Source organism: Petromyzon marinus, chromosome 1 (genome assembly GCF_048934315.1).
Source record: "Petromyzon marinus isolate PM22_M1 ecotype Great Lakes invasive population chromosome 1, UKy_Petmar_22M1.pri1.0, whole genome shotgun sequence".
Classification (NCBI taxonomy): Eukaryota; Metazoa; Chordata; class Hyperoartia; order Petromyzontiformes; family Petromyzontidae; genus Petromyzon; species Petromyzon marinus.
The window spans coordinates 23757-165977 of record NC_133667.1 but is presented as its reverse complement, the minus strand read 5'-3'; the positions used below and the strand labels follow the sequence as shown (position 1 = coordinate 165977).

The following is a 142221-nucleotide window of genomic DNA, read 5'->3' as shown; positions in this document are numbered from 1 at the left end:
GAGAGTTTCTTACGCTTTGTATCTCGCATTGCAATCGACGTAAAGCGATACAATTAAAACAAAAATGTTTCTCTTGGCGAGGACATTCCTGCACAATTGGCACCTTTCCACACAGTGAACACACACAGCACTCTAATTAACAAGAGCAATTAACGAAAACCATTCATGACCAGCGCGTACATCCTGTATAAAGCACAGACTCGTCTCTTGTGCTCAACCTAATCATGGCTAACGCCAGCGGAGCCCTCACAATTGCTGGTTCTCCAAATCACACCAACTCACTCTTTCTGCTGACACCACCACTAACATCGTCATTGCCGACACCACTGACACCCTCATCGTCCCGCGGTGCCAGCTCCGGTGCCCGCGTGCCACTGTCGGCAGTCCTAACCCCGGCATCGATGTTTGCACTCGGCGTCCTGGGCAACACCGTAGCCATCGCGGCCCTGGCCCAGACACCGCGGGGCCGCAAGGATGGCGCCTTCTACGCATTGGTGTGCGGTCTGGCAGTCACCGACCTTCTCGGCACGTGCCTGAGCTCGCCCGTGGTGATTGCCGGCTACGTGCGGGGTGGCTGGCCCGGCGGCGACGCGCTCTGTGGCTTCTTCGCCTTCACGCTGCTGTTTTTCGGCGCAGCCGGCATTAGCATCCTGTGCGCCATGTCGGTGGAGCGCTACCTCGCCATCAACCACCCGTACGTGTACAACCGCTACGTGGATGCGCGGCGTGCCCGCGCGGCGCTCGCGGCGCTGTACGTGATCAATGGCTGCCTCTGCGCATTACCCTGCTCTGGCGTGGGCCGCAGTGTGGCCCAGTTCCCCGGCACCTGGTGCTTCTTGGATTGGCGCAGCAAGGAGCCGAAGCACGCCGCCTACAACTTCGTGTACGGTGGCTACAGCGCGGCGCTCATCGCGATCACCGTCTTCTGCAACATTGCCGTGTGCCGTGCACTGCTGCGCATGAAGCGTCGCACTTTCTGGCGCTCGTCGGTGGCGTCTGTGTCGGTGGTGGTGCCGCCGCCACCGTCCTCCTGTTCTTCGGCGTGCACCAGAACGTCACGCATCTCCGCCGGTCCCTCCTCGTCCCCCTCTGTCGCCACTGCGTTCGCCCGAACGGTTCGGTTGTCCGTTAGGGGCAGTAGCGGTGACAATGGTGGTGGAAGCAGTGGCGGTGGCACTGGCTCGCCCTTGGTTTGTCCGGATTTGGAGCGTGGCGGTTCATGTGCTCCAAGCAGCGCTTGTGAAGTCGGCGAAGCGTCTTCGTGCCGCCGGTGTTGTCGTTCGTCGACGCTCGTCCACGCTCGGTGGTCGTCGGCGTCAGTGCGATCGCCCCGATGCTCGACGCAGACCTGGACATGCGGCTCCCTGACCTTATCCCCGACCCGACCTCAAGCCGACCGCACGGTGCCACTCCTAGCTTCTCCATTGTCGGTCCAGACACCACCACGGCGTCACCCCTCCCCCATGGCCTCGCAGCCTGACTCCGTGACGTCAGTGTCTCTCAGCCGCTGTCTGCCGCTGAGCCGGACGCCACCCGGTCTCCTGGAGCAGGAGCAGTTGGCGAAGGTGTCCGGGGTGGATGCGGATCACGTGGAAATCCAGGAGACCCAGGAGAAAGAGAAGTTGATGAGCGAGTCTCAGAGGGAGTCAAGGCAAGACGCAACCCAGGAGACTGCCGGCTCTCGTGGTGAAGCCACTGGCTGCAGTGATGGACGGCTGTTGGAGTCGAGCCGGAGGGGCCGGTGGCACCGGAGGGGCCTCTGGGCATTGGGTCCCTCGGCCGCTGAGGTGCAGATGTTATGGCTCCTTCTGGTGATGACGGTGGTCTTCCTTGTGTGCTCCATTCCCCTCGTGGTGAGTCCGCGGCTTCCTGTGTAAGGAACCACTGATTTTGTTTGTCCAAGGGTGACTGACCTGGGTTATCAAGGTGATGAATGTAATAATGAGAAATAAAGTACAACAAGAAGAAAATAGAAATCAAAGCAAATGCAACTACACATACATCAGATACAACAATCAAACATAAATAAAATTGTGGTTTTATGTCTCTCTTGGCTCTCCTCGATCTCTCTGCCACATTTAATACCGTTGATCGCACAGCTTCTCTGGATTGTCGTCTCACTCAGGTCGGTCTTGTTTCTAAATACCTTTCTTGGTTAATTTCCGACTGCTCTGACCGCTCCTTCCTTGTCTCTATCCAAAGCACATCTCCGATCCCGAGACCGCTCCATGGTGGCCCCCAAAGTCATGCTCTCAGTCTCCTCTTTTCCATCTACCTCCTTCCCCTTAGCAAACTCAGCTCATCCATTAGCATCCCTCATCACTTCTATGCTGACGACACACAGTCCTACAGTTCTTTGACCCATGTGATGCTGCTGTCTTCTGCTGGATCTCTTTCTCCAAACTCGGTATCAAAATAACCGAGGTGCTAAGCTTTGGGAATAATGTTGCTCTCTTCCCACTCCCACCATCCACCTTCTCGACCTGGACTTGAACCTTGCCCCCACAATTTTCAACCTCGGCTGCACAATCCACCCCCAACTCTTTCATGTTTCCCTCCTTGTAGAAATGCTTATTTTCATCTATGGAGAATCACTTGCACAAAAGGCGTTCTTACTGTTACTGAGATGCTTGTCTGCACCTTCATGACATCTCGACTCAACTGTTGTGACTCCCTCTGTGGTCTCCCTGATGTCCATGATGCACACGTCTGACCCCATTCTCTCCGCTCCTGCCCCATGCTTCCCGCACCGACCTCGCCTTCACTACCATCACCACCACCCTGATTCGCCACCATCACCACCACCACCACCTTTCTCACCACCCTGCCTTCTAACCCTCATCACTACCACCACCACACACTTAACCTTCACCATCATCACCACCCTGACTCCTAACACTCGCCACCATCACCACGACTCACAGGTGCGAATCTTCGTGAACCAGCTGCACCGCCCACCGGTGGAGCGCCACATCCCGCATAACCGCGACATCCTGGCCATCCGCCTCGCGTCCTTCAACCCCATCCTGGACCCCTGGGTCTATATCCTGTGCCGGCGGGGACTGCTGGGCCGACTCGTGCGCCTGTGCCGGCGACTAACGCGCAAACATACGCCGGCCACGCAACGCCGAGCCAGAGGCACCATGGTCTCCTGGAGGATGTCCGTGGTGCAAGGAGATGGCGATGATGGTGATGGTGAAGATGATGGAGATTGTGGTGCTGTCAGTGTTCATCGCCGGTCGGCTGGGGTGCAAGAGGACGATGGTGGTGGTTGCGGTTGTACCGGTGGTAGTTGCGCCACCACCAACAGTAGTCGTGGTTGTAGCGATTGCGGTCATGGTTGCGCCGGTGCCATCGACGCCTGTGCCAGTATTCTCTGTTGGACATCGGTGGCGCAAGCGGATGGTTGTGGCGATGGTGGTTTTGCCACCACCAGCCGTGACGGATGTCAAGGAGTGAGAGGTAGTAATGGTGAAACGATACATACGAGATGAACACAATGAGAAACAATACAAACGAGATGAACACAATGAGAAACAATACAAACGAGATGAACACAATGAGAAACAATACAAACGAGATGAACACAATGAGAAACAATACAAACGAGATGAACACAATGAGAAACAATACAAACGAGATGGAGTTGTCTTCTCAATTGACTGATAACCTGTTGTATTATATCGGAACATGTATCATTATATTCTTGGTTCTTTCGGTAAAGTCACGTAGAAGGGAAACAATCAAATAATAAAAATATAAAACTATATCTTTTTTTATTTAAAGCTTTCGTGACTGCAGTAATTCATATTCTTAGCTCTTTCGGTTAAGTCACTTCGAAGATAAACAATAAAATTATAAAATATATATAAAACAATAAAAATTCTCACGATGTTTCGACCATAATACAAACGGTCGTCATCAGGTGTGAAAAAACCAATGGCAAGAAACATTTGGAAGAATTGTCAGTTCGCATTAATTAATTTATTTTTAAACGGTGTATTTATTTATAAAAAAACGTCAGTGCCATGGGCAGCGATTTGGCAGTTTATTTAGAAGGACTAGTCCATCTATGTTCTGAAAAGAATAGGGGGGAGACGAAAAATTAATGTATGCTGTCTGAAAGCCACCGTAAGCGTGAACAATAAATTAAGACCTGAAATGGTTTATCAAATCCTTCCAATGATTGCTAAGCCAGAATCCATCTTCTCGGTTGAAATTGTCTCTGTGCTTGTATATGTGGATAGCCTCATGAACGAATCTCTCATGGTAGCCAGATGGCTTACAAAGAACCTCTGTCTTGGAAAAGTCAATGTCATGTGAGCCTACTGACTTATAACAATGATCTGCCACGGCCGAGGTGTTGGTCCTACCGTGTTTAAGGCAGTGAACTCAAGCACGTACACCAAGCTCTTAAGGCTAATGGTTACTCCGACTATACAATCCACAAAGCTATCACTCAAACCATGAAGAAGGACCCTCTTGAGGAGCCTTTCAAAACCATCACTTTACCTTACATTGCGGGGATCACTAAAAAGATCTCCAAAATCTTGAATAAACACAAGATCCAGGTCCGTTTCAACACATTATATAAAATCCGTGATCTGGTTCCGTCTGTAAAAGATGTGATTCCGGACATACAGTACCCTTGTGTCTACAAACTAAGTTGCCTCTGTGGTAGTAGTTACATTGGAGAAACCAAACGCCATGTCTCGGACTGCATTCGTGAACACAAAGCAGACCTTAAACACGGTAGGACCAACACCTCGGTCGTGGCAGATCATTGTTATAATTTAGTAGGCTCACATGACATTGACTTTTCCAAGACAGAGGTTCTTTGTAAGCCATCTGGCTACCCTGAGAGATTCGTTCATGAAGCTATCCACATATACAAGCACAGAGACAATTTCAACCGAGAAGATGGATTCTGGCTTAGCAATCATGGGAAGGATTTGATAAACCATTTCAGGTCTTAATTGATTGTTCACGCTTACGGTGGCTTTCAGACAGCATACATTAATTTTTCGTCTCCCCCCTCCTCTTTTCAGAACATAGATGGACTAGTCCTTCTAAATAAACTGCCAAATCGCTGCGCGTGGCGCTGACGTTTTTTATAAATAAATATACACCGTTAAAATAAATTGATTAATGCAAGCCGCCACTTCTTTCAAATGTTTCTTGCCGTTGGTTTTTTCACACCTGATGACGACCGTTTGTGTTATGGTCGAAACGTCGTGAGAATTTTTATTGTTTTATATATATTTTATTATTTAATTGTTTCCCTTCAACGTGACTTTACCGAAAGAGCTAAAAATATATATTTTTTATTATTATATTGTATATTTTTCTTATTTGATTGTTTCCCTTCTACGTGACTTTACCGAAAGAACCAAGAATATGAATCCCTGCAGTCACGAAAGCTTTAAATCAAAATGTATTATCATGTTTATAATTATTTAAAAACTTTATCTTGTTTCTGTAAGCAAATGCTCTGCACTTACTAGCATTGCTAGTCTTAGAGTTAAAGCCGGGACGGGGCCGGTGAGTTCACAGTGGCCGTGTCACCTGTGAACACGAGCGTTTTATCGTGTGCTTGCGGCTTGAACACAGATTGATGCCGTAAATCCTCCTCGCAGGAGCCCGCGATGCGCGGCGCACAGACCCCGTTAAACGCGAAACACGGAATGCGCGTCTCAGGCACTCGCGATTACACCATCACATCCGCTACACCGGCCAATCAGCTGCCAGGACAAAAAACCTGACGCAACATAGCTGTCGTAATGTCATTGCTGCGGTCTGTGGCTGAGGTAACTTGTATTTGTGATTTACGATTTTAAAGTAACGTGAGTGTGTATCTTTGTTTTTTCGTGCACATTTGTGCGAGTGTGTGAGTGCATGTTATTGTCTTCGAGCTTGTGAGAGCGTTTGTATCTATCGTGTGCCGTGCCAGCCTTTATCGGTGCTACTATCTAACAGCACTTTCTACAATAGTCTGTTTAGGCTACACGGGGAATCTTTGTTTCGCAGCGTGTTTATTTGTGCGATCAAGAGATGGCTCCCGATTGGCCGACCATTGATTTGCGGATGATCTTGTAAATGCTGCTGATTCTGAGTTTTTGAACCTGGAGCGTGCTAAGAGATTGGGCCTTGCCCATGGCCGGATTAAGATTTTGTAGGCCCCTGGGCTACAGGTACTGTGAGGCCCCCAGTAATATTTTCAAAAGGAAAACAAAGTTAAAGAAAAATAGCATTTATTTTTACAAGACTAACAACAAATAAAATTCAGAATTCGTGAAACAACTTTTCACTTAATCTCTGGAGGTCCTCCAGCTGGCGGAAGCCCCTGGGCTGCAGCCCCTAAAGCCCGTGCCTTAATCCGGCCCTGGCCTTGCCATCAGCCTCACAAAAATAAATCACGTGCCTGAGTACCTTATGTCATCAAATACTGCCTCCACTCTCCAGAAGCAATGGGGCAGTTGTGCAGAGAGTGGGAGCCGTTTCCGTACCCGGGCAGTGTGCTTGTGACATTGCGATTTTGCAACAGGTCTCCGAATCACCCAAAAGGCATTGTATTTTCATCGTCACCGCCACTTGGTGTCGAACAACGGTTTTAATTTGTAATTGTACTGGTGATGGTGTGTCTGCGTGTATATTTGTGATGGTGTGTGGCTGCGTGTGTTTGTTGAGGTGGTGGTGCCATGTCAATCGACTTGGTCAACTCATGGTACCTCTGGGTCTGTCTTGTGATCCCCTGCCAGCGAGTCTTCGACACTTGACGATGCATCTAGCCTGACACAAGTACTATGATGACGCCACCGCCACTTGGTGGTGAGTGGTGGCTGTGTGTGAGAGCGTGTGTGGTGCCGCGACCGCGGAGCAAATCCGCAGGTGCCGCGACCGTGGAGCAAATCCGCAAGCGCCGCGATTCCCTCCCGACCCCTGCAGTAATCACACACCCGCACGCAGCGCACCCACATACAGTGAAGGAAAAAAGTATTTGATCCCCTGCTGATTTTGTACGTTTGCCCACTGACAAAGAAATTATCAGTCTATAGTTTTAATGGTAGGTTTATTTGAACAGTGAGAGACAGAATAACAACAGAAAAATCCAGAAAAACGCATGTCAAAAATGTTATAAATTGATTTGCATTTTAATGAGGGAAATAAGTATTTGATCCATCTGCAAAACATGACTTAGTACTTGGTGGCAAACCCCTTGTTGGCAATCACAGAGGTCAGACGTTTCTTGTAGTTGGCCACCAGGTTTGCACACATCTCAGGAGGTATTTTGTCCCACTCCTCTTTGCAGATCTTCTCCAAGTCATTAAGGTTTCGAGGCTGACGTTTGGCAACTCGAACCTTCAGCTCCCTCCACAGATTTTCTAAGGGATTAAGGTCTGGAGACTGGCTAGGCCACTCCAGGACCATAATTTGCTTCTTCTTGAGCCACTCCTTTGTTGCCTTGGCCGTGTGTTTTGGGTCATTGTCATGCTGGAATACCCATCCACGACCCATTCACGACCCATTTGCAATGCCCTGGCTGAGGGAAGGAGGTTCTCACCCAAGATTTGACGGTACATGGCCCTGTCCATCGTCCCTTTGATGCGTTGAAGTTGTCCTGTCCCCTTAGCAGAAAAACAGCCCCAAAGCATAATGTTTCCACCTCCATGTTTGACGGTGGGGATGGTGTTCTTGGGGTCATAGGTAGCATTCCTCCTCCTCCAAACACGGCGAGTTGAGTTGATGCCAAAGAGCTCCATTTTGGTCTCATCTGACCACAACACTTTCACCCAGTTGTCCTCTGAATCATTCAGATGTTCATTGGCAAACTTCAGACGGGATGTATATGTGCTTTCTTGAGCAGGGGGACCTTGCGGGCGCTGCAGGATTTCAGTCCTTCACGGCGTAGTGTGTTACCATTTGTTGTCTTGGTGACTATTGTCCCAGCTGCCTTGAGATCATTGACAAGATCCTCCCGTGTAGTTCTGGGCTGATTCCTCACTGTTCTCATGATCATTGCAACTCCACGAGGTGATATCTTGTAAGGAGCCCCAGGCCGAGGGAGATTGACAGTTCTTTTGTGTTTCTTCCATTTACGAATAATCGCACCAACTGTTGTCACCTCGCCAAGCTGCTTGGCAATGGTCTTGTAGCCCATTCCAGCCTTGCGTAGGTTTACAATGTTGTCCCTGACATCCTTGGAGAGCTCTTTGGTCTTGGCCATGGTGGAGAGTTTGGAATCTGATTGATTGATTGCTTCTGTGGGCAGGTGTCTTTTATACAGGTAACAAGCTGAGATTAGGAGCACTCCCTTTAAGAGTGTGCTCCTAATCTCAGCTCGTTACCTGTATAAAAGACACCTGGGAGCCAGAATTCTTTTTGATTGAGAGGGGGTCAATTACTTATTTCCCTCATAAAAATGCAAATCAATTTATAACATTTTTGACATGCGTTTTTCTGGATTTTCTTGTTATTCTGTCTCTCACTGTTTAAATAAACCTACCATTAAAATTATTGACTGATCATTTCTTTGTCAGTGGGCAAACGTACAAAATCAGCAGGGGATCAAATCCTTTTTTCCCTCACTGTAGTATCCGGGCAGGGGGATTGCCTGGCACATCGGGTTTTAATCCGAAGGGCCCCTAGAGGGAAAGTCTTACGGTTTTCCAGTGCCAGGGGATTGGTCGACCCTCGCAGGACAGGTTATATTGCGATGCCCCTAAAATTGCGTTAAAATTGTATGGGCGCAGAAAGAAAAGGTTCCCTGGGCCAACCGCAATGAGGTACAACACAAGGGGGGACGGAGGGCGGCATATTAAGCAGGCAAAGGCACGAGAGCCCTTCCAGACAAAGGGACAATGGGTGGCCGCCGTCGCCCGCTGCCTGCAGCCGCCGCCGCGCAGCACTAGAGGGAAGACACGGTAACGGGGGGGGGAGGGGAGGGTAACCGCAGGTAGGCACACGTTTGGCCACGCAGTACAATGGCACCCCGGGCCTTTGAAGTTAAGAGAATAAAAAGAGTAGTCCGGGACAATTTGAGTCAGTTGTTTTCAACCTCCGGGCCGTCAAGGCCCACTCCCTGCCTAGTGCCTCCTCGAGCCGCTCGCTCCTCCATGTGATGCCAGCGAATGCTGCTACAACTCTCACAGCGGCCGTGCGATAGCGTGAGTCCAGCTTCGAGGTACGTGTTGGGACGCTTGAGTGACTGGGTTCGTAGGCAGAGTCAGGCTAAGCCCTTCTTGCGAAATATTCCCCCTCCAGGTAGTGTGCATTTGCGCCGTTAATAAACTTTAGTTCAGAGTATCGGTGTAGTGTGATTTATGTGTGTGTGGGTAGAACCTCTGCGTGGTGTCTGCGATTTGTGTGTGGTGCGACTGCGCGGGAAGACGGTGTGCGCGAGAGAGCGAGCGCAGGGCTTCTGTGTCGGTGTGGTGTTGGTAATTTGAGCGTGTATGCGAGGCGCGCGCGTGTATGAAAACATAAGCGCTTGCGCTTGTTCGCGCAACAACAATAGCATTGACGGCGAGGCATGCGCGCAAATTCGCGCAGCCCAATAGCACTAGCCTTTGTGTGCAAGTGGATTAGGGCTTAAGCACCCGGAGGTGCGCGCGCATATACATCATAGGGACTGTGACCGTATTTTTAACAATGAACTACATACATAAATTATAACACCAAAATCTAGAGCCATATTTTAGGCCACTGAATAGCAGTGTCAGCTAGGGTTGTACAACTCCTCTAGAGCAGTTTTGAGTGAAGATCTCATAGGTAGTGATTCAAGTTGCAGTTTATTGGCAATAGCATTCCAGACCCTGGGGGCATCAATAGCAAAGGCCCTTCCTCCAGTTTTTGTACGGCAATAGGGAATGTGAAGCTGGTAAATGAGCGAAGACCTGAGGTCAAATTTGTTCTTTGAAACAGAGAGGAGATCCAGTAGGTAGTCTGCGGAATTTTTTGTAAGTACATCGTGAATAAATAAGATCTGGTGCACAAGCCGTCGAACATTAACAGATGTTAAGTTTGACCCAATGTAGAGATCACGGTGGTGAGTCCTATATGGGCAGTTCAATGCAAATCTTAAGGCCGAGTGATAGATGGAATCAAGCTTCTTCAGTACAGTACTTGGGGCTGATTTATACACGATGTCACAGTAGTCAAGTAGAGGCAGTATGGTAGCTTTTATCAATTCCAAACGGAACATTGGGGGGAAGCAGTGCTTGTGTCGATACAGAAAACCAATTTTTTTTGTCTTTTTACCAATATAATCAATGTGATCTTCAAAACTAAGTTTTGTGCAGCCCGACCCATTAAACTCCCCACGTACCAAGTGGGCGCACCCGAACGGGCCTAGATTAAAGAGGCGGTCATGGATATGCTCCGCAATAACATAATCCAGCCCTCAGTGAGCCCCTGGTCTTCCCCGGTTGTACTGGTGATGAAAAACGATGCCATCACGATTGCGTTGTTTCACTTTGATAACGGCACCTGTGGTTAATTCGACGCGTAACGCAATCGATCGGTTGTTGAGAGAGATTAATACATGCAAATATTCTATCAAAACCTTAACCTTATAATGTAAATTCGTATTTAAACATTGCCCACACAGTACCACATCCATTCATAGACCTTCAAGTAAATTCTTATCACGTTGTTAACAGTAGGACGATTGGTTATTATGCAACTCAATGACAGCTTTACCGAAAGAACCAAAGAAGATGAATCATTGCAGTCACGAAAGCTTTAAAGCAGTATTTTCCTTTATGAATTCATTTTTAATGCACCACCTTGGAGTGGCAACCCTTCTTGATTATCCCGATATGTGTATCGTGTGTCTTCTTTATCACTGGTTCAATTCTTTGCGTAAAGCAGACGCCGAGGTTAGCATCTCTTGTGTCCAAAATGTGTTTCCTGTGTGTTGCGGCGCGGTGAGGGGGAGAGTGTGGAGGAGGGGTTGGGGCATACGAACGGCTTGTCACAGTTTCTGTCCACCGCTGGCTGGAAGAGTCGGCACGACGCTCGCCGTCGTCGCGCCGATGGGTGTTGAGTGCGGGCCCGCTGCCCTCTCAGCGCTGGTGAAGTTGCGCGCTGTAGCACGCTGGTGGCACGCTGTTGGCACGCGCTGGTGCTGATGCTGGTGCTGATGCTGGTGCTGATGGCACGCTGGTGGCGCGCGCTCCCTCTCCTTGAAGATGCGCGAACGTGCCCGTGCTGGTTCGCTGACAGCAGTTTCTCTCCACTGCTGGCTGAGCTGCTGCACGCTCTTGCTTGGCGTTGCTGGCCGCGCTCTTTCTCCTTGAAGATGCGCGAACGCGCCCGTGCTGGTTCGCTGACAGCAGTTTCCTCCACTGCTGGATGAGCTGCGCCGGCGCGCGCTCTTTCCGCTGCTGTAGTATCTGACTCTGCGCTCGCGCGCGACAGGTCAAGTTTTCTTCTGCTGAGTGAGCCGAGTCGCACGCGCTCTCTTTGTTGAGGTTGTTGGTGGCTCTCTGACAGCAGGTTTCCTCCACTGCTGTATGACTCAAGTCGCACACGCTTGGTCACTGGTTTGCTGAAGTTGTTGGCGGCTGTCCAAGCTTTTCCGCTGCTGGTTGAGCCACGTTGCACGTGCTTTCTCTGTGGAGATGCTCGAGCGCTCTCAGCGCTGATTCGCTGATACTTTGTTGGCGGCTGGCCAAGCTTTTTCTTCTGTTGAATGAGTTGAGTCGCACGTGCTCTCTCTGTTGAAGTGCGCGAATGCGCCCGTGCTGGTCCGCTGACAGCAGGTTTCCTCCACTGCTGTATGACTCACTTTTGTTGATACATCGCGACTCAGCGATCCTCGCGACTCAGCGATCCTCGCTACTCAGCTAGGATCGGAGCCAGCCGTTCCATGCGACTGCTCGTCTTGTGGACGTCTTTAATCGCTGATCTGTCTTGACTGTCTCCTTCTGTTGGGCTGCCTGACTGAACTTTTTGAAAGCCGTTATATTCAAAAATAATTCTCTCCGCGCAGTGGAAAGGGGGGGCGCGTGGTCTGTGTGTGTGTGCGTTCGTGTGTGTGTTTGTGTGCCATCTGCCACACCCCTGGAGGGGGAGGGGGCGACCCTCTCCGTAACATCAGCTTTCCTCACTAGGGTGTGAAATTCCTTCCTCGCGCTCTGCGGGAGATACAAAAGTGGTCGGGGTTGCTTGGGATATTGTTTAAACTCTTTCGTAAGTTTGCCCGTTTGCCTCATTCCTTCTCGAAAACCTTTGACATGACTCGGTATTCTATACCCAAGCTTGTGATTTAACAGTAAAAGTATTAAAGGTGAAAATCATTTGATAGCGAATTAATTATTGGATAAGGATTCACTGATGCATCTGGTGGCCTGGTCTTAATTGGAGTGATCGTGAGGATCGCTAATTTTAGCTTTTTCTTGTTATTGCATTTAAAATTTTAACCGTTGTTTTAATGACAAAATAAAATAAAATATGGTTTAACCCGTGGGCGTCCTCGTGTCTGGCTTACGGAGGGCTTCCCTCTGCGTGACCTCCCTTAGGGCACATCAAACACTTGTTCATCTGGAGATCTTCGCCGATAGCTGTTACATCCTTGCCTTGAGAGTTTTATGATTTCTTTATTTATTTATGGCCTGTTTATGATCTCCATCTGTGTTTGCGTGTTTTTGGGTTTGTGTGTTTTTATGCATTATTTCCTTTATTATTAATATATATCGGCAGATATTATTGTTAATATAAATTTTGAAAAAGGCTCATATACAACAGTACCTCGGACACCGCATCAGCGAGGCAGGGATGTGCACCGACCCGGAAAAGGTACGCGCCGTAGTGAAATGGCCACGGCCAAGGAACCTGACGGAGATCAAGTCATTTTTGGGGCTAGCCACTTATTATCGTTGATTTTTGAAGGGATTCAGCGAGATTGCACGCCCCCTCACCCAACTCACTTCCCCTAAGAACCCTTATCATTGGACGGAGGCCTTCCAGATGGCCTTCACCACCCTCAAGGACCACATCACCCACATCCCACCCTGGCTTTCCCTGACTTTTCCACAAATTTTATCCTGGACACCGACCCCTGCAGCAGTGGGCTGGGCGCTTTGTTGTCACAGGTGCAGGATGGGACGCAGCGGGTCATCGCATACGCCAGCTGGACCCTAAGTGGGGCCGAACTGAATTATTGCGTGACCCGTCAGAAACTTTAGGCTGTGATTTTCACGTGTAAGCAGTTCCAGCTGTATCTGTACAGCGGGAAATGTCGCATGCGCACTGGCCATTATGCTCTGCAGTTCCTCCTCACATTCAAGGAACCGTGGGGGCAGATGGCCCGGTGGCTGACACAGTTGCAGGAGTATATCCTTCAGATCGAGTACAGGGCTGAGTGGATGCACGCAAACGCGGACGCATTGTCAAGGTGACCAGCAGTGTGCGCCGAGACGCAGGTGGAGGAGGCCTGCCCGTGCTTCATGGGGGGACACTGCCGACAGGCAACGGCCCCCCTGGAACGCCCTGAGACTAACCTCCCTCCATTGAGAGAGAGTGCCATGTGTGCCACAAAGGTCCCTGCGGAAGGAGCCCAGGACCCAGTGGGCCGCCCGGCAGGCAAGGACCCCACACCCAGGGGCCCGACGGGCCACTTGATCCCGCCTGGTCGGATCCAAGAGGACGTCGGCTGTCCATTCCCAGGCCTGGACGACGAGCAGCTGCGACAGTCCCAGCAGCGGGTTCCGGACCTGGCGGCGGTGAAGGCAGCCCTGCGGGAGGAAAAGGTTGCCATACAAGGACCCTGGAGTGGTTTTTACGCCCGGTTGTGTGTAAAGAACTAACCGAAGCCGGGCAGCCGGGGTGCGTCTATGTCCCCGCCTAGGTGCGGCCCCAGCTGCTACGGCTGGTGCACGACCACCCGCTCGGGGGCCATGATGGGGAACGGCGCACTCGGGAGACCCTGCATCGTCAATATCTCTGGCAAACTGATGCAAGACATGGCCGCCTGGGTGCAGTGCTGCCGCGCTTGTCAACAGTGTGGGCAGAAATCAGTGCAGTATCAGGTGCCCCTGAGGACGTTCTGCGTCAGCCAGGCGAAACAGCTAATTGGGGTCAACCTACAGGGGCCATTCCCACGATCCCACCAAGGCAATCGGTATATTATCGTAGTGCTGTCCAGTGGCAGTGGCCATCCCTGATAAGACGACCTTTGTGGTCGTCCGGGCATTTGTGAAGCATTACGTACTTAAACATGGGATCCCTGAATGAGTCATTACTAACCAGGGTAGCGAGATCGAGGCAGAGCTATTTCAGGCGCCAGAAGGACCGAACCACAGCATACCACCCCCAGAAAAATGGTATGGTGGAGCGCATGAACCAGACCTGAGCCGGGAAGCACCAACGTATGGCGGCCGCCAATCAGCAGGATTGAGACGAACACCTCCCTTACGCTCTGTTCGCCTACACCACCACGGTGCACACCTCCACTGGGCAGACCCCCTTCCTATTGATGTTTGGTCGGGAGTCTCGCCTGCCGGCAGATCTGTTGTTCGGCGTTCCCCCACCACAACCGGATGAAGGGAGCCAGCCTGTGGAGCACCTGATGGGGACCCTGTGAGGGACCCGTGGCTGAGCCTACCAACAGGGGGAGGCCGCACATCAGCGACAAAAGCAGGGCGCCCGCCCCCGTGTGGAGCCCCCCTTCTCCCTTCTACTCGGCGGGCTCTAAGGTATGTCTGCATACTCCGCGCGTAGGGGCTGGACAGGTGGGGAAGCTGACCACCTACTGGGGCGGACCCTGGACCGTGCTGCAGCAGATCTCCCCCTGGAGGGTACTGATCCAGGGCGAGGAGAGGGGCCGAGAGACGGTGGTCAACGTCCGCCGACTAAAACCGTGGAGGGCGGCCCCGGCGGGGGAGGCACCGGGCCTTCGGGTACCCCGAAACCCCGGAATCCCTGCACCCCCCATGCCCTCCATACCCCATGGCTTCGCACATGGGCCCCGCTGGGCCCCAGTTCCCAGCAGACCCCGGCCTGGCAATGAGGCGACGGGGGCGGCGACACCTAAACCCCTCTGCCCCTCACTTTGTTCCCCGGCCAGCAGACGCCGGAGGACAGGAGAAGCCTCTGTAATGGAGACGGAGACCGTCGCAGGAGCCTCGGACAGCTGTGCCACCGCCCATGAAACCACCAACAAGGGCCGGGCGAGTCCCACGGACTTTCCGGCGACCCATGCGGGGTGCTCCAGTCAGCCTGGGATGGGGGCTATGTGGTGCCACGACCGTGGAACAACTCGGTAAGCGCCGCGATTCCCTCCCGGCCCTTGCACTAAACACACACCCGCACGCAGCGCACCCACGTAGTGTTCTGGCAGGGGATTGTCTGGCACATCGGGTTTTAATCCGAAGGGCCCCTAGAGGGAAAGTCCCACGGTTTCCCGGTGCCAGGGGATTGGCCGACCCTCGCAGGACAGGTTACATTGCGATGCCCCTAAAATTGGGTTAAAAGTGTATGGGCACAGAAAGAAAAGGTTCCCTGGGCCAACCGCAATGAGGTACAACTCAAGGGGGGGAGGGAGGGTGGCATTTTAAGTAGGCAAAAGCGCGAGAGCCCTTCCAGACAAAGGGACGATGGGTGGCCGGCCACCACCCGCCGCCCGCAGCCGCCGCCGCGCAGCACTCGAGGGAAAATATGGTAACGGGGGGGAGGGGGTGGTAACCGCAGGTAAGCACACGATTGGCCGCATGGTACAATGGCACCCCGGGCCTTTGAAGTTAATAGAATAAGAAGAGTAGTCCAGGACAATTGACTCAGTTATCTTCAACCTCCGGGCCATCAAGACCAACTCCCTGCCGTCCTGTCTCCTCGAGCCACTCGCAGCCTACTTGTGATGCCAGTGAGTACTGCTACGAGGCATTGATAGGTTACATTTTCTCCCGTCCTCCCTCCGAAATATTCCCCCTCCAGGTAGTGTGTATTTGCGTTGTTAATAAACTTTAGTTCAGCGTATCGGTGCAGTGTGATTTCTGTGTGTGTGGATAGAACCTCGGCGTGGTGTCTGCAATTTGCGTGTGGTGCGACTGCGCGAGAGAGCAAGCGCAGGGCTGCAGCATCGGTGTGGTGTTGGTAATTTGAGTGTGTGTGCGAGGCACGCACGTGTATTAAAACATAAGCGCAAGCGCGTGTTCGCGCAACAACAATAGCATTTTTCGATTTAAAGCTTTCGTGACTGCAATGATTCATCTTCTTTGGTTCTTTCGGTAAAGTCACGTAGAATGAGAATAAAATAATAAATTGATAAAATAAAATAACACGATTTAAAGCTTTCGTGACTGCAATGATTCATCTTCTTTGGTTCTTTCGGTAAAGTCACGTAGAATGAGAATAAAATAATAAATTGATAAAATAAAATAACACAATAATATTCTCACGACGTTTCGGCCACAACACAAGTGGCCTTCATCAGGTGAAGGGGGCGAGACTGTCTGGTAGGACAGCGCTGGAGTGAGAGAGCCACGTTCAGATCACGGCTTTTAAGCTGTGTGAGAGGAACAAAGAGCCTTGACACAGGAATTAGCATAAAATTTAGCATTGAAATGGCTGAATGATTAGCTTGTGACTGGTCACAGAAATAGCTATGTTAAAAGTTAAAGCATACACATCCGCAGAGGCACCCATTGTTAAAAGGAATTAGCATAGAATTTAGCATTGAAATAGCTAAGTTAAGTCATACACATCCGCAGAGGCACCCCTTGACAATGGGATTAGCATAGAATTTAGCATTGAAATGGCTGAGTGATTCGCTTGTAACTGCTACAGAAATAGCTACGTTAAAGTCAGAGCATACACATTCACCGAGGCACTTAGTACAAATCAAACAGGAGAATTTAGCATTGAAATAACTAGGCGAATTTAGCATTGAAATAACTGGGTGATTTGCTAGTGACTGGTCACAGAAATGACTACACATCTGAGCTATTCACAGTACTATATAGTGAACCAATAAAAACTAAAATATAAATTACCTTCATGTTATCAATAAACTCTATATTCTCCAATCAGCTAAGCTACCAACCATAAGTCGTTATATATCACAATGCTATATGGCGAAAAAATGGGTGGATTCTTACCCTCAAATTTCCGTACCATGGATAGCTATGGGCCCCGTTCAGACGGACGAGTTCGTCCATGGTCGGAACAGAGGAGGGGGAGAGAGACAGCTGCGAGGCCCTAGTATGCTCCATGTTGTAAACCATACCATTAACCGTGGTGTGAGAGGTATTAAGAGGCAATGCTGGCGAAAGAGCTGCGGTCTGAAGGACATCGTAAAATTACAATTAATTAAGAACAGAAATGATTTAACACATCTTTCCAGTGGTTACTAAGCCTGAATCCATCTTCTCGGTTGAAATTGTCTCTGTGCTTGTATATGTGAATGGCCTCATGAACGAATCTCTCATGGTAGCCGGTTGGTTTGCAAAGAACCTCCGTCTTGGAGAAGTCAATGTCATGTGAGCCCACTGAATTGTAACAGTGATCTGCCACGGCAGAGGAGTTCGTCTTACCGTGTTTCAAGTCTGCTTTATGTTCGCGGATGCGGTCCGAGATATGTCTTTTGGTTTCTCCAATGTAGCTACTACCACAGAGGCACAGACATACAGTACCCAGGCGTTTACAAACTAAAGTGCCTCTGTGGTAGTAGCTACATTGGAGAAACCAAAAGACATATCTCGGACCGCATCCGCGAACATAAAGCAGACTTGAAACACGGTAAGACGAACTCCTCTGCCGTGGCAGATCACTGTTACAATTCAGTGGGCTCACATGACATTGACTTCTCCAAGACGGAGGTTCTTTGCAAACCAACCGGCTACCATGAGAGATTCGTTCATGAGGCCATTCACATATACAAGCACAGAGACAATTTCAACCGAGAAGATGGATTCAGGCTTAGTAACCACTGGAAAGATGTGTTAAATCATTTCTGTTCTTAATTAATTGTAATTTTACGATGTCCTTCAGACCGCAGCTCTTTCGCCAGCATTGCCTCTTAATACCTCTCACACCACGGTTAATGGTATGGTTTACAACATGGAGCATACTAGGGCCTCGCAGCTGTCTCTCTCCCCCTCCTCTGTTCCGACCATGGACGAACTCGTCCGTCTGAACGGGGCCCATAGCTATCCATGGTACGGAAATTTGAGGGTAAGAATCCACCCATTTTTTCGCCATATAGCATTGTGATATATAACGACTTATGGTTGGTAGCTTAGCTGATTGGAGAATATAGAGTTTATTGATAACATGAAGGTAATTTATATTTTAGTTTTTATTGGTTCACTATATAGTACTGTGAATAGCTCAGATGTGTAGTCATTTCTGTGACCAGTCACTAGCAAATCACCCAGTTATTTCAATGCTAAATTCGCCTAGTTATTTCAATGCTAAATTCTCCTGTTTGATTTGTACTAAGTGCCTCGGTGAATGTGTATGCTCTGACTTTAACGTAGCTATTTCTGTAGCAGTTACAAGCGAATCACTCAGCCATTTCAATGCTAAATTCTATGCTAATCCCATTGTCAAGGGGTGCCTCTGCGGATGTGTATGCCTTAACTTAGCTATTTCAATGCTAAATTCTATGCTAATTCCTTTTAACAATGGGTGCCTCTGCGGATGTGTATGCTTTAACTTTTAACATAGCTATTTCTGTGACCAGTCACAAGCTAATCATTCAGCCATTTCAATGCTAAATTTTATGCTAATTCCTGTGTCAAGGCTCTTTGTTCCTCTCACACAGCTTAAAAGCCGTGATCTGAACGTGGCTCTCTCACTCCAGCGCTGTCCTACCAGACAGTCTCGCCCCCTTCACCTGATGAAGGCCACTTGTGTTGTGGCCGAAACGTCGTGAGAATATTATTGTGTTATTTTATTTTATCAATTTATTATTTTATTCTCATTCTACGTGACTTTACCGAAAGAACCAAAGAAGATAAAATAACACAATAATATTCTCACGACGTTTCGGCCACAACACAAGCGGCCTTCATCAGGTGAAGGGAGCGAGACTGTCTGGTAGGACAGCGCTGGAGTGAGAGAGCCACGTTCAGATTACGGCTTTTAAGCTGTGTGAGAGGAACAAAGAGCCTTGACGAAGGAATTAGCATAAAATTTAGCATTGAAAAGGCTGAATGATTAGCTTGTGACTGGTCACAGAAATAGCTATGTTAAAAGTTATAGCATACACATCCGCAGAGGCACCCATTGTTAAAAGGAATTAGCATAGAATTTAGCATTGAAATAGCTAAATTAAGGCATTCGCTTGTAACTGCTACAGAAATAGTTACGTTGAAGTCAGAGCATACACATTCACCGAGGCACTTAGTACAAATCAAAACAGGAGAATTTAGCATTGAAATAACTAGGCGAATTTAGCATTGAAATAACTGGGTGATTTGCTGGTGACTGGTCACAGAATACTATATACTATATAGTGAACCAATAAAAACTAAAATATAAATTACCTTCATGTTATCAATAAACTCTATATTCTCCAATCAGCTAAGCTACCAACCATAAGTCGTTATATATCACAATGCTATATGGCGAAAAAATGGGTGGATTCTTACCCTCAAATTTCCGTACCACGGATAGCTACGGGCCCCGTTCAGACGGACGAGTTCGTCCATGGTCGGAACAGAGGAGGGGGAGAGAGACAGCTGCGAAGCCCTAGTATACTCCATGTTGTAAAACCATACCATTAACCGTGGTGTGAGAGGTATTAAGAGGCAATGCTGGCGAAAGAGCTGCGGTCTGAAGGTCATCGTAAAATTACAATTAATTAAGAACAGAAATGATTTAACACATCTTTCCAGTGGTTACTAAGCCTGAATCCATCTTCTCGGTTGAAATTGTATCTGTGCTTGTATATGTGAATGGCCTCATGAACGAATCTCTCATGGTAGCCAGTTGGTTTGCAAAGAACCTCCGTCTTGGAGAAGTCAATGTCATGTGAGCCCACTGAATTGTAACAGTGATCTGCCACGGCAGAGGAGTTCGTCTTACCGTGTTTCAAGTCTGCTTTATGTTCGCAGATGCGGTCCGAGATATGTCTTTTGGTTTCTCCAATGTAGCTACTACCACAGAGGCACTTTAGTTTGTAAACGCCCGGGTACTGTATGTCTGGAAGAGCATCTTTTACAGATGGAACTAAATCACGGATTTTGTGTACTGTGTTGAATCGGACCTGGATCTTGTGTTTATTCAGGATTTTGGAGATCTTTTTAGTGACCCCTGCAATGTAGGGTAAGGTGATGGTTTTGAGTGGCTCCACAAGAGGATCCTTCTTCATGACTGGAGTGATGGCTTTGCGGATTGTGTAGTCGGAGTAGCCATTAGCCCTGAGAGCCTGGTGTACGTGCTTGAGTTCACTGGTAATGTGTTCCTGGTCGGAAATGCATTGGGCTCTATGGTATAGAGTCTTGATGAGGCAGTTCTTCTGGGATGGATGGTGGTGGGAATCCGGTTTCAAGTAAGCATCTGTATGGGTAGCTTTCCTGTAGACAGAGTGGCTCATTGAATCATCATGTCTCCTTTTAATTAAGACATCCAGAAAGGGTAGTTTGCCATCTTTTTCGACCTCCATGGTAAATCTGATGGCTGGGTGTATGGAATTGATGTGGTCGCGGAATTGGTCTAGAGCAGGCTGGCCATGTGGCCAGATGACAAAGGTGTCATCAACGTACCTCTTCCATAAGATCGGGCGTAGAGTGGCAGTCTGGATGGCGTCAGTTTCAAATTTTTCCATGAATACGTTGGCTACAACCGGAGATAGGGGGGAGCCCATTGGGGTGCCCTCAGTTTGTTTGTAGAAAGTTCCATTCCAGGTGAAGTATGTGTTGGTTAAGCAATGTCTCACCAGGGGGGGTACATCAGTATGCAGTCCTTGATGAACCAGGTCTTCAATGATAGCGATGGTGTCAGGTACCGGGACTTTGGTGAACAAGGACACCACATCAAAACTGACAAGCAGGTCGTTTGGGGACAGGGAAATGTCTTTGATTGTCGATACCAGGTGAGTAGAATTTAGTACCGCAGAGGTGGTTTTTCCAGTGAAAGGTCGCAGTATATCAGCCAGAAAACGTGCCAGTTTGTAGGTGGGGGAGCTGATAGTAGAGACGATGGGACGAAGGGGTGTATCTTCTTTGTGTATCTTTGGAAGGCCATATAATCTTGGTGGTCTGGCAGCAGAGGGTTTCAACAAGAACTGTTTGTTCTCATCAATTAATGCTGTTGAATCAGAGATAATTTTGTTCGTTTTGGTGACCAGGCTGTTGGTGGGATCTCTTTTTATTTTTGTATAGCTGCCATCGTTGAGTAGTTCTTGAATTTTGTTGTTATATTCTGTTTTGTCCATGACGACAGTGGCATTGCCTTTGTCGGCTGGCAGAACGACAATATCATCCCTCTTTTTTAATTGAGATAATTCAAAACGTTCGTCTTTGCTGATGTTGCTAGGTGGCAACTTAGCGTTTTTGAGGGTTGCAGCGATTTCAGATCTTGCTACGTCTGCAGAGATGTGACTCAAGCCCTTGAGTGCAACGTCGACATGGGCAATGATATCATTAACCGGTAAGTGTCTCGGTGTGACAGCAAAGTTTAGACCTTTAGCTAAAACGGATTTCAGACCATCAGAAATGGAACTGTTACTGCGATTGATTACGACTTTGTTGACGTCTATCTTTTCGGTGTGTGGATCCGATTTTTTGCTGGAGAGGTGATTGAATTTGGAAATCAAATTGTCCCTACATTTGTTCGACATAGTGGCAGCCGAAGAGGTAGTCATATTGTCTACATGTTCCCAATCCGATGTAGACATTGTTGCTGTCAATTTTAAGTGTGATTTGTAGAGTGTCTTGTCTAACTGATCGAGTTCGGTGCGTGTAAGTCTGATTTTTTTCCGAGATAAGAGCGAAGCTAGTTCTAGCTAGAATTCGTTTTGCATTGAGAGAAGTTGCAACAGCAGAGGTTAGTGTAAATGCGGTTGGTATTACCTTAGAGTCGCGGCATCTCTTCAGAAAGGTGAGAGACTCGATTAGTTGAGCCTTCTTATCCCGAAGTCTGTTGAATGATCTTAAGGATGTGTGGAATCCCTCCCCGTAGAGGCGGTTAAATTTCGATTTAAAGCTTTCGTGACTGCAATGATTCATCTTCTTTGGTTCTTTCGGTAAAGTCACGTAGAATGAGAATAAAATAATAAATTGATAAAATAAAATAACACAATAATATTCTCACGACGTTTCGGCCAGAACACAAGCGGCCTTCATCAGGTGAAGGGAGCGAGACTGTCTGGTAGGACAGCGCTGGAGTGAGAGAGCCACGTTCAGATCACGGCTTTTAAGCTGTGTGAGAGGAACAAAGAGCCTTGACGAAGGAATTAGCATAAAATTTAGCATTGAAAAGGCTGAATGATTAGCTTGTGACTGGTCACAGAAATAGCTATGTTAAAAGTTAAAGCATACACATCCGCAGAGGCACCCATTGTTAAAAGGAATTAGCATAGAATTTAGCATTGAAATAGCTAAATTAAGGCATTCGCTTGTAACTGCTACAGAAATAGTTACGTTGAAGTCAGAGCATACACATTCACCGAGGCACTTAGTACAAATCAAAACAGGAGAATTTAGCATTGAAATAACTAGGCGAATTTAGCATTGAAATAACTGGGTGATTTGCTGGTGACTGGTCACAGAATGTCTACATCGGATTGGGAACATGTAGACAATATGACTACCTCTTCGGCTGCCACTATGTCGAACAAATGTAGGGACAATTTGATTTCCAAATTCAATCACCTCTCCAGCAAAAAATCGGATCCACACACCGAAAAGATAGACGTCAACAAAGTCGTAATCAATCGCAGTAACAGTTCCATTTCTGATGGTCTGAAATCCGTTTTAGCTAAAGGTCTAAACTTTGCTGTCACACCGAGACACTTACCGGTTAATGATATCATTGCCCATGTCGACGTTGCACTCAAGGGCTTGAGTCACATCTCTGCAGACGTAGCAAGATCTGAAATCGCTGCAACCCTCAAAAACGCTAAGTTGCCACCTAGCAACATCAGCAAAGACGAACGTTTTGAATTATCTCAATTAAAAAAGAGGGATGATATTGTCGTTCTCTCAGCCGACAAAGGCAATGCCACTGTCGTCATGGACAAAACAGAATATAACAACAAAATTCAAGAACTACTCAACGATGGCAGCTATACAAAAATAAAAAGAGATCCCACCAACAGCCTGGTCACCAAAACGAACAAAATTATCTCTGATTCAACAGCATTAATTGATGAGAACAAACAGTTCTTGTTGAAACCCTCTGCTGCCAGACCACCAAGATTATATGGCCTTCCAAAGATACACAAAGAAGATACACCCCTTCGTCCCATCGTCTCTACTATCAGCTCCCCCACCTACAAACTGGCACGTTTTCTGGCTGATATACTGCGACCTTTCACTGGAAAAACCACCTCTGCGGTACTAAATTCTACTCACCTGGTATCGACAATCAAAGACATTTCCCTGTCCCCAAACGACCTGCTTGTCAGTTTTGATGTGGTGTCCTTGTTCACCAAAGTCCCGGTACCTGACACCATCGCTATCATTGAAGACCTGGTTCATCAAGGACTGCATACTGATGTACCCCCCCTGGTGAGACATTGCTTAACCAACACATACTTCACCTGGAATGGAACTTTCTACAAACAAACTGAGGGCACCCCAATGGGCTCCCCCCTATCTCCGGTTGTAGCCAACGTATTCATGGAAAAATTTGAAACTGACGCCATCCAGACTGCCACTCTACGCCCGACCTTATGGAAGAGGTACGTTGATGACACCTTTGTCATCTGGCCACATGGCCAGCCTGCTCTAGACCAATTCCGCGACCACATCAATTCCATACACCCAGCCATCAGATTTACCATGGAGGTCGAAAAAGATGGCAAACTACCCTTTCTGGATGTCTTAATTAAAAGGAGACATGATGGTTCAATGAGCCACTCTGTCTACAGGAAAGCTACCCATACAGATGCTTACTTGAAACCGGATTCCCACCACCATCCATCCCAGAAGAACTGCCTCATCAAGACTCTATACCATAGAGCCCAATGCATTTCCGACCAGGAACACATTACCAGTGAACTCAAGCACGTACACCAGGCTCTCAGGGCTAATGGCTACTCCGACTACACAATCCGCAAAGCCATCACTCCAGTCATGAAGAAGGATCCTCTTGTGGAGCCACTCAAAACCATCACCTTACCCTACATTGCAGGGGTCACTAAAAAGATCTCCAAAATCCTGAATAAACACAAGATCCAGGTCCGATTCAACACAGTACACAAAATCCGTGATTTAGTTCCATCTGTAAAAGATGCTCTTCCAGACATACAGTACCCGGGCGTTTACAAACTAAAGTGCCTCTGTGGTAGTAGCTACATTGGAGAAACCAAAAGACATATCTCGGACCGCATCCGCGAACATAAAGCAGACTTGAAACACGGTAAGACGAACTCCTCTGCCGTGGCAGATCACTGTTACAATTCAGTGGGCTCACATGACATTGACTTCTCCAAGACGGAGGTTCTTTGCAAACCAACTGGCTACCATGAGAGATTCGTTCATGAGGCCATTCACATATACAAGCACAGAGACAATTTCAACCGAGAAGATGGATTCAGGCTTAGTAACCACTGGAAAGATGTGTTAAATCATTTCTGTTCTTAATTAATTGTAATTTTACGATGACCTTCAGACCGCAGCTCTTTCGCCAGCATTGCCTCTTAATACCTCTCACACCACGGTTAATGGTATGGTTTACAACATGGAGTATACTAGGGCTTCGCAGCTGTCTCTCTCCCCCTCCTCTGTTCCGACCATGGACGAACTCGTCCGTCTGAACGGGGCCCGTAGCTATCCGTGGTACGGAAATTTGAGGGTAAGAATCCACCCAAGCGAATGCCTTAATTTAGCTATTTCAATGCTAAATTCTATGCTAATTCCTTTTAACAATGGGTGCCTCTGCGGATGTGTATGCTTTAACTTTTAACATAGCTATTTCTGTGACCAGTCACAAGCTAATCATTCAGTCTTTTCAATGCTAAATTTTATGCTAATTCCTTCGTCAAGGCTCTTTATTCCTCTCACACAGCTTAAAAGCCGTGATCTGAACGTGGCTCTTTCACTCCAGCGCTGTCCTACCAGACAGTCTCGCTCCCTTCACCTGATGAAGGCCGCTTGTGTTGTGGCCGAAACGTCGTGAGAATATTATTGTGTTATTTTATTTTATCAATTTATTATTTTATTCTCATTCTACGTGACTTTACCGAAAGAACCAAAGAAGAACAATAGCATTGACGGCGAGGCGCGAACGCAAATTCGCGCAGCCCTTTAGCGCCAGCCTTTGTGTGCAAGCGGATTAGGGCTTCACCACCCGGAGGTGCGCGCGCATTTTCATACCGCCGTTTTCTTTAGCACTAGCCTTTGTGTAGAATGAGCACCTGCAGGGATGCGCGCGTGCGCGCAGCTGCCTTCGTATTAGTGGTGGTGTACGTGGGCATGTGTGAGATAACCCCGGGTGGTGGTGAGCCAGCCACTTAGCTATGTCTCTCAGAGATGGGGCTGGCGCAGGGGGGCCGATCACTCGATCGGCCAGGGCCCAGCGAGAGGCAGCCGACGAGGAGGAGTAGGAAGTGGAGGGGGTGGACGTCATGCCCCGCCCGCTCACTGGGAGCGGGGAGGCGTGCGTCGGCCCCCACACGTGCGCGTGTTCACGTAATGGCGGAATTCTGCTCTCTCTCCTAAATTCACGCCACAGGGAATTGCAAATGCGCCAAATCGTAGGTTACACAATCGCTGTTCGGTACTCGGGTGTGCACAACTGCTTATGTGGGTAGTAGGCGCCACGGTGGCAACATGTTAACTATTTCGTCTGGTATGCAGGAGGATCGTGGGTTCGACCCCGACTCTGATGCCTGTGTAGTGATTGTAGCATCACTACTGTGTACACACGCACGTGTGTGACGTCACTATGTGGGGGAGCGTCACGACACGCGTGTCTACACACACACATGACATCATCCTGGCTGGAGGCGGGACTGACGTCAGGGCCGGGTCTGGACTCGGGAGGCCACGAGGGTGGTGTGAGGTCGTGGCACTCTCTGTGACCCCAGCTGGACATGTGACTGGACCCCAGTGGGGGCCGGGGCCCTAGGGGGCACCTCGGGGGGCACGTGGATAGCAGGAGGGCTTCAAGAGGGTTCTCGAAGGGAGGCGTGGGCAGGGCGGGGCCCGGGCATGCCGAGGGCCATATAAGCAGCCTCCTCACGAGGTTCTAGGCTGCTCGTATCAAGAATGAAGATGCATCGTGAAGACGCCAAGAAGAGATCCGTGTGTAGGTCCCAGCCGGAGGACTCTAGGATAGCGGTAGACGTGTAAGTAAGTCCCGTCAAGACAGGAGGCTGTACCTCCTTAGGTTAGCAAGAGATCTGTGTGTAGGTCCCAGCCGGAGGACTCTAGGATAGCGGTCGACGTGTAAGTCCCGCCAAGACAGGAGGCTGTACCTCCCTAGAGTATCTGAGGAGTGTGTGTTAGCTAGAGTAAGTCGGTGGTCACCACCCTATGCGTAATGTAAGAGTTAACTGTTGTGTTAATTAATAAAATAAGTGTTGCCTCCCAAGAAGTTGTGTGTGCACCTAATTCGAATCCACTACATTTGGTGTCAGAAGTGGCTAACGATAGGTGTTATCCTAGTCAGTATAATATGCGCACGATTACTACAACTTACCTGGTCGCTTTTACACGACGAGGAGGCGGGAAGATCATCTTCGGGGCAGCCCCGGGGTTCTGCAGCCTCGGTGAAGGAGGGAGATTGCGCTGCAGGTGGGGCAGCAGGATACACATCACATCGCTGCTTCGCTGCCATCGAGAGAGAGAGCACCAGAGCTGGAGGAGAGAGGACGCCGCCGCTGCTGCGGGTGCCTTGGCGGGAAATTCGCACGCGCATGGTGCACGCCCGGTCGCCATCTTGGCGGCCGGTCGGGACGCGGTTCCCGCCAAAACGCCATTTTCATCACCTGTGGAGGGAGATCTTTGGCCGTCTTGGTGGCATCCTGTCGCAAGAGGATGCCGTGCTCACCATCCAAGATTCTTCAAGTTCCACCCCTGCCATCCTCCGTTCCTCACAGCCTCTAAGGCGAGTCGTGACACAATGCACCCGGCCCTAAAAACACACCTCACCCATCTTGCGTGCGCCGGGTTGCGATTTACTCGCTGGGTTGCGGAGCGTGTTAGTCCAGTTGTGTGCTTGGGTGTTGAATGCCCATCTAGCCACGCTATGGCAGAACTAGACACGGTTCACTATCCCGGCCTGGCCCGGACCACAAGCTGGGTCCTGAACCGTGTGGCTAGAGGCTTCTTTAACCCGATGTGGATCTTCTTCACCAGCAACACGCCTGGGCTGGGTCTGGCTCCGCCCCTCACCCCGCCCACCTTCCAGATCAGTCGAGCTCTTTCCCGAAGGCTCCCGAGAGCTCTTTTATACCCCGTCTACTGGTGGCCCCCCTCCAATATCATCCGGTATTGGCAAGTCAAGCAGCATATCATGCCCCAACGTAATTCTGGCTGGCTGACACTCCCTCTTGTTCCCTCACCATGAGCCCACACCGCACACTGTACGCGGTGCCTCCGCGCTGACCAGCGCTCACCCAAGCCCCGCTAGGGCTGGTACTATGCCCAGTAAGCGGGCTACACATAATGCCAACACATCCGCTGTGGCTTCGTAAGCCCAGCACCACACAGTGACATTCACAGTCACTATGTGATGCCACAGCAGCGAAGCCGCTCTGCCGGCGCCGCGCCTGCAATGCCACCACAACAAAGCAGCCTGGCTAATGCTGCTTTCCCCTCACCACCCCCCACTTGAACACATGTGGTGCCACAGTAATAAAGCAGCTCTGCCGGCACTGCTGTCCCCTCGTAACCCCCCACACGAACGCACACACCTAACCCCACGTAGGACCTCGTGGGGAAGTCACCTGACCTTTGGGTTTTCACCCTCGTGGGAATGCCCCAACGGTTTCCCATTGTCAGAAAATTGGCAGATTTCCCCCAGGTTATATTACACTGCAGCACCGTGAATCCGCTAAAGATCACATGGTCACGGCAAGGCCACTCTGCCACCGCAGTGAGAACGCACACAGCACGGCAGGTAGGGGGGGCGGGGCCATGAACGGCGGACCAAGAGTCCTGGGGACAGAGGTATGCGGGGGAGCGCTCTGATTGGCCGAAAAGATCGCCCGGATCAGCCGAGGGGTTTCTTTGATGTAGAGGAGGATCAAATGGGAGGGGAGAGCACGATGATGAGTTGGAGTTCTTCTCAAGTCTGCGATCGGGGCAGTCAACTTTCCGACCACTCAAGCGTCCGTGTGACGCGTCGCAGCGCAGCCGGGATCCTTGCCCAGCAGGCGCTTCATGCAGTCTCGGTTCCCCCTGACTTCCCACACGTCCGAGCCGAACCGTGAGTACATGAGAGAGGTGCGGATTAGCGTAAGGACTCCTCGGGAAATTGACTTGGAATAGACAGGGCGGACTGGGTTTTAAACCGCCGGAAGACAGAGTAGTTTTCTCACTGATTTCGTCTCGGGGTCACGTAACCTCAGTCGCGCCGGGAATAAACCTCTAGTATAAAATAACAGCTTTGTGTGGTTTCTGCGAGTGTGGGGAAAGCGCGTGGTGGCGTGAGTACGCTCGTCGTAATGCGGAGATTGGCGCGCGAATAGCTATATCAGGGCAACCATTGTGGCCGAATCTTATGCGCGCATCCGGTCAACTACCTCGACCATTGTATAACTATATCAGTGCGACTCTTGTACCCAGGTTTTGTGTGCGAATCCGGCCGACGTTCCTCCGTCGTTGTACCCGGGTTTCGCGTGCGAATCCGGCCGACGTTCATCCGCCGTTGTGCCAAGTTTGCGCACGAATCCTATCGCCAGTTATTCATCATTGCGTAGAGGAGCCGGAGGACGATTAAAGCATTTATTTAATTCCCCAGTGCACAGCAACACTCGTTCTAAAACCAATCCCGAATACCCGCCCCACAGCCCTTTAAATCATCACAAATACACCCTCCCGGCGACCATGCGTGTACGAGTGACGTCACCGCCCTTTGACCCCTGACCCCCCGTTCTACGCGTGTGATTGGTGCGTGTTGTCGTAAGAGCGGCCACGTCGGATTTGAGTGGCTACGCGTGCACGAGTGTGAGCAGCAACGTGCGGGGAGTCTCCTACTAACGCCTGAAGGAGTGTACGCGGAGAGCGAGGGATTAATTCCAGGTGGCCGAGCGCCAGCCGCGAGCCATGCCTCACAGAGAGGACACGGAGGCGGCGGGGCCGCAGACTCGAGGGGCCGCGGCGCAAGGAGGGGAGTCGGAGAGCAGCAGCCCTCACCCGAATGAGGAGTCGGGGAGCAGCGGCTCTCACACGAGTGAGGAGTCGGGAGGCAGCAGCCCCCCCGAGATCAACCCTCACACGAGTGAGGAGCCGGGGGTCAGCAGCCCCTGCAACTACATCTGTACAAGACTTGTCACTGTCTCGGGCTAGTAAACATCCTGTTTGCTCTACTGCTGACATCTCCTGGTTGCTTTGCATAACCCTGCAGACTGCAAGTCTCAGATTAGTGCGCCGCTTATCGCTGTGTTTGCTACTATTGCTGAGATACACTGCGTAAAGAGACGCCAGTGGCGATGGCGGTAGTAACCATGGTTATGAGGTGGGGAGCGGTGGTGTAGTGGTTAGCGCACTGCGCTACGAACCCTGCGACCCGAGTTTGATTCTTACTCAGCTAACACCAGTGACGATTATCTGAACCGGTCCTGGGCCTCCCCTAGGTCGTCTCAGCCTCAAAATGAGTACCTGGTGCTGTGTGAAACATCGCCACTAGGGAGACGAAGGCAGTCAGGCGTGGTGCTGGCCACCCACCCCCTTGTGTACCTTTGCGGCCTTCATAGGTGCTCGCTAACAGCACTTGCTTCAAGAGTCTATTCAGCCTATACGGGGATCTCTGTCTTTGTGGCGATAATGGCGGTGGTAGTGGCGGTTGCTGTGGTAATGATGATGGTGATGTCTGTCTGTCCGTCTCTATGTTCACTGGTGTGTCTGTTTGTCCGTATGCCTGTCCATCTGTCCACGTCAACGTCAATGGAGAGAGTTTCGCATTCAAAAGGTATAGGCACATCCCTGCAATTGCTCGCGTACGCTCACCTATCGACTGTGGTAAGCCCATTTACATTGGCGTGACCCTCCTGTACCAGAGTTTTTGTATTCAGTGAGGCTCTCTGGGGTGGGGCAGGGGAGGAATTCAAGAAACAGTATCCACTGTTTATACTGGCGCGCCGGGAGATGGAATCAAACCGATAGCTGAATTGCAAGTCCAGTGTCCTGCTGCTGACCCGTTACACAGCCGTGGTCGCAGCTGCCCTGTTTATCATTGACGAGCTTCAGCCTCTTTGTTGGAGACAGCGGCCCAGAGACGTGCGGCCCGGGTGTGTGCACGTGACCACGCCACGATAACCCTGTGTGTCTTCTGGGTCGAGTTTTCCTTTAAATAACAAAACACCTGTTGAAAATATTTGTATAACCGCCTCATTGTTACCGACGGTCCATTCCTAAACACGGCCCCAATAATGTCTTCGTTTTATGGCTACAGGGTCCTGCCAAGATTTGGCAGGATGTTTACGACCTGCTGCTGTGTGTCGTGTTCCCAAATGAGTCTATTTAGCAGTCATTCAAATTTGGTTTAAAAAAATGAGAACCGTAAACCTTAAAGTCTATGAGCGGGTGAATGCTATGATATCACTTAATGCTGCCTGTTGCTATCTTTATGGACATTTGGGTCTGTGTCCAGCAACTGAAATTAAACCCAGCAGTTATTAACTCATGAGTTAATGTCAGTGTGACATCTCCGATTTATATTTCTGTCTTTCCACTGCTGGCCGAGGGCCTCTCCACACCGTGCAGGTTGTGAGGACTATTTGACTATACTTCACTACGCTGATCAATGCGGGTTGGTGGGGAAGCAGCGACGGGGGAGCATAGTAAGTACAACAATGGACTTTGCTGCTGTGCCCACAATGCAGCACAGCCCCGTATCCTGTAGCACGTGCTATGAGTGGTTAGTCCCTTGCCCATGCAAGGGACTAACCACTCATAGTTAGTCCCTTGCCCATGCAAGGGACTAACCAAGGGACTAACCAGGCTCAAACCTCTCCACTTATGATTACAACTGTACCGAACTTCACTGTTTTTGAGCGCAGGCCCAACCAGCCACAAACACAACTACAAGGACTGACTCATCACCACTACTGCCACCCGTATGAGTAGGGCACGAGCTGACGTTACCGATTAACCAGAGTTTTGTGTTTAATTGGCTCTCTTACGAGGTTACTCATTGCTCACATCGCTTCTTAACCAAGTTAATATTTTAGTGATTAAAACTTTTACAATTTGTTTCATCCAGTCCTCCTCGTGTCCCCGTTGTGCGTCTGGCGCGTTACAAAGTTCAACGTTTAATTCAGACGAGAAAGATGTCTCACCAAGAGAGGTGTTACGAAGAGATGTCTCGCCAAGAGATACATCTGACCAAGCTAACAGCACAGCCCACGCGTTCCCGAGCACCCGTGGCACGAGCTGACTTTTAGTGTCCAGCCTCAAGTTGATTTTGTGTGACCAGAAAAAAACAACCTAATAGAAATTGGGAAAATAAAAAAAAATCGCATTTCATGCGATAGCAAGAAACATCAGATTTAATTTGAACAGGAGGCAAGGGAGTCGACAGCACGGATGGGTGTGTGAAGATCGTGTTGGTTTCTTGATCATACTTCACTGTTGGCCAGTGCGAGTTGGTGATTAGTGGTTATGGTGGGGGTCCAGCCACCGCATGCCCAAGCATCTTCTGTTTGGCCGGAAAGAGGCGGCTAATCGGCCGCGGTATGGACTAGAGAAGAGATGGATTGATGTGGTACAGAAGGATTTGGAGTTGATTTGACTTGCCGATGACTGGTAACAGCCAGGCTCGTGAAGCACGCTGCTGCTGGGGAGTTGGAGGCAGTCGCCCACCAGCAACAACGGAGGGCAGAGGAGCGACGCTCACAGCGAGCGGACTGCCCAGTGGATAAAACGCAGAGTTGGCATTGTGGGGAGCACAGTCGGTGATTCTGCCAGTCCTCTCAGCCAGCCAAACCATGACACCTGGGTCTGTACCGTGTCCTGCCAGCGGGCCTTCGACACTTCACGTTGCCTCAAAGTGTACCTAGCCTGGCACAAACGCCGTGATGACATCACCACCACTTAGTGGTGAACGGCTGTGGTGGGTGCGGGACCACTCTCAGCTGCTGATGTCGGCTGTGGCCAGCAATCAAACGCAGGTCGCCAGGTTTATAACACAGCGCACGAATCACTGCGCCACCGCTCCCCTTCCCCCAATTACTGAGTTAATTATTAATTAATGTTGTTGTGCTCCTCAGGGGTTGAGGGGCGACGCAGGAAGTGGCGATCAGCTGATTTCCTTTTGGGCGCACAAACATCTCCACTCCAACAACAATCATCATTATCAGCAGCAATGCCTAAACTACAGAAAATACACGACGCGCAAACATTTACCGGCTGCACCCTGATGGTGATGCTCAGAGGCATCTAAACCGGTCCCTTTGTCTCTTTCTCAACCTCAACACAAACTTATGATATAAATATACAAGTCTTGTTTAACACATTTCATCAGCTACACGGCCTTCTGGGAGTGTATCTTAGCAGAATGCTCAATAACCAACAAACTCTAGGCCGGTTTCGACATTCATTGTCTCATCAACCGACACTGACTTTCTCACACATCATACACTGACTCAATCACACCATGCACTGACTCACTCATCATGTGCTTACTCACACATCATACACTCGCACGACCACTGACCCATTCACTCATCATACACAGGTTCACTCATCGTGTGCTGTCTCACTCGCACATCATACACTCACTCACACTGCCGCTGACTCGCTCACACATCATACACTTGACTCACTCATCATGCGCTGACTAACACATCGTGCGCTGACTCACACATCATACATTCACTCACACTGCCGCTAACTCACTCACACATCATACACTGACTCACTCATCATGCGCTGACTAACACATCGTGCGCTGACTCACACATCATACATTCACTCACACTGCCGCTGACTCGCTCACACATCATACACTGACTCACTCATCATGCGCTGACTAACACATCGTGCGCTGACTCACACATCATACATTCACTCACACTGCCGCTGACTCGCTCACACATCATACACTGACTTACTCATCATGCGCTGACTAACACATCGTGCACTGACTCACACATCATACATTCACTCACACTGCCGCTGACTCGCTCACACATCATACACTGACTTACTCATCATGCGCTGACTAACACATCGTGCACTGACTCACACATCATACATTCACTCACACTGCCGCTGACTCGCTCACACATCATACACTGACTTACTCATCATACGCTGACTTACACATCGTGCACTGACTAACACATCGTGCGCTGACTCACACATCATACACTCACGCTGCTGCTGACTCACACATCATACACTGGGAGTGTCGTGCTGCCAGCTATGGCTGCAGTTTTTTGTCGTACGTGTTATGTATATCGTTTATTGTTAAATTTAAAATCACAGTTCCTATTATTACTGTTGTTACATTGTTTTTATAGCTTTATTTTGGTGATTCGAAAACATGGTTAATCTAAATTGTCTTAGGGTTGTTGTTGGCTTTCACCACATTGATTTTTGCACATAGCGTTTTAATACTTTTTGTGTGTGGAATATTTGCTGGTTTATTCCAGGATATTTTTGTTACGCGTTGTCGCTTTAAGATGTTCTGTGTTCAAATTTTGTTTGTTGCGGTTGCACCCGACTTAAGAGCCGCATGGCTCACAGGGCTATACCTAATAAATAAAACTTGAAACAGAGTCGAACTAGGGCACATTTAGTTGAACTAGAGCCCACATATAACATAGATGACCCTTGCCTATACCATCTGGCAATTTATCAGGATTGGTTTAAGCAAGTATGACTGCTGATGAAACACTTAATGTCAAAGCAGGCTCAGAGCTTATTAGGTATTATGACAATGCTGCTGATAAGATGCACTACTCCCAGAATGCCATGTGGATGAGATGTGTAAAGCAATAGTTTATTTTTTATGTGGAAACAGCGATGGGAATGAGTTGAAGCTGTGATAATTTATTTTGTAGATTAAATGGGCATTGGGGCGGTGCTTTTGCCCGGTTTACAGTCATGAGAGCCAGTGGTGTATATTCGAGTAGTGTATATTCCACATTGCTATGGCGGGGGGGGGGCATCCTTACAGTAATCGTCACAGGGACGGCTGGAGACGTCTTCACGTACAGTAGAATTACGCGCAGAGCTCATGGGTTCCCGGCCACGGACGATATCGGAACAGACAGTGATCTGAGTATCACCCACGTGACCAGGATCAATAATTGACTGGATTATGGAGACGACAGGTTGATGCTGAGTGGTTAATGAACAACATGGTTAGTCTTGTCTCGAGGAGCCCGAGCTTGGTTTCTCTGCCTGACTACACCTCAGTCCAACGTCTCCCATCATTCAACTCCACCTCACTCCATCACCTCTCTCCATTCAACTCCACCTCCCTACCCCATCTCCCTCCCCATTCAACTCCACCTCCCTCCCCCATCATCTTCCTCCATTCAACTCCACCTCCCTCCCCCATCTCCCGCCTTCCTGCCCACACTTCCTCCCGCCCCCACTGATCCCCTCCCCCTCATCACGTGCCGCCTCGAGTGGCAAATTCCAGCGGTAACGACGAGGAGGAGATGGAGCAGGAGAGAGGTGAGTGAATCTCCATTACGGCCACTCTCGTTATTCTCATCGCTACTAATTACGAGTGTCAGTCTCAACTCTATAAATTACATCACTCGTTCGAAGTACTCTCACCCTAGGCAATTCCTCCTATTCATTAATGTTGAGTCCGATTGACGCGTCTCGCGGCCGCGCTGATCGGGTTCTAGAGGGACTTGAGTTGAACCTGTTAGTACGTTGCACTGAGCGCGCTCAGAGAGATCAGGCGCGCGGCCGATGCGTAGACAGCCCGAGCGAGATGAGACTTGAGTCGGTCAGTGGTGGTGGTGGCTACGCTGCTACACGACGCGGCTTCCTGAAGTAGTAACAGCACTCTGGAGGCAGCAGCGAGGGTTGGTGGATCACACACAGATGTTGTGAAGCTCCCTTTCCGTGGTCGTAGGTGCTCAGCCCTGGCCCTCTAGTTGAAGGCAGTGTAGCATGTTCGCTCATCGCCATCTGTTTCCATCTGTACAGGGATAGAGGATGTCCACTCGCGCGCTTGAGTTTTCCCCAGGTGCTCCAGTTTCCACCCACTTGTATAATTAATCGCTCATCAGTAATTAACTTCATCTGTGAGACAGGTGTGTGTGTGTTGCGGGTGAGACAGGTGTGTTTATTGGAGGTGAGATAGGTGTGCGTTTTAGGTGAGTCAGGTGTGCGTTTTCGGTGAGACAAGTGCGTGTTGCAGGTGAGACAGGTGAGTGTGTTGCAGGTGAGACAGGTGCGCGTGTTGCAGGTGAGACAGATGTGTGTTGCAGGTGAGACAGGTGCGCGTGTTGCAGGTGAGACAGGTGCGTGTTGCAGGTGAGACAGGTGCGCGTGTTGCAGGTGAGACAGGTGCGTGTTGGAGTGGAGACAGGTGTGTGTTGCAGGTGAGACAAGTGCGTGTTGCAGGTGAGACAGGGGCGCGTGTTGCAGGTGAGACAGGTGAGCGTGTTGCAGGTGAGACAGGTGCGCGTGTTGCAGGTGAGACAGGTGTGTATTGGAGGTGAGACAGGTGCGCGTGTTGCAGGTGAGACAGGTGCGCGTGTTGCAGGTGAGACAGGTGTGTGTTGCAGGTGAGACAGGTGCGCGTGTTGCAGGTGAGACAGGTGTGTATTGGAGGTGAGACAGGTGTGTATTGGAGGTGAGACAGATGTGTGTTGCAGGTGAGACAAGTGCGTGTTGCAGGTGAGACAGGGGCGCGTGTTGCAGGTGAGACAGGTGTGTGTTGCAGGTGAGACAGGTGTGTCTGTGCTGTAGGTGTATCCAGCCAGGTGGCTCAGCGGTAGAGAGAGCGGCTCACAAGTGGGAGGTTTTGTGTTAAAATCCTGGTTGGATGTGGATTTAGCCCATAATCCCTCCTGGGTCGATAAGGAAGTACCACTTTGTGGGGGAGTCAAGAGTGGTTGTCTTATTGATAGACTCACCCCTGTCATAGGAATGTGCAATTTCCACCAGTGGCTGTGCGGCACTGTAAACATGAGATGAGCAGCATTGCCTGATTGGTCATGTTTACTAAATTACATTCATATGTAATGAGTCTACTTTCAACACAGTGGATGAATATAAATAAAATGTTCATGTGTTTATCTTTTTTCTTTACAGACGGGAGCTTCAAATAATGACCAGGACCATTTCAAAGACAGCATTCAGCATATAATTGTTATGTGTGCATTTGTAATTTAAATCAGATTTGTGGCTTAATTAAACATAAAACAAACGTTAAAGAAATCTCATATCGAGTACATCGTGGGCAGCGCTGTTTTGGCCCTTTGAGTCTGGTCAGCAGCTGTGTTTAAAATATAAAAACCTCACACGAATTTTTATTTTGGTATCATCGAGAACATTCACTTTGTTACAAGAACAAAAATTACACGCTTATTTAAATACCAGTTATGTCAGCCCAAGTGGAAAACCCAGGAGATGGATATGGAACAAATCCTGGATCTGTAACAATGGCTCCAGGATCTGGAGCCCCAGCCCTAGGATCTGGAATCGCACCTTCAGGAACCGAAATCTCAGCTGCAGGGTCTGGAACAGCCGGAGAGACGGATCAGAAGGGCGGGTTCTTTGCAAGAAAGTCGGTGAAGAAGAAGCGTGAGTGAACTTGCAGATGATGTTATCGTCGGCATCGTTGGCATCGTCGTAGTCAATGACAACCAAAGATTTACAGAGACACCCAGGCCCGCGGCTTGAACTCAGGCTCCCAGCGGTGCTCGCTTGGTGTCTCTAAGCCAAGGCCAACCTGTCTCCTGGAGACAGTGTTTTGCTGAAGCCCAGTACAGTAGCAATGCTTGTTCCCTCTTTACATTCTCCAGATTTCTGCTGCTTTTGCTGCTCACGCTGCCTGCTCTCGCGTTGGTTTAAAAAATACTATTTTCTGGTATCCAAAGCTCGAGGCTGAGTGGGCAATTGTCCCATGAGAAGAGGCACATAATAGCCGGTTTTCCACAGCATGATCTTTGAGTGGTACCTGTTGGTGATGAGAGCACTCCGAGACAATCACGGTGTCTCTCTGTCTCTCTCTGCCTCTCTCTCTTGTGTGTCTCTGTGTCTATATCACTGTCTCTCTCCTTGTCTCTATCTCGAGTCACTAATAATCATCTCCGCAACATCATGGTGATGGTAATAATCCTGATAGCTATGACATTGATGATGATGCTATTCAGAAACATTGTAATTATGAGATGCAGAATCACTGTGGTGAAGGTATGAATGATGGTTTAGGTGATGAGGCTGCTGATGTTGATGGTGTTCATGTTGCTGTGAGTAGCCCAGGAGAAAGGCCTGGAGGAGAGGGCTCAGCGTTTCCGTGACGACGGCGTGCGACACAAGGCCAAGCTTATTGGGGTGGATGACGTGAGTGACTCACGCGGGGAGAAGCTCTGCCAGGACTCCATGATGAAGCTGAAGGTGAGAGTCCACCATGGTCACAGAGTCACACAGAGTCATGTAGACCCACAGAGTCACACAGACACCCACAGAGTCCCACAAGACCCACAGAGTCACGGAGAGACTGACAGCTTGTTGCTGGTTGTTATTGACTGACTTTTGCTGTGGTTGACCCTTGGTGTGGTTGACTGTTGCCGGATGTGGCTGTGTTGGTGGTGGTGGCCCCAGGGTTTTGCCGCGGCCGCTCGTTCCCGCGGGGAGCACAAACAGAGGGTGGTGATCCACTTGTCGCTCAGCGGACTCCGAATCTCCGACGACAAGTCCGCCGTGAGTCTGCGCCATCCCTAGATCTGTTCAGCCCGAAAGTAGCACCTCACCTAGGTCCACTCAACACAAAATGAGTGCCCACTAATGCCCTCTCCCCGCTGTTCTCACGTAGTTAGATTAAAGGCTGCTACATGAGAAAGGTGGCTACCATAGCAGTGTAATGATCCACGCAGTGGTCTTGTGATCCAGAGGTGGCCAGTTCGACTCCATCTCCCGGTGACACCGCAGTCAATCGGCAGGTCACTTGTGGTGGGGCAAAGCGTAGGTACTTCTTGAATACTTCTGGTTAGTGTGGAAGAATAAACCAATACACTAGCGCTCCCTCTAGTGGAGACCTTTCCACCAACAGTAAAGTGAGCGAGCAGTTTCAGTGCTGCGCCTTTACTTATTACGTGGTTAATGGACTCGCTGATAAACAGCATAGTGCCTGCTTTACGAAATGGCCATCGACACGCCGAGCCCTCGTCCCACCAATTAGCACTAACGAGCCGCGGCTGTGGAGATTGGCAGTGGGCCGCTGCTGGGGTGGGTTGCGGATGCGCCGTCCCCTCACGATCCATCCAGCTCCTTCTCTACACAAGAGGAGCCGATGTCATCACTACATCTCCTTTGTGGACGACCTCTCGGATGTGTTCCGTTCGTTGCCTGTCCCTCTGTGTCTTTCCCCCCGTGACCGTGCCCCCCGTGACCCTGCCCCCATGATCCGCTGCCTCTGCCCCCGAGAGGTGGTGGAGCACGAGTCCGTGCTGGAGAAGATCTCGTTCATAGCGAAGGACTCGACGGATACGCGTGCGTTCGGCTTCGTGTGCGGAGCCGAGGGGCAGCACCGGTTCTACGCAATCAAAACGGCGCAGCTGGTGAGGGGCCCTGGGCCATTGGCGATGGTTTGGTGGGTTGATAGTTATGGGCTCAGTGTCCACGGTGTGTGAGCTCAGCACACGTCCCTCCAATTAGGCCAAGACAGTCTCGGTGGTGTCACAGTGGCCATGTTCCCATGTCCTCCACGAAACTCTCTGCGAAAATAAGGATTTTGTCGCCAGTTAAAATGTCCTGGACTCGTTACATGGGCGTGGGTGGGGCTGCATGATTAGTGGGCAGAGCTACCGGATGGGAGGAACTGTGTTAGAAGTGGGCGGGGCTAGTAGCTGAGAGGGTGGGGGTTAGCTGAGGGTGGGGTTGCCAGCAGCACCATTGCTATTCACTAAACTTCGTGTTTCTGTCATGTCTCCATCCATTGTGTCCTCCTCGTTTCTCCATCTGTTGTGTTGTCCTCTTGTTCCCCTTCTCTCCGACAGGCTGAGACGGTGGTTGCAGACTTGAGGGATCTCTTTCAGGTCGTGCAGGGTCTGAAGATGAGGGTCAAGGTTGAAGACCCTGGGGTTGAGCAGGTAAGGTGTTCCACCTGGGCTCCAACAGGTGAAGGGCACCGGAGCGAGGGCTGCTGTACTGTCGACCTTGTGTACAGTGTAACCTGTGGCCCTCCTGGGCGCCCATATTGTTCGGAGCGCACAGATGCTGACCCAGCATCGAGATATCCACGTGCAGCTATCCGCATGGAGCTACCCGCATGGATTATTTGTGTCTTGACGCGAGGCCAATGCCACGATCAGGGTAACATTGGGGGGAAAACCACTGCCTTTTAGATACAAAAATATAGTATAAGTTTGATATCACAACCTTGGTGAAGCCGCATAGAGGAGACATGTTGCAGTAAAAGCTGGATACAACGCGGGTGTCGGGGGCCGTGAATAACACGCGGTATAGGCTACCCACGCTATCATGTGAAACACACTCTGGAAGGTTACCGAACTGCACAGATGTCTGTATACAGTGCAGCGTCGTCTCAAGTGCCGAGAGTCTGACCGCGTAACCAACCTGTAATAGACATCGTCGTATCTGCCAGTCGGCCGTTTTCCGCTTCTTTTTTTGAGCAACGCTTCTGGTCGGTTGTCAGCCACAAAGAAGCTGTGGAGTCTGCAGCGCAAGAGCCGTGACCCGATGACGACGCAAACACAAACGTGTTTGTGCCCACTTGGACTGCCCGATTAATGTGAAGTTCATGTGATTTGTTTTTTTGTAGGACGAGAGTTGACCCGTGTGGTGAATCTGAATCCACTGTATCACAAGCCATGTCGTTTCGGGCGTTTACCGCAACTTGTTACTTTTTTCTTTCCAGATAACACCAAACGAACAGAGTCATGATGGGGACAAAATGCAGGTGAGTGGCGTAGGTAATCCTAACCAATGTTCTTCTTGTTTAGCCAAGACAGTCCTGGTGGCTTTATAATGGCCGTTTCCCGGTTCCGGAAAAATATGTGAAAATGGTCACGAGCGAGTAGCTCGCAATCGGAAGGTTGTGGTAGCAATTGCTCATTAATGTTGGATAGAGTGTTGCCCCATCGCACGGGTGGGTTTCTCCAGGTACTCCGGTTTCATCCCACGTATAAACATTGATTCTTAATTGCGTTGGCCAAATGTTCAAATATAGGACCACAGAGCTTGGGCAATTGCTGGCGCCGATCCTAGCTGCCTTCCTGCCTGTCTGGTTGTCGGCGCCTCCGTGCGAAAGCTGCCACGGCACCACAGATTCTACAGCAGTGTTTTGATCTCTGCTGTGTGCGTGGAAAACGCTGTGTGTACAGCGTGATTAAGTAAAACATCAGTAGTCATGTTACTGCTGGGTGACTGCTGCTATTGTGATTTGTCCCCTGCGCCGTGCACTTAGGGTGGAAAGACACTGTTTGGACATGACGAAGACACCAACAAGATCACGAATGTGAGTTTTTTTTAAAGCCCCAATGGGATTCCAACGAGTCGAGAGATTTTTATTAAATTATTATAAAATTGGTACCCCTTTGTGGGAGAAGTTAGAAGGGGTTGCACTTGTGTAATGATGTCGTGTTCCACCAATCTAGGGACTGGATCAGCTGGATCTGTTTGGGGTCATGTCGACCCAGCCGGACATCAGCAGCAGCCCGACTGTGAGTTCATGAGTTCTGCACATCCACAACAACAACAACCGCCATTCGCCACTAAGTGATGGTGACGTCACCACGGTGCTTGTGCCAGGCTATGTGCACATTAAGGCCATGTGAAGTGTCGAACGCCCGCTGGCAGTAAGTCACGGGGCAGACCCAGGTGCCATGGGTCGACTGACTGAGATGACTGGCCGATGGACCAGTGTGCCTCCTACTGTGCCAACTTGCTGTGTTTTAGCCGCTCGTTGTTGTGAGCATCACTGCTCTGCCCTCCTTTGTTGCTGGAGGGTGGACTGCCTCCAACTTACCAGTAGCGTTCTTCACGAGCCTCCTCCACACACACGCACACATGTGCACACATACACACGTGTACACAAACACGTGCGCACACACACGTGCACACACATAAAGACAAAGATCCCCTGTATAGCCTTTAACAGATGGTTGGGCAAGTGCTGTTAGTGAGCACCTATGAAGGGCGGCACGGCATACAAGGGCGTGGGTGGTCAGCACCACGACAGGCTGCCTTTTTCTCCCCAGTGGCAATGTTTACACATCACACCAGGTACTTATTTGAGGCTGAGTCGACCTAGGGGAGTCCCCAAGACCGATTAAGATAATGTTCACTGGTGTTGACAGTGAACAGGAATTGAACTTGGGTGGCCTGGTTTATAGCGTAGCATGATAATCGTTGCTCCACACACACATCCCCACGTAATTACACACGCACAAACTCTTTAATATACACACATTTTTGCACACACATAAAAGCACACGGTGCAACTAGATAACTTTGCAAATTTATTTGGGGCGGTTGATTAAATGTTGGACACTGCCATTGGATGGGCTCCCACCTGGTTAAGTGCATCAGTCGTTAATAACGGATTGTTTTGTTATTTCAATGAATGTCAACACCGGTCTATAGTTTTGTTCGTGTTGAATGAACGCTGCTGAAACAATGGACTCCCAGAAGTACGTGTGACGATGGCATGTGAAAAAAAAACAACAAATTGTGACGTAATGAGTTTTGTGTGTGTTCATTGTGTTTGCTTTGAATGCTGCATCGTCTACACAATAACAATAACTCTGTAACAGTAAGAGAATAAGGTCCTGCCACTACGAGTTTTGCACTAACAGTGTTGCTAAGTCACAGTTACGACCGACATCGTGAAAACGAGACACAGGAGCTCAGGGTAGAGCAAGCAGCTCGAGCGCGGAAAGTCGCGAGTTCAAGTCTTGGTTTGGTATTAACCCAGCCCATCATAACATGAGTACTGCTTTGTGGAGACGTTAGCAGTGGTTGTCCTATGGGTAAACTCGAACCTGCCATAGGAACGTATAATTTCCACAACTGGCTTTGCTGGGCTGTAAACAGGAGATGAGAACCAAAGCCTCAATGCTCGCTTGAGCAGGAGCAGGATAACAACAAAGCGGTGCTCATTTTACCGACCCCCAGTCAACCTACTTCGACTGCTCGCTCTACCGCTGAGCTACCAGTGCGGATGCCACTTCTAATTCTGCCACTGCTACGACCATTACTCACAACTACTGCCACTAACATTACAACTATTAACACTGCCATTACTCACTACTACTTCTACTACTACCACCATAACGCACAACTATTACCATCACTCACGACTTAACTACCATTGCTCACAACTGCTGCGACTACCATTACTCATAACTGCTGCCACTGCTACTTCTGCTACTACCATCACTAGCTACTCTTGGTAATGATGTTACTAACTACCTCCACAACTACTACGACTACTGCCATTACTAACTACTACCACCACCAGTACTGCTGCCTGGTTGTGGTTCTGGCTGCAGTGGTGGGGGCAGTTGTGTGGTAACGCTCGTGTCTCCACTGTCCAGAGGGCCTCATCCCAGCCACCGTCCTGGTTCTCCTTCAACGATAACCACAACCACGTCCCCTCCCCTCTCTCCGAGCCAAGCCCGTGGGGGGCCGCCCCCCCCCAAACCACTCCCTCATCTACGAGTCCTGCAGCCAACCCCTTTGCCGACATACAAGCAACATCATCATTGCCACCGTCATCATCACTTCCATCATTGGCACCGGGGAACCCGTTTGCGCACGGATATATGGATTCGCTACATAACGGATCATCAGCTCTTCTGGCCACCGCTGCCGCCGCTATCATCACACCACCCCCCAGGAACAAGAACAACGTGGCTAATCGAGCAGCCGGCTCCCAACACATGCAGGTTCCGTTTTGTGATTCATTCACGTGACTAACCAATAGAGTAGAGCAGTCGGTGTGAATGATGATTTATTACAGTAATTCACTAATTATTCCAGTCACTCTATAGTAGCACACCGGTGGTCAGTCACCTCCTTGTCAGTCTTCTATCACCACTACCATGGTCACTGTTCCCATGAACTTCACACATTGATTCCTCGACCCGGGTTGAGGACTCGGTTTCTGCTTGACTGATTTTTTTCGATCTGAAGTGTGTTCATCCACCACACTGCAGCTCAGAATAACACACTCACTCATCCACTCACCCAGCTACTCACTCATCCACTCACTCAATAACCTTTTCACCCACTCACCACACTCACCCACCCACTCACCACACTCACCCACCTGCTCGCCACACTGCAAGTCACCTCACTTCTTATGTTTCTTCCCTCGTATTGCTCCACTTTGGAAGAATTCCAACTCTTACAACATTTACCTCGCTCTATTCAAGAATATGTTAACTTTTGCAACTGTAATAGTGATGTTTTGTTGCTGGCCCCATGATGTGCTGAACAACTATTGCACAGATCTGAATTTATTGGGGGGAAACCTTTTTCTTAGACTTTGTGTTGTAATTCAGCCAGGGGGCCCAGTGCAAGTGGCTTCCAACTCGAAGGTTGCGAGTTCCTTTCCAGCCCATTAACATTCCACCCTGTGGGGTTAAAATGATTACCGCTCTGTGGGGAAGATCAACTGCAGTTGTGTTTTTGAGATTCTCCCCCGCCATAAGAATGTGGAATTTCCACCACTGGGTTAACTCTCGTCCTAATTTGAATCGGAAATCATTTTCATGTTATGTTCTGTTGCTGTGTTAATGTTTTAATTGATTCTGTTTCAGACTCCAGGATCACTTGAGCTCTTTAGCTCAGATCTGTTCTCCTCAGCTGACGCCTCCTCGACTGGTGTGTTTTAAACGTGGGGTGTGCGACTCTGTGTAGGAGCGTCCTGTAATGATGAGTCATGTTGTGGATGAATATGGTCTAATGTTTCTTTGAGCATCGTTGTGGAGAATGTAATAAAATACATAAGCAGACAAACATGCCTCCACTTATCTGTCCCTCCACAAAAGGCATTGTTTACACATCCAATGCGTGGTTGCTTGTATTTTTATCGTGTTGAACCACCATTGCTGAAATTATGGCACTTCCAGAAGGCCCTGTGGCTTATTAGCATAAAAACATTTTATTTGGAGGGACATATTTTGTAAAAAAAATCCATTGAATGTCTTTTGCTTGCAGCTCAACTCACAAAAAACTCTTGCGTCTCTTTTCTCTACAGGCCCGAGCCTGTACACCGCCGCCTCAACACAGTCCAATATAGCCGCCCTGCAAGGCTTACACACCGCCAATACCACTGCCGTCACCTTCGGCTCCCAAATGCCGTACCCACCGAGGCCCGCCGACTTCGCACAGGCGGCGCCGACGGCCCACCTCCCTAAGCCTCCAACCGCGATCCCCAGTCCCCAGGCCTTTCCGGGACTGGCGATGGCCGGAGCATTTGGCCTCGCTCAGGCTCCGTTTGGTGCCCAGCCACAGCCAGCATCGGTGTGGGCCTCGCCACCTGGTATGGCCTACCGAGCCACGTCGCCCGCCATTGGCGCCGGTGTTTGGCCGCCGTGCGGGCCGCCGCCATCGCCGTGGGGTGCAGTGCAGCCGGCAGGGATGGCTCAGGCCGCGGCTCAGCCCTATCAGCCCAATCACTTCCAGGTGGCACCAATTTTGACGCCGCCGGTCACGATCCCGGTCGCGGTGCCGGTACGTGGTGTCGCAGTGCACGGGGAGAGGCCCAGGCCACCACAGACGGACGCGTTCCAGACGCTGGACCCGCTGGGCAGTGGTGGCGCTGGGGCCGGTGTCGGCGCTGATGTGCCGTGGGGGAAGGAGATGTTCAAGATGGCACAGCCGGCGAAACCGTCACTCAGCCAGATGCAGAACGGTGCGGGTGTGTGGTGGTGGTGTATTAAAAAAACATGGTGACGTCGATGGTGGTGATCATGAGGATGATATGTTGATGTGTTAGAGAGGATGGTGATGTGTAGATGGTGGTGTGTTAGAGAGGAACGTGATGTGTCGATAATGGTTTGTTAGAGAGGATGGTGATGTGGTTATAATCATGATAGTGATAAGTTGATGCTGATGTTTATGCTGTTGGTTCCACAGGAGCAACCATGCCATCGACCAATCAGCAGTGGCCTGGGCAGAGCCTTGCAGGGACAACCGCCTTCCCCGCAACCAATCAGCATCAGCCGGCACAGCCCACCCCCACAGGGGCCATCCTCGGAGCTCCTTCATTGGTGGGTTCTGTGTGGGTAGCCGTGGCTCGGACCCAGAGTTCATGTCACAAATGAGCAGACAATTCCCCTCCTTCCCATATCTGTCCCTGCACATGAAAAATTTAATGTCTATCTCCGTGTCTGTCTCTTTGTCTCTATCCGTGTCTCTATCTCTTGTCCATATTGCTCACGCAGTGCCAGACACGTGGCTATGAAGAACGTGTTGGCATTCGCGTGTGTACAATGCTTCCCGCTGTGCTTTAAGAACTCCTGCTACCTGTAATTTTGTTCGGATCCTTCGGGTTATCCGTGGGTAATGGCCATTGCCTCATTACTCATTTGTATTCTGTTCACTGCTAAGAGTTGTGTAGCAACTTCATCCTATTATCTGGTGGTTATCTACGATATTTTACCCCACGGATAACGAGTAAAATCCAGGTTACCCCGCAGTTAACAGAGTCTGCGATATTGGTTACCCATATCACCATGGCTAAGAGGAGTTCCCCTGCAATACACAACACAAAATAATCATTAGGAGTGCAGAACATTTTATTCTAAATGCAGATACACTCATTCACATATACATTTCACATTACAAATCAAAGCTTGCATACGCACGTTAAAAGGTGCAGCGTTGCAATTGCTTACAGTGAGGGAAAAAAGTATTTAATCCCCTGCTGATTTTGTACGTTTGCCCACTGACAAAGAAATTATCCGTCTATAATTTTAATGGTAGGTTCATTTGAACAGTGAGAGACAGAATAACAACAACAAAATCCAGAAAAATGCATGTCAAAAATGTTATAAATTGATTTGCATTTTAATGAAGGAAATACGTATTTGACCCCTCTGCAAAAAATGACTTAGTACTTGGTGGCAAAACCCTTGTTGGCAATCACAGAGGTTAGACGTTTCTTGTAGTTGGCCACCAGGTTTGCACACATCTCAGGAGGTATTTTTTCCCACTCCTCTTTGCAGATCTTCTCCAAGTCATGAAGGTTTCGAGGCTGACGTTTGGCAACTCGAACCTTCAGCTCCCTCCACAGATTTTTCTATGGGATTAAGGTCTGGAGACTGGCTAGGCCACTCCAGGACCTTAATGTGCTTCTTCTTGAGCCACTCCTTTGTTGCCTTGGCCGTGTGTTTTGGGTCATTGTCATGCTGGAATACCCATTCACGATCCATTTTCAATGCCCTGGCTGAGGGAAGTAGGTTCTCACCCAAGATTTGACGGTACATGGCCCCGTCCATCGTCCCTTTGATGCGGTGAAGTTGTCCTGTCCCCTTAGCAGAAAAACACCCCCAAAGCATAATGTTTCCACCTCCATGTTTGAGGGCGGGGATGGTGTTCTTGGGGTCATAGGCAGCATTCCTCCAAACACGGCGAGTTGAGTTGATGCCAAAGAGCTCCATTTTGGCCTCATCTGACCAGAACACTTTCACTCAGTTGTCCTCTGAATCATTCAGATGTTCATTGGCAAACTTCAGACGGGCATGTGCTTTCTTGAGCAGGGGGACCTTGCGGGCGCTGCAGGATTTCAGTCCTTCACGGCGTAGTGTTACCAATTGTTTTCTTGGTGACTATGGTCCCAGCTGCCTTGAGATCATTGACAAGATCCTCCCGCGAAGTTCTGGGCCGATTCCTCACTTTTCTCATGATCATTGCAACTCCACGAGGTGAGATCTTGCATGGAGCCCCAGGCCGAGGGAGATTGACAGTTCTTTTGTGTTTCTTCCATTTGCGAATAATCGCACCAACTGTTGTCACCTTCTCACCAAGCTGCTTGGCAATGGTCTTGTAGCCCATTCCAGCCTTGTGTAGATCTACAGTCTTGTCCCTGACATCCTTGGAGAGCTCTTTGGTCTTGGCCATGGTGGAGAGTTTGGAATCTGATTGATTGCTTCTGTGGACAGGCGTCTTTTATACAGGTAACGAGCTGAGATTAGGAGCACACTCTTAAAGGGAGTGCTCCTAATCTCAGCTTGTTACCTGTATAAAAGACACCTGGGAGCCAGAAATTTTTCTGATTGAGAGGGGGTCAAATACTTATTTCCCTCATTAAAATGCAAATCAATTTATAACATTTTTGACATGCGTTTTTCTGGATTTTTTTGTTGTTATTCTGTATCTCACTGTTCAAATAAACCTACCATTAAAATTATAGACTGATCATTTCTTTGTCAGTGGGCAAACGTACAAAATCAGCAGGGGATCAAATACTTTTTCCCTCACTGTACATCACTGCTGGCAGGTGCTCCATCCATAAGAGGGGGCTCTAGAGGGTATGTTGTCTGCGCTTCCATGCTGACAAGACATGCTGAAAGAAGTGGGCCTACCCACACTTTACCCTACCGGACACGATCTACCGATTGACTGTTGGGTGGAAAGAGGTGGTGCGGGGGGCGATTTGAGAACCCTTACCTTGCTGTTGCAACTGGCTGCTGTGCCAGAAGATCAAATCCAATTGTTGACCTCTGGATTGCAAAGCTCAGTGTGGCAATATTACACCACTGTGGCAGATCCTGTGTCAATGTACCAAATTAGCATCATTAAACCGGCATTCGCCAATAAGCGGCAGTGACGTCACCACGGCGCTTGTGCCAGCATTCGTTGTTCATACCACTACACAGCATAGCAGAGTGAAGTTTGTCATGTGAATGTCTATTCCTATATTCCTCTCCCTACCTCCCTCAACCCACAGGTACCACAGATTCCTTGGCAGCAGGGGCCAACAGGTTCCGATGCTTTTGGTGGTAACCCGTTTGGCTTGTGAGGGTGGCAAAGCCATCCAGAGATCCCCACCATGAGTCGCCCATCCCCGCCACGAGTCCAGGCGCCTGGTCCACCCCGGCCTGCGGTGGGCCCCAGTGCAATTGCACCGCCTGCACACTCGCTTGTTAGTTATGCACCCGGGCCTAAGTGAGTCTTCCGTTTGGCAAATCGATTTCTCAGATTATAGAATTACAAATTATCAGCAAACTCGAATATTCGTGAAAAGCCGATTAAGATACCTAACACAAAATAATCCTTAGCGTCATATTCTTGGGTCTTTCAGCAAAGTCATGTAGATAGGTTCAAAGAAAATAAAAAATATACAAAAAACTACGATGTTTCGATCGCAACACAGGCGATCGAAACGCCGTAGTTTTTGTTATTTTCTTTGAATCTATCTACATGACTTTACCGAAAGACCCAAGAATATGAATTCCTGCAGTCACGAAAGCTTTAAGTCAAGATTGAATCCTTAACGTTGTCGTGGAAAATAGAATAAAATATAATCAGACACTGTCTCATATCTGCCCCTCCACATAACACATCTCATTGGCCACGGTCTTCTGGAAGTGCATATGGTCAGAATTGGTTCAACACAAGCAAAACTCAAGACTGGTTTCTACATCAGCAGTCATGCTTGCTTAAACCAATGCTGGTGAAAGTTGGTTTGGTGATGTGATAATCACCGGATTAGTCTAAACACCACTTAAGGTGGATTACAATTCCAACGCCAATGCCTGAATGTTAGGAATGTAGACACTTTTAAGATTCGTAGCTACCCAGCGCAATTAACGAAGCCAATTAGTGTTATGTTTGGCGATCGCGTACCGTATAGTTTTGTGGACGTGTTGCTTAAACGATGATTGAAATGTATGGATTTAATTGTCAAACAATATTTGCACACATTTTATTTATGTGCAATGTCAAAAAATTGTGCATAAAACGTGAATTTTACTTTTCTCACCGTGTCCTCAGGTTGTTGCGTGTGTACGTGTCACCTTAATATTGACCAATCAGGATCAAGCATTCACCAGTATTCCAATCACAAGCAGGCAGTCGATATCGGCTACCAATCATCGCAATGAGCCAGGAGGCAAATGTAAACACTGTAACGCTGACTTGGCTAACCCTTTGATCAGTCCCTTATAGCAACCCGACTTTATACTAATCTTTGTTCATATTGGATCCTCTTTCGGAGTTATTGTGACCCCACGTTGCACAGAATGAACGCATCAAAACTTTCAACCTAAGTTGCAAAGCTGATCATTAATTACATGTACTTTTTTTATACAACCTAGGTTTATAGGAACTATGGCATATTTTCAATATACGTTGTTTTGTAATGTTTTGTTTTGCAAATGTTTGAATGCCAAATATTAGGTAACAGAAAACATTGTTGATAATCAATTTTCATAATTATATATATAACAAAAATATGCCATGAACACTAGTTTTTGCCTCCAAAAACACCACGCCAAAAATTCATTTATGCCGACAATTTTTCGTTGGGGGCGCTGGGAGTGACAAAGAAACAGAGAGCCCCACCGCTGATTTAGAAGATGGAACAAAATTTCCAAACACTGGTGCCTCAAACCTAACCTTGTGAAAATTGTGGTGTAATTGTTCCATTTTGCCAACTCGGAAGCTAACAGGATGATGAACGTGCATTTCTAAGATCACTCCCGACACAAACCCAGGATATATTGGTTTGACGTTGGACAGAGGCCTCACTTATTCTCAAAGAAATGAAGACGAACACCATGTCCAAAATTAATATCCAAAAGCTAACAGGTACAGACTTCTCTCGCTTTATGCGGGTTCGATTTATGCAATATTGCAATGTATAAACAGCTAGCATATTTATACTCAAAATTTGCTGTACGGTATGTGTTTGGAGTAGTGCATAGTAGTGCATACAGTACAAAGTACTGTGCTGCATACAGTACAATGTACTGTATGCAGCACTATGCACTACTACAGTACAATGTACTGTATGCACTACTCGACAGGCAGCTGTCTCGTGCGATCTCGATTTATGCGCCCGTTTTTCTTCACGCATCTATCGCATGAAGCGAGGGAAACCTGTACTGGGCTGAGGTTGCGATGCAAAGACCCTGCAAACAGCATCCCTGGGCCCGTGTATGTTGAACTTCTTTTGCACCGTACGTAACCAGCCGTGCTAACCGGAAGTGTGAAACACGAGTGCCTTGTGAACAAAGTCTTCCTACAGTCCGACAAGAGAACAAATGCCACATCGCGAGAATACAAAACGACCCTCAAACACGACGCTACCCATCCACGAAGATCTCGACCACATGCCAACGGTTTTGGACAGCAGCAGAGGACCTGGAATCCAAAATCACTCGCGAAGAAAAGTGACGGCATCAATACGGCAGCACATGTCTAAAAAATTAGCCGAATAAAAGATCCTACGGCCGAACATACTTGCTCAGCACTGTCTGAGCGGCAGATTCATTATAAACCACATCAGGACTTCTTCCCAGGGGCAATGTGGATATCTGATGCACCAGTTGTGATTCAGAAATTCTGCACAGCAACTGTGGCAAACAATAGAACACATTGTGAGCAATGTGTTCCATATCAAAATGAATCTACCCTTGCAAATGTTGCCATTTCCATACAACATTTATTTAGTAGAGTATATCGCTTGTGTTGTTTATTTTTTTCCCAAAAAGAGTATAATTAATTCTGGTCGGAACTTAAAGGTTTTGTAAATGTTTGTGAAGACACAAGTACCCGAAGGCCAAGGCCCACTCCCATACTTCATCAGCCCATCTCTCTAGCCCGTGCTGGACCCGTTTAGCCCCCTCTATCTACCCAAACAGAACCTGCTGTTGTTGCATGTGAAACAAAATATCCCCCGTATACCGGTAGTGTTGGGGACACAGGATTTGATCAGATATTCGTCACTGATGAGTCAATTGAACTTTCATCACCAGGTTCAAAGCAGAGTACACTTACCATTGCGCCACAACTACCCATGCACAAACACCCAGCAATAACAAAAGCACAATACAGTCTCGAGAAGTTTAATAATACACATTGGTTGCTACACCCTACACTTAGGGTAGAAGGGAGGTGGACGGTGGAAAGAGCCCCCCCCCCCCCCACTTTTTTCTTCCCGCCAAAGTAATAGAACATTCAGCCCCCACCAGACTCATTCACATTGCACAAAAATTGGGCTCAACGCGTCCAGATGATCAACGAGGACAATTCGACAATGAACATTCCGGTCGATCGACGTTAAACATGGAACAATCTCGCAATCGCTATTCCGATGGTGACAATATAAAAATACTAATATTGTGCACAGTCCCGCCCTTTGTGGTGGTTACTTTTAAATGTTATAAATGGGATAAGAAATACTTGCATATGGGTACTGTACGTGGGTATAAAAATATAACCATGTTCGGCGTGACGCACAATCTCGCGGCGACGTCCAGACGCGTATTCCCACGTGAGCACAGGGCCCCACGTGATCATCGCCAGACAATACCGTCGTGGTCGTAACGTTTCGGATTTTAAACGAAAATTGATTTTTTAAAAGCTTCTCGCAAACATGATTAGCATATCCCAACAATACATGCCAAACGTCACGTTCCCACTGAATGCTGCACACACGTTTTTGTAAAAACCATTCGCAAATATAATTGTCAAAATCTCACTCCGCCTTCAGGTGCACTTGAAAACTAGATAGTGTACATGCATGTTACATATATTAGTGTACTTTAAAACATCAACGGTAATGACGACTGTGGTAGTGCTGAGCGTATTGTGTACTGCTGCTTTAGTCATGCTTGGTACTTTATCGTTCTTATTGCTGTGGTCAATGCGATGGTTGTGGTCGCTGTCTCTACAAAGTCCTGTGTTGCAGGTGAAGCGATCTTGACAGCAGTGCTCAGATACTCAGTTTTGCTTTAGTACCAAGTTTAAACGATTAATTGAACTAATTGTTTGTCGACATTGCTTAATATATCACAATAGAATCTGGCCAAGTGGTAGTGAGCAGATCGCAATTTGAAGTTGAGTCCAAATGTTGGTTGGGGGGTTGATAGCCCATGAACCCACCCCACCATGGTTGATAAAATGAGCATCACTCTGTGGGGAATTAAAGTGGTTGTTGTGGAATTTCCATTGCTGGTTCATGGGTGTGATCGGGGGATGAGCACTACCACAATAAAGCAGGCACATATTTTCACTTTTGAATAAAACAATCTGTTCTACCGTCGTGTTACTGAACAGTTCTGCACCTATTCATAAACCATTTCCATTGGCGCGTTATTTAAAAGGGTCGATGTGTCGCGTCGTTTGTGAATCAGGTTCTTTGGGCCTGGTTAGCTTCTACGTTAGACCTACGAACACCGGCCACAAACTTCTACACTTAATTAGCTTTCTTTTGCATAGAATACTCCGCTCGTTAAAAAAGTTATACTTTAATCCCAAACCCACGTTATATATCGCCATATTTGACCCATTTCAACTTTACAAACTGTAAATGTGTGTAAACGCGGACGGCCCTTGTGTCAATCCACTGATGAAAGAGTGCCTTACCACGCTGTGCGGGGCATGGGGGTTGTTTAACCATACTTCACCGTGCAAGTCATTGTGGGTTGGTGTAGGTGGGGAGCATTGATAGTAAAGAACATTGATTAGTGTCTCTACTTATCCTAAGTACTCCTACTAGCTGTTTCTGCACGTATGAGCTATGCATATACAAACGTGGCTTTGCATTCACCTCCTCGAGTATTGTCACTCTAAATAGATGCTCACTAATGGCACTATCCTATAATTTATACAACAGAGCAGGGATTATTCAGCCATGCTAGTGTGTAATGTGTGTACCTATGTGCGGGTATTTGTATGTATATACATTATAGCTATGTGCTAGAGTATGTACGCGTGTGTGTATATATATACGGAGTATAGATTAGGCACATAGCGATTCACCAATTAAAATCCATTCTCAAGTTCATGAGAATTCATTATAAAAATACGATGCAAATTATCTGTTAATTTTTCATACAGGTTAATGAAATGAGACAAAACAAGAAACAATACAAACGAGATGGTACAAACGAGACAAACAATAATCTATTCTTAAATCAAACCTCAACCCTGCATTCAATACCCGGGGGGGAATATTTATATGCCTGACCTACATGTGTGTATGTGCTAGGGTTGTCAAACAGTAACCGGTAAACTGGGAACCGTTATCGGAATCGGTAACTGGTTACGAATATCAGAACCCGTAATACATTTCAGTGGAATTTTTGTAATCTACTGATTGGCACATGTGACGGACCTAAGGAGAGGACGGCGGATATATGGAAAGGACGCCTAATGTCACCTTAAGAGGTAAAGGTGCAGCCCTGCAAGTATCCGCTAACGCCATTGCTGGCAGAAGGGCCTCCACTTGAAGTATGTTCTACTATGCCTCACTGACCAGACATACTGGAAAAGGTGGACGTACCCACACTTTACCCCACCACACAAAACCTGCCGATCGACTGTAGTGCACTCATGTACACTGGTGGGTGGACAGAATACATTGTGGGGGGGGGGGGGGTGTTGTTTCAACTGCCGTGCCACGAGATGGAATTTAACTGGCGATCTTTGCATTGCAAGTCCAGTGTGCTGACTGCTACACCATCCCTGTGGAAGCTGCCTTCATTTCTCAATTAACCCTTTCCCATTCTAATGACGTAGGTGTAAGTAATCAGTTTTGCTTCCGTGACATACACGTATAATAAAATAATTTTGTCATATCGAGGCTCCCACAAGATCATGTGGGAGAAGGTGTGGCAGAGTTTGGCGTTAGCTATATTACAGTGAGGTCATGTCACTACAGTTCTCTCTGCGGAGAGCACAATGACTTTAAAAACAACGGTGCTATGCCTCTTTAAATAAAATGAACGTTGAACCACTTGCATGTTCCGAGATTTAGCGGTGAACAGGACCCACCCTGCAACTTGCAGACATCTCAGAATGGGAAAGGGTTAAAAAACTAAACACATTTGTGTCCTTAACTCTAGACATTTCTGTGCCGCAAACCGGTAACCATTTTATTTCATGCGATTACCTGTAAAGTAAAAAAATATCTTAACAACCCTAGTACGTACATAGATACATATACGTACGTACACACTGGGACATATGTACTATACATCGATACGTACCGTACACATACATCAAAGAGGTGTGTATGCAAGCACACGTGTACAGATGCAAGTATAAACACGTATGTACATATACAAAGCTTTGTATTGTCCACAGATATGTATCATATACACACATTGGGTATGTGTACACGCATGGGTACACACACACACGTGTACGAGAGTTGCTGGCGGAGTATGCGATGAAGTCACTTCGCATGCACCCCAGGCCCAACTGTAGCCCCTTCCACCGCAAAGCATCTTGGGAGTTCAGGGGTCGTTAGTACTGGCTCCGTGATGCCTGTAGAGACTGGAGGGGGGGGGGGGGCAGGGGGAAATTGGGAAACATAACATCCATTAATAATAGGGTTTTTCCCATTTTTTTATGGCAACAAAACTGAAACTTTTTGCAAGGGATCATGTTAACATTAACCACAATTCTTGCAGTCAGAATGCACACAAAAACAACTCTGATATTTCAATTTATTACTATTACTGCTAATCCTACATAATACACTAGCATAATATGACTTTGAGACCCCCCACCACCTACACATTCCACAAGGAGTGACTAATCCCATATCTGCATTTGTCACCAATATGCTAAATTCCTCTGTTGATATGTAAACTCCTCCCACCCAGCTTAAAATACGCTGCCAAGCTTAGTAGTGTTTATTAGGACACTGTCTTTCCGACAGCTCTGTTTCTTCACCTGAGGACGGCTGCTTGTGTTGTGGCCAAAACGTCGTGAGAATTTTATTTTATGTTTTATTTTTATTATTTCCCTTCTACGTGACTTTACCGAAAGAACCAAGAATAACACTCTGATAATGTATGCATTGTCCTTGAAACTGATTGGTCCACACCAGAGACAACTTTCCTTAGAGCCTAGTCTCATACAGCGTTCGACCAGATAACGCCAAAAGACAATGCACTGTCAGAGTAATGAGGGCTTGGGTAAGCATCTACATCATGAGGCCTCCTTTGCCAGTACCAAAACATAATAGGGTTTTTCCCCTTCTTTTGTGAACGCAAACTCTGGTGACACTAAAGAGATTTTATAAAGACAACGAGAAGCTTTGCTGTCGGAACAATATTAATAACCGGTCAGGTGGCTCAGCGGTAGAGTGGGCAGCTCGCAATCACAAAGCTGCGAGTTCAAATCGTTAGGGGTCAATAAAATGAGTTGCATGGCATGGGTAAGTTGACAGCAGTTGTCCTATGGAGGGACTCGCCAACGTCATAGTAATGTGGAATTGCCACCGCCGGCTCAGAGCTGTAAACAGGAGAGGAGCATCGCCTCAACATTCATTTTAGGAAATATTTTTGACTATTCGAATTGACACCAAATATGCCAGGAAAGCCTCACCGAGTCTCAAAACTCTTTCTCAGGAGGGTCCTGGTACAATGGGACGTTTGGTTAATTCTATTAGTGATGAGAGTTTGGCTTCACGTGAGAGGAAACTGGAGAAACCGGAGAAAAGCAGCATTACACTGAGAGTGTGACACTCAGCACTGCTACCTCCTGGCCACACAGCTACAACACCTGGCCAGTACTGGCGGCTTACTCATCCAAGTACTAACAAGGTCCAACACAGCTTAGCTTTCCAGATCCAGCGAGACTGGGCACCATTCCGGGTGATTTGGTCACACACAATCAGAATCTTTATTTATCCTGGAGAAATAAAGGGGAGGGTGTGAGTAGGGTATGGGGATGCAGCAATAGTGTGTCAGAGCAAAGAGAACAGAGAGAAGGGAGAGAGAACCAAGAAGAGGATGGATACCGGCGCATGGCTGACCGGGGGCAGCTGCCTCCCACATCGCTCCCTCCTCCGTTGCCGGCCTCTGCTGCGTCAGCCGACACGCCAGGTGGGTCGGGGGTCGGGTGGTGGGGGGAGAATTGTAGTGGAGGACGGCATGGGGTGCAGTTAAGGGAGTGGGGGAGCAGAAGAGAAGAGACGGCATGGCGGCAGAGTCAAGAGAAAAGCGTGAAGGAGGTAACGGGAGAGAGGCCGTCGAGTAGCATGAGCCCTTGCAAAGTTGTGGGATTAGTATTGGCACTGTAACTGGGTGCATATGCACAACAATACACACACACCACATATACAGCTTGATACACGCGTACAACTGCACACACATACTAAAACACACACATATCTATACAAAGATCCCCCATATAACCTTTAACAGACCTTTGAAAGTGCTGTTAGCAAAAACCTTTTGAGGGCGGCACAGCATCAAGGAGTGGGTGGCCAGCACCATACCTGGCCACCTTTGTCTCACAAGTGCTGATGTTTACACACTGCACCAGGTACTCATTTAAGGTTGAGTCGACACATACATACAAAAGACCACAAACAGAGTTACACACATATGCATGCCTTTATCACTCACTGCACACATGCAAACACCATGGTGCACAAAGGTTTGCACACATACCTCACTTCACAGAGGTTCATAAAACATACACCTGCAGGCACATTTATACACAAATACCATCGGCCGCACACACACATACGAGAACCTGTGTAGGTACTGTGGTTATGGGATTGGGAGAGGATGGGGGGTTGAGAGGGTTCACCAGGTTTTTGTGAAAATAACAAATGATGGAAGTAACAAGCATCCAGCCTTATAGCCTATAATACCTGTTACTACAGATGGTCGTTGGTCACCCAAGCACTCACTACCAAGGATCCACCTTGCTTGCCTCCAAATTCTGATGGGCGACATTGTGGACAGCAGAGTGCAATGATGCCATAGCTATTATTGTATGCTCGCTCCCCACCTTCACTGACCAACTGACCAATTGACCTCACCTTCTAGGAGACTCAGTGCTATGGCCAGTTTTGGGATGGGGTTTTCCCACCGGTCTGACCAGCGGGCTGAACGTCTGGTGGGTTAACAGGCTGGAATGCTAATGAGCCAACGAGTAGGCCGGCCAGACTCTCTCCGCCGACTTACTGAAGAGTAGCGGCCGAGCTGTCGAGGGGCAAGTGCCACAGCCCCCGGTGCATTATGGGTGGTGTCAGCAGCACCCGAGATTCTCCCACGGGTGTCGGGCGAGAAGACGACGCAGCCGCCGCCAAATCCACCAACGCCGCCAATTCCCCAGTCATCACGATCCGTGGAGCTAAACTGATTGGCCGAGCAGCGCAGCGTCGACGCGTGATTGGCCGAGGCTCTTGACGAATTGGAAACCGTGATGGTGACATCGCGATCGTTGGAAAGGTTCCCAAGGGAACCGCTCAGTCGCGGGTTGAGTACAAAACTTGGCGGGAGCCAGGAGGTTGAGAGGGAAGTGTGGGGAGGGAGGGATGAGAGGGGAGACACAATGAATGAATGTTCATGCAGTGAAATTATGTTACAAAGTAAATGACCGCGTGTTTGTTCATGCAGATGTTGTAAAATAAATGCAGCTGCTGATGATGATGGAAACAGTCATTGGGTTAAAAACAGAATCAAGGGCGAATTAAATGAAGCGTATGTAGTTTTCTACACGCACATACAGGCACACATACACGCGCATATCCACATTCATAAAACATGCAGACGTATAGACAAACACATGCACAAAAACAATTAAACACAGGCATGCATTAACACATGTACCAACACAATAACACACACCATCATGTCTCATCACGCATAAATACTGCCATCACATATATCTCACCAACATGCACTCACATCACCCACTAACACAAGAGCGCGCACACACACAACAGACACACCGGCACCTCTACATTCATTAATATGCCTTCAACACAAAAACTGCATACATAATTTTCTGTAACAATTGCCCTAGCCCAACAGCTCACACACACACTAACATCACTAAACACACACACTGACTCACACCGGCGCACACACGAATATACTACCAATGAATACAATCATCAGGCAATCATCAGGCACCATCATGCAAGCGCTACCTCTTGAGGGCGGGGTGGCCCCCTCCCCCGGTGGAGTGCCGGGTGACACGGGCACTGCTCTGGACGCCCAACGATGCTGGAGACTTTGCCGATTTCACCGGAGACGACGGCGACAGTGATGATGATGATGTGGAAGCGGCGGCAGCACCCTGCACCGTCGCCGTCCTGCGGGGGATGCAGGCGCGGCGCATGTGTTGAGCGGATGTACACGTATCCACCCGCAAGCACGTCCACTACCACACATAACCACCACACACTTAATTGGATAAAGCTATGAAGCAGCAATTGTCATCTCGACTGTGAAAATTTAGCAAGAGTCTGCTGAAAAATAGTCTTGAGACTCATTTAGGCTTTGAATGGTAAGCAAGTGAAATATTATTTTAATAATTAATCAGATGTGAGTGAATGCATGCGTGTGTATGTGGGTCTATGTGTCTGAGGATCAATAGTGCATGTGATAGTCATCTCTGTCAGTCAACCCATGGCACCTGGGTCTGTCCCGAGACCTGCCAGCGAGCCTTCGACACTTCACGTGGTACATCGCCTGCTCCAAGCGCCGTGGTGATGTCACGACCACTTAGTGGTGAATGGCAGTTGATGTTGTTATTGGGGACCGGTAGTGTAGCGGTTAGCGCGCTGCGCTACAAACCCGGCGACCTGAGTTCTATTCCCGCTCACGGCCAACACCGGTGACAATTATCTGAATCGGTCCTGGACCTTTCCTAGGTCGACGCAGCCTCAAGCGAGTACCTAGTGCAGTGTGTAAACAACAGGACTGGGGAGATGGAGGTGGCCGGGCATGATGCTGGCCACCCACCCCCTTGCCGGCCTTCATAGGTGCTACTCGCTAACAGCACCTGCTTTTACAGTCTGTTAAGGCTATATGGGGAATCGTTGTCATTATTTGCCTGCAAATACATCATAAGGGCATTTTCTTTTAAACACAGTTGCTGAGCACATACCCAAAGGCCCAAATAGAAAAACGGCCAGCAAAATAGAGCATTATTAAAGTAATATTCACTCAGTTACTCGATTTGTTTAATGCATCACACCGACACATACATTGATGGACAGATATACAGACTTACAGATTAATAGAGAAACACACACAAATTGACAGACAGAGATGGTTGTGTGAATGTGAAACGGACCTCAGCTGTTGGGAAGAGGAGCGCGTGTTCATGCGTGTCTCTCCCTGCCTGGAGCGCAACGACACACGCACCCCATCACGCACACATGCGTGGGTGTGTGAGCCTGACCGTGCCCACGTGTATGCGTGAGTGAATGCATGCGTGTCGTTGGCACAGTAGGGAGCACAGGTGGTACATCTGCCAGTCACCTCAGTCAGTTTACCCATAACACCTGGGTCTCTCCCGTGACTTCCTGCCAGCAAGCCTTCTACACTTCACGTGGCCTCAGTGCACCTCGCCTGGCACAAGCGCTGTGGTGACATCACCACCACTTTGTGGTGAATGCCGGATGTTGTTGTTGCATGCATGCATGTATGCACATGTGGTGATGTTACCGAGCGATAGGTCTTATTTGTGCATCACTGCCAATGGTTAATATGCAACTCAGCCACCCGACAAATGGCCTCCTCCCACCTCAAGTTTCCGCTGGTGAGCAAGGCTGCCGAGTGCCGTGTGGTGACGCCGCTGCTGCTGCTGCCACTGCCAGCGCTGCTGCTGCTGCTGGTGGCGGTGGGGCCGGTGGTGGCGGCATGCCGAGTGTGTCGCCGGTTTTTAAGAGCGCGAAGTTTGTCTCCCTGTGTGGGGCCACTACGGCCCATGCCCTCCACCTGCTCCTCATACTGCACAGGTACACACATGCACACACGTGCACACATAAAACCAAAGATTCCCTGTGTAGCCTTATAGAGACTGTTGGGGCAAGTTCTGTTAACAAGAACCGATTAAGGCAAACACCTATTAAGACCAAAACGGCACAAGGGTTTTGTAGCTAGCATTATTGTCTCACCATGCTCGAAACTCATTTAAAGCTGTCAAGTTTATTTGTTTAACTAGGCAAGCACTCAAGAGACCAGGATAATCTAATTTGTCAAAGAGCTGACCTCGGGGAGGCCCAGGACCGGTTCAGATATTCGTCACGGATGTTGACCATGAGCAGTAATCTAACTCCGGGCATGGGGGGTTCGTAGCGTATTGTGCTAATAACTGCGCCACCACTTCCCATGGACCTGATGTATACACATATACCCATCTACAGACACACAAACGGAGACACACAAGCACGCACACACACATCTCATTAGTTCCCCATGACCCCTGACCCCAACGTTTGTGAGACTCACGTCTTCGATCTGCGTGGCGTGCAGTGATGGCGATGATGACGAGGGGGAGATGGGGCCGAGCGGGTCGCGCAGACTGATGTCATCGACACGCGCCAGGATCCGCGACACGCCCAGTGCCGTACCATCGCGCCCCGTGGGGCCCGAGCCCACACGCTGCTGCTTGGCACGGAACGCCTCCCCCTGAGCCCATAGGCCGGATTGCCTCCTGCCGAGGGGGGCAAACGGGGAGCAGGCAGTGGAGCAGATTGGGTGAAGGTGTTGTCATGTTACATGAGTCTGTCCCGTCACCGCCTGCCAGCAAGCCAACACCACTTCACGTGGCCTCGGAGTGCACCTGGCCTGGCACAAACGCCGTAGTGACGTCACCGCCACTTAGTGGCGAATGGCGGCTGTTGTTGTTGTATCGGTGTGGGTCTCACTCGAGCAGAAAGTGCTGCTGGGGCCCGATGATGGAGCCCGGCCGACATATGCGGATCCAAGCAACGGCCTCGGCAGCGGTGAGGCGGTGGTGCTTCATGAGGTAGCACGCGATGAGTGTGCCTGTGCGGCCCAGCCCCGCTGCACACACACAGTGCCACCATCACCACACGACAACGTTTTCACTATTGACACATCCACTATCTCCCCATTGCCAGCAGCATCGCCCTCCACCACGACTATCATAAATACACCAAGCGCCACCACAATGACCAGCGCTCACATTACTACTACCGTCACCACTATAACCACCACTCACACCACCGCGACGCACCCTTGCAGTGCACGGCGACGGCGCCCCGTGTGCCCTCGCAGATTTCACAGAACTTGCGCACGATATCGGGACTCGGGGAGCTGCCGTCCGGGAAGAACAGGTCGTGGTGCGCCAGCCCCGCGTCCGTGAAGCGCCGCGCGTCGTAGATCTACCTCGGCACCCGGCAACACATATGATCATCATCATCATTATCGCTCAGCCATTATGTTACCACAGTGGCGAGATGTTAACTACCTTGAGTGGTATATAGTTCGTTAGTTTGATCCCGACCATGACAACTGTATATTTGGAGTTTGCATGTCTCTCTCCCCGTGGTCACGTAGATTTTTCTCCGGGTCCTCTGGTGTTTCCTTCCACATTTAGAAACACGCGTTTTAAGAGTATTTGGCTGATATATATTTCCACATAAGCCACTTCTTTGAGTGATCGTTTGTAGCCAGATCGCTTCTGAAAATTAGCTATATAGCTCAGTGGGCTTTACCTTGTATTTTATATTCTTTTATAGTTTTTATCAGCCCATGCCGGACAAACAGTTAGTGCACCGACACTTTCAACCCTCATCTAGTTTTAAAGCGTTACAAACAGAACGGGTGATGGGTGACGGCTTTCCAGCGGCCGAGGCAAGAAGTGCCTGACTCGGTCCATGTTGCTGACGGTGTGTTCGCTCGCACCTTCTTGTTGAGCCGGATGACGGTGGTGACGCCGTTCTTACGGAAGTACGGGATGTAGGACTCTGGGGAATGTAGCGGGTAGCCTGCATGTGCACATAAAATACATATCCCCCCGTGTAGACTTTTAATAGACTGATGGGGGAAGTGCTGTTAGCGAGCACCTATGAAGGCCGACATGGCACATGAAGTGATAGGTGGCCAGCATCATGCCTGATTGCCTTTCTTTCCCCAGTGCTGATGTTTACACACTGTTCTAGGTACTCATTATAGGCTGAGTCGACTATAACCATTTCAGATAATCATTACTGTTATTGGTCCTGAGTGGGAACCGATCTTGGGAAGCAGGGTTTGCAGCGCAGTTCGATAACCACTACACTACCACTCCCCATTTGTGCATGCAAGCGCGTGTTTATGTGTGTGCATCATCACCGTTTTCCACTTTGCTTTTTGGGTGGGGACCGCTGAATGCCAGGAACCGCTCGGGTACGATCCAGTTAAAATCTCCATTCTCAACGTGCTGATCACACACAAAAACAATAGTAGCTGTCATTCACTGTTAAGGATGAGAAGAGGGGAGGGGAGGGAGGGGAGGTGGCCCACCTCGTAATGCTCATACTCTTCTAAGTCAAAACGCGTACAGTCCAGGAAGCCAGTCTGCAGTGCCTGCAAACGAACAGAAGCAGCAACAACACAAGAGCTTAGACACACACAGACACACAACACAATATTGTCGACATATAACAATAATAATCCCTTTAACAAGAATAAAGACGAAAGAAAGGATGAAGAAGAGAAGGCGATACAGAAGACAGGTGGAATAGTGGCTACCCCACTTATCTTAACCAATCTTTTATATATATAAAAGTAAAAAATTGTGTGGGTTTGTGGATGTGTGTGGGTTTGTGTGTGGAGTTTAAGTTAAGAAAAAATAGCCAGGTACCACGCCGGAAGCCCCGCGGTGAGCAAGCGCTATTCCTTTTTCACATCCTTTAACTTTAAATTAGTTTAATTAGTGATTTAGTGCGATTTTTGTGAGCTTCCCTTTAATGTATTTATTTATGACGCGTGCACGACCATACCAACTCATGTGCCTTTGGTGGGGGGGACGGCCCATGCCAAGTAGCACGCCTTCGGTGCGAGTGAGGGGAACATTTTCCTTCGCGTTAAAAATGCTATAAAAATACACTAAACGCTCAGGTAAATTCTTCACTGTGTGATGTCCCCCCCACCCCGATGCGTGCAGTTATTACTACTATACAGTCGCTAAATGCTACCACTATAGGCCGTATATATTGCTGCAGAGCGGCCAAGGATATTGTAGCTGGGGTGGGGGGGTCCAGGTCAGGGGTAGCAGCCCAGCCCCAGCCTGCCAAGGTGCCACCTCAGCCGCCTGGACAATCTAGGCGAGGCCAGAGGTTCTGCATGGGACTAGGCCTCACCACGCCACTCTGTCAGGTGAGTACTTTGTGCTATACAATCGATAAATACTGCTATAGAGTCAGCATGTACTACTGTAGTGAAAGCAGGTACCACCACAGTCCGTATGCACTGCTGTAATCATAGCAGGTACCACCACTGTCAGTATGCACTGCTGTAATCAAAGCAGGTACCACCACTGTCAGTATGCACTGCTGTAATCATAGCAGGTACCACCAGTCGGTATGCACTGCTGTAATCATAGCGCGTACCACCACAGTATGCACTGCTGCAGTGAAAGCAGGTACCACCACAAAATGTACTGCTGTAATCATAGCAGGTACCACCACAGTATGCACTGCTGTAATCATAGCAGGTACCACCACAGTCAGTACGCACTGCTGTTACATTGACCCGGGCAACGCCGGGTACTTCCCGCTAGTTACTAATATAATGAGCCCAGAATGTGTCCCGCGCGTGACGTCAACACATGAGGCCCAACCCCCTCATTAATATTCATAAGTGGGTGGAATTTTACACTAACGCAGAGGAAGGTTGAGCTGAATTAAATAATTGTTTACACAAAGTTGCTTCAAATGACATTTCATTACAGAAATTGACGGTAAAAAAAAGAAATCTACGAAGCAGTGCTACATCCGTACATGATGTCACTGCAAAAGAGGCCCCCCCCTTCATTAATATTAATGCTCGCATGGAAATTTACACTAACGCACAAGAAGGTCGCGCACTCCACCTGCCGCACACCTCCCCTCATTAAGTCATGAGCGGGTGACGTCACTCCACATACCGCACCCCTCCACAATAACCATTATCGGGTGACGTCACTCAACATGGGGCAACCCCCCCCCTCATTAATAATCATGAGCTGAACATTTTTTTATTGAATATTTCAGATTTACAGTAATATACACCCGTCCTTGGATGGGCAAAAAAGCTAGTATATAATAGAGAGTGTCCTTGCCTGTGTAGTGACATCGGGGATGTCAATGTATGGTGCCGGCCCGAGAGGGCCGTGGCGCGCGATGCACTGTCATCCTGTACACCCCGTAGGCGGGTGTAGTACCAGCCCTAGCGGGGCTTGGTGTGCGCTGGGATAGCGTGGGCACCACGTATAGTGTGTAATGCGGGCTCCCACAAGGGGAGTAGAAGGGTTGCCCAGGGCCATGGCACTCTGGTTGACCCCGTAGACACATGATCCAGAGTGTCCACAGAGGGGGCCCCAGGTGGGGGGGGCTAGGGGGCGATCACGTGTCTGGGGAGAGCTCTCGAGAGGGAGCTAGAAGGCTCGAGAAGGTGGGCGGGGCCAAGGCGGAGTGGTCCTGACCCAGGAGGATATAAGGCGGGTCCCTGAGAGGGACCGGGGTCGCTGCATTCTACAAGCTGGAAGCTCTACAGGTATCAACATGTGGCTGGGGACCCGAGTGAGGGTCAGACCCTTCATAGCTGTAACTCTTCCATATAGGGTAGTTAGCTGGGTGGCCACCACCCTAGGCTGTTTCTGGTGAAGGGGCAGTTACCCTTTTGTGTTACGTGTTGATGTTACAATAACTGTGTTGCCTCTAAAGAACGTCTGCGACTCAGTTGGACTCACTACACCTGTAAACATCTGGAAGTTTTATCACCATTAGTTGACTCTGCTGATGAGAAACTTCATGTGAAACCTGTCCAGAGTTTTGTTTGTGTTGAACCAGTGCTGCTGGTAAAATGCTCTCAGAAGTCCATGTGGCTGATGGAATGTGTAAAAATGTATTTGTGTATATGGAGGGGCAGATATGTTAATCAGGTGGTGTATTGTATGCCTATTTGTTTCGTCTTCACCTAGGTCACCCTTTCAAAAGCAGCAATTATGTTTCATGTATCCCAATGGCAATATTTCATCTCCAGGTTATATAACGGATACTGGCAGACTGATCTACCGGTTGCACAATGGTAACACTTGTGCCTCACAGTGAGAAGGGCCTGGGTTTGTTTCTTGACTCTTTCTGTGGTGTTTGTTTTCCCGCTGGTTCTGCATGAGTTCTCTCAAGTATCCTTCCATAGCTAAAAATATACAATGTCATCAACGTTGGCCAAACATCCCAATGTAGCAGGACCCTCCTGAAAAATAGCCACCTGTGATGGTGGGGTTAAATGTAGGTAGGCCCACCTCTTCTAAGACATTTGGTCATCGTGGAAGAGTTGACCAAAATACCCTCTACAGTTCACTCTAGTGGAGGCCATTCTGCCAGAAGTGGCATAAGCAATCCATTGCAGGCTGTGTCTTTACCTTGCTGACCCCCTGCAGACAGTCAACGAGGGTCAGGTTGAAGCTGCACGGTCCGAATGAAGCATCTCTGGTGGGGGGGGGAGTAGCAAGGTTGAGTGAAACAAAGACAGATAAAACATACACACAAGATGTACACAGATGGAGACTTAGAGATACACATGCAGATAAACCTAGACAGACACAGCTACACACATATACAGCTAAGCACACAGATACAGAGATGCACACAATTACAAAGATCCCTCGTATAGCTTTTAACAGTCTGTTGGGGCAAGTCCTCACACAAGAGGCATTTCCTGATACACACACCACACAAACACACAGATAACTACAGATACACAGAGATAACCACAACTATACAGATACTCTTTGGTTCAATTCGGTAAAGTCAGGTAGGTAAAAAAGTAAAATAACAAAAAATCACGACGTTTCGGCCACAACACAAGTGGCCTTCATCAGGTGAAGGGACCGGACTGTCCAGAGGACAGCGCTGGAGTGAACACAGCCAAGCCCAGACCGCGTTCTTCAAGCTGTGTGGGAGGAAACAGAGTGCCTTGACAAAGGAGTTAGCATAAAAATTAGCATGTAATTGGGGGATTAGCATGATGCACGACGACGTAGAGGGAACATGTTCAGACCGGCGAGAGGTGGAGGGAGGAGAGGAGTTTACATGTTGGTGTGAAGAGAAAATAAGCAGCTGCGAAAGTCTGGGATACCACTACTTGAAAAAAAGATATACTGTACCATTGAAAATTAGTTTAATGTTTGGTTTGATTTAGAACATCTTTCCAGTGATTGCTTAATTTGAAACCAGTTTAATGTTTGGTTTGATTTAGAACATCTTTCCAGTGATTGCTTAATTTGAAACCATCCTCTCGGTTGAAATTGTGTCTGTGTTTGTAAATCTGAATTGCCTCGTGGAAAACTCTGATAAAAATCGTTAGGTTTGCAGAGAACCTTGGTATCGGAGAAAACTATATCGTGATCACCCACAGCGTTGTAACAGTGATCAGCTACGACAGAAGAATTCGTTCTGCCGTGTTTCAAATATGATTTGTGCGCTCGAATTCAGTCAGAGATGTCGTTTCGTCTCCCCGATATAGCAGTCACCACAGGTGCAGCTCAATTTGTAAACCCCGGGGTACTCTAAGTCAGGAATTACATCCTTTGAGGATGAGATCAGGTCACGGATTTTGTGTACTGTATTGAACTGGACCAGGATCCTGTGTTTGTTTAGAATTTTGGAGATCTTTTTAGTAACGCCTGCTATGTATGGGAGTGTGATGGTTTTGATCGGAGTATCAAGTGGTTGTTTCTGTATAGAGGGAGAAGCAGCTTGGCAGATAAATTTTGATTGAAAGCTTTCGTGACTGCAGTAATTCATATTCTTAGCTCTTTCGGTAAAGTCACGTTGAAGGGAAACAATAAAATAATAAAATATATATAAAACAATAAAAATTCTCACGACGTTTCGACCATAACACAAACGGTCGTCATCAGGTGTGTCGGTTTGCATAAATTTATGCATAATTTGTATTTGTTATGGTTGAAACGTCGTGAGAATTTTTATTGTTTTATATATATTATTTTGTTTCCCTTCAACGTGACTTTACCGAAAGAGCTAAGAATATAGCTTGGCGGATGGTACGGTCAGAGTATCCGTTATTCTTGAGGGCCAGATGTACATGTTTTAATTCACTGGCCAGGTGGTGTTGGCACGAAATGCAATGAGCCCTGTGGTATAACGTTTTGATGAGATAATTCTTTTGAGTTGGGTGGTGGTGGGAATCAGGTTTCAAGTAGGAATCTGTGTGGGTGGGTTTCCTGTAGACAGAATGCCCCAATGAGCCATCAGGTCTCCTCTCAAACAGAACATCTAAGAATGGTAGCTTGCCATCTTTCTCCACTTCCATGGTGAATTTGATGGCGGGATGTCTGGAATTGATGTGGTGTAGGAAAAAGTTCAGAGCTGGGAGGCCATGTGGCCAAATGACGAAAGTGTCATCCACATATCTCTTCCACAGGGAAGGTCTGAGGGTGGAAGTCTGGATGGCGTCCGATTCAAATTTCTCCATGAAAACATTGGCTATCACTGGTGACAAGGGGGAACCCATGGGAGTACTCTCATTTTGCTTGTAGAAGGAACCATTCCAAGTAAAGTAAGCGTTGGTGAGGCAGTGCCTGACCAGCGTAGGTACCTCGGGGTTTAGCCCATGTTGTACCAAATTTTCAATTATTTCAATGGTATCAGGTACCAGGACCTTGGTGAACAAGGAGACCACATCGAAGCTGACAAGGATATCATCAGGGGACAGTACAATGTCTTTGACCATAGAAACCAATTGGGCTGAGTTAAGTACTGCTGAGGAGGTCTTGCCAGTGAAAGGTAGCAAGGTATCCAACAGAAAACGTGCTAGCTTATAGGTAGGGGAGTTGATCATGGATACGATGGGTTGTAGTGGAGTGCCTTCTTTATGAATCTTTGGAAGACCATAGAATCTAGGGGGTCTTGCAGCAGAAGGTTTTAGGGAGGGACGTTTAGTTGGTTCGATTAGGGAGGCCGAACTTGTGATGATCTTGTTGGTTTTCATAGTTAGGCTATTAGTAGGGTCATTTTAAATTTTTGAGTAACTACAATCATTGAGTAGGTCCTGAATTTTATTGTTGTATGAGTTTTCATCCATAATTACAGTGGCATTGCCCTTGTCGGCTGAGAGGATGACTATATCATGTTTCTCTTTTAATTTCGCGAGTTCAGAGCGTTCATCTTCGCTGATGTTGCTAACGGGTTTCTTAGCATTCTTAAGAATAGTAGCTATTTCAGCTCTCCCGACGTCTGCTTGGATGTGTCCTATACCTTTGAGGGCTACATCGACCTGAGAAATGATATCATCTATCGGTATATGTTTTGGGGTGACAGCAAAATTCAGTCCTTTAGCCAATACTGTTTTCAGATTGTCCGAAATCGGGGTGCTACTCTGATTGATAACAATTTTGTTAAGGTCTAGTTTTGTGATCTATGGAACCGTTTTTTTCTTTGATAGGTGGTGGGTCCTCACCGAATTCTAAACAGATTCTGTTTAAGGCCAGCCTCTCTTTAATCTCAGAGAGGATACGACTACTCCGTTTTGAACTCGATACTTTAGACAGGACTCTCCTACAAGCTCATTTAACGTTAACACAAAAAATGTCACCTGATTTGAACCACGTAGACAACATGACTGCTTCTTCTGCCGATTCACTTTCAATCAAATGCAAAGCTAACCTAATTGCTAAATTCAACCAGCTATCAAAGAAAAACCTGGTTCCACAGATCACAAAACTAGATGTTAACAAAATTGTTATCAATCAGAGTAGCACCCCGATTTCGGACAATCTGAAAACAGAATTGGCTAAAGGACTAAATTTCACTGTCACCCCAAAACATATACCGATAGATGACATCATTTCTCCGGTCGATGTAGCCTTCAAAGGTATAGGACACATCCAAGCAGACGTCACGAGAGCTGAAATAGCTACTATTCTTAAGAATGCTAAGAAACCCGTGAGCAACATCATCAAAGATGAACGCTCTGAACTTGCGAAATTAAGAGAGACATGATATAGTCATCCTCTCAGCCGACAAGGGCAATGCCACTGTAATTATGGATAAAAACTCATACAACAATAAAATTCAGGACCTATTCAATGATGGAAGTTACCCAAAAATTAAAAATGACCCTAGTAATAGCCTAACTATAAAAACCAACAAGATCATTGCAAGTTCAACCTCCCTAATCGAACCAACTAAACATCCCTCCCTAAAACCTTCTGCTGCAAAACCCCCTAGATTCTATGGTCTTCCCAAGATTCATAAAGAAGGCACTCCACTACGACCCATCGTATCCACGATCAACTCCCCTACCTACAGGCTAGCCCGTTTTCTGTCAGATACTTTGCTGCCTTTCACTGGCAAGGCCACCTCAACAGTACTTAACTCAGCCCAATTGGTCTCAATGGTCAAAGACGTTGTACTGTCCCCTGACGATATCCTTGTCAGCTTCGATGTGGTCTCTCTGTTCACCAAGGTCCCAGTACCTGATACCATTGAAATAATTGAAAATTTGGTCCAACATGGACTAGCCCCCGATACACCTGTGCTGGTTAGGCACTGCCTCACCAACACCTACTTAACTTGGAATGGCACCTTTTACAAACAAAATGAGGGTACCCCCATGGGTTCCCCCTTATCACCAGTGATAGCCAATGTTTTCATGGAGAAATTTGAATCAGACGCCATCCAGACTTCCACCCTCAGACCTTCCCTGTGGAAGAGATATGTAGACGACACTTACGTCATTTGGCCACATGGCCTCCCAGCTTTGAACCTTTTCCTAGACCACATAAATTCCAGACACCCCGCCATCAAATTCACGATGTAAGTGGAGAAAGATGGCAAGCTGCCATTCTTGGATGTTCTGTTTGAGAGGAGACCTGATGGCTCATTGGGACATTGTCTACAGGAAACCCACCCACACAGATTCCTACTTGAAACCTGATTCCCACCACCACCCGACTCAAAAGAATTCTCTCATCAAAACGTTATACCACAGGGCTCATTGCATTTCGGAAAAACACCACCTGGCCAGTGAATTTAAACATGTACATCTGGCCCTCAAGAGGAACGGATACTATGACCGTACCATCCGCCAAGCTGTTTCTCCCTCCATACAGAAACAACCATTTGATACTCCGATCAAAACCATCACACTACCATACATAGCAGGCGTTACTAAAAATATCTCCAAATTCTAAACAAACACAAGATCCTGGTCCGGTTCAATACAGTACACAAAATCCGTTACCTGATCCCATCCGTAAAGGATGTCATTCCTGACTTACAGTACCCTGGGGTTTACAAATTGAGCTGCACCTGTGGTGACTGCTATATCGAGGAGACGAAACGACATATCTCTGACCGAATTCGCGAGCACAAATCAGATTTGAAACACGGCAGAACGAATTCTTCTGCCGTAGCTGATCACTGTTACAATGCTGTGGGTGATCACGATATAGTTTTCTCCGATACCAAGGTTCTCTGCAAACCTACCGGTTTTTATCAGAGATTTGTCCACGAGGCAATTCAGATTTACAAACACAAGACATAATTTCAACCGAGAGGATGGTTTCAAATTAAGCAATCACTGGAAAGATGTTCTAAATCAAACCAAACATTAAACTAATTTTCAATGGTACAGTATATATTTTTTTCAAGTAGTGGTATCCCAAACTTTCACAACTGCTTATTTTCTCTTCACACCAACATTATGTAAACTCCCCTCCTCCCCCCCCCCTCGCCGGTCTGAACATGTTCCCTCTACGTCGTCGTGCATCATGCTAATCCCCCAATTACATGCTAATATTTATGCTAACTCCTATGTCAAGGCGCTCTGTTTCCTCCCACACAGCTTGAAGAATGCGGTCTGGGCTTGGCTGTGTTCACTCCAGCACTGTCCTCTGGACAGTCTGGTCCCTTCACCTGATGAAGGCCACTTGTTTTGTGGCCGAAACGTCGTGATTTTTTTGTTATTTTATTTTTTACCTACGTGACTTTACTGAATAGAACCAAAGAGTATGGATCCTTGCAGTCACGAAAGCTTCAAATCTAGAACTATACAGATATACATAGAGAGGTACAAGAACAACAACCGCCATTCGCCACTAAGTGGCGGTGACGTCACCACGACGCTTGTGCCATGCCATGTGTACCCTGAGGCCACGTAAAGTGTCGAACGCCCGCTGGCAGGAGGTCACGGGGCAGACCCAGGTGCCACGGGTTGACTGACTGAGATGACTGGCTGATGCACCACCTGTGCCCCCTACTGTGCCAACCTGCTGTGCCTTAGCCACCCGGCGCTCCGCTCGTTGTTGTGAGCGTCGCTCCTCCGCCCTCCGTTGTTGTTGGAGGGCGACTACCTCCAACTGCCCAGTAGCGTCCTTCACGAGCCTCCTCCACAGAGGCCGATCTTGACTCCGCTGGTACCAGTCATCGGCAAGTCCACTCAGCTCCACGTCCTCCTGTACCACATCACTCCATCTCTTCTCTAGCCCGTGCCGCGCCCGTTTAGCCCCCTCGATCCGGCCGAACAAAAGCTGTTTCGGTATGCGGTGGCTGGGCATGCGGGCTACATGACCCAGCCATCGCAGCCTTGCCCGCCGGAGGAGCTCACCGATGGGACCTTGCCCAGATCTTTCAAGGATTTGTGAGCTCCTCACACAATCCAGTCTGGTTAAACCCAGGATGGATCGTAGGCAGACCAGCCTAAATGTTTCTAACTGGCGAAGATGTTCCATTAGGGGGGTCCACGTTTCGCAAGCGTAGAGAAGGGAGGGAATGACTGTGACCGAGAAGACCTGCAGCTTAGTGCTGAGCGACAGACCAGGTAGCTTCCACACAGCGTTACGCAACCGATGAAAAGATATTGCCGCTCGACTGATTCGGAGTGAGACCTCTGCTGTTAAACTGGAGCCGGTCATAAGCACACTGCCCAGGTATGGGAAACTCTCCACTCTCTCCACAACTGTCCCATCACCGATTGGCAGCTGTGGGGGTGGAGTGTCCGATGGTACAAAGTACCCAGGCAGCTGCTTAGTTTTGGTGGGGCTGATGGTAAGGCCCCATCTCTTAGTGGCACGCTCCAGTCTCAGCAGCAGCGTCTCCAACTCCTCCTCTGAATGAGTAGCTATTACCAAATCATCGGCACACATAACGTGGTTGAGCAATAGGGAGCCATCCCTTGACCGGACCCGGGCATCGATCAGCCTCCCATTATATCTGTACCATGTGGAGATTCCCCCGGTACAGCTATTGAAGGCTTCACGAACTACGTGGTCAAAATAGATGTTAAATAATGTGGGAGCCAGAGGACATCCCTGTCGCACCCCAAGGTGTACAGGGAATGGCTCGGACTCCCGGCCACGTAGTTTTACCCGGGCCCGCTCACCATCATGAAGGTCCTTAATGATCGTGAGCAGAGGGTCAGGTACTCCAAAAGCACGAAGAACAACCCAGAGCCCAGGCCTACTGATGGTATCATAGGCCTTGACCAGGTCAATAAAGCAGAGATGTAGGTCTTGCTGGAATTCCCTACACCTCTGCTGTAGCAGACGGACAGAAAATATGGCATCTGTGCAGGACCGCCCTTTCCTGAAACCGCATTGGGGCTCCGCAAGCCTCTCCTCAGCGTGCCTGGCAAGGCGATGTTGAATAATCCTTGCCAGGACCTTTCCCGGCACACTGAGGAGTGAGATGCCCCTGTAGTTGTTACAGTCTGTGCGGTCCCCCTTCTTAAAGAGGGGGACCACCAGGGCATCCTTCCAATCCTGTGGAACCTGTCCAGAGGTCCAGACTGTTGTTATGATGTCATATAGGGCAGCCTGTGCACAAACGCCACCCTCCCTCAGCATTTCGCTTGGGAGATCATCTCTGCCCGCTGCCTTTCCTGGTCTCAGACTCCGGATCGCCTTCAGTACTTCCTCAACAGATGGCACTTCAGCCAGCCACTGACAGGGGGAGACTTCTTCCAATATTTGAGGCACCGCAGCCTCAGCAGGATCATCCTCACTTTGTGCCACGATGTTTTCCTGGCTGAGGGATTTTCGCTCCCCCAGGACCTCACAGAAATGCTCAGCAAATCTGCAGACCTGTTCCTGGGGGTCAAAGATTGGATCACCGTTTTTTCCCCTAATGATGGTAATAGGTGTGGCGCTGCAGGTTACTTTTTTGATGGAGTTAAATAGAGATTTGTGATCGTGGGCCACTGAGGCAGACTCCATCTCCTCAGCAACCCGCGACCACCACCCATCCTTGCAGCGCCTCACGGCTCTCCGAACCTCCGAGCGAAGGCTGCGGTAAGCCTCCTCATTCTCTGATGTGGGATTCTGTAGCCGATGGGAGTGGGCCTGTTGCTTTTTCTCAACCATCCTGAACACCTCCTCTGTCAGCCAGCGTCTCTGGGGAGGTCTGGACCGCGTACCCAAAGCAGCCATTGCAGCTGCATGAGTCACAGTCCTAAACCTCGCCCATTTACCCTCAACATCAGGAGGAGTGGGGGACAATGCCAACCCCAGCCGCAGGCGATGATGAAATTCTCGCTTGCAACTTTCATCAGATAACTGAGACCAGGCCACTTTTGGTTGGAATGGGGTCCTGGGTGTACACCCACCACCGGAGCGGAAGAATGGCAGGCGCATCTTACAGATGACAAGTCGATGGTCAGAAGGCAGATCAGCTCCACGGCAGGTCCTGGGCTCGCATCCGCTGGTCCGTCACTATGTAGTCCAGCAGATGTTGCTTGGACCCGGCATGCATCCATGATGTTGTGTGGATGCGCCGATGCCGGAACAGTGTGTTGGTAATTACAAGCCCATGGGCTGCACAAAAATCTAGCAGCCTCCTACCGTTGTTATTGAGCTGATCCGGCCCATGCGCTCCAATCACTCCAGACCAGGTGCCAGCATCATGACCAACTCGGGCATTGAAGTCACCCAACAAGATGACTATCCCGAGGGGCCACTTTAGCCAGCACCTGTGACAGGAGGTCATAGAAGGCATCTGACTCATCGGCTTTGCCTGCATCCCTCCACGGATGTTCGTCTTCGGTGGAGGCATAAGTAACCACGACCACCAATCCTCGCCTCCGATTGATGGGAAGGCGAGCCCAAAGTAGCCTGGGGCTTACAGCTTCCCACACCTCACCGCCATGCTCCCACGCTCCTTTCATTCTTTTGTTCAAAAGAAGAGCCACACCCTGTTATTTGACAGTCTGCTGCCCCGAGTAGAGGACTGTCCACCCCTCATGGTGGCAGGAGCCAGAACCGGTCCACCGGACCTCCTGAATGCCACAGAAATCCAGGCGGTACCGGTCTAGCTCCCGACAGAGGAGTGGCAGCCTCTCCTTCGCAGTGAGCGTTCGAACATTCCACGTGGCCAAACGAAGTGGCTTTTCGTTGTTTCTGGAGGAGCCCCGAGGGTAGAGATTCAATCTCCTGGCTCCGCCAATTGGGGTTTGGCCAGGAGACGTCATAGACGCCTGTCCCGCCGGGGCCTCCGGCACAAGCTTATTAGTTACATATTTAAGTCGTCGTTTCGTGGTAATTTTTTGAAGGTGGAGGGGTTACCAGCCCCTTGCACCCGTCCAGAGCCCCCATTTAGCCCCTGTGGTGGTCACAGACGCTATGAGGGGAGGAGCCGATCGGAATTGGCCTTCCCCCCACAGCACTGTCCACGACAGAGTTGCCTGTCCAGCACCGCGAGGAGGTAAGGGGTTGTTTTGCCGGAGAGGTACACACACAGTTACACATGCACAGAGAAACATACAGAGGTACACACAGTGACATGGCGACACAAAGACAATGACAGACTGCGTTGCAGGGTGAAGTTGTCACCTGAAGGGCAGGTAAGGGGGTGTGTTACCAGCCACTAGAGGGCGGTATGCCTCCTCAGCTGTCCTCTTCAAGTAGATAACCTGTGTACACAAACAAAACGTTTTCTTTGGTTCTTCGGTAAAGTCATGTAGATAGAAAAATAATAATAAAAAATCAAGTGAATAAAAAACCGTGAGGAAGGAGCCAACTGAGGATCCAATCAAAACCATCACCTTGCCATACATAGCAGGGGTAACCAAAAAGATTTCCAAAATCATGAACAAACACAAGATCCAGATCCCATTGAAACACAGTAAATAAAATTCGTGATCTGATCCCATCTGTGAAGGACAAGATTCCTGACATGCAATATCCCAGCGTCTGCAAACTAAGCTGTACCTGCGGCAGCAGTTACATTGGGGAAACTAAACGACATGTCTCGGACCGTGTTCGTGAGCGCAAGGCAGATTTGAAACACGGAAGGTACAATACTTCTGCCGTGGCTGATCATTATTTTAATGCGGCTGGCTCACACGAAAGAGATTTCTCTAAGACGATGGTACTTTGCAAGCCTACTGGCTATCAACAAAGATTCGTTCATGAAGCCATCCATATATACAGACACAGACTAGAGGCCGACCGAAACTGAATTTCTGGTTTCGGCCGAAACCAAAACCAGACCGAAAGTTAAAAATTGACTTTCGGCTGAAACTGAAGCCGAAAGTTTAACTACACTTTCGACCGAAACAGAAAGGTATATAACCGAAGTTACCGAACACAAGATTTATGAAATGTCATGATGCAATGCTACTTTAATTAAAAATAAATCTAGAACTAATCAGAGCCTGCAGTAAGTCATTAAATATCAAATCTTTAGGTGTTACTTACTTAGTAATTATATCCAAACAAACAAATGTTGTAGTTAAGAAACAACAGTTTTTCCGCATTCAGCCAGACAGGCTGCCGTCTGTTGACCGGTCGTATATACATTAGAGGCCGTCCATAAATGACGTAATGCGATTTTTGACGTCACAAAAAGTCAGACCCCCCTCAAATATGACGTCACAAAGGTCTGCCCCCACCCCCCCCCCCATAAAAATAAAACATGCTTCAAATCGCTTTAAACTATTGTCATTGTAGTGCATATTTAACGTGGCACTGCACTCTGATGTTGTAGGAGAAAACATTTAAGTAGAACGTGTTGTCTATATTTATTTAAAGTTCTGCATTCTGATGTGACGTCACATTTCTCAACCCCCCCCCCTCCTCACACATCGTCACAAATGTCTGACCACCCCCCCACCCCCCAGGTGCGTGATGTAATTTATGGATGGCCCCTTAGCAGACCATGGTTGCGGCTGTAACCTCGCTCCCAAGCTGCTGCTGCTGACGTGTGTGTGTGTGTTTGCAGCCTATCGCATAGGATTGCCTAGTGCCGGCTGACCGACCGATAGGAAGAGTTATAGACGTAGAACTAACATTATATTCTAAAAATAGATCTTCGGTTGATGATTGACCGAAAGTAAATATCAGTTTCGGCGGAAACCAGACCGAAAGTTAAAAATTGACTTTCAGCCGAAACCGAAAGTATGCCGAAAGAGGCAATTTGCCAACTTTCGGCGCCGAAACCGAATTTCAGTCGGCCTCTAACACAGACACAATTTCAACCAAGAGGATGGTTAAAAACTCAGCAATCATTGGAAAGATGTCATCAACCACTTTGATGACATCTTTATTGTTAACCTCCACCATCAGCAGTGTGGGTGTGTGCACTGAGGTGCAATGATTGCCTGGACCGCCCTTTGATTGGTGTAGTAGCTTGTCTTTTCTCCTACATTAACATTAGCTGCCCCGCCCATGCTGCTGGCACACTTGGGTGATGTCCATCTCTAAACCTTTATAAAGTTTGCCTTTAGAGGCTAACCCCCTTTTTCCTGATGACGGCCGCTTGTGTTGCAATCGAAACAGTGCTTTTTGTTTAATTTTAATATTTATTTTTATTACTGAAAGAACCAATAATAAGTCTACATTATAGACTGCCAGTACGCTCACTCAGGTTAAGAACTAGGCTACAGTCTACATTATAGACTGCCAGTACGCTCAGTTTAATAACCATTGCTCCAGTCTACATTAGACTGCCAATACGCTCACCAGCTTAAAAACCAGGCTACAGTCTACATTATAGACTGCCAGTACATTCACCCAGCTTAATAACTATTGCTACAGTCTAATTTATAGACTACCAGTACACTCACCAAACTTAATAACCAGACTACAGTCTACATTATAGATTGCACGTACACTCACTTCGATTAAGAACCATGCTACAGTCTACATGAATGTTTTTTGGTTTTTATTATTTTATTTTTATTATTTTTATTCACTTTTTTAATTATTATTTTTCTATCTACATGACTTTACCAAAAGAACCAAAGATGATGAATTCCTGCAGTCACAAAAATTAAGTAAAAAAATACATTAACGAATCGGCTATATACATCGCACATCACCAACATTTTGGCGCTCAATGTGACATGTGTATGAATCAAACTTCCATCACCAAATCAATGCGTCACCAGGCATGTAGCCACTGTGTCACACCGCCCACCGGAGGGAATATAATTGTTGTAGAGTGCTGCGGGGTGGGTGGGGGGGGAAGCTCACTGCGTAAGAGCCGATGAGGAAAGCAGCATTGGCTCGTTTACGTTGGTCGGGCCCCGTATAGTACACGATCCTCTTGCGTGCCAGAGAGAAGGACTACATAACAGACAAAGACATGCACAGACACGCACATAACGACACATAAGAGCTGGAGTGTGACTGCATCTGATTCAAACTTGGGGAGGCCCAGGACTGGTTCAGATAACAGCCACTGTTGATGGTAGCCGTAAGCAGGAATAAAACTGGAGTCGCGGGGTTCATCGTGCATTCTTATCATTGCGTCACCGCTGCCCACATATATATACACACACATGCATGTATGTATGTGGAGAGTGGGGAACGGTGCTGCAGCGATTAACAGTTTGTGCTGGGAAACCGTTGACCCGAGTTTGATTCCTGCTCAGGGCCAACATTCGTGATGAATATCTGAACCGTTCCAGGGCATCCAGTAAGTCAATTCATTTGGGCATAGTGCTGGCCACCCACCCCCTCGTGCATAGTACCAGCCTTGATGGGTGCTCGTGTGTGCATCTGTGTGTATACATGTATGTGCAGGTGCCGGTCAATACCTTGAGTTTCTTATTGAGCTTGCAGCAGAAGCGATATAGCATGGCCAGGTTCAAGGGCCCAAAATCTGCATAAAAGCTGCAAAAACACACACTGTCACCTACAGCCTCCACTCACTCCCTTACCTCCACTCAGTCATCCCAAATTATATTGCCACCGCACACCACTGTCTGCCTCCTCTCTCTCCGTAGGCCAGCACCTGGGCTCCAGTGCAATTGAACCACCTACACCAGGGGTCGGGAACCTATGGCTCGCGAGCCAGATGTGGCTCTTTTGATGATTGCATATGGCTCGCAGATAAAACAAAATATTCTCACTTGTTTTAATCCATCCATCAATTTTTCACTGCGCATGTCCTGTTCAGGGCTGCAGGAGCAATTGTCCATTATTTTAATTGGATGATACTGGCCTACGTTTGCCGTTGCTGGGTAAAACAAGTAAACGCCCCCTTTTGAATCAGTCTGAGACTGCGTCTGCTCGGTCATTAGCTCAAAGCTAACCCTTCGACGAAGAAGATGGCGAAAAGAAAAAAAGACGACGAGTATCGTACATTTCAGGACGAATGGACCGAAGAATTCGCCTTTGTGGAGAGAGCGGGTTCTGCGGTGTGTCTAATTTGCAATGACAAAATTACATCGTTGAAACGGTCGAATGTAAAGCGGCACTTCGACACGCGCCACGCTACCTTTGCATCAAAATACCCTGCGGGAGACAGCAGAAAGAAAGCGTGCCAAGAGCTTCTGAGCAGGGTGCAAGCTAGCCAGCAGCAACTCCGCGTATGGACCCGGCAAGGTGACTATAATTCGGCTAGCTTTGCTGGTTCTTTAGCAATAGTGAGGAACGGAAAACCATTCACAGATGGCGAGTATGCTAAAACGTTCATGCTGGATGTAGCCAATGAACTTTTTGATGATCTTCCGAACAAAGACAAGATAATCAAACGGATACAAGACATGCCTCTGTCGGCAAGAACTGTTCATGATCGTACCATCGTGATGGCAAACAAAGTGGAGGAAACGCAAGTGAAGGACATAAATGCAGCGCCGTTCTTTTCTCTGGCTTTGGATGAGTCAACAGACGTGAGCCATTTGTCGCAGTTCAGCGTGATTGCAAGATATGCTGTTGGTGACACACTGCGCGAAGAAAGTCTTGCTGTTCTGCCATTAAAAGGGTCCACAAGAGGTGAGGATTTATTCAAGTCTTTCATGGAGTTTGCTCAAGAAAAAAGTCTACCTATGGATAAACTTCTCTCAGTGTGTACTGATGGTGCTCCGTGTATGGTGGGGAAAAACAAAGGATTTGTGGCGCTTCTCCGTGAACATGAAAATAGACCCATCCTAAGTTTCCATTGCATTATACACCAGGAGGCACTTTGTGCTCAGATGTGTGACAGGCAGTTTGGCGAAGTGATGTCGCTGGTCATTCGTGTGATCAACTTTATTGTTGCCCGAGCCTTAAATGATCGCCAGTTTAAAACACTGCTGGATGAAGTTGTAAATAACTATCCTGGTCTGCTTTTGCACAGCAATGTGCGTTGGTTGTCAAGAGGGAAGGTGCTTAGCCGTTTTGCGGCTTGCCTGAACGAAATCCGGACTTTCCTTGAAATGAAAGGCGTCGGGCATCCTGAGCTAGCCGACACCGAGTGGCTCCTCAAGTTTTACTATCTCGTAGATCTGACTGAACATCTGAACCAGCTCAACGTGGAAATGCAAGCCATTGGAAATACAGTGTTATCCCTTCAACAAGCTGTATTTGCTTTTGAAAACAAGCTGGAGCTTTTCATCACGGATCTTGAAACAGGTCGTTTACTACATTTTGAAAAACTGAGCCAATTTAAAGATGCATGCACAGCAAGTGAGCCCATTCAAAACCTTGATCTCCACCAGCTAGCTGGCTGCACATCCAGTCTCCTACAGTCCTTCAAAGCACGCTTTGGAGAATTTCGTGAGCACACTCGTCTTTTTAAGTTCATCACCCATCCAAATGAGTGTTCACTGAACACAGCCGACCTGAATTACATCCCTGGTGTCTCCGTCAGAGATTTTGAAGCAGAAGTGGCTGACCTGAAGGCCTCAGACATGTGGGTGAATAAGTTCAAGTCACTGAATGAAGATTTGGAAAGAATCACACGACAGAAAGCGGAGTTGGCGAGCAAGCACATGTGGACAGAAATGAAAAAACTCCAACCCGAAGACCAGCTGATTCTCAAAACTTGGAACGCGCTTCCTGTCACATACCACACACTGCAGCGTTTGAGTATTGCTGTATTGACCATGTTTGGATCTACGTATGCATGTGAGCAGTCATTCTCACATCTTAAAAACATCAAGTCCAACCTACGATCACGTTTAACGGATGAAAGCCTCAACGCTTGCATGAAGCTTAACCTCACCAAGTACCAACCCGACTACAAAGACATCAGCAAATCCATGCAGCACCAGAAGTCGCATTAATGGTGAGTGTTATAACAACATTATTTAAAAGAATAAATTCAGAGGCTTATTATACTGACATTTAGTTGAATTCACTTTTAAAATATATTATATGGCTCTCACTGAAATAAATTTCCAAATTTTTTGCTTTCATGGCTCTCTTAGTCAAAAAGGTTCCCGACCCCTGACCTACACCTTGGGCGGGGCGTAGTAGTTACTCACTTCTCGTAGACCAGCTCATCGTCCGTGCTGAAGTAGTGTGTGTTCGCCGTGCTGCGCGGCTTACTACGCAGCGTGCTGAAGTACAGGCGGTCTGCTCGCGCGCGCACACGCACGCACACACTCATTGTACACATATGCACACAAATTATACACACAGGCAAACTCACTCTCCTTACCTCTCCCTTCATATCTCTCAACTACCCTCCACGTACTATCCTGCCTTTCCCCTCTCATATCTCTCTCTCCTAGCATCTCTCTCTCTCTACCCCGTCCACGCACTCTCCTCGCTCTCCCCTCTAATCTCATTCTACTCCCCTTCATACACTCTCCTATCTCTCCCCTCGCTCTCCATGCACGTCATGTATTGTTTATTAATTATTATTTTCCACTCAAAATATGGTCCACTCATTTGTAGTTGACAGTAAACGTCATGCTTTTTGTTGAATTAATGTAGAATGTTCACTGTGAACCACCACTTGACTGTGGTGACAATAAAACCTGGTCATGTTCTATTAAAAAACGCCAGCCAATGATATCAGTTGGTTTCTTAAGTTTACCCAGGTGGTAACTCAAGAGACCAGGACAATCATATATCAGGATAGTCATTTTCAAAAGTGACCAGGGGTGTTGTCTGCCAGCAGGAGGCAACAATTGCTATGCATAATCCTAACTTAGTACTGTAATATGCAGGTAATTTGGTACGTGTTGACAAACAGCGACACAAAACAGGATACTCTTGCAAATTATGTCCACATTAATAATTAATAATTAGGGCGGCCACTGGAATCGACCCGTGAAACTGCAAAAAGCGGTGAACTACTGTAGTGCCATCACGCAAGATTGGGAATTCCACAGTTCCTCACGTTATATTTAACAATGTTATTCTTAAACACAGTAAATCAATCTGCTTTGCACAACAATCTCAGCCGGCCTATCATGCAATGACTATACTGTATTACGATGTTGGAATACTGTTGTAATATCTGCACCTCCGATTAGCACAGTTGGCTACGTACGGTGCAAAAGAAGCTCAACATCATCTCATCCACACTGCGTTCAACTACCACACTGCAGGTCACAACAACTCGCTCACCCACCGAACTCATCACACTGCAGTCACATCACCTCTCTTTCCACTTTGTCCTTAGCACTACTCCATCCTATCATCTCTTTTCCCCAATCTCTTATAATAGCCTTGCTCAATTCATGACACGTGTCAACTAATATCTATTACAACTTTGATAATGCTGACTCTTTGGTTCTTTCGGTAAAGTCACGTAGGTATAAAATAAATCACGACGTTTCGGGCGCAACACAAGCGTCCATCATCAGGTGCTTTCCCACTTGATGGATGCTTGTGTTGCGCCCGAAACGTCGTGATTTATTTATTACCTACGTGACTTTACCGAAAGAACCAAAGAGCATGGATTCCTGCAGTCACGAAAGCTTCAAATCAAGTTTGATAATACTGTTTGTTGCTGGCCACTTGACGTCATGAACCTCTGCAACTGTTTCTAAACAATGCAGCGCAACTCAATTCACCTTTAATGATCTCCGCTGAGCTGATGAGCTCGTTTTCATCAGCCATGGCGCCTCCTCGTCGTCTTCCTTTCCTTGAACTCGTCAGTGAAGCTCAAGAGTCCGAAGACCGACTCTCTTGCGGCCTTCTTTTCCCTGCGGCCGAGGTCGCCCCTGCCTGGGTTAAGAAATCTATCCGACAACCGTTAACTGTGGGTACGCCTTGGCCGCACCGGTTCACGCACGTCTGCTTGGCTTGCGGCGACTCGCGAAGCCTACCCCGTGCTCCCGGCGACGCTAGAACATCTCGGGTAAGGCGTGACAAGTTGAACGTTCCCGACTGCGCCGCTAAAAAAGCGAATTACAGCAGCGCCGCCATGTTTGACGTCTCGCCCCTGGCAACGGCGCAAAGGGATTGCATTTCCCACAATGTATCGGCGTCTCCCGCGCGTACTCAATTGGCTGCAGGGAATATCACGTGACACGTAGGGGCCACGCCTAACACCAGCGGTGGCTAATCTTCGCTACGAAATGTAATGAAGGTCACCTGACATACAACAGGCCAATAGCAGGACACGGAGCTTCACAACAGTTTAATTCATAAAATGCGCGTGACGTCATCCCAGGAAGGCGCAGGGCTGCGCTGTGCTGCCTCCACTGGAGCAAGAACGACAGCCCCACTTGGGGAGGGTATTTTAGCGAGCTCGTATACGCCGACCAGACGCCGTGGAATACCCACACTTTATCCCAGCACACGCGACCTGCCTGTCAACTGTGGTGCACCCAGTTAGATAGTTGCTGCTGGGTGGACAGAGGCGAAGCCGTGGGGGGGTGGAGGGTTTAACAAACGTGGCTTGCTAGCTTATCATGACAGTACATCACTGTGGGGCGTCTGTAAAGTATATTTGGAATTTACATGTTCTCCCCGTGGTCTCGTGGACTCCATGCATTTAAGAGTATTTGCCCCCTATAAATATTTACACGATAAGTCACTTTATATTCTTGGTTCTTTCGGTAAAGTGTAAAAACCACAGCAAGAAAATTTCAAAAAATTTTGCTGTGGTTTTCACACCTGATGATGATTGCGTGTGTTGCAATCGAAACGTCGTTAGAATTTTATTGTTTTATTTTTATTATTTCCCTTCTACGTGACTTTACCGAAAGAACCAAGAATATGAATCCCTGCAGTCACGGAAACTTTAAATCAAAAGATAAGCCACTTTTGATTTAAAGCTTTCGTGACTGCAGTAATTCATATTCTTAGTTTTTTCGGTAAAGTCACGTTGAAGAGAAACAACAAAATAATATAATATATATAAAACAATAAAAATTCTCACGACGTTTCGACCATAACTCAAACGGTCATCTTCAGGTGTGTTGGTTTGCATAAATTTATTTTTAAACGGCGCATTTATTTATTTATAAAAAACGTTAGCGTCACGCGCAGCGATTTGGCAGTTTGCCCAGGACTAGTCCATCTATATTTTGAAAGAGGAGGGGGGAGACGAAATTTTTATAATGTATGCTGTCTGAAAGCCACTGTAAGCGTGAACAATCAATTAAGAACTGAAATGGTTTATCAAATCTTTCCAATGATTGCTAAGATAGAATCCATCTTCTCGGTTGAAATTGTCTCTGTGCTTGTATATGTGGATAGCCTCATGAACGAATCTCTCATGGAAGCCAGATGGCTTACAAAGAACCTCTGTCTTGGAAAAGTCAATGGCATGTGAGCCTACTGAATTAGAACAATGATCTGCTACGGCCGAGGTGTTGGTCCTACCGTGTTTAAGGTCTGCTTTGTGTTCACGAATGCGGTCCGAGACATGGCGTTTGGTTTCTCCAATGTAACTACTACCACAGAGGCAACTTAGTTTGTAGACACCAGGGTATTGTATGTCCGGAATCACATCTTTTACAGACGAAACCAGATCACGGATTTTATGTAATGTGTTGAAACGGACCTGGATCTTGTGTTTATTCAAGATTTTGGAGATCTTTTTTGTGATCCCAGCAATGTAGGGTAAACTGATGGTTTTGAAAGGCTCCTCAAGAGGGTTCTTCTTGAAGACTCTGTATCATAGAGCCCAATGCATATCCGACCAGGAACACACAAGCAGTGAACTCAAGCACGTACACCAAGCTCTTAGGGCTAATGGTTACTCCGACTATACAATCCGCAAAGCTATCACTCAAACCATGAAGAAGAACCCTCTTGAGGAGCCTTTCAAAACCATCACTTTACCCTACATTGCTGGGATCACAAAAAAGATCTCCAAAATCTTGAATAAACACAAGATCCAGGTCCGTTTCAACACATTACATAAAATCCGTGATCTGGTTCCGTCTGTAAAATATGTGATTCCGGACATACAATACCCTGGTGTCTACAAACTAAGTTGCCTCTGTGGTAGTAGTTACATTGGAGAAACCAAACGCCATGTCTCGGACCGCATTCGTGAACACAAAGCAGACCTTAAACACGGTAGGACCAACACCTCGGCCGTAGCAGATCATTGTTCTAATTCAGTAGGCTCACATGCCATTGACTTTTCCAAGACAGAGGTTCTTTGTAAGCCATCTGGCTTCCATGAGAGATTCGTTCATGAGGCTATCCACATATACAAGCACAGAGACAATTTCAACCGAGAAGATGGATTCTATCTTAGCAATCATTGGAAAGATTTGATAAACCATTTCAGTTCTTAATTGATTGTTCACGCTTACAGTGGCTTTCAGACAGCATACATTATAAAAATTTCGTCTCCCCCCTCCTCTTTCAAAATATAGATGGACTAGTCCTGGGCAAACTGCCAAATCGCTGCGCGTGACGCTAACGTTTTTTATAAATAAATAAATGCGCCGTTTAAAAATAAATTTATGCAAACCAACACACCTGAAGATGACCGTTTGAGTTATGGTCGAAACGTCGTGAGAATTTTTATTGTTTTATATATATTATATTATTTTGTTGTTTCTCTTCAACGTGACTTTACCGAAAAAACTAAGAATATAAGCCACTTTGTTGAGCTAATAATTTGTGATATTCATAAGAGCTAAATAGCTCAGTGAGCCTTACCTGGTAAAATAAAAATAATTTAAAATAAAAAAGGTTGCCCAAGATTAAAATATAAGTCGACAGTCTTTCAACCAGGGTAGAGCCGTTAATGTCTGTTTTGACCGATGTACTTTGCATAAGGGCGTAATCATATTCATAGCCGCCACTTAAGTACTTGAATTTACATTTGTCATATGAGAGCTCACGAACATTTTTATACGGATTTGTTTCATTTAACTAGGGGTTCCATTAATGTACACAATGACATTTAAATGATAATCGTTTAAATACGAGTATATCACAGCTTAATGTTCTATATTTTGTCTATGCTTTTTAGTCAAATTAAATCCCATTGAAATACGTAGGAAAAACTAAACTATTTACAGAAAAACGAATGTCCACAGACTCTAAAGGAGATATCGAAATGCTTTTTGCTCCATTATGTTCTACGCGCATTTATTTTGCCATCATAGCCTATGGGCATTGTTTTCTGTAATTTGTTTTAGTCTTTCCGGAAATAATATTGTTCGGTGTCATTTAACTCGTTGCTTCAGTGTAAAATAAATCAAAACAGAAATGTTTACCTGTCAAAGAAGACGCATACACGTTCCGGAAGACCGATCTTCAAGAATTATCATCCAACCTTTAAGCCTACGTATTTCCCAATGCAACAGCACTGTCTGTAAGTTTCACTGTAACTATGGGTTTCCTCGATCTCCATTGCAACACAAGTAATACACCTCACATAACCATGTTGCTCTCGCCTTGTTCAAAGAAACGCGGAGACCTGCCTTACATTGAACACTATCAGCTGCTTTACAAACACACGCCACGCCAGCCACATGGCAACACTACGCCGTTAAAACCTATTATGGCTTTTAAAATACATACGCAATGACTCTTTCCCATGTTTCTATGCATAAAACAAAACAATTTTTTTACACAACTCATTGGCGACACGGCCGTCTGGGAGTGCATCATATTAGTAAGCACTCTTTCAACACAAACTCTGGACCGACTTCGATAATTCAGTGCTCCATTAGCATTCAGGCTTTTTTATTTATCGGTAAGGACTCTCCGTTAGATGAAGGCGGCATTGGCTCGTTTGCTTGGGTCGGTCCCCGTATAGTACGTTTTATGTGGATACCGGAAAGCGGCGTAGTCTTCCGTGTTTTTTTGCGATGTATTAATTATTCTTCATGGCACTCATTACAGATTTCGTATTGTTTTACTGTTTTTTGAAACATTCAGCCAGGGTTACTTTCGTTTTCATAAGTCAGTTGTGCTTTATTATTAAAAGGATACACTTTTATAATTGACAAAAAATATTTAAAAAATAAAGCAGTTACAAGCCAAGTGATATTCCATACAGCACACAAGTCGACACCAATTGCCAGGAGACAATAATATTTTGCTTAATTCATTCAGCTACAGCTGCCAACTTTGAAAAATGCAAGAAAGCTCAGCACTGAAGCCTAATAATGGATACATGTGGAGGAGTAATCTTATTTGAAGGGTGGCAGCGGGTGGAATGTGCAGGGTTTTTGTAAAAAGCCATTTAGAACCGCTTGTGCATTCATTACAATGAACGTACTTGGCTTTGGTACACTGTGAAATGGTGAAAAACATGGACACTACGAGGGCGAGATGCTCATGTACACTTAGTTTTTTTTTATTGTGCATGATGGAGGCAGTACAGCAAGCAGGTTAATGACAGATTTTGGGGCAGCCAAATTTTGAGTGTGCCCTACTCTGGTACATGTGGGTATTCTCAGGCTACACCAGCTTTCTTAAAATAAAAAGTGCTCGGATATAAAGTCTAAACACTAGAAAGCAGCTATACGTTGGCAAGTGGAATATTAAAAAGTCTTGTGGCTCTCTTGGGTATATATTTAAAACCTTAGTATAGTATTGTTAAAATGTCTACAGTGCATCTCAAAGATGTCATCTTTAAATAAATCACACATACGTATAGTCGTGAACATTTTGTATACAATGTATAACTTGCCAGGTAGCTCAGTGGTAGAGCTGTTTGCAATTGGAAGCTTGTGAGTGGAAATCCAGGTTGGTGGTTGACTTCGCGCATCTTCCTTCCGTTGTCTATAAATTGAGAACCACTCTTTGGGAACGGCAAGTGGTTGTCAGATGCAATCTCCTTTGCAACAGGAGTGTGGAACTTCCACAGCTTGCTCAGAACTGGAAACAGGAGTTGCACACCGCCTCTGCTTATGCGAGGAGGAAATTACTACCTTTTAGGCTGTATAATCATTACACCGTTTAAATTCTGATAGTGTACTTTGTATAAATTATGTTTAATTATAAATGCAGGCAAAATAATCACGTCTAGAATTGTGGACATCATGAATAGTGGTGCAAGGATGGCTATGTAGTTATGGGATACACTGTATCTGCCAGGTATTTAACATAAAACAAAACCCGTCAACGAATCATCCACTTACAATTTTAGCAACGCACCACCCTCTTCCGCTACCGGAATTCTCAATCCCAGGAAGGTTCTTGTCTCCTTGTTTCAACCAGTACTGCTCAGATTTTCACCAAGCTGAGAATGTACACAAAGTCTGGATTGGGCAATTTTACTCGAGTATTTTTAGAAGTAACTTGTCCAATCCAACAATTTTTGTTTGTGCACTGTTTGATTTATTCTGCAACATGGTTTTTGTTGCCATTTCTATTTGGTTGTTTTTGCTCTGCTGTATTTTTTATGTAATTTCTTTCATCAGTCACTCTTGAGTTATCGCCTGATAAAACAAAATAAACCTATAACTTGAAAACCCGACACTTGCTCTTTCCTCAGGCATTCCTTTCCTTCACGGATGTCTCACTCCGGGCGACCATTAAACAACCACCAACTGGCAGAGCCAACTGGAAACTAAAACCGGAAAAATTATCCTAGCAACACATTAGTGTCCGATAGAGACGACAATTCTCTAACTTGTGGAAATGGATGGAGTGAGCGAGCCAACACAGCACCAAGTTGCAAGATTGTGCATCAATTCTGTGTCAGTGGCACAGAGATGTCAGGATGCTGACTGTTGCAAATGCAGCTGTTGCTGCTGGGTGGTGGTAGCTGTTGCTGGGAAATAGGAAGACAAAGGTGGAGGTCCTGGTTTCGGAGCCATTGGACGTGTCATGGCCAAACCTGCACAACAAAGGGAAAGATGACATTAGAAGTTCAAAAGGTTTACCTTGGTGAAAGGCCAGAGGGAGAAAAGGATCTTTGTAAAGAATATAAGTTTCATTCCCATATGAGTCTCTCTATATAGCACGGTTGGCTACAATTAGCATGGTTGGCTACATACAGTGAGAGAAAAAAGTATTTGATCCCCTGCTGATTTTGTACGTTTGCCCACTGACAAAGAAATGATCAGTCTATAATTTTAATGGTAGGTTTATTTGAACAGTGAGAGACAGAATAACAACAACAAAAAACAGAAAAAAGCATGTCAAAAATGTTATAAATTGATTTGCATTTTAATGAGGGAAATAAGCATTTGAGCCCCTCTCAATCAGAAAGATTTCTGGCTCCCAGGTGTCTTTTATACAGGTAACGAGCTGACTTTAGGAGCACACTCTTAAAGGGAGTGCTCCTAATCTCAGCTTGTTACCTGTATAAAAGACACCTGTCCACAGAAGCAATCAATCAGATTTCAAACTCTCCACCATGGCAAAGACCAAAGAGCTCTCCAAGGATGTCAGGGACAAGATTGTAGACCTACACAAGGCTAGAATGGGCTACAAGACCATTGCCAAGCAGCTTGGTGAGAAGGTGACAACATCATTAGACCTCCTTTGCCAGTACCAAAATATAATAATAGGGTTTTCCCCCTTTTTTCTGGCAACAAAACTGAAACCTTTTTACAAGGATTCATGTCTGCATTAACCACAATACCTGCAGTCAAAATGGAAACAAAAAAAACATACTATAATATATGCATTGTCCTTGAAACTGATTGGTTCACACCAAGGGACGGCTTTCTTTTGAGCCTCGACCCAATTGGTGTTCGACCAGGTGACGCCAAAAGGCGTCACCCGCAAGGTCCCCCCATTAAGGTCCTGGAGTGGCCTAGCCAGTCACCAGACCTTAATCCCATAGAAATCTGTGGAGGGAGCTGAAGGTTCAAGTTGCCAAACGTCAGCCTCGAAACCTTAACGACTTGGAGAAGATCTGCAAAGAGGAGTGGGACAAAATCCCTCCTGAGGTGTGTGCAAACCTGCTGGCAAACTACAATAAACGTCTGACCTCTGTGATTGCCAACAAGGGTTTTGCCACCAAGTACTAAGTCATGTTTTGCAGAGGGGTCAAATACTTATTTCCCTCATTAAAATGCAAATCAATTAATAACATTTTTGACATGCGTTTTTCTGGATTTTTTTGTTGTTGTTATTCTGTCTCTCACTGTTCAAATAAACCTACCATTAAAATGATAGACTGATCATTTCTTTGTCAGTGGGCAAATGTACAAAATCAGCAGGGGATCAAATACTTTTTTCCCCTCACTGTACAGTACGAAAGAAATTCAACAATTTCAGCAACATTGATTTGACAAACTCTGGACCGATTTTGACATTTAGTGTCTCATCAGCAGTCAGGTTTTCTTGAAGGAATTGTGAACTCTATAGGCAAAGGCCCTCACTGTCATAAATGGGTGTCCCAGTCTGACGCAAAACCGTACAATACATGACAATAAACCGTATTTTCCCGCATACGCATATAAACCCACAGACGCATATACCCCGCAAAAATAGCGTTTTGTGTAAAACACATTTCAGATAGCCCGCACCTCCATATGCGGGGGCATGCATTCATATCTTTAACGTCGTACCCGCAGCTTAATTCCATCATATTAATACGAAGTTTACATTTGTAATACATTCTACCCTTAATTGTTAACATAAAAATCATAACGTGCACAAAGAAAACAAACTAACCGGCAAACGAATGAACTTAAAACAGTAAATAAGTAACAAAAGTAAATAGTCAAAAAATCATAACGTGCACAAAGAAAACAAACTAACCGGCAAACGAATGAACTTAAAACAGTAAATAAGTAACAAAAGTAAATAGTCAATAAATAAGTAACATATCACTGGTAGATAAGTATGGTAAGTAGTTTTAGCACTGGTAGATTGCGCACTGCGCAGATAATAGCAGCACTACGGTAACGCTGTCGCCTCGCCCCCAACCCCCCCCACCTCTCCCCCCAGCTGCCCCACCCCCCAACCCCCACCTCTCCCTCCCCCCAACTCTCCCGTCGCCTCCGCAGATCTTGCTCTGCCCCCCCACCTCTCTCTCCCCCCAGCTGCCCCACCCCCCAACCCCTCACCTCTCTCTGCCCAGCTCTCCCGTTGCCGGTAAACAGTGCGCGCACTTCAAATATTGTCGTTTAATTGTACAAACAATTCATTTAAAACGTGATAACATGTGCAATTGTAGTGCGAGTGGTTTATTCAGCATTGCTTTAGTCAAAGGTAAGTGTTGCATAGTGTATAGTCCTACCATGAAAACATTTAACGAGTTATGACATGTCACATGTGTAAGTGTAAAATATTTTTGGGATAGCCCGCACCTCCATATACCCCGCAGGGTCTTGTTTTCTTTGTAAAAAGTGGTATACCCAGCGGGTTATATGCGGGAAAATACGGTAATTATTGAGTGTCATTGTGGACAATATAACAAAATAAATGGGCAATACGCATCCTTCCCATAATTGTCTTACTGTATAAAATGTGTTAAAAAAGTGGCTTTAATGTGGAGAGATATGAAAACTAAATATGGGTAAATAGAGTATGACACCCACCAGTCACCCCCCGCACAGGAATAGAACCGTCACGTCGTTGTAGATACTTGGCATCCAGGCCGACTGGGTCACTCAGACTTAGCAGTGGAGAGAGAAAATGGGACAAGGGGGAGTGAGAACATAGGGTATGAGGATAAACAATTAATCATCTGGACTTTTATCTGTCTCTACATTCATAAACTAGTGCAATAACCACCCTAATTACATTCAATGTTTCTGTCCCTTAATTTTACTTAAAATGGTTTACTAGTTATTTGTCTGAGTCAACATTCGTTACAGGAAATGTGTTTGATTTAATATTAATTAATATTTTGTCGTCTATTTTTAATTGGTTGATTTTGCTCAGATTTCTATTTGGCTGATTTTTTTCTGACTACATTTATTTCCTGATTGTACATTATTACTGTTTTCATAATTTCGACTCCTCAGGCTAACTTTTCAATTTAATGACTGGTTGGCTGGATGGGGGTAATGTCTCACTTTCGGCTAGGGAAGGCAGAAAGGGGGGCCGTCGTTGTGAGAGGGAGTACCCCCCCACTGCCTCCGTGAGAAGGCGCCTCCAACAGTGGTGTGCTTGTGGTGACCATCTGGGCGCCAGGCTGCACACACAGCAAGTATCACCATTACTTTCAATAATAGCATCACAGCCCAACTAGTTGCATCAATACAACTACTACCATCACTGACAGGACCAACATCGTGCTGGAGGAGTCATTAGCACAGTTGGTTCACGCTGCAGCAGGCAGTATTTACCCTGTGTTTGACGGTGAAGTTCCGCATTGGGATGCCTGTGAGTGGAGACCCCAACCCCATCTTTAAAAAAAGACACATTCACAAAGGAAGAAAATTAGTTGGAGGTTGGAACAAGAAAGCACCCATCAGACATACTAATTAATCCCATAATATAATGAACACGTTCTGCCCAAACAAACATCAAACACACCCTTTGCCAGAGGATTTTGACAGTGAAATAAAAAGCAGGTGTTTGTGGAAGTCTGTTGCATTTTGTATAAGCCAGGATCTCAGCAGTGCCAGCTCAGAGTCTCCCAGCCACACGACCACATCTTTGACAGGGTTGATTTCACGTCATGTGTTTTTGTCTCACCGAAGTGGCCGGGGGCTGAGCTGGGTGGCATGGGCGGTACACCAGGGCAGCGTCGTCGTCTCTCTGCCGCTCCCTGGCCCCAGCCCGTCCCCCCACGCCAGTGCCCTGGTTCTCATTGAGCTGCTTGTTGAGCCATGAAATCACTGCCGGGGGACACAGGGCATGAACCTCAGCAGGAACAAAGAAAAATATCCCCCATAAAGCCTTAACAGACTCTTGAGGCAAGTGCTGTTAGCGATCACTTATGAAGGCCGGGACAGTACATGAGGCAGATGGCCAACACCACGCCCGGCTGCCTTTTACTCAAAAGAAGCGATGTTGACACATTGCACCAGGTACTCATTTGAGGCTGAGTTGACCTAGGGGAGCCCAGGATCTGCTCAGATAATCGTCACTGGTTTTGAACGTGAGTCAGAATCGAACTAGGGTCGCTGGGTTCATAGCAGAGCACGCTAACCGCGACACGGCTGCAAACACACACACACCCGATCAATGTATGTGATACGAAGCACATATGGATATGCACTTGTGTGATTTTGTGCAAGTGTGTGTTAGAGACGCTCACGAGCAGAGCACTGGGTGGCTACAATGGAGCAAGGTGCACAGTGGGTAGCATAGTTGATCCATCTGCCAGTCACTTCAGTCAGTCAACCCATAACACCTGGGTCTGTCTCATGACCTCCTGCCAGCGAGCCTTTAATACTTCATGTAATCACGTCAAAATGCACGCAGCCTGGCACAAGTGCTGTGGTGATGTCACTGCCACTTAGTGGTGAACGGTGGCTGTTGTATTAAGGCGTGGTTAATTGCATGTGAGCAAGTGGTGTGTGCGTTAGTCCAGCTCCCACTTGTGGGCAGCGGTAGTGTAGCGGTTAACACGCGGTGCTGCAAACCCAGGTACCCAAGTTCGATTCCTGCTCCCGGCTATCAACAGTGACGATTATCTGAATCTATCCTGGGCTTCCCCTAAGTCGACTCAGCCTTAAATTAGTATCTGGTAAGGTGTGTAAACATCAGCACTGGGGCGTGGTGCTGGCCACCCAACCGCCTCGTGTGCCGTGCTGGCCTTCATTAGGTGCTTGCTAGCAGCACTTGCCCAAAAAGTCTGTTAAGGCTAGACGGGGGGGTCTTGTTTTATATATAAACTCGTGTGCGAGGGTTTTGCATGACAGGCGACAGCGTGTTTCTTTGGTATGTCTGGGGCACTCTCCTCACCATTCTCGTTGGTTTTCAGTAGCTGTTTACTTTCCTCCAACTTCTCCACTGTCGCCTCTAACTGCTCGCTCAGTTTTGCAGCCTAATCACAAGCGCACATGCACACACACGAACAGGGGTAATAACAACAATCACACAATCATGGAGGAGGTTGTCATCAACATATCATGCCCATCGACCCTCAGCACAAACATCCATCAGCTCATGAGCATCTATTTCCCTCGTGCTGCCCTAATGGTGATGCCTCAAGTGCTACCTTGATAATATCCTAGTGTGAAGCCACTGTCACCCCCTCTTATGCCAAAACTCCCCATTGTAAGGCCCCCTTTGATCCTTCAGTGCCTAAAAATGTCCCAACTACTGCCACCACCCTGTGCCACTCATTGCTCAGGGCTATGCTAAACTGGCTCAATGGTAACAGCAATGCCCAATCCATTGTGCTTCTTATTCCTCTTGCTTATGGCAGAATGACTAGCAAATTAATTAAAATTTTAAAACCACGTGATGGCTTTAGATGAAGCTGCATGAGTTGTTGCTGCATTTCTGCTGAATGTAGTAGATTCGGAATGTGCCCTACACTTTGGTCAGCATCCCTAGTGCTTCCACCTCCATGCCCCCCACTCCCACAAAACTACCCACCCGCCCCACGGTTGCACCTGCTCCTCTTTGTTGCACAGCGCGATACGCAGCTCAGCGGTTTCCTGGCGCTCGCGCTGGAGGCCGGCATCACGCTCCGCCAACAGCTTCTCCTGCTGTGTGGTGACAGCGTTCTTGAGGCGCACTTTGCCCGCCTGGGCCTTCAGTTCGGCCTGTAAACGCTTGATGATGTCATTTGCCTGGGGGAAGGGGATGAGTGAGCGGTGAGCGAACAAGTGGGCAAGTGAGTGAGTGAGTGATTGAATGAGTGGGTGTGTGAACAGATGAGTGAGCGGGCGAGTCAGTGAACAGGGAGCACATGGGATGTGATGTCGTCATAGACTGCAACATGATGCACATTAGCTGGCTTGTCAACCGTTTTTATCATTGTATTTCTACACAAATTACATACCAACCCTTTTACAGAGCAATGTGGGCAGATGGGGTGAAAAAAATTTGGATAAGAGAGGGGAGACAGAAGCAGAGGGTCAGGAAGGTACCTTGAGCAGCTCCTCGGAGAGCGATTTGATGGTCGTCTCAAGCTTTCCCCCCTGCGTCTGCTTCTCATCCAAACTCTCCTCCAGCTTTTTCTGAGCATCACACAACAACGTGTTTAGTACAAACCTTCCCTCTGTCTATCGTATGAGAGGCTTGTTACACAAAATATTGAGGGCTCCTCTGGGACAAGTTGCTATATCATGTAAACTGTGTATATTCTAAGATAACCAAGGATTGTGGATGGTTAGGCCTTCATCCAGCAGTGGATCGATCATGGCTGATTATGGTAATGCTGACCCATGCTAGCTTATTTTAAAAACTTTACAATCCACTTTATTGGATACACTTACCCTTGCTATAGAAATGTGTAATTCCCACCATTAGCTCAGGGCTGATTGTTGAAATGTTCATCTGGGCAGATATTTTTGCAGCAAATCATTTTGAATATTTAAAAGGAAATGTCAGTAGAAGGACCCACTCACACTTTTACACTCGCACATTCACTAGAGGACAATGGGAGAACATATAGGCATACCTCTTATAGTGCTGCCTCCTATAACGCTATTTCCTTCAACGCTTTGGCCTGGAGGAAAATTCCTGTGCGGATCAACCCATGTATGGAATAAAGTAGACGTGCCGTTGCCTGTAGGGGCATGTCTTTGCCCATATGTGGTCTTGTGGAACCTAAATCGGTGTCTATTTTAAATTCTGCTCATAGTCGATCCGAAAGCCACGCTAGAGTATCCATTCATCGAGTGTTAATCACTGCATCGATTAACTGGCGATCCATGGATCTAGTAATCCCATTGGTTAGTACTGTATAGCTTCCCGCAGAACGTGTGTTTACGGCAGATGGTAGTTAATCTTAAGCAAGCTCCGATAGAATGCACTGGCGAGTACAGAACTTATTGAATGTTTTTCATGTAATCATGAAAAGTTTTTATTTTTATTTATAAAATGCTGTAATATATCATGTATACAGTATTCTTTGGGTCTTTCGGTAAAGATAGGTTCAAAGAAAATAAAAAAGAGAGCAAAGCTGCTGAGGCAAAACAGTCTGCCTCAGCAGCTTTCCTCTCTTTTTTCCTCCTGATGACGAACGCTTGTGTTGCAATCGAAACGTCGTAGTTTTTTTTTTAACCTATCTACGTGACTTTACCGAAAGACCCAAAGAATATAGTATCATTAAGGTTATTACTGATATTGTATTACCCTCATATCGCTCATAGGTAAAAAATTAGCGAACGGAAACATCTCCATTTGAACAATGTTATAATGACCTCCCATAGTGCTCAGTTTACCAAGATTCGCATCCTGAGTGCTATAGGAGGTATACCTGTACAACCAAATTCCACACAGAAAGGCACCCAAGTCGGGAATTGAATCCAAGACATCTTGCTGCATCATCCTGCCGTGTATAGGTAGAGTGGGTGAGGCGCCACCTGCTGCTGCCGCGTGGTGTCGAGCGCTTGCCCCATGCGTTGCACGAGCTGCTCTTTGTCTCTCGCCTCCTGCTCGAGTGAGCTCACACGTGAGCGCAGGGCCACCAACGCTGCATCGGCATCACGACGCTCAGACTCATGTGCGCCAGACTCACGGCGCAGCGACGCTGCCTCCTGCTGAACCCGAGCACTCTCCTGCATCGGCAAAAATAAGGAAAATGGGACAGCGTTGTCATTGTCATGGCTGCCACCAGCAACACATGGGTGAGGGTCTAGGCTGTGACTAGAGACTCTGACAAGTGGGTTTCCAAGTTTCAAGCGTATTTTCATTCAAACAGGTGGAGGAGTATAATGGGGAAGTGGCGTCACATGTGCTGTCCAGTGCGATGACGTCACGAGACGTGACGTCATGCGCTCGGGGCAGCAGAATGACTTCAGGCTCAAGTATAAAGGGGGGACCCCGTGACGTAAGCGGGGTCGTAGCTGGAGAGTAGGGTCCGAGAAGGGTGGAACGGGGAGCCAGGGGCAAGAGGGTAGGGATAGGGGAGAGCACAGTGCCAGGCTAGACGTGGCTGTGCTCCTCGGTCGGCCGTGTTGGCTGATCCCACGGCCGGCGCACAGGAGACCGCACAAGGCAGCCGGCTGTGTCGGGACCCAGCCCGGGACCCCTAATTCCCTTGGGAAGTTGTTCACCCCCGTGTACTGTTAAGATCTGTAATAAACCTAAGGCGAAAGCCCTTAACTTACCTCAGCTTCCGAGTGAGTCGTCGGGAACTTCTCAACACAGGTAAGAACTCAAGAGACCAGGATAGTCTCATTTGCAAGAGTGACCCGAGTCACCAAAATGAGAATGTGTCTCGAAAGGTCCACTTATCAACCCCTTGTCCCCCATGCCCTCCCCGTGTTCACCTCCTCGAGGGCACCGATCCTGGTGCGTGCATCCCTGAGTGCCGTGTCAGCTGCTCGGTGCCGCTCGGCAGCGTCCCGTGCAGAGGCCTCAGCCTGCGACGTCCGCTGCTGCAGCTGCGAGCGTAAGCGCCGCTGCTCGGCTTCCAGTTCGCGTCGCTCCTCCTCGTGCCGGCGCCGGCCCTCCTCCTCCACCTAGCAATGAGAGGTGGTGAAGGTGGGGGTGCCACTTCAGTTACTTTGTTAATCAGGACGTTGGATGAGTAGGTGGGCAGAAGCAAGGAGGTAGGCAGGGAGGTAGACACATGCAGAGGCATACAGGCATATGAGCAAAATATACAGGTGTAGAGAATCCACCAGACGAAGATTGAGAGTCGGCACTTTTCTTTATTCCGTGCGGGGCCACGCCGCACGCGTCAATCCTCCTCCGTTCCCCTCCAAGAAGCGCCCCGTTACCTCTCACCCCCTTTCCTCGTGACATCATCCTGACACTGTACCCTTGGATCACGCGAGTATTTCGACCCTTGGATCGAGTATCAGCACTACACAGGCAGAGGCAGGAACATGGGGAGAGGCAAGGGGATGTAGGGTGCTGCCCGGGACTCACCTGCTGAAATTTGTCTCTCTGTGTGGCAATCTCGCGTCCATGCTGCGAGGAGATCTCGCTCATTTGGCTCGACCACTCAGCTCGCACGCGCTCCAGCTCACGGCTCCGCTCTGCCAGGGTCTATGTGCACAGCGACATACAAAAACAACCGCCATTTTTCCATTAAGTTGCAGTGATGTCAACACAGCACTTGTGCCAAGCTTGGTGTACTTTGAGGCCACGTCAAGTGTCGAAGCTTCGCTGACAGGGGTCATGGGGCAGACACAGGTGTCATGTGTTGATTAACTTGGATGACTAGAGGATGTACCACCTGTGCTTCCCACTGTGCCACTTTGTTTCAGCCACTTGGTGCTCCGCTCGTTGCGGGTTGAAACATTTCTTACAAATAAAACAACTAGGATTACATATAGCAACATTGTCCTCTTCTTCGAAAACTTTGCAGGAAACTCCTGATAAAGTCGTAATAATATAATCAGTGAGGCAATTATGAGTAACAAACGTGAATAGTCAATACATGAAAACGCAAATGTTTTGTTCGAAATAGCATAAACACATTGGCAAGCAACTATTTATTGAAAGGCAATATACCCTCACACATATATAACTCACTTGCTGGGCATAGGCGAGTCTCTTTGTTAGGTCCTCTTCGGTTTTCTGTAACCTGGTCTCCAGCGCAGCATTCTCATTCTTAACAATAAATAATTAAAACTTTTAAAAGGCAACAAAGCACGTTAAAATAATTATTCTTACAATGTTTCACTGGAAACCCTAGTTGAAACATCTTATTTGCAAGGGTGTCTACCGTGTCAATTTCCACATACTTAATAAACGTAATTGCGAGTATACACCTATACTTACAACAAAAACCGACTATTATCAGACTGCTGGGGCACGTGCTGTTCGTGAGCACCTATTAAGACTAGCACAGCACACGAGGGGGTGGTGTGGCCAGACAACACTTGGCCACCTTTGTATCCCAATGCTGATGTTCACACACCACACCAGGTACTCATTTAAGGCTGAGTCAACCTCGGGAAGGTTAAAAAACGATTCACATATTCGTCACCGATGTGAGGTGAGGTGGAATCAAACTCGGGTTGGACAAAACGGCCTACTTGTCACAAAGTCCGTTACGTAGTGTGCCAACCACTATGCTATCACTCCCAATGTACACATATACACATTCTCACTTGCTCAAATAGACCCACATCCTCACCTACACTCATAAACAAAAGCCAAGATCTCCCATGTAGCTTACACACTGTTCGGGCAAGTGCTGTTAACAAACACTTATGAAGGCCAACACGGTAGAAGGGGGTGCCGTGTCAGTGAACTATTCGTCAATACATTTGACCTAGCATGTAAACACACTTTACAGTGCTTTATCAACTGGTAAAAAAAAAAACTGACGCTCACTCAGTCGACGTACCGATGCAGCTTGTAAAACCACCACAAAGCGCTGTATGAACTGGTAAATAAATCACTGAAGCTTGCTCAGTGGATGTACCTATCCAGCTTAAAACCACCAGGGTACTTTATCTCCTACACAGAGTGCTGTGAATACTGTATGTCCAAAAACACTGAGGTTCTCTCAATGGACATACCCACTCGGCTTATAAAACCACCAAGTGGCCTGACTGTAGCAACGAGGCTTGGCCAGTGAAAGGGTTTGCCCAGCTTGCAGACAACTCACCTTGAGGCTGCGCAGGCAGGAAGCCAGGTACTTTTTAAGATCGCCGTCGGAGGCGGAGAGCAAACATAGAGAGAGGTGCGTCAAGTGCTTGAAAGGGTTCGTCTCCACCACTGAGAGGTAGGCGGTGCTGCCACGGTCTGCTGCACCTGGACATTGCAGCTGCAGCAGGAACCTGTGTGAATGTGAACACACACATACGTGAGCACACTGACTCAGATGCACGCACCTCCCAGAAAATCACAGCCACTGGTGTCACGACCAGCACCACTGCATTCACCACTGCTGCCTCCGTAATGTCACCAGCGTAGCACATCCACATGCACCACAACGGTTTGTCAACGCTTTCACAAGTACTACTACCAGCAGCAACACCATGACCAGCATTGCTACATCCACCACTGCTGCTAGTGATTTGTCAGCACCACCCGCTGGCATTACCACCACCATCCAGATTTCCTGGGTAAACATGCATACTAAAAAATAAAAAAATCCACCATTTACCATGATGACCACTGCCATCTCTACCACCGTGAGCACAACTACCACGAGCTGTAGCATCGTTCAACACCACCACCACCACCACGTAACCATCAGTAACACCAGCAACATCATATACTACCACCACCCACCATCAACACAATATGCCATCATGACCACATACCGAGGCACATCTTTGTCCTGTTCCTGGATGCAGAGTTGCAGGAGGTCGATGAACTTCTGCGGGAAGGATGTGAAGTCCACTAGCAGGCCCTGCTGACTCTTAAGGCTTCACACATGCCCGCACGGATATACGCATACATACAAAACCCAGCATCACACCATGCAGCGGTTTGGAGGCACTTTTCTGTGAGAAGTCACCTAACTCATCTGTAGTACAACATTTTGCAGGCGAGGGTTAGTGGATCACATTTTGTGAAACTCACTTCTTTTCGATGGCAATACAACAGGTGGGTTAATTTCCATCTGTACGGAGATTGAGTGTTACCCCCCCCCCCCACACGCATGGGTTTCCTCCAAGGCATATAAACATTACTTTATGGAGTTGGCCAAACATCCTAATATAGGACCACAGAGCTTGGATATTTATTGGCACTGGATCTGGTTGTCTTCTAACTTGTCTGTGGTTTCCAGAGCCTCTGTGCAAAACACGTGCGAATTACAAAGTCTATAAACCCCACACACGCAAGGAGAATAAAAATGTAGTATACTATACAGAAATGGCGGCAACCTGCTTTTTGTCCTGCACACTAATGGTCACCACGTCCTTTCCGTGCATGCCCAGGGACCAGCCACTGTCAAATTTACTGTTGATGTCATTAGAATTTGCATCCCTTTGTCAATCTATTGTTGGATGGAGGGGTTATTTGACCATATTTCACCACGAAATAAATTACTTGATTATGCTGCGCTGACAGTGGTACACAAGCACAACAAATAAAACATTACACTTTTCAACAACACTTCCTGAAAATAAATATACATACTTTTTTCAAGCAGTATTGTTGACGAATGCATTGAGTTTTATTCTTATACTTCACCACGCTGGTCAGCCACAGTCGGGTGCAATGAATGCCTGCTCATCTAAAAACTGAGTGAACTGTGCATCACTGAGCAAAGTTGTGGTTGTGTGGGCAGGTTCATAAGGGCAAGGATTGGGGCTATTTGTGACCAAGCTGTCGCTTAGCAACTGCAGTGAACTGCCAACACGCAATGGGCAAAAATAGACACCAAAATAATAAAGCACACAGACTACTCCTACCCCACTTTTTTAACAACCTTGTTTCTTCCCTTAACATCGTAAATCTTCCTTAAAAAAATATCCTGAAGCAGAAGATTAGTGCTGGATCCAACTGCATTTGAAAAGTATTATTTATAGCTTTCATCCTTACCCATGTATTGACATTTTAATTATGTGCAATTTCATCGAGAAACTGTATGATGTCATCATGTGGTCTGGGACTGTTTTTGCTGTTCTATTGCTGCCTTGCCCAAGTTTGGGAATTGGTGTAATTATGTAATATGAACTTATGTACTTTATCTAATTTATTTCTAGTGATTTGCTTACCTTTCCTATACTTTGCACTCCTACAGTTTTTTTGTATCGTATCTTGTAAATTGTTGACCTACAACTACTGGACATCTGTGAAAAAAAGCTTCATATCTAATCGGAATTATCCAGGATAAATATAGATTCTGATTTTGGATTAAATTTCAAGTTGATTTTGTGAAACCAGATGAGAACTCAAGAGACCAGGATAGTCGAATTTGCAAGATGGACCTGGATGGCCAAAATTACCAAATAAATAATTATATTTTAAAGAAAACTTTTTTTAAAAACACGCTTTTATGAAATGTGCTAGTAATGGCAGAACTCCACGTCTCCAGGAAGTGGCCCCGAAGCTTGCCATAACGTAAGGGACCGTGGCCAATTATAGCCAACGTCAGTTGACCGTGGACAATTAGAGCCAAGCCGAAACATAACATATAAAAATTTTTTTAAATTATGTTTTTTTTAATGATAAAATATAGTATTGTCATCAGTATGACATAAGTATACCAAGATTGCAGTCGATACCACATTGGGAAGTGGGTTAAAATTGAGTTACAATATTTGAGGATACAACAAGAAGAGTTAAAAGAAAGCGTGTAATAACATAGCATAAAGTATCGCAATGAACAAATAGAAACCAGAGCAACAAACAGAGGATAGGGGTGAGGAGTCAAGGGATAGGGGTGAGGGATCAGGTGAGGAGAGTGTGTGGTGAGGTACCTCTGGAAGTCTTCATCTCCAAGGTTGAGGCTATAGAGGAAGAAGGGGTCCGTGTCATCTGTTAGCCTCACTGTGAGATCCTGTGAGGGTGCAGGTCACAACCGCATCAGGTCACAAGCAATGCATGACACGAAATATTTCACATTTTTGTTAAACAGCATCCTCGATTTAAGCTGCCAGATTCAGGGGAGACCTGGTGCACTGTAATTATAAAGGCACAGATATCTTATGAATAAATTAAGTTTTTACGGAATAATCTCTTCTGCAAGGTGGCTCAATGGTAGATCGAGCAGCTTAAAACCAGAAAGTTATGAGTCCACAGCCTGGCTGGGGGTTGACTCAGCCCATCATCCCTCTGGGGTTAATAACATGAGTTGCAGTCCAGATCATGTGAGGACATTGCTTTGAGTTAACTATTTTATAAAGGGGATAACTTCAGGATTCAGAATTGGAGATACCCTCTTAAATAGAAGATGCAAGGTCCCAAGGGGAGACACTACCTTTCACAGAAGATAATCTATTTATAGGGGAAACCCATACAGGGGGAAGATTCATAACACAGAGTATACCGTTTATACCGTTTATTCGACAAGACCAGTGGTTCCCAAACTTTCTGAACTGACGGACAATATAAACCCTAAAATATGTTTAGCTGACCACCGTGCACCAATTAACTTGTTTCAAAATGATCACTCTGTCACTGTAAATGTTTATTGACAGGCCATCAAAACAGGCCTTTGTGGACCAGAGGGTGTGAAGTCACATTGGACTAAAGGATAAGGTACAGGCCTCCTATGCCAGGGTTTATGGGTTTGAGTCCTCCCTTGGGTAATTGAAACGTTCACTTGGCAGTTGTATTTAACAGACAGGTATCCTTGTCTGTTTACATACTAGTGTAATAATCACCCTTTTTTTCATTTTTATATTTCTATAACTTAATTTGACTATGGTTTTTCAAAGTAGTTTGTCCACAAATTTTTGTGGCAGAAAATGTATGCTCTGCTGATTTATATTTTGTTCTGATTTAATTAGGTTGTTTTTGGTTTGATTGTCACTTGCAAATTAGACGATCCATGACCTTTGAAATCTCAACCTGTTAAACAAAATAAACTTAATCAGGATCTTTATTCAGACTGGAGGAAGAAGAGCTATTAAGCTCTTCTTCACAGATGTCCAGTAGGGGCTGGTCAGCATGTTACAGCAAACAGTACAAAAAAAACGAACCACGATTCTAGCCACAGAGGCTGAACTCAAGTCCAGATCCCCTACCCACCTTCTTGAGGATCGGGCTGGCAACGGATTGCAGCTCAACTGTTACTCTGATGTCTGTTCTCCTAAATCGCACATGCACCCATGTGAACATAAAGCAAATGACACAAATGCACATGACAGAGCGAAAGTTACACAATAGATATACACGATACACACAAAATGCAGGAGATAAAACAGACATTATACACACACAAAACATGAATCACCAACACGCGTGATATACACATGACACACACACTTGTACAAATGATAAACGTACATATAGACACAGGTGGACACACACAACCATAAATTAATTGCACGGGTGCACACATTCAACATGTACTCCTTAAATACACAACCTGAAGGCGGCAGCTCCCCAGCTTGTATTTAAGGTCGATAGCCATGACTGGCGGCAAAACAGCACTCCTAAACCACTTGGACAACAACTTTGACTGTTCTTAAAAAGCAGTAAAAGCTTACTATGTTTACACGAGGAAAATAAGCAAACCTATAATTGAACCTTTATTACACCATCACCATCATTAGCCACACTCAATCCACTGCTGGACGAATGCCTCCTCTGGCTGTCGCCATCTCCACGGTCCTGCCAGGTGGTTCAGCGTTGGGGGTTGACTCAGCCCATTATCACTTTAGGGTCGATAAAATATATATTACTTCAAACAGAGGTTGTCCTATGGCTAGCTTTGACCCTGCTATCACACCTGGTTCAGAGCTGTAAACAAATCTTCTCCATCCAAGATGGTGCAGAATAATGGACCATCAGGAGTGGTTGTGGATCATGATTTGGTGGTAGGGCGTGGTACAGCGGTGTCTGCTGGGTGTTTTATTTGCACCGCTCACCGTCCACACGGTTGACGAGGCTACATTTTAACTTGAGACCCCAGTGATAAGAATCAATCAAATCTACACATGCCGGACGTGGGCCGTGAATGCAACACCAAACAGACAACAATGTTGTCCCACAAACGTAAGTACTCTAATGCTGCCAATGATGGCAAGGTGCTCCTAACTCCCTTTCCCCTGTTCAAGTCCAGGCTGAAGACGTTATACTCTTCTCCTCTGCCTTTGACTAACTTCTTATTTAGATAAAATACATATGTTCAGTGTTTCTGTGCAGTCTTGAGATGCGGTCGCATTGTTATTATATTAATCAACATAACATCATAGAATCACAAACGGCCTCAGGTATATATTCAGAGATCCAAAGACTCACAATCTTCTGCACTTAAATATAAACCATAAAATATAAATCAGAAAATATATCAACTACAAAAATGACATCATCAATGGCATGTTAATATTAAGAACAAATAAGGGAAACTTTTCCTAACATTATTATACTGTAGTAACTCTATCAGCTAAGAACGGATGCGTCAGATACAGGCTGACATCATTACACTGATATTACAAAAACAAACGAATGGCAATAACAATGGAACCAAGACCAATAATTACTTCTAAATTTACCTCAGTTAAAAGTAAAAAAAAACTTGTCCTCTGCCTAATGAGTTTTCGCAGTAATTTTCAGGTCATTTTGCAGCATTGGGTTGTTTGGACAATACCAGTTACATTGTTTTTTAGATATTGGAGGAAACCGGATAATTTAGATGACACCCATGCAGAACAGGGGGAGAACAGACAAACTAAAAAACAGCCGCCATTCGTCATGAAGTGATGGTGACGTGATCACGGCGCCTGTGCCAGGCCAGGTGCACTTTGGGGCCACGGCAGGTGTCGAAGGGTAGCGAACAGGTCACCGGACAGACCCAAGGTGTCATGGGTTGACTAAGATGACAGGCACCGTACGTAACCAACTGTGCAATTCGGAGGTGCGGGGGGAGGACAACTAAACGCAGGTGCACCACCTGTGCCCCCTACTGTGCCAATTCGCTGTGAGCGTCGCCCCCCCCCCCACTGTTGATGGAGGGCGACTGCCTCCAACCGCCAAGTAGCGACGTCCTTCACGAGCCTCCTCCATAGAGGCCGATCTTGACAACGCTGGTATCGGCAAGCCCACTCAGCTCCATGTCTCGCAAGCGTAGAAAAGCGAGTGTCCAACTGTTGCCGAGGAAATCCAAAACTTTGTAAGGAGCGACAGGCCAGGTAGCTTAAACGCAGAGTTACGCAGCCGATGCCAAGCCAGACATCGGCAAGTTCACTCAGTTCCGTTTAATAAATCCCACCCGCATCATGCACACCTGGGGGGGAGAACACACAAACTTATTCTTGCTGAGATGCGCGAGTGTTGCCCTGCGCCACCATGCCGCCCGTTTGCGCTTTGAAACCGTTGAAAATCGACTGTCGGACATTCTTCCCCCTCCTCCTTACCTGTCGTCGCAGTCCTTGGCCCTCAACAGGAGCGACACGGCGCTGCAGAACAGACGCCGCTGCTGCTGATCCTGCGCCGCCATCACGGTCGCCGCGTCTCGCGCTCAACTTTCCCGCCCTCGGCGCGCGCCGCCAGTGAACCGGCGAGGATCGAATCCGCAAGTCAGAGATTGGCGATTCCACACGATGTCGTGCTCGGGTGGGAATCTATAGATCCGGCTTGGCAGTGGGAATCGATTCGACTTTTTGATTACGTCATCGTATGTCGTTTCATGGTGACAATTGTCTGCGGCGTATTGCCGACGTCATGTAACGCACTGAGTGAACTTCGCGTTTTCCCGATCACTTTTCATACCCACAATCGTCGCAGGTGTTGCACTGTACACATTTGTCGCCAATTCCCAAATGAACGCACGATGCATTTTTCGATTTAAAGCTTTCGTGACTGCAGGGATTCATCTTGGTTCTTTCGGTAAAGTCACGTATAAGGAAAATAATAAAATAATAAAAATAAAACATTTTTTCTTACCTATAAATGTCTCCGCGCGCGCGCTTGCGAGAGATTTGGCTCTAGGATGGTGGGGTTTATATAGAATAAAAACTGCCGGCCGGCCGGCACTCCCAAAGCCCCGCGGTGGGAATAGGCTATTCCTTTTTCACGTCCGTCACCTTTAAATTAGTTAAAGTAACGATTTAGTGGGGTTTTGCTATTTTTATTTATTTATTGCGCTACATCGACCGTACCAACTCACGCTAATTGGGGGGGGACCTTGCCTAGTGGTGCGCGTTCGGTCCAGCTCAAGGCCTCACCTCGCCACTCTCTCACGTGAGTACTTTCTGCTATAGAATCACTATATATTGCTATAGAGTCAGCATGTACTACTGTAGAGTCGATATATTGCTATAGAATCAGCATGTACTACTGTAGAGTCGATGTATTGCTATAGAATCAGCATGTACTACTGTAGAGTCGATATATTGCTATAGACTCAGCATGTACTACTGTAGAGTCGATATACTGATATAGAATCAGCATGCACTACTGTAGAGTCGATATATACTGCTATAGAGTCAGCATGTACTACTGTACACTCGATATTTACTGCTATAGAGTCAGCATGCGGGCTCTTTAATCCACTTCACGTGACGCTTTAATCCACCATGCGGGGCTCTTTAATCCACTACATGTGACGCTTTAATCCACCATGCGGGGCCCTTTCATCCACTACACGCGACGCTTTAATCCACCATGCGGGGCTCTTTAATCCACTACACGTGACGATTTAATCCACCATGCGGGCCTCTTTAATCCACTACACGTGACGCTTGAATCCACCATGCGGGCCTCTTTAATCCACTACACGTGACGCTTGAATCCACCATGCGGGCTTTTTAATCCACTACACGTGACGCTTTAATCCACCATGCGGGGCTCTTTAATCCACTACACGTGACGCTTTAATCCACCATGCGGGGCTCTTTAATCCACTACACGTGACGCTTTAATCCACCATGCGGGGCTTTTTAATCCACTACACGTGACGCTTTAATTCACCATGCGGGGCTCTTTAATCCACTACACGTGACGCTTTAATCCACCGTGCCGGGATCTTTAATCCACTACACGTGACGCTTTAATCCACCATGCGGGCTCTTTAATCCACGCTTTAATCCACCATGCGGGGCGCTTTAATCCACTACACGTGACGCTTTAATCCACCATGCGGGGCTCTTTTATCCCCCTACATGCAGGTATTTAATCCAAAAGACGTAGCTGTTTAATCCACCACACGTGAAACTTTGATCCACCACATGTGGCTATTTAATCCACCACATGGGACATTTTTATCCACTGCACGTGGCTCTTTAATTCACCGCACGCAGCCCTTTAATCTGTAGTGCCGTGAATTCACTCGGACGACAACCGTCTCTTTTCCACCGTCACTTTTATTCCATCGTTCCGTACACACAGTAATTCTCCTCTTCGCGCTCCGCTAACTAGGACACGCCGATTCACTTCGGCATCGTCCATGCTTCCCCTTCCACACACAGTGGTTCTTCTTCTGTCTCCTCACACACAGTATCCTGTCTGTCTATTCACACAGTGACTATCTATCTATTCACACAGTGACTCTATTCACACACAGTGACTATCTCCGCTAACGCTAACTCTCCCTATCGCTATTTACTGTCTTTGGGGTTCGGCTCTCTATTCTTCCCTAACATTGTCAGCTGTCCTCTTCGTATCTCTCCACCTCTCACCAACAATTGCCCAGCAACAACTCTCTCTCAGTTCAAATCACCCCGCGTTTTATCCCCTCTCGCATTAGCCTTAATTAATTGCCACGTGGCTCGCTGGCCGTTTCTCGCCAGCTCGCACCTGTCCCCGACGACAGACTTCGAGACGCCACCACTTAACACTAACAGCCTCTCGACCAATCACAGCCCTCGTGCCACGACTCCCTTAATTACTTCAGGTTGTTTACGCCCCCCGTGACTCGACCACCTGTTCGACCTCATGTGACCCGTTCTCCTTGTCTGTATGTACTGTATGTGGCCAATTCCTATGCGTATCGTTTACTCCACTACAAATCTACCAGACGCAGCTCGTTAATCAATCACATGCAACTCTAATCCACCTCATGTGGCTATTTAATCCACCTCATGGGGCTTTCTAAAACAACACATGCGACACTTTAATCCACCGCACGTGGCTAATTAATCCACCAGACGCGGCTCTTTACTTGACAAAACACAACTCTTTAATCCACCACACACGACTTTTTAATCCACCACACACGACTTTTTAATACATTACTCAGAGCTCTTTAATCCACCACACGGGGCTCTACAATCCACCATTGCTGGGCTCTTCATTCCACTGGACAATACTCTTGAATCCACCACATGCAGGGACTTTTTAATCCACCATACGGGGCTCTTTAATCCACTACACGTGACGCTTTATACCACCATGCGGGCTCTTTAATCCACTATGCGTGACGCTTTAATCCACCATGCGGAGCGCTTTAATCCACTCCACGTGACGCTTTAATCCACCATGCGGCCTCTTTAATCCACTACACGTGACGCTTTAATCCACCATGCGGGGCGCTTTAATCCACTTCACGTGACGCTTTAGTCCACCATGCGGGGCTCTTTAATCCACTACGCGTGACGCTTTAATCCACCATGTGGGCTCTTTAATCCACTACATGTGACGCTTTAATCCACTATGCGGGGCTCTTTAATCCACTACACGTGACGCTTTAATCCACCATGCGGGGCTCATTAATCCACTACACGAGACGCTTTAATCCACCATGTGGGCTCTTTAATCCACTACAGGTGACGTTTTAATCCACCATGCGGGGCGCTTTAATTCACTTCACGTGACGCTTTAGTCCACCATGCGGGGCTCTTTAATCCACTGCACGTGATGCTTTAATCCACCATGCGGGCTCTTTAATCCACTACATGTGACGCTTTAATCCACCATGTGGGGCTCTTTAATCCACTACACGTGACGCTTTTATCCACAATGCGGGTTCTTTAATCCACTACACGTGACGCTTTAATCCACCATGCGGGCTCTTTAATCCACTACACGTGACTTTAGTCCACCATGCGGGGCTCTTTAATCCACTACACGTGACGCTTTAATCCACCATGCGGGCCTCTTTAATCCACTACACGTGACGCTTTAATCTACCATGCGGGGCTCTTTAATCCACTACACGTGATGCTTTAATCCACCATGCGGGCTCTTTAATCCACTACATGTGACGCTTTAATCCACCATGTGGGGCTCTTTAATCCACTATACGTGACGCTTTAATCCGCCATGCGGGCTCTTTAATCCACTGCACGTGACACTTTAATCCACCATGCGGGGCTCTTTAATCCACTACATGTGACGCTTTAATCCACCATGCGGGCTCTTTAATCCACTACATGTGACGCTTTAATCCACCATGTGGGGCTCTTTAATCCACTACACGTGACGCTTTAATCCACGATATGGGTTCTTTAATCCACCACACGTGACGCTTTAATCCACCATGTGGGGCTCTTTAACCCACTACACGTGACGCTTTAGTCCACCATGCGGGGCTCATTAATCTACTACACTTGACGCTTTAGTCCACCATGCGGGGCTCTTTAATCCACTACACGTGACGCTTTAATCCACCATGCGGGCTCTTTAATCCACTACATGTGACGATTTAATCCACCATGTGGGGCTCTTTAATCCACTACACGTGACGCTTTAGTCCACCATGCGGGGCTCTTTAATCCACTACACGTGACGCTTTAGTCCACCACGCGGGGCTCTTTAATCCAATACACGTGACGCTTTAATCCACCATGCGGGTTCTTTAATCCACTACACGTAACGCTTTAATCCACCATGCGTGGCTCTTTAATCCACTACATGGGACGCTTTAATCCACCATGCGGGGCTATTTAATCCACTACACATGACGCTTTAATCCACCATGCGGGTTCTTTAATCCACTACACGTGACGCTTTTTTATTCCACCATGCAGGGCTCTTTAATCCACTACATGTGATGCTTTAATCCACCATGCGGGTTCTTTAATCCACTACACGTGACGCTTTAATCCACCATGCGGGTTCTTTAATCCACTACACGTGACGCTTTAATCCACCATGCGGGTTCTTTAATCCACTACATGTGACGCTTTAATCCACCATGCGGGCTCTTAAATCCACTACACATGACGCTTTAATCCACCATGCGGTCTCTTTAATCCACTGCACGTGACGCTTTAATCTACCATGCGGGGCTCTTTAATCCACTACACGTGATGCTTTAATCCACCATGCGGGGCTCTTTATTCCACTACACTTGACGCTTTAATCCAACATGCGGGGCTCTTTCATCCACTACACGTGACGCTTTAATCCACCATGCGGGTTCTTTAATCCACTAGACGTGACGCTTTAATCCACCATGTGGGGCTCTTTAATCCACTACACGTGACACTTTAATCCATCATGCAGCCTCTTTAATCCACTACACGTGACGCTTAAATCCACCATGTGGGGCTCTTTAATCCACTACACGTGACGCTTTAATCCACCATGCGGGCTCTTTAATCCACTACACGTGACGCTTTAATCTACCATGCGGGGCTCTTGAATCCACTACACGTGACGCTTTAATCCACCATGCGGGCTCTTTGATCCACTACATGTGACGCTTTAATCCACCATGTGGGGCTCTTTAATCCACTACACGTGACGCTTTAATCCACCATGCGGGCTCTTTAATCCACTACATGTGACGCTTTAATCCACCATGTGGGGCTCTTTAATCCACTACACGTGACGCTTTAATCCACCATGCGGGCTCTTTAATCCACTGGACGTGACACTTTAATCCACCATGCGGGACTCTTTAATCCACTACACGTGGTGCTTTAATCCACCATGCAGGCACTTTAATCCACTACATGTGACGCTTTAATCCACCATGTGGGGCTCTTTAATCCACTACACGTGACGCTTTAATCCACAATGCGGGTTCTTTAATCCACTACACGTGACGCTTTAATCCACCATGCGGGTTCTTTAATCCACTACACGTGACTTTAGTCCACCATGCGGGGCTCTTTAATCCACTACACGTGACGCTTTAATCCACCATGCGGGTCTGTTTAATCCACTACACGTGACGCTTTAATCTACCATGCGGGGCTCTTTAATCCACTACACGTGATGCTTTAATCCACCATGCGGGCTCTTTAATCCACTACATGTGATGCTTTAATCCACCATGTGGGGCTCTTTAATCCACTATACGTGAAGCTTTAATCCGCCATGCGGGCTCTTTAATCCACTGCACGTGACACTTTAATCCACCATGCGGGGCTCTTTAATCCACTACATGTGACGCTTTAATCCACCATGCGGGCTCTTTAATCCACGACATGTGACACTTTAATCCACCATGTGGGGCTCTTTAATCCACTACACGTGACGCTTTAATCCATGATATGGGTTCTTTAATCCACTGCACGTGACACTTTAATCCACCATGCGGGGCTCTTTAATCCACCACACGTGACGCTTTATTCCACCATGCGGGCTCTTTAATCCACTACATGTGACGCTTTAATCCACCATGTGGGGCTCTTTAATCCACTACACGTGACGCTTTAGTCCACCATGCGGGGCTCATTAATCCACTACACTTGACGCTTTAGTCCACCATGCGGGGCTCTTTAATCCAATACACGTGACGCTTTAATCCACCATGCGGGCTCTTTAATCCACTACATGTGACGATTTAATCCACCATGTGGGGCTCTTTAATCCACTACACGTGACGCTTTAGTCCACCATGCGGGGCTCTTTAATCCACTACACGTGATGCTTTAGTCCACCACGCGGGGCTCTTTAATCCAATACACGTGACGCTTTAATCCACAATGCGGGTTCTTTAATCCACTACACGTAACGCTTTAATCCACCATACGTGGCTCTTTAATCCACTACATGGGACGCTTTAATCCACCATGCGGGGCTATTTAATCCACTACACATGACGCTTTAATCCACCATGCGGGTTCTTTAATCCACTACACGTGACGCTTTTTTATTCCACCATGCAGGGCTCTTTAATCCACTACATGTGATGCTTTAATCCACCATGCGGGTTCTTTAATCCACTACACGTGACGCTTTAATCCACCATGCGGGTTCTTTAATCCACTACACGTGACGCTTTAATCCACCATGCGGGTTCTTTAATCCACTACACGTGACGCTTTAATCCACCATGCGGGCTCTTAAATCCACTACACATGACGCTTTAATCCACCATGCGGGCTCTTTAATCGACTGCACGTGACGCTTTAATCTACCATGCGGGGCTCTTTAATCCACTACACGTGATGCTTTAATCCACCATGCGGGCTCTTTAATCCACTACATGTGACGCTTTAATCCACCATGTGGGGCTCTTTAATCCACTATATGTGACGCTTTAATCCGCCATGCGGGCTCTTTAATCCTCTGCACGTGACACTTTAATCCACCATGCGGGGCTCTTTAATCCACTACATGTGACGCTTTAATCCACCATGCGGGCTCTTTAATCCACTACATGTGACGCTTTAATCCACCATGTGGGGCTCTTTAATCCACTACACGTGACGCTTTAATCCACGATATGGGTTCTTTAATCCACTGCACCTGACACTTTAATCCACCATGCGGGGCTCTTTAATCCACCACACGTGACGCTTTATTCCACCATGCGGGCTCTTTAATCCACTACATGTGACGCTTTAATCCACCATGTGGGGCTCTTTAATCCACTACACGTGACGCTTTAGTCCACCATGCGGGGCTCATTAATCCACTACACTTGACGCTTTAGTCCACCATGCGGGGCTCTTTAATCCACTACACGTGATGCTTTAATCCACCATGCGGGCTCTTTAATCCACTACATGTGACGATTTAATCCACCATGTGGGGCTCTTTAATCCACTACACGTGACGCTTTAGTCCACCATGCGGGGCTCTTTAATCCACTACACGTGACGCTTTAGTCTACCACGCGGGGCTCTTTAATCCAATACACGTGACGCTTTAATCCACCATGCGGGTTCTTTAATCCACTACACGTAACGCTTTAATCCACCATACGTGGCTCTTTAATCCACTACATGGGACGCTTTAATCCACCATGCGGGGCTATTTAATCCACTACACATGACGCTTTAATCCACCATGCGGGTTCTTTAATCCACTACACGTGACGCTTTTTTATTCCACCATGCAGGGCTCTTTAATCCACTACATGTGATGCTTTAATCCACCATGCGGGTTCTTTAATCCACTACACGTGACGCTTTTATCCACCATGCGGGTTCTTTAATCCACTACACGTGACGCTTTAATCCACCATGCGGGCTCTTAAATCCACTACATGTGACGCTTTAATCCACCATGTGAGGCTCTTTAATCCACTACACGTGACGCTTTAATCCACCATGCGGGCTCTTTAATCCACTGCACGTGACACTTTAATCCACCATGCGCGGCTCTTTAATCCACTACACGTGACGCTTTAATCCACCATGCGGGGTCTTTAATCCACTACATGTGAAGCTTTAATCCACCATGTGGGCTCTTTAATCCACTACACATGACGCTTTAATCCACCATGCGGGCTCTTTAATCCACTGCACGTGACACTCTAATCCACCATGCGGGGCTCTTTAATCCACTACACGTGGCGCTTTAATCCACCATGCAGGCTCTTTAATCCACTACATGTGATGCTTTAATCCATCATGTGGGGCTCTTTAATCCACTACACGTGACGCCGACCACCCCGACCACCCCGACCACCCCGAGCCACCCCGAGCCACCCCGAGCCACCCCGGCCACCCCGAGCCACCCCGGCAACCCCGAGCCACCCCGGCCACCCCGAGCCACCCCGGCCACCCTGAGCCAGCCCGGCCACCCCGAGCCACCCCGGCCACCCCGAGCCACCCCGGCCAACCCGAGCCACCCCGACCACCCCGAGCCAGCCCGGCCACCCCGAGCCACCCCGGCCACCCCGAGCCACCCCGGCCACGCCGAGCCACCCCGGCCACCCCGAGCCACCCTGGCCACCCCGAGCCACCCCGGCCACCACGAGCCACCCCGGCCACCCCGAGCCACCCCGGCCACCCCGAGCCACCCCGGCCACCCCGAGCCACCCCGGCCACCCCGAGCCATCCGGCCACCCCGAGCCACCCCGGCCACCCCGAGCCACCCCGGCCACCCCGAGCCACCCCGGCCAACCCGATCCACCCCGGCCACCCCGAGCCACCCCGGCCAGCCCTAGCCACCCCGGCCACCCCGAGCCACCCCGGCCACCCCGAGCCACCCCGGCCACTCCGAGCCACCCCGGCCAACCCGAGCCACCCAGGGCACCCCGAGCCACCCCAGCCACCCCGAGCCACCCCGGCCACCCCGGCCACCCCGGCCACCCCGAGTCACCCCGAGTCACCCCGAGCCACCCCGGCCACCCCGAGCCACCCCGGCAACCCCGAGCCACCCCGGCCACCCCGAGCCACCCCGGCCACCCCGAGCCACCCCGGCCACCCCGAGCCAGCCCGGCCACCCCGAGCCACCCCGGCCACCCCGAGCCACCCCGGCCACCCCGAGCCACCCCGGCCACCCCGAGCCACCCTGGCCACCCCGAGCCACCCCGGCCACCACGAGCCACCCCGGCCACCCCGAGCCACCCCGGCCACCCCGAGCCACCCCGGCCACCCCGAGCCACCCCGGCCACCCCGAGCCACCCGGCCACCCCGAGCCACCCCGGCCACCCCGAGCCACCCCGGCCACCCCGAGCCACCCCGGCCAACCCGAGCCACCCAGGGCACCCCGAGCCACCCCGGCCACCCCGAGCCACCCCGGCCACCCCGGCCACCCCGGCCACCCCGAGTCACCTCGAGTCACCCCGAGCCACCCCGGCAACCCCGAGGCACCCCGGCCACTCCGAGGCACCCCGGCCACCCCGAGGCACCCCGGCCACCCCGGCCACCCCGGCCACCCCGAGTCACCCCGAGCCACCCCGGCCACCCCGAGCCACCCCGGCCACCCCGAGCCACCCCGGCGACCCCGAGCCACCCCGGCCACCCCGAGCCACCCCGGCCACCCTGAGCCACCCCGGCCACCCCGAGCCACCCCGGCCACCCCGAGCCACCCCGGCCACCCCGAGCCACCCCGGCCACCCCGAGTCACCCCTAGTCACCCCGAGTCACCCCGGCCACCCCGAGTCACCCCGGCCACCCCGAGTCACCCCGGCCACCCCGGCCACCCCGAGTCACCCCGGCCACCCCGAGTCACCCCGGCCACCCCGAGTCACCCCGGCCACCCCGAGTCACCCCGGCAACCCCGAGGCACCCCGGCCACCCCGAGGTACCCCGGCCACCCCGAGGCACCCCGGCCACCCCGGCCACCCCGGACACCCCGGCCACCACGAGTCACCCCGAGTCACCCCGGCCACCCCGGCCACCCCGAGCCACCCCGGCCACCCCGAGCCACCCCGGCCACCCCGAGCCACCCTGGCCACCCCGAGCCACCCCGGCCACCCCGAGCCACCCCGGCCACCCCGAGCCACCCCGGCCACCCCGAGCCACCCCGGCCACCCCGAGCCACCCGGCCACCCCGAGCCACCCCGGCCACCCCGAGCCACCCCGGCCACCCCGAGCCACCCCGGCCAACCCGAGCCACCCAGGGCACCCCGAGCCACCCCGGCCACCCCGAGCCACCCCGGCCACCCCGGCCACCCCGGCCACCCCGAGTCACCCCGAGTCACCCCGAGCCACCCCGGCAACCCCGAGGCACCCCGGCCACCCCGAGGCACCCCGGCCACCCCGAGGCACCCTGGCCACCCCGGCCACCCCGGCCACCCCGGCCACCCCGAGTCACCCCGAGCCACCCCGGCCACCCCGAGCCACCCCGGCCACCCCGAGCCACCCCGGCGACCCCGAGCCACCCCGGCCACCCCGAGCCACCCCGGCCACCCTGAGCCACCCCGGCCACCCCGAGCCACCCCGGCCACCCCGAGCCACCCCGGCCACCCCGAGCCACCCCGGCCACCCCGAGTCACCCCGAGTCACCCCGAGTCACCCCGGCCACCCCGAGTCACCCCGGCCACCCCGAGTCACCCCGGCCACCCCGGCCACCCCGAGTCACCCCGGCCACCCCGAGTCACCCCGGCCACCCCGAGTCACCCCGGCCACCCCGAGTCACCCCGGCAACCCCGAGGCACCCCGGCCACCCCGAGGTACCCCGGCCACCCCGAGGCACCCCGGCCACCCCGGCCACCCCGGACACCCCGGCCACCACGAGTCACCCCGAGTCACCCCGGCCACCCCGGCCACCCCGAGTCAACCCGGCCACACCGAGCCACCCCGGCCACCCCGAGCCACCCCGGCCACCCCGAGCCACCCCGGCCACCCCGAGCCACCCCGGCCACCCCGAGCCACCCCGGCCACCCCGGCCACCCCGAGTCACCCCGGCCACCCCGGCCACCCCGAGCCACCCCGGCCACCCCGAGCCACCCCGGCCACCCTGAGCCACCCCGGCCACCCCGGGCCACCCCGAGCCCACCTCGGCCACCACGACCCACCCCGGCCACCCCGAGCCCGCCCCGGCCACCCCAAGCCCGCCCCGAGACACCCCGGCCCGCCCCGGGTCAGCCCCGGCCACCCCGAGCCACCCCGGCCACCCCGAGCCACCCCAGCCACCCCGGCCCGCCCCGGGTCAGCCCCGGCCCGCCCCGGGTCAGCCCCGGCCCGCCCCGGGTCAGCCCCGGTCCGCCCCGGGTCAGCCCCGGCCCGCCCCGGGTCAGCCCCGGCCCGCCCCGGGTCAGCCCCGGCCCGCCCCGGGTCAGCCCCGGCCCGCCCCGGGTCAGCCCCGGCCCGCCCCGGGTCAGCCCCGGCCCGCCCCGGGTCAGCCCCGGCCCGCCACGGGTCAGCCCCGGCCCGCCACGGGTCAGCCCCGGCCCGCCACGGGTCAGCCCCGGCCCGCCCCGGGTCAGCCCCGGCCCGCCCCGGGTCAGCCCCGGCCCGCCCCGGGTCAGCCCCGGCCCGCCCCGGGTCAGCCCCGGCCGCCCCGCGTCAGCCCCGGCCCGCCCCGGGTCAGCCCCGGCCCGCCCCGGGTCAGCCCCGGCCCGCCCCGGGTCAGCCCCGGCCCGCCCCGGGTCAGCCCCGGCCCGCCCCGGGTCAGCCCCGGCCCGCCCCGGGTCAGCCCCGGCCCGCCCCGGGTCAGCCCCGGCCCGCCCCGGGTCAGCCGCGGCCCGCCCCGGGTCAGCCCCGGCCCGCCCCGGGTCAGCCCCGGCCCGCCCCGGGTCAGCCCCGGCCCGCCCCGGGTCAGCCCCGGCCCGCCCCGGGTCAGCCCCGGCCCGCCCCGGGTCAGCCCCGGCCCGCCCCGGGTCAGCCCCGGCCCGCCCCGGGTCAGCCCCGGCCCGCCCCGGGTCAGCCCCGGCCCGCCCCGTGTCAGCCCCGGCCCGCCCCGGGTCAGCCCGGTCAGCCCCGGCCCGCCCCGGGTCAGCCCCGGCCCGCCCCGGGTCAGCCCCGGCCCGCCCCGGGCCAGCCCCGGCCCGCCCCGGGCCAGCCCCGGCCCGCCCCGGGCCAGCCCCTGCCCGCCCCGGGTCACCCCCGGCCCGCCCCGGGTCAGCCCCGGCCCGCCCCGGGTCAGCCCCGGCCCGCCCCGGGTCAGCCCCGGCCCATGCCCCGGGTCAGCCCCGGCCCATGCCCCTGGCCAGCCCCGGCCCGCCCCTGGCCAGCCCCGGCCCGCCCCGGGTCAGCCCCGGCCCGCCCCGGGTCAGCCCCGGCCCGCCCCGGGCCAGCCCCGGCCCGCCCCGGGCCAGCCCCGGCCCGCCCCGGGCCAGCCCCTGCCCGCCCCGGGTCACCCCCGGCCCGCCCCGGGTCAGCCCCGGCCCGCCCCGGGTCAGCCCCGGCCCGCCCCGGGTCAGCCCCGGCCCATGCCCCGGGTCAGCCCCGGCCCATGCCCCTGGCCAGCCCCGGCCCGCCCCTGGCCAGCCCCGGCCCGCCCCGGGTCAGCCCCGGCCCGCCCCCCGGGTCAGCCCCGGCCCGCCCCGGGTCAGCCCCGGCCCGCCCCGGGTCAGCCCCGGCCCGCCCCCCGGGTCAGCCCCGGCCCGCCCCCCGGGTCAGCCCCGGCCCGCCCCCCGGGTCAGCCCCGGCCCGCCCCCCGGGTCAGCCCCGGCCCGCCCCCCGGGTCAGCCCCGGCCCGCCCCCCGGGTCAGCCCCGGCCCGCCCCCCGGGTCAGCCCCGGCCCGCCCCCCGGGTCAGCCCCGGACCGCCCCCCGGGTCAGCCCCGGCCCGCCCCCCGGGTCAGCCCCGGCCCGCCCCCCGGGTCAGCCCCGGCCCGCCCCCCGGGTCAGCCCCGGCCCGCCCCCCGGGTCAGCCCCGGCCCGCCCCCCGGGGTCAGCCCCGGCCCGCCCCCCGGGTCAGCCCCGGCCCGCCCCCCGGGTCAGCCCCGGCCCGCCCCCCGGGTCAGCCCCGGCCCGCCCCCCGGGTCAGCCCCGGCCCGCCCCCCGGGTCAGCCCCGGCCCGCCCCCCGGGTCAGCCCCGGCCCGCCCCCCGGGTCAGCCCCGGCCCGCCCCCCGGGTCAGCCCCGGCCCGCCCCCCGGGTCAGCCCCGGCCCGCCCCCCGGGTCAGCCCCGGCCCGCCCCCCGGGTCAGCCCCGGCCCGCCCCCCGGGTCAGCCCCGGCCCGCCCCCCGGGTCAGCCCCGGTCCGCCCCCCGGGTCAGCCCCGGCCCACCCCCCGGGTCAGCCCCGGCCCGCCCCGGGTCAGCCCCGGCCCGCCCCGGGTCAGCCCCGGCCCGCCCCGGGTCAGCCCCGGCCCATGCCCCGGGTCAGCCCCGGCCCATGCCCCTGGCCAGCCCCGGCCCGCCCCTGGCCAGCCCCGGCCCGCCCCGGGTCAGCCCCGGCCCGCCCCGGGTCAGCCCCGGCCCGCCCCGGGTCAGCCCCGGCCCATGCCCCGGGTCAGCCCCGGCCCATGCCCCTGGCCAGCCCCAGCCCGCCCCTGGCCAGCCCCGGCCCGCCCCGGGTCAGCCCCGGCCCGCCCCCCGGGTCAGCCCCGGCCCGCCCCGGGTCAGCCCCGGCCCGCCCCGGGTCAGCCCCGGCCCGCCCCCCGGGTCAGCCCCGGCCCGCCCCCCGGGTCAGCCCCGGCCCGCCCCCCGGGTCAGCCCCGGCCCGCCCCCCGGGTCAGCCCCGGCCCGCCCGGGTCATCCCCGGACCGCCCCCCGGGTCAGCCCCGGCCCGCCCCCCGGGTCAGCCCCGGCCCGCCCCCCGGGTCAGCCCCGGCCCGCCCCCCGGGTCAGCCCCGGCCCGCCCTCCGGGGTCAGCCCCGGCCCGCCCCCCGGGTCAGCCCCGGCCCGCCTCCCGGGTCAGCCCCGGCCCGCCCCCCGGGTCAGCCCCGGCCCGCCCCCCGGGTCAGCCCCGGCCCGCCCACCGGGTCAGCCCCGGCCCGCCCCCCGGGTCAGCCCCGGCCCGCCCCCCGGGTCAGCCCCGGCCCGCCCCCCGGGTCAGCCCCGGCCCGCCCGCCGGGTCAGCCCCGGCCCGCCCCCCGGGTCAGCTCCGGCCCGCCCCCCGGGTCAGCCCCGGCCCGCCCCCCGGGTCAGCCCCGGCCCGCCCCCCGGGTCAGCCCCGGCCCGCCCCCCGGGTCAGCCCCGGTCCGCCCCCCGGGTCAGCCCCGGCCCACCCCCCGGGTCAGCCCCGGCCCGCCCCGGGTCAGCCCCGGCCCGCCCCGGGTCAGCCCCGGCCCGCCCCGGGTCAGCCCCGGCCCGCCCCGGGTCAGCCCCGGCCCGCCCCGGGTCAGCCCCGGCCCGCCCCGGGTCAGCCCCGGCCCGCCCCGGGTCAGCCGCGGCCCGCCACGGGTCAGCCCCGGCCCGCCACGGGTCAGCCCCGGCCCGCCCCGTGTCAGCCCCGGCCCGCCCCGGGTCAGCCCCGGCCCGCCCCGGGTCAGCCCCGGCCCGCCCCGGGTCAGCCCCGGCCCGCCCCGGGTCAGCCCCGGCCCGCCCCGGGTCAGCCCCGGCCCGCCCCGGGTCAGCCCCGGCCCGCCCCGGGTCAGCCCCGGCCCGCCCCGGGTCAGCCCCGGCCCGCCCCGGGTCAGCCCCGGCCCGCCCCGGGTCAGCCCCGGCCCGCCCCGGGTCAGCCCCGGCCCGCCCCGGGTCAGCCCCGGCCCGCCCCGGGTCAGCCCCGGCCCGCCCCGGTCAGCCCCGGCCCGCCCCGGGTCAGCCCCTGCCCGCCCCGGGTCAGCCCCGGCCCGCCCCGGGTCAGCCCCGGCCCGCCCCGGGTCAGCCCCGGCCCGCCCCGGGTCAGCCCCGGCCCGCCCCGGGTCAGCCCGGTCAGCCCCGGCCCGCCCCGCTTCAGCCCCGGCCCGCCCCGGGCCAGCCCCGGCCCGCCCCGGGTCAGCCCCGGCCCGCCCCCCGGGTCAGCCCCGGCCCGCCCCCCGGGTCAGCCCCGGCCCGCCCCCCGGTTCAGCCCCGGCCCGGGGTCAGCCCCGGCCCGCCCCCCGGGTCAGCCCCGGCCCCGCCCCCGGGTCAGCCCCGGCCCGCCCCGGGTCAGGCCCGGCCCGCCCCGGGTCAGCCCCGGCCCGCCCCGGGTCAGCCCGGTCAGCCCCGGCCCGCCCCGGGTCAGCCCCTGCCCGCCCCGGGTCAGCCCCGGCCCGCCCCGGGTCAGCCCCGGCCCGCCCCGGGTCAGCCCCGGCCCGCCCCGGGTCAGCCCCGGCCCGCCCCGGGTCAGCCCGGTCAGCCCCGGCCCGCCCCGCTTCAGCCCCGGCCCGCCCCGGGCCAGCCCCGGCCCGCCCCGGGTCAGCCCCGGCCCGCCCCCCCGGGTCAGCCCCGGCCCGCCCCCCGGGTCAGCCCCGGCCCGCCCCCCGGTTCAGCCCCGGCCCCGCCCCCCGGGTCAGCCCCGGCCCGCCCCCCGGGTCAGCCCCGGCCCGCCCCCCGGGTCAGCCCCGGCCCGCCCCCCGGGTCAGCCCCGGCCCGCCCCGGGTCAGCCCGGCCCGCCCCGGGTCAGCCCCGGCCCGCCCCGGGTCAGCCCGGTCAGCCCCGGCCCGCCCCGGGTCAGCCCCGGCCCGCCCCGGGTCAGCCCCGGCCCGCCCCGGGTCAGCCCCGGCCCCGCCCCGGGTCAGCCCCGGCCCATGCCCCGGGTCAGCCCCGGCCCGCCCCGGGTCAGCCCCGGCCCGCCCCGGGTCAGCCCCGGCCCGCCCCGGGTCAGCCCCGGCCCGCCCCGGGTCAGCCCCGGCCCGCCCCGGGTCAGCCCCGGCCCGCCCCGGGTCAGCCCCTGCCCGCCCCGGGTCATCCCCGGCCCGCCCCCGGGTCAGCCCCGGCCCGCCCCCCTGTCAGCCCCGGCCCGCCCCCCGGGTCAGCCCCGGCCCGCCCCTGGCCAGCCCCGGCCCGCCCCCCTGTCAGCCCCGGCCCGCCCCCCGGGTCAGCCCCGGCCCGCCCCCCGCGTCAGCCCCGGCCCGCCCCCCGGGTCAGCCCCGGCCCGCCCCCCGGGTCAGCCCCGGCCCGCCCCGGGTCAGCCCCGGCCCGCCCCCCGGGTCAGCCCCGGCCCGCCCCCCGGGTCAGCCCCGGCCCGCCCCCCGGGTCAGCCCCGGCCCGCCCACCGGGTCAGCCCCGGCCCGCCCCCCGGGTCAGCCCCGGCCCGCCCCCCGGGTCAGCCCCGGCCCGCCCCCCGGGTCAGCCCCGGCCCGCCCCCGGGTCAGCCCCGGCCCGCCCCCCGGGTCAGCCCCGGCCCGCCCCCCGGGTCAGCCCCGGCCCGCCCCCGGGTCAGCCCCGGCCCGCCCCCCGGGTCAGCCCCGGCCCGCCCCCCGGGTCAGCCCCGGTCCGCCCCCGGGTCAGCCCCGGCCCACCCCCCGGGTCAGCCCCGGCCCGCCCCGGGTCAGCCCCGGCCCGCCCCGGGTCAGCCCCGGCCCGCCCCGGGTCAGCCCCGGCCCATGCCCCGGGTCAGCCCCGGCCCATGCCCCTGGCCAGCCCCGGCCCGCCCCTGGCCAGCCCCGGCCCGCCCCGGGTCAGCCCCGGCCCGCCCCGGGTCAGCCCCGGCCCGCCCCGGGTCAGCCCCGGCCCATGCCCCGGGTCAGCCCCGGCCCATGCCCCTGGCCAGCCCCAGCCCGCCCCTGGCCAGCCCCGGCCCGCCCCGGGTCAGCCCCGGCCCGCCCCCCGGGTCAGCCCCGGCCCGCCCCGGGTCAGCCCCAGCCCGCCCCGGGTCAGCCCCGGCCCGCCCCCCGGGTCAGCCCCGGCCCGCCCCCCGGGTCAGCCCCGGCCCGCCCCCCGGGTCAGCCCCGGCCCGCCCCCCGGGTCAGCCCCGGCCCGCCCGGGTCATCCCCGGACCGCCCCCCGGGTCAGCCCCGGCCCGCCCCCCGGGTCAGCCCCGGCCCGCCCCCCGGGGTCAGCCCCGGCCCGCCCCCCGGGTCAGCCCCGGCCCGCCCCCCCTGTCAGCCCCGGCCCGCCCCCCGGGTCAGCCCCGGCCCGCCCCTGGCCAGCCCCGGCCCGCCCCCCTGTCAGCCCCGGCCCGCCCCCCGGGTCAGCCCCGGCCCGCCCCCCGCGTCAGCCCCGGCCCGCCCCCCGGGTCAGCCCCGGCCCGCCCCCCGGGTCAGCCCCGGCCCGCCCCGGGTCAGCCCCGGCCCGCCCCGGGTCAGCCCGGTCCGCCCCGGGACAGCCCCGGCCCGCCCCGGGTCAGCCCCGGCCCGCCCCGGGTCAGCCCCGGCCCGCCCCGGGTCAGCCCCGGCCCGCCCCGGGTCAGCCCCGGCCCGCCCCGGGTCAGCCCCTGCCCGCCCCGGGTCATCCCCGGCCCGCCCCGGGTCAGCCCCGGCCCGCCCCGGGTCAGCCCGGTCAGCCTCGGCCCGCCCCCGGGTCAGCCCCGGCCCGCCCCGGGCCAGCCCCGGCCCTCCCCCTGGTCAGCCCCGGCCCGCCCCTGGTCAGCCCCTGCCCGCCCCGGGTCAGCCCCGGCCTGCCCCGGTCAGCCCCGGCCCGCCCCGGGTCAGCCCCTGCCCGCCCCGGGTCAGCCCCGGCCCGCCCCGGGTCAGCCCCGGCCCGCCCCGGGTCAGCCCCGGCCCGCCCCGGGTCAGCCCCGGCCCATGCCCCGGGTCAGCCCCGGCCCGCCCCTGGCCAGCCCCGGCCCGCCCCCCGGGTCAGCCCCGGCCCGCCCCCCGGGTCAGCCCCGGCCCGCCCCCCGGTTCTGCCCCGACCCTCGTTCCGGGTCAGCCCCGGCCCGCCCCCCGGGTCAGCCCCGGCCCGCCCCCCGGGTCAGCCCCGGCCCGCCCCCCGGGTCAGCCCCGGCCCGCCCCCGGGTCAGCCCCGGCACGCCCCCCGGGTCAGCCCCGGCCCGCCCCCCGGGTCAGCCCCGGCCCGCCCCGGGTCAGCCCCGGCCCGCCCCGGGCCAGCCCCGGCCCACCCCGGGCCAGCCCCGGCCCGCCCCGGGCCAGCCCCTGCCCGCCCCGGGTCACCCCCGGCCCGCCGGGTCAGCCCCGGCCCGCCCCGGGTCAGCCCCGGCCCGCCCCGGGTCAGCCCCGGCCCATGCCCCGGGTCAGCCCCGGCCCATGCCCCTGGCCAGCCCCGGCCCGGCCCTGGCCAGCCCCGGCCCGCCCCGGGTCAGCCCCGGCCCGCCCCCCGAGTCAGCCCCGGCCCGCCCCGGGTCAGCCCCGGCCCGCCCCGGGTCAGCCCCGGCCCGCCCCCCGGGTCAGCCCCGGCCCGCCCCCCGGGTCAGCCCCGGCCCGCCCCCCGGGTCAGCCCCGGCCCGCCCCCCGGGTCAGCCCCGGCCCGCCCCCCGGGTCAGCCCCGGCCCGCCCCCCGGGTCATCCCCGGACCGCCCCCGGGTCAGCCCCGGCCCGCCCCCCGGGTCAGCCCCGGCCCGCCCCCCGAGTCAGCCCCGGCCCGCCCCCCGGGTCAGCCCCGGCCCGCCCCCCGGGTCAGCCCCGGCCCGCCCCCCGGGTCAGCCCCGGCCCGCCCCCCGGGTCAGCCCCGGCCCGCCCCCCGGGTCAGCCCCGGCCCGCCCCCCGGGTCAGCCCCGGCCCGCCCCCCGGGTCAGCCCCGGCCCGCCCCCCGGGTCAGCCCCGGCCCGCCCCCCGGGTCAGCCCCGGCCCGCCCCCGGGTCAGCCCCGGCCCGCCCACCGGGTCAGCCCCGGCCCGCCCACCGGGTCAGCCCCGGCCCGCCCCCCGGGTCAGCCCCGGCCCGCCCCCCGGGTCAGCCCCGGCCCGCCCCCCGGGTCAGCCCCGGCCCGCCCCCCGGGTCAGCCCCGGCCCGCCCCCCGGGTCAGCCCCGTCCCGCCCCCCGGGTCAGCCCCGGCCCGCCCCCCGGGTCAGCCCCGGCCCGCCCCGGGTCAGCCCCGGCCCGCCCCGGGTCAGCCCCGGCCCGCCCCGGGTCAGCCCCGGCCCGCCCCGGTCAGCCCCGGCCCGCCCCGGGTCAGCCCCTGCCCGCCCCGGGTCAGCCCCGGCCCGCCCCGGGTCAGCCCCGGCCCGCCCCGGGTCAGCCCCGGCCCGCCCCGGGTCAGCCCCGGCCCGCCCCGGGTCAGCCCGGTCAGCCCCGGCCCGCCCCGCATCAGCCCCGGCCCGCCCCGGGCCAGCCCCGGCCCGCCCCGGGTCAGCCCCGGCCCGCCCCCCGGGTCAGCCCCGGCCCGCCCCCCGGGTCAGCCCCGGCCCGCCCCCCGGGTCAGCCCCGGCCCGCCCCCCGGGTCAGCCCCGGCCCGCCCCCCGGGTCAGCCCCGGCCCGCCCCCCGGGTCAGCCCCGGCCCGCCCCGGGTCAGCCCCGGTCCGCCCCGGGTCAGCCCCGGCCCGCCCCGGGTCAGCCCGGTCAGCCCCGGCCCGCCCCGGGTCAGCCCCGGCCCGCCCCGGGCCAGCCCCGGCCCGCCCCGCGCCAGCCCCGGCCCGCCCCGGGCCAGCCCAGGCCCGCCCCGGGTCAGCCCCGGCCCGCCCCGGGTCACCCCCCGGCCCGCCCCGGGTCAGCCCCGGCCCGCCCCGGGTCAGCCCCGGCCCATGCCCCGGGTCAGCCCCGGCCCGCCCCGGGTCAGCCCCGGCCCGCCCCGGGTCAGCCCCGGCCCGCCCCGGGTCAGCCCCGGCCCGCCCCGGGTCAGCCCCGGCCCGCCCCGGGTCAGCCCCGGCCCGCCCCGGGTCAGCCCCTGCCCGCCCCGGGTCATCACCGGCCCGCCCCGGGTCAGCCCCGGCCCGCCCCCCTGTCAGCCCCGGCCCGCCCCCCGGGTCAGCCCCGGCCCGCCCCTGGCCAGCCCCGGCCCGCCCCCCTGTCAGCCCCGGCCCGCCCCCCGGGTCAGCCCCGGCCCGCCCCCGGGTCAGCCCCGGCCCGCCCCCCGGGTCAGCCCCGGCCCGCCCCCCGGGTCAGCCCCGGCCCGCCCCCCGGGTCAGCCCCGGCCCGCCCCGGGTCAGCCCCGGCCCGCCCCGGGTCAGCCCCGGTCCGCCCCGGGTCAGCCCCGGCCCGCCCCGGGTCAGCCCCGGCCCGCCCCGGGTCAGCCCCGGCCCGCCCCGGGTCAGCCCCGGCCCGCTCCGGGTCAGCCCCGGCCCGCCCCGGGTCAGCCCCTGCCCGCCCTGGGTCATCCTCGGCCCGCCCCGGGTCAGCCCCGGCCCGCCCCGGGTCAGCCCGGTCAGCCTCGGCCCGCCCCGGGTCAGCCCCGGCCTGCCCCGGGCCAGCCCCGGCCCGCCCCGGGCCAGCCCCGGCCCTCCCCCTGGTCAGCCCCGGCCCGCCCCTGGTCAGCCCCGGCCCGCCCCGGGTCAGCCCCGGCCCGCCCCGGGTCAGCCCCGGCCCGCCCCGGGTCAGCCCCGGCCCATGCCCCGGGTCAGCCCCGGCCCGCCCCTGGCCAGCCCCGGCCCGCCCCCCGGGTCAGCCCCGGCCCGCCCCCCGGGTCAGCCCCGGCCCGCCCCCCGGTTCAGCCCCGACCCGCCCCCCGGGTCAGCCCCGGCCCGCCCCCGGGTCAGCCCCGGCCCGCCCCCCGGGTCAGCCCCGGCCCGCCCCCGGGTCAGCCCCGGCCCGCCCCCCGGGTCAGCCCCGGCCCGCCCCGGGTCAGCCCGGCCCGCCCCGGGTCACCCCCGGCCCGCCCCGGGTCAGCCCCGGCCCGCCCCGGGTCAGCCCCGGCCCGCCCCCCGGGTCAGCCCCGGCCCGCCCCCCGGGTCAGCCCCGGCCCGCCCCCCGGGTCAGCCCCGGCCCCGCCCCCCGGGTCAGCCACGGCCCGCCCCCCGGGTCAGCCCGGCCCGCCCCCGGGTCAGCCCCGGCCCGCCCCCCGGGTCAGCCCCGGCCCGCCCCCCGGGTCAGCCCCGGCCCGCCCCCCGGGTCAGCCCCGTCCCGCCCCCCGGGTCAGCCCCGGCCCACCCCCCGGGTCAGCCCCGGCCCGCCTCCCCGGTCAGCCCCGTCCCGGCCCCCGGGTCAGCCCCGGCCCGCCCCCCGGGTCAGCCCCGGGCCGCCCCCCGGGTCAGCCCCGTCCCGCCCCCCGGGTAAGCCCCGGCCCGCCCCCCGGGTCAGCCCCGGCCCACCCCCCGGGTCAGCCCCGGCCCGCCCCCCGGGTCAGCCCCGGCCCGCCCCCCGGGTCAGCCCCGGCCCGCCCCCCGGGTCAGCCCCGGCCCGCCCCCCGGGTCAGCCCCGGCCCGCCCCCCGGGTCAGCCCCGGCCCGCCCCCGGGTCAGCCCCGGCCCGCCCCCCGGGTCAGCCCCGGCCCGCCGCCCGGGTCAGCCCCGGCCCGCCCCCCGGGTCAGCCATGGCCCGCCCCCCGGGTCAGCCCCGGCCCGCCCCCCGGGTCAGCCCCAGCCCGCCCCCCGGGTCAGCCCCGGCCCGCCCCCCGGGTCAACCCCGGCCGCCCCCCGGGTCAGCCCCGGCCCGCCCCCCGGGTCCGGGTCAGCCCCGGCCCGCCCCCCGGGTCAGCCCCGGCCCCCCCCCCGGGTCAGCCCCGGCCCGCCCCCCGGGTCAGCCCCGGCCCGCCCCCCGGGTCAGCCCCGGCCCGGCCACCGGGTCAGCCCCGGCCCGGCCCCCGGGTCAGCCCCGGCCCGGCTCCCGGGTCAGCCCCGGCCCGCCCCCCGGGTCAGCCCCGGCCCGCCCCCCGGGTCAGCCCCGGCCCGCCCCCCGGGTCAGCCCCGGCCCCCCCCCCGGGTCAGCCCCGGCCCCCCCCCCGGGTCAGCCCCGGCCCCCCCCGGGTCAGCCCCGGCCCTCCCCCCGGGTGAGCCCCGGCCCGCCCCCCGGGTCAGCCCCGGCCCGCCCCCCGGGTCAGCCCCGGCCCGCCCCCCGGGTCAGCCCCGGCCCGCCCCCCGGGTCAGCCCCGGCCCGCCCCCCGGGTCAGCCCCGGCCCGCCCCCCGGGTCAGCCCCGGCCCTGCCCCCGGGTCAGCCCCGGCCCGCCCCCCCGGTCAGCCCCGGCCCGCCCCCCGGGTCAGCCCCGGCCCGCCCCGGGTCAGCCCCGGCCCGCCCCGGGTCAGCCCCGGCTCGCCCCGGGTCAGCCCCGGCCCGCCCCGGGTCAGCCCCGGCCCGCCCCGGGTCAGCCCCGGCCCGCCCCGGGTCAGCCCCGGCCCGCCCCGGTCAGCCCCGGCCCGCCCCGGGTCAGCCCCTGCCCGCCCCGGGTCAGCCCCGGCCCGCCCCGGGTCAGCCCCGGCCCCGCCCCGGGTCAGCCCCGGCCCGCCCCGGGTCAGCCCCGGCCCGCCCCGGGTCAGCCCGGTCAGCCCCGGCCCGCCCCGCATCAGCCCCGGCCCGCCCCGGGCCAGCCCCGGCCCGCCCCGGGTCAGCCCCGGCCCGCCCCCCGGGTCAGCCCCGGCCCGCCCCCCGGGTCAGCCCCGGCCCGCCCCCCGGGTCAGCCCCGGCCCGCCCCCCGGGTCAGCCCCGGCCCGCCCCCCGGGTCAGCCCCGGCCCGCCCCGGGTCAGCCCCGGCCCGCCCCAGGTCAGCCCCGGCCCGCCCCGGGTCAGCCCGGTCAGCCCCGGCCCGCCCCGGGTCAGCCCCGGCCCGCCCCGGGCCAGCCCCGGCCCGCCCCGCGCCAGCCCCGGCCCGCCCCGGGCCAGCCCAGGCCCGCCCCGGGTCAGCCCCGGCCCGCCCCGGGTCACCCCCGGCCCGCCCCGGGTCAGCCCCGGCCCGCCCCGGGTCAGCCCCGGCCCATGCCCCGGGTCAGCCCCGGCCCGCCCCGGGTCAGCCCCGGCCCGCCCCGGGTCAGCCCCGGCCCGCCCCGGGTCAGCCCCGGCCCGCCCCGGGTCAGCCCCGGCCCGCCCCGGGTCAGCCCCGGCCCGCCCCGGGTCAGCCCCTGCCCGCCCCGGGTCATCACCGGCCCGCCCCGGGTCAGCCCCGGCCCGCCCCCCTGTCAGCCCCGGCCCGCCCCCCGGGTCAGCCCCGGCCCGCCCCTGGCCAGCCCCGGCCCGCCCCCCTGTCAGCCCCGGCCCGCCCCCCGGGTCAGCCCCGGCCCCGCCCCCCGGGTCAGCCCCGGCCCGCCCCCCGGGTCAGCCCCGGCCCGCCCCCCGGGTCAGCCCCGGCCCGCCCCGGGTCAGCCCCGGCCCGCCCCGGGTCAGCCCCGGTCCGCCCCGGCGGGTCAGCCCCGGCCCGCCCCGGGTCAGCCCCGGCCCGCCCCGGGTCAGCCCCGGCCCGCCCCGGGTCAGCCCCGGCCCGCCCCCGGGTCAGCCCCGGCCCGCCCCGGGTCAGCCCCGGCCCGCCCCGGGTCAGCCCCTGCCCGCCCTGGGTCATCCCCGGCCCGCCCCGGGTCAGCCCCAGCCCGCCCCGGGTCAGCCCGGTCAGCCTCGGCCCGCCCCGGGTCAGCCCCGGCCTGCCCCGGGCCAGCCCCGGCCCGCCCCGGGCCAGCCCCGGCCCTCCCCCTGGTCAGCCCCGGCCCGCCCCTGGTCAGCCCCGGCCCGCCCCGGGTCAGCCCCGGCCCGCCCCGGGTCAGCCCCGGCCCGCCCCGGGTCAGCCCCGGCCCATGCCCCGGGTCAGCCCCGGCCCGCCCCTGGCCAGCCCCGGCCCGCCCCCCGGGTCAGCCCCGGCCCGCCCCCCGGGTCAGCCCCGGCCCGCCCCCCGGTTCAGCCCCGACCCGCCCCCCGGGTCAGCCCCGGCCCGCCCCCCGGGTCAGCCCCGGCCCGCCCCCCGGGTCAGCCCCGGCCCGCCCCCCGGGTCAGCCCCGGCCCGCCCCCCGGGTCAGCCCCGGCCCGCCCCGGGTCAGCCCCGGCCCGCCCCGGGTCACCCCCGGCCCGCCCCGGGTCAGCCCCGGCCCGCCCCGGGTCAGCCCCGGCCCGCCCCCGGGTCAGCCCCGGCCCGCCCCCCGGGTCAGCCCCGGCCCGCCCCCCGGGTCAGCCCCGGCCCGCCCCCCGGGTCAGCCACGGCCCGCCCCCCGGGTCAGCCCCGGCCCGCCCCCCGGGTCAGCCCCGGCCCGCCCCCCGGGTCAGCCCCGGCCCGCCCCCCGGGTCAGCCCCGGCCCGCCCCCCGGGTCAGCCCCGTCCCGCCCCCCGGGTCAGCCCCGGCCCACCCCCCGGGTCAGCCCCGGCCCGCCTCCCCGGTCAGCCCCGTCCCGGCCCCCGGGTCAGCCCCGGCCCGCCCCCCGGGTCAGCCCCGGGCCGCCCCCCGGGTCAGCCCCGTCCCGCCCCCCGGGTAAGCCCCGGCCCGCCCCCCGGGTCAGCCCCGGCCCACCCCCCGGGTCAGCCCCGGCCCGCCCCCCGGGTCAGCCCCGGCCCGCCCCCCGGGTCAGCCCCGGCCCGCCCCCCGGGTCAGCCCCGGCCCGCCCCCCGGGTCAGCCCCGGCCCGCCCCCCGGGTCAGCCCCGGCCCGCCCCCCGGGTCAGCCCCGGCCCGCCCCCCGGGTCAGCCCCGGCCCGCCGCCCGGGTCAGCCCCGGCCCGCCCCCCGGGTCAGCCCCGGCCCGCCCCCCGGGTCAGCCCCGGCCCGCCCCCCGGGTCAGCCCCGGCCCGCCCCCCGGGTCAGCCCCGGCCCGCCCCCCGGGTCAACCCCGGCCCGCCCCCCGGGTCAGCCCCGGCCCGCCCCCCGGGTCAGCCCCGGCCCGCCCCCCGGGTCAGCCCCGGCCCCCCCCCCGGGTCAGCCCCGGCCCGCCCCCCGGGTCAGCCCCGGCCCGCCCCCCGGGTCAGCCCCGGCCCGGCCACCGGGTCAGCCCCGGCCCGGCCCCCGGGTCAGCCCCGGCCCGGCTCCCGGGTCAGCCCCGGCCCGCCCCCCGGGTCAGCCCCGGCCCGCCCCCCGGGTCAGCCCCGGCCCGCCCCCCGGGTCAGCCCCGGCCCCCCCCCCGGGTCAGCCCCGGCCCCCCCCCCGGGTCAGCCCCGGCCCCCCCCCGGGTCAGCCCCGGCCCTCCCCCCGGGTGAGCCCCGGCCCGCCCCCCGGGTCAGCCCCGGCCCGCCCCCCGGGTCAGCCCCGGCCCGCCCCCCGGGTCAGCCCCGGCCCGCCCCCCGGGTCAGCCCCGGCCCGCCCCCCGGGTCAGCCCCGGCCCGCCCCCCGGGTCAGCCCCGGCCCTGCCCCCGGGTCAGCCCCGGCCCGCCCCCCCGGTCAGCCCCGGCCCGCCCCCCGGGTCAGCCCCGGCCCGCCCCGGGTCAGCCCCGGCCCGCCCCGGGTCAGCCCCGGCCCGCCCCGGGTCAGCCCCGGCTCGCCCCGGGTCAGCCCCGGCCCGCCCCGGGTCAGCCCCGGCCCGCCCCGGGTCAGCCCCGGCCCGCCCCGGGTCAGCCCCGGCCCGCCCCGGGTCAGCCCCTGCCCGCCCCGGGTCAGCCCCGGCCCGCCCCGGGTCAGCCCCGGCCCGCCCCGGGTCAGCCCCGGCCCGCCCCGGGTCAGCCCCGGCCCGCCCCGGGTCAGCCCGGTCAGCCCCGGCCCGCCCCGCATCAGCCCCGGCCCGCCCCGGGCCAGCCCCGGCCCGCCCCGGGTCAGCCCCGGCCCGCCCCCCGGGTCAGCCCCGGCCCGCCCCCCGGGTCAGCCCCGGCCCGCCCCCCGGGTCAGCCCCGGCCCGCCCCCCGGGTCAGCCCCGGCCCGCCCCCCGGGTCAGCCCCGGCCCGCCCCGGGTCAGCCCCGGCCCGCCCCAGGTCAGCCCCGGCCCGCCCCGGGTCAGCCCGGTCAGCCCCGGCCCGCCCCGGGTCAGCCCCGGCCCGCCCCGGGCCAGCCCCGGCCCGCCCCGCGCCAGCCCCGGCCCGCCCCGGGCCAGCCCAGGCCCGCCCCGGGTCAGCCCCGGCCCGCCCCGGGTCACCCCCGGCCCGCCCCGGGTCAGCCCCGGCCCGCCCCGGGTCAGCCCCGGCCCATGCCCCGGGTCAGCCCCGGCCCGCCCCGGGTCAGCCCCGGCCCGCCCCGGGTCAGCCCCGGCCCGCCCCGGGTCAGCCCCGGCCCGCCCCGGGTCAGCCCCGGCCCGCCCCGGGTCAGCCCCGGCCCGCCCCGGGTCAGCCCCTGCCCGCCCCGGGTCATCACCGGCCCGCCCCGGGTCAGCCCCGGCCCGCCCCCCTGTCAGCCCCGGCCCGCCCCCCGGGTCAGCCCCGGCCCGCCCCTGGCCAGCCCCGGCCCGCCCCCCTGTCAGCCCCGGCCCGCCCCCCGGGTCAGCCCCGGCCCGCCCCCCGGGTCAGCCCCGGCCCGCCCCCCGGGTCAGCCCCGGCCCGCCCCCCGGGTCAGCCCCGGCCCGCCCCGGGTCAGCCCCGGCCCGCCCCGGGTCAGCCCCGGTCCGCCCCGGGTCAGCCCCGGCCCGCCCCGGGTCAGCCCCGGCCCGCCCCGGGTCAGCCCCGGCCCGCCCCGGGTCAGCCCCGGCCCGCCCCGGGTCAGCCCCGGCCCGCCCCGGGTCAGCCCCGGCCCGCCCCGGGTCAGCCCCTGCCCGCCCTGGGTCATCCCCGGCCCGCCCCGGGTCAGCCCCGGCCCGCCCCGGGTCAGCCCGGTCAGCCTCGGCCCGCCCCGGGTCAGCCCCGGCCTGCCCCGGGCCAGCCCCGGCCCGCCCCGGGCCAGCCCCGGGCCTCCCCCTGGTCAGCCCCGGCCCGCCCCTGGTCAGCCCCGGCCCGCCCCGGGTCAGCCCCGGCCCGCCCCGGGTCAGCCCCGGCCCGCCCCGGGTCAGCCCCGGCCCATGCCCCGGGTCAGCCCCGGCCCGCCCCTGGCCAGCCCCGGCCCGCCCCCCGGGTCAGCCCCGGCCCGCCCCCCGGGTCAGCCCCGGCCCGCCCCCCGGTTCAGCCCCGACCCGCCCCCCGGGTCAGCCCCGGCCCGCCCCCCGGGTCAGCCCCGGCCCGCCCCCCGGGTCAGCCCCGGCCCGCCCCCCGGGTCAGCCCCGGCCCGCCCCCCGGGTCAGCCCCGGCCCGCCCCGGGTCAGCCCCGGCCCGCCCCGGGTCACCCCCGGCCCGCCCCGGGTCAGCCCCGGCCCGCCCCGGGTCAGCCCCGGCCCGCCCCCCGGGTCAGCCCCGGCCCGCCCCCCGGGTCAGCCCCGGCCCGCCCCCCGGGTCAGCCCCGGCCCGCCCCCCGGGTCAGCCACGGCCCGCCCCCCGGGTCAGCCCCGGCCCGCCCCCCGGGTCAGCCCCGGCCCGCCCCCCGGGTCAGCCCCGGCCCGCCCCCCGGGTCAGCCCCGGCCCGCCCCCCCGGGTCAGCCCCGTCCCGCCCCCCGGGTCAGCCCCGGCCCACCCCCCGGGTCAGCCCCGGCCCGCCTCCCCGGTCAGCCCCGTCCCGGCCCCCGGGTCAGCCCCGGCCCGCCCCCCGGGTCAGCCCCGGGCCGCCCCCCGGGTCAGCCCGTCCCGCCCCCCGGGTCAGCCCCGGCCCGCCCCCCGGGTAAGCCCCGGCCCGCCCCCCGGGTCAGCCCCGGCCCGCCCCCCGGGTCAGCCCCGGCCCGCCCCCCGGGTCAGCCCCGTCCCGCCCCCCGGGTCAGCCCCGGCCCGCCCCCCGGGTCAGCCCCGGCCCGCCCCCCGGGTCAGCCCCGGCCCGCCCCCCGGGTCAGCCCCGGCCCGCCCCCCGGGTCAGCCCCGGCCCGCCCCCCGGGTCAGCCCCGGCCCGCCGCCCGGGTCAGCCCCGGCCCGCCCCCCGGGTCAGCCCCGGCCCGCTCCCCGGGTCAGCCCCGGCCCGCCCCCCGGGTCAGCCCCGGACCGCCCCCCGGATCAGCCCCGGCCCACCCCCCGGGTCAACCCCGGCCCGCCCCCCGGGTCAGCCCCGGCCCGCCCCCCGGGTCAGCCCCGGCCCGCCCCCCGGGCCAGCCCCGGCCCGCCCCCCGGGCCAGCCCCGGCCCGCCCCCCGGGCCAGCCCCGGCCCGCCCCCCGGGCCAGCCCCGGCCCGCCCCCCGGGCCAGCCCCGGCCCGCCCCCCGGGCCAGCCCCGGCCCGCCCCCGGTCCAGCCCCGACCCGCCCCCCGGGCCAGCCCCGGCCCGCCCCCCGGGCCAGCCCCGGCCCGCCCCCCGTGTCAGCCCCGGCCCGCCCCCCGGGTCAGCCCCGGCCCGCCCCCCGTGTCAGCCCCGGCCCGCCCCCCGGGTCAGCCCCGGCCCGCCCCCCGGGTCAGCCCCGGCCCGCCCCCCGGGTCAGCCCCGGCCCGCCCCCCGGGTCAGCCCCGGCCCGCCCCCCGGGTCAGCCCCGGCCCGCCCCCCGGGTCAGCCCCGGCCCGCCCCCCGGGTCAGCCCCGGCCCGCCCCCCGGGTCAGCCCCGGCCCGCCCCCCGGGTCAGCCCCGGCCCGCCCCCCGGGTCAGCCCCGGCCCGCCCCCCGGGTCAGCCCCGGCCCGCCCCCCGGGTCAGCCCCGGCCCGCCCCCCGGGTCAGCCCCGGCCCGCCCCCCGGGTCAGCCCCGGCCCGCCCCCCGGGTCAGCCCCGGCCCGCCCCCCGGGTCAGCCCCGGCCCGCCCCCCGGGTCAGCCCCGGCCCGGCCACCGGGTCAGCCCCGGCCCGGCCCCCGGGTCAGCCCCGGCCCGGCCCCCGGGTCAGCCCCGGCCCGCCCCCCGGGTCAGCCCCGGCCCGCCCCCCGGGTCAGCCCCGGCCCCCCCCCCGGGTCAGCCCCGGCCCCCCCCCCGGGTCAGCCCCGGCCCCCCCCCGGGTCAGCCCCGGCCCTCCCCCCGGGTGAGCCCCGGCCCGCCCCCCGGGTCAGCCCCGGCCCGCCCCCCGGGTCAGCCCCGGCCCGCCCCCCGGGTCAGCCCCGGCCCGCCCCCCGGGTCAGCCCCGGCCCGCCCCCCGGGTCAGCCCCGGCCCGCCCCCCGGGTCAGCCCCGGCCCTGCCCCCGGGTCAGCCCCGGCCCGCCCCCCGGTCAGCCCCGGCCCGCCCCCCGGGTCAGCCCCGGCCCGCCCCCCGGGTCAGCCCCGGCCCGCCCCCCGGGTCAGCCCCGGCCCGCCCCCCGGGTCAGCCCCGGCCCTGCCCCCGGGTCAGCCCCGGCCCGCCCCCCGAGTAAGCCCCGGCCCGCCCCCCGGGTCAGCCCCGGCCCGTCCCCCGGGTCAGCCCCGGCCCTGCCCCCGGGTCAGCCCCGGCCCGCCCCCCCGGTCAGCCCCGGCCCGCCCCCCGGGTCAGCCCCGGCCCGCCCCCCGGGTCAGCCCCGGCCCGCCCCCCGGGTCAGCCCCGGCCCGCCCCCCGGGTCAGCTCCGGCCCGCCCCCCGGGTCAGCCCCGGCCCTGCCCCCGGGTCAGCCCCGGCCCGCCCCCCGGGTAAGCCCGGCCCGCCCCCCGGGTCAGCCCCGGCCCGCCCCCCGGGTCAGCCCCGGCCCGCCCCCCGGGTCAGCCCCGGCCAGCCCCCCGGGTCAGCCCCGGCCCGCCCCCCGGGTAAGCCCCGGCCCGCCCCCCGGGTCAGCCCCGGCCCGTCCCCCGGGTCAGCCCCGGCCCGTCCCCCGGGTCAGCCCCGGCCCTGCCCCCGGGTCAGCCCCGGCCCGCCCCCCCGGTCAGCCCCGGCCCGCCCCCCGGGTCAGCCCCGGCCCGCCCCCCGGGTCAGCCCCGGCCCGCCCCCCGGGTCAGCCCCGGCCCGCCCCCCGGGTCAGCCCCGGCCCGCCCCCCGGGTCAGCCCCGGCCCTGCCCCCGGGTCAGCCCCGGCCCGCCCCCCGGGTAAGCCCCGGCCCGCCCTCTGGGTCAGCCCCGGCCCGCCCCCCGGGTCAGCCCCGGCCAGCCCCCCGGGTCAGCCCCGGCCCGCCCCCCGGGTCAGCCCCGGCGCGCCCCCCGGGTCAGCCCCGGCCCGCCCCCCGGGTCAGCCCCGGCCCGCCCCCCGGGTCAGCCCCGGCCCGCCCCCCGGGTCAGCCCCGGCCCGCCCCCCGGGTCAGCCCCGGCCCGCCCCACGGGTCAGCCCCGGCCCGCCCCCCGGGTCAGCCCCGGCCCGCCCCCCGGGTCAGCCCCGGCCCGCCCCCCGGGTCAGCCCCGGCCCGCCCCCCGGGTCAGCCCCGGCCCGCCCCCCGGGTCAGCCCCGGCCCGGCCCCCGGGTCAGCCCCGGCCCGGCCCCCGGGTCAGCCCCGGCCCGCCCCCCGGGTCAGCCCCGGCCCGCCCCCCGGGTCAGCCCCGGCCCGCCCCCCGGGTCAGCCCCGGCCCGCCCCCCGGGTAAGCCCCGGCCCGCCCCCCGGGTCAGCCCCGGCCCTGCCCCCGGGTCAGCCCCGGCCCGCCCCCCCGGTCAGCCCCGGCCCGCCCCCCGGGTCAGCCCCGGCCCGCCCCCCGGGTCAGCCCCGGCCCGCCCCCCGGGTCAGCCCCGGCCCGCCCCCCGGGTCAGCCCCGGCCCGCCCCCCGGGTCAGCCCCGGCCCGCCCCCCGGGTAAGCCCCGGCCCGCCCCCCGGGTCAGCCCCGGCCCTGCCCCCGGGTCAGCCCCGGCCCGCCCCCCCGGTCAGCCCCGGCCCGCCCCCCGGGTCAGCCCCGGCCCGCCCCCCGGGTCAGCCCCGGCCTGCCCCCCGGGTCAGCCCCGGCCCGCCCCCCGGGTCAGCCCCGGCCCGCCCCCCGGGTAAGCCCCGACCCGCCCCCCGGGTCAGCCCCGGCCCGTCACCCGGGTCAGCCCCGGCCAGCCCCCCGGGTCAGCCCCGGCCCGCCCCCCGGGTCAGCCCCGGCCCGCCCCCCGGGTCAGCCCCGGCCCGCCCCCCGGGTCAGCCCCGGCCCGCCCCCCGGGTCAGCCCCGGCCCGCCCCCCGGGTCAGCCCCGGCCCGCCCCCCGGGTCATCCCCGGCCCGCCCCCCGGGTCAGCCCCGGCCCGCCCCCCGGGTCAGCCCCGGCCCGCCCCCCGGGTCAGCCCCGGCCCGCCCCCCGGGCCAGCCCCGGCCCGCCCCCCGGGTCAGCCCCGGCCCGGCCCCCGGGTCAGCCCCGGCCCGGCCCCCGGGTCAGCCCCGGCCCGGCCCCCGGGTCAGCCCCGGCCCGGCCCCCGGGTCAGCCCCGGCCCGGCCCCCGGGTCAGCCCCGGCCCGGCCCCCGGGTCAGCCCCGGCCCGCCCCCCGGGTCAGCCCCGGCCCGCCCCCCGGGTCAGCCCCGGCCCGCCCCCCGGGTCAGCCCCTGCCCGCCCCCCGGGTCAGCCCCGGCCCCCCCCCCGGGTCAGCCCCGGCCCCCCCCCCCGGGTCAGCCCCGGCCCCCCCCCCGGGTCAGCCCCGGCCCCCCCCCCGGGTCAGCCCCGGCCCCCCCCCCGGGTCAGCCCCGGCCCCCCCCCCGGGTCAGCCCCGGCCCGCCCCCCGGGTCAGCCCCGGCCCGCCCCCCGGGTCAGCCCCGGCCCCCCCCCCGGGTCAGCCCCGGCCCGCCCCCCGGGTCAGCCCCTGCCCGCCCCCCGGGTCAGCCCCGGCCCGCCCCCCGGGACAGCCCTGGCCCGCCCCCCGGGTCAGCCCCGGCCCGCCCCCCGGGTCAGCCCCGGCCCGCCCCCCGGGTCAGCCCCGGCCCGCCCCCCGGGTCAGCCCCGGCCCGCCCCCCGGGTCAGCCCCGGCCCGCCCCCTGGGTCAGCCCCGGCCCGCCCCCCGGGTCAGCCCCGGCCCGCCCCCCGGGTCAGCCCCGGCCCGCCCCCCGGGTCAGCCCCGGCCCGCCCCCCGGGTCAGCCCCGGCCCGCCCCCCGGGTCAGCCCCGGGCCGCCCCCCGGGTCAGCCCCGGCCCGCCCCCCGGGTCAGCCCCGGCCCGCCCCCCGGGTCAGCCCCGGCCCGCCCCCCGGGTCAGCCCCGGCCCGCCCCCCGGGTCAGCCCCGGACCGCCCCCCGGGTCAGCCCCGGCCCGCCCCCCGGGTCAGCCCCGGCCCGCCCCCCGGGTCATCCCCGGCCCGCCCCCCGGGTCATCCCCGGCCCGCCCCCCGGGTCAGCCCCGGCCCGCCCGCCGGGTCAGCCCCGGCCCGCCCCCCGGGTCAGCCCCGGCCCGCCCCCCGGGTCAGCCCCGGCCCGCCCCCCGGGTCAGCCCCGGCCCGCCCCCCGGGTCAGCCCCGGCCCGCCCCCCGGGTCAGCCCCGGCCCGCCCCCCGGGTCAGCCCCGGCCCGCCCCCCGGGTCAGCCCCGGCCCGCCCCCCGGGTCAGCCCCGGCCCGCCCCCCGGGTCAGCCCCGGCCCGCCCCCCGGGTCAGCCCCGGGCCGCCCCCGGCCGCCCCGGGCCGCCCCCGGTCCGCCCCGGCCCGTGCCGGCCCGCCCCGGCCCGCCCCGGCCCGCCCCGGCCCGCCCCGGCCCACCCCGGCCCGCCCCGTCCCGCCCCGGAAGGCAACAACAAGAATAGGATAAAATTAGCGATACTAACGCTCACTCCAATTAAGAACAGGCCACCAGACACATCAGTGAATTATTTTCCAATGATTAATTCGCTATCAAATGATTTTCACCTTTAATACTTTTACTGTTAAAACAAAGCTTGGAGCAGGAATACCGAGTCATATCTTAGGTTATCGAGAAGGAATGAGGCGAACGGGCAAACTTACGAAAGAGTTTAAACAATATCCCAAGCATCACCGACCACCTTTGTCTCTCTCACAGCGCGGAGAAGCAAGCATTACACCTCATCACAAGGGGCCATCTGGAAAAGCCAGCCGGGTTTGATGAGGAGACACACCCCACCCCACACACAGCAACCAGGCAAATATGTTTTAAAGGAAATTGCAATATAACATTAATAATAACGTTAAACGATAATCCATTATAGAACCTTACAGAACCAAGGGATATGGATTCCAACAATCTGGAAACGGACCTCTTAAACTCAGGATGAAAATTATTTTTCTTTTTAATAATTCCATCATAACAATGCGAACCTCGGTAAACCGAGAGGGGTGTCGGGAGGACGTAGTTACAAACACGAGTCTTGGCGAACATGGGACCAAATGGTATTTGATGAATATAAAGTCGAAAGTATAAAGAGATAGGTACTCCCGACCACCTTTGTCTCTCCCTGCAGCAAGTGATAAAATGCATACGCTTGGAAGAGCATCTTCACTTGGAAATAAATCAAATACTATGAATCACAAGCAGGATCATAACTCTTCTTTGTTTCTTTCGGTAAAGTCACGTAGAATGAGAATAAAATAATAAATTAATAAAATAAAATAACACAATAATATTCTCACGACGTTTCGGCCACAACACAAGCGGCCTTTATCAGGTGAAGGGACGAGACTGTCTGGTAGGACAGCGCTGGAGTGAAAGAGCCACGTTCAGATCACGGCCTTTAAGCTGTGTGAGAGGAACAAAGCGCCTTGACAAAGGAATTAGCACATAATTAGCATTGAAATGGCTGAATGATTACCTTGTGACTGGTCACAGAAATAGTTATGTTTAAAGTTAAAGCCTACACATCCGCAGAGGCACCCCTTGACAAAGGAATTAGCATAGAATTTAGCATTGAAATAGCTGAGTGATTAGCTTGTAACTGCTCACAGAAATAGCTACGTTAAAGTCAGACCATACACATTCACCGAGGCACTTAGTACAAATCAAACAGGAGAATTTAGCATTGAAATAACTAGGCGAATTTAGCATTGAAATAACTTAGTGATTAGCTAGTGACTGGTCACAGAAATGACTTTGTTGAAGTCAAGGCCTACACATCTGAGCTATTCACAGTACTATATCGTGAACCAATAAAAACTAAAATATAAATTACCTTCATGTTATCAATAAACTCTATATTCTCCAATCAGCTAAGCTACCAACAATAAGTCGTTATATATCACAATGCTATATGGCGAGAAAACGGGTGGATTCTTACCCTCAACTTCAGCACCACGGATAGCTACGGGCTCCGTTAAGACGGACGAGTTCGTCCATGGTCGGAACAGAGGAGGTGGAGAGAGACAGCTGCGAGGCCCTAGTATACTCCATGTTGCAAAACCATACCATTAACCGTGGTGTGAGAAGTATTAAGAGGCAATGCTGGCGAAAGAGCTGCGGTCTGAAGGTCATCGTAAAAATACAATTAATTAAGAACAGAAATGATTTAAAACATCTTTCCAGTGGTTACTAAGCCAGAATCCATCTTCTCGGTTGAAATTGTTTCTGTGCTTGTATATGTGAATGGCCTCATGAACGAATCTCTCATGGTAGCGGTTGGTTTGCAAGAAACCTCCGTCTTGGAGAAGTCAATGTCATGTGAGCCCACTGAATTATAACAGTGATCTGCCACGGCAGAGGAGTTCGTCCTACCGTGTTTCAAGTCTGCTTTATGTTCGCGGATGCGGTCCGAGATATGTCTTTTGGTTTCTCCAATGTAGCCACTACCACAGAGGCACTTTAGTTTGTAAACGCCCGGGTACTGTATGTCTGGAACAGCATCTTTTACAGATGGAACTAAATCACGGATTTTATGGACTGTGTTGAATCAGACCTGGATCTTGTGTTTATTCAGGATTTTGGAGATCTTTTTAGTGACCCCTGCAATGTAGGGTAAGGTGATGGTTTTGAGTGGCTCCACAAGAGGATCCTTCTTCATGACTGGAGTGATGGCTTTGCGGATTGTGTAGTCGGAGTAGCCATTAGCCCTGAGAGCCTGGTGTACGTGCTTGAGTTCACTGGTAATGTGTTCCTGGTCGGAAATGCATTGGGTCTATGGTATAGAGTCTTGATGAGGGAGTTCTTCTGGGATGGATGGTGGTGGGAATCCGGTTTCAAGTAAGCATCTGTATGGGTAGCTTTCCTGTAGACAGAGTGGCTCATTGAACCATCATGTCTCCTTTTAATTAAGACATCCAAAAAGGGTAGTTTGCCATCTTTTTCGACCTCCATGGTAAATCTGATGGCTGGGTGTATGGAATTGATGTGGTCGCGGAATTGGTCTAGAGCAGGCTGGCCATGTGGCCAGATGACAAAGGTGTCATCAACGTACCTCTTCCATAAGGTCGGGCGTTGAGTGGCAGTCTGGATGGCGTCAGTTTCAAATTTTTCCATGAATAGGTTGGCTACAACCGGAGATAGGGGGGAGCCCATTGGGGTGCCCTCAGTTTGTTTGTAGAAAGTTCCATTCCAGGTGAAGTATGTGTTGGTTAGCAATGTCTCACCAGGGGGGGGTACATCAGTATGCAGTCCTTGATGAACCAGGTCTTCAATGATAGCGATGGTGTCAGGTACCGGGACTTTGGTGAACAAGGACACCACATCAAAACTGACAAGCAGGTCGTTTGGGGACAGGGAAATGCCTTTGATTGTCGATACCAGGTGAGTAGAATTTAGTACCGCAGAGGTGGTTTTTCCAGTGAAAGGTCACAGTATATCAGCGAGAAAACGTGCCAGTTTGTAGGTGGGGGAGCTGATAGTAGAGACGATGGGACGAAGGGGTGTATCTTCTTTGTGTATCTTTGGAAGGCCATATAATCTTGGTGGTCTGGCAGCAGAGGTTTCAACGAGAACTGTTTGATCTCATCAATTAATGCTGTTGAATCAGAGATGATTTTGTTCGTTTTGGTGACCAGGCTGTTGGTGGGATCTCTTTTTATTTTTGTATAGCTGCCATCGTTGAGTAGTTCTTGAATTTTGTTGTTATATTCTGTTTTGTCCATGATGACAGTGGCATTGCCTTTGTCGGCTGAGAGGACGACAATATCATCCCTCTTTTTTAATTGAGATAATTCAAAACGTTCGTCTTTGCTGATGTTGCTGGGTGGCAACTTAGCGTTTTTGAGGGTTGCAGCGATTTCAGATCTTGCTACGTCTGCAGAGATGTGACTCAAGCCCTTGAGTGCAACGTCGACATGGGCAATGATATCATTAACCGGTAAGTGTCTCGGTGTGACAGCAAAGTTTAGACCTTTAGCTAAAACGGATTTCAGACCATCAGAAATGGAACTGTTACTGCGATTAATTACGACTTTGTTGACGTCTATCTTTTCGGTGTGTGGATCCGATTTTTTGCTGGAGAGGTGATTGAATTTGGAAATCAAATTGTCCCTACATTTGTTCGACATAGTGGCAGCCGAAGAGGTAGTCATATTGTCTACATGTTCCCAATCCGATGTAGACATTGTTGCTGTCAATTTTAAGTGTGATTTGTAGAGTGTCTTGTCTAACTGATCGAGTTCGGTGCGTGTAAGTCTGATTTTTTCCGAGATAAGAGCGAAGCTAGTTCTAGCTAGAATTCGTTTTGCATTGAGAGAAGTTGCAACAGCAGAGGTTAGTGTAAATGCGGTTGGTATTACCTTAGAGTCGCGGCATCTCTTCAGAAAGGTGAGAGACTCGATTAGTTGAGCCTTCTTATCCCGAAGTCTGTTGAATGATCTTAAGGATGTGTGGAAT

General features: G+C 54.2%; 4 protein-coding genes and 1 long non-coding RNA gene across 17 annotated transcripts in view; 2 read left to right on the top strand and 3 right to left on the bottom strand.

Annotated features, from left to right (window-relative positions):
* LOC142930909 (uncharacterized) overlaps positions 1-3406 on the bottom strand; it is a 4234-nt gene extending 828 nt beyond the window's left edge. Inside the window, exons 1-2 of the long non-coding RNA XR_012946898.1 lie at positions 3284-3406; positions 1-1869 (exon numbers count right to left, since the gene is read on the bottom strand). The exon at positions 1-1869 is cut by the window's left edge and continues 828 nt beyond it. This is a non-coding gene — a long non-coding RNA (uncharacterized LOC142930909). The remainder of the gene's footprint in view (positions 1870-3283) is intronic.
* LOC116942475 (uncharacterized) lies at positions 225-9301 on the top strand. The gene is made up of 2 exons (XM_032954875.2): positions 225-1853; positions 2925-9301. The coding sequence occupies exons 1-2, from the start codon at positions 225-227 to the stop codon at positions 3492-3494; spliced, it is 2199 nt and encodes a 732-aa protein (XP_032810766.2). The 3' UTR covers positions 3495-9301.
* Positions 9302-34657: 25356 nt separating this feature from the next.
* Positions 34658-49426, top strand: LOC116944456 (uncharacterized). Of its 3 annotated transcripts, none has more exons than XM_032961987.2 (14): positions 34658-34964; positions 36564-37055; positions 37732-37871; positions 38079-38177; positions 38903-39034; positions 39473-39565; positions 40354-40395; positions 40903-40953; positions 41093-41158; positions 43034-43384; positions 44261-44324; positions 44701-45357; positions 45582-45715; positions 48397-49426. In XM_032961987.2, exons 2-14 carry the CDS (start codon positions 36854-36856, stop codon positions 48466-48468), a joined length of 2103 nt encoding a protein of 700 aa, XP_032817878.2. In that variant the 5' UTR covers positions 34658-34964; positions 36564-36853; the 3' UTR covers positions 48469-49426. The 3 variants fall into 3 exon arrangements, with proteins under 3 accessions (XP_032817878.2, XP_032825829.2, XP_075929760.1); XM_076073645.1 differs by lacking the exon at positions 34658-34964 and adding an exon at positions 34985-35326; XM_032969938.2 differs by lacking the exon at positions 43034-43384 and having other exon boundaries at positions 34660-34964.
* A 2077-nt stretch (positions 49427-51503) lies between these two features.
* Positions 51504-83252, bottom strand: LOC116956277 (dual specificity protein phosphatase CDC14C-like). 11 transcript variants are annotated; one of them, XM_076073844.1, is made up of 18 exons: positions 82841-83252; positions 81299-81418; positions 78647-78722; positions 78081-78173; positions 75438-75517; positions 66012-66078; positions 62909-62971; positions 62738-62825; positions 62309-62391; positions 61638-61785; positions 61306-61444; positions 60887-61091; positions 60180-60385; positions 59727-59774; positions 58576-58740; positions 57605-57911; positions 56428-56491; positions 51504-54953 (listed from the first exon to the last, which is right to left on the bottom strand). In XM_076073844.1, the coding sequence occupies exons 3-18, from the start codon at positions 78686-78688 to the stop codon at positions 54853-54855; spliced, it is 1899 nt and encodes a 632-aa protein (XP_075929959.1). In that variant the 5' UTR covers positions 78689-78722; positions 81299-81418; positions 82841-83252; the 3' UTR covers positions 51504-54852. The 11 variants fall into 11 exon arrangements, with proteins under 11 accessions (XP_075929959.1, XP_075929821.1, XP_075929859.1 ...); XM_076073706.1 differs by having other exon boundaries at positions 81299-81389; positions 82841-83251; XM_076073744.1 differs by having other exon boundaries at positions 56443-56491; positions 81299-81389; positions 82841-83251.
* A 3883-nt stretch (positions 83253-87135) lies between these two features.
* On the bottom strand, positions 87136-106376 carry LOC116936807 (spindle assembly abnormal protein 6 homolog). Its single transcript, XM_032949760.2, has 17 exons — positions 106169-106376; positions 103839-103899; positions 102566-102645; positions 100457-100561; positions 99796-99967; positions 98712-98789; positions 98103-98222; positions 97499-97690; positions 96590-96784; positions 95150-95239; positions 94670-94849; positions 94014-94095; positions 92799-92941; positions 92447-92506; positions 92174-92292; positions 91694-91770; positions 87136-89034 (listed from the first exon to the last, which is right to left on the bottom strand). The coding sequence occupies exons 1-17, from the start codon at positions 106249-106251 to the stop codon at positions 88913-88915; spliced, it is 1959 nt and encodes a 652-aa protein (XP_032805651.1). The 5' UTR covers positions 106252-106376; the 3' UTR covers positions 87136-88912.
* Between the last annotated feature and the right edge of the window lie 35845 nt (positions 106377-142221).

What these genes read in the sequence shown, in the direction of transcription:
- LOC116936807 (XM_032949760.2), bottom strand. Translation starts at nt 106,251, where the DNA reads ATGGCGGCGCAGGATCAGCAGCAGCGGCGTCTGTTCTGCAGCGCCGTG. An exon ending in CAGGACAAAGATGTGCCTCG is followed by an intron (nt 99,968 to 100,456) that starts GTATGTGGTCAT and finishes ACATTCACACAG; the next exon opens with GTTCCTGCTGCAGCTGCAAT. An exon ending in ACACCACGCGGCAGCAGCAG is followed by an intron (nt 95,240 to 96,589) that starts GTGGCGCCTCAC and finishes TGTGATGCTCAG; the next exon opens with AAAAAGCTGGAGGAGAGTTT.
- LOC116942475 (XM_032954875.2), top strand. Translation starts at nt 225, where the DNA reads ATGGCTAACGCCAGCGGAGCCCTCACAATTGCTGGTTCTCCAAATCAC. An exon ending in TGTGCTCCATTCCCCTCGTG is followed by an intron (nt 1,854 to 2,924) that starts GTGAGTCCGCGG and finishes CACGACTCACAG; the next exon opens with GTGCGAATCTTCGTGAACCA.
- LOC116944456 (XM_032961987.2), top strand. Translation starts at nt 36,854, where the DNA reads ATGTCAGCCCAAGTGGAAAACCCAGGAGATGGATATGGAACAAATCCT. An exon ending in AAGACCCTGGGGTTGAGCAG is followed by an intron (nt 39,566 to 40,353) that starts GTAAGGTGTTCC and finishes TTTTCTTTCCAG; the next exon opens with ATAACACCAAACGAACAGAG. An exon ending in ACATCAGCAGCAGCCCGACT is followed by an intron (nt 41,159 to 43,033) that starts GTGAGTTCATGA and finishes TCCACTGTCCAG; the next exon opens with AGGGCCTCATCCCAGCCACC.
- LOC116956277 (XM_076073706.1), bottom strand. Translation starts at nt 82,886, where the DNA reads ATGGCTGATGAAAACGAGCTCATCAGCTCAGCGGAGATCATTAAAG. An exon ending in CGTCGCCGTGCACTGCAAGG is followed by an intron (nt 61,445 to 61,637) that starts GTGCGTCGCGGT and finishes GTGTGTGTGCAG; the next exon opens with CGGGGCTGGGCCGCACAGGC. An exon ending in ACGCCACGCAGATCGAAGAC is followed by an intron (nt 60,386 to 60,886) that starts GTGAGTCTCACA and finishes GTACCTGTGCAG; the next exon opens with TATGAGGAGCAGGTGGAGGG.